Source organism: Daucus carota, chromosome 3, assembly GCF_001625215.2.
Source record: "Daucus carota subsp. sativus chromosome 3, DH1 v3.0, whole genome shotgun sequence".
Classification (NCBI taxonomy): Eukaryota; Viridiplantae; Streptophyta; class Magnoliopsida; order Apiales; family Apiaceae; genus Daucus; species Daucus carota.
Window position 1 is genome coordinate 58,101,151 of NC_030383.2, and position 109,019 is coordinate 58,210,169.

The window sequence follows — 109,019 nt, forward strand, 5'->3', positions numbered from 1 at the left end:
GAGTTTGACAGAAAGTATTAAATTTATCAACTTCTCGGGTCCCTCTGTAAATTTTCGAGTAGTGAGCTAACCGAGAAAATGAAGATTTAATAAATAATATTCAGCGACCTGAGCAGCTGCAAGCTATCTGAAAATTTTGCAGATAACACAGCTGCCCATTAGGGACAAAATATACGAAACTGAAAATACAGTCTTTTTGAATTTCTACCCGGATTGTTTTGGGACTACCCTATCTTAGATTTTCATATATCGGGCTCAGATTTTTGTTTCTTCTTATTCCCTTATCAACAATCTAATTTATCTTTTTTTATTCTACCAACTTGTCAACTTGTAGACAGAGGAAACAAAAGCAATTAGTGTTTCCAAAATATTTCCAGAGCACTAAAATTTAAAATTCATCACAGAATCTAGTAATTTAAAATAGCGACAGTAAAAAAAAATTACATACTAAAATTCACCTCCCAGCAGTGAGAAAGGATAGGGCAGTAGACTAGAATTTCCGGCGAAGAAACTCATATCACCGCCGCCGCCGCCGTCAACAGGCGGAGATACACCGGCATATCCTCCTCCGTTGTACGCGGCTTGCGCAACCAAAGGCTGCGTTTCCATCATCCTCAGCTGCCTTCTCTGACCCATCAACCACGCCGGTAACACCGTCTCGGACGACGGAGAATGGCCGTCGAAGCTCCCTTCCGACGACGACATGGACCCCACCGTGGCCCTCTCCTCCTCCTCTTCACTCTTCAACGAAGTAGTCGCCATCATTTCCGACGAAGAATGCGATGAATTTGTCGACGAAGATATCGTCATTAGCCTTCTTTTTTTCTCTCCGATTCTCCGTGTTCGATCTTTATCGAGCATCATTCGAGAAATTATTTCGGGATCTTCGACGACTTTATATAGAAACGCCATCATTTGTTGCGGCCTCCTTTCGGTGGCTTCTAATCTTTTCGTCATTCCCTCGACTTCAAGGTCTAATATCTTTTGCTCTTGCTTTAATCTCGAAATCTCCGTTAATAAATCTTCTTCTTCCTCTTCGTCGTATTTGTTAAGCGGATATAATCCGCTTTTATTATGTCGTTTTCGCGCTATGTTCTTCAATATTTGCGTTTGGCCTCGTAGAAACCACTCGTTCGCAAATTCCCACCGATCTGGATCCACCTTCTTAAAACCCTAAACCAACCAAAACACGTCAGAAAAAAAAAATTAAAATTAAATATCAAAGTGGTCACTGAAATGGTGACAGAAAATCACTGATACTGGAACGAGAAATAAAAACACTGATATTACGTATGTGTTGAGTTGACGGATGAAGCTCGAGAAGTTGTTGTGCTTGAAGAAAACAGGCAAGAGTCGTTGAGAGAAATCAAGAGGGTTAACAACGATGAAGCTATTGTTGGCTCGTCCCCAGGTGATGAGATTATCAGTGGTCGGATCATTGACCATCTGATAAGTCTTGACGACGAACGGCGCGATGACGTTGTTGTCCTCGGCGACATCCATTGAATTCGCTGTGTCTCGCCGTCCCTGACCTGAGCTGCTTTTATTACACGAGCGAGAGGAGAAATGTTTGTTGTAATGATTTACAGAGCATCTGTGACGAATATTTTTTATTATATAGGATCATTTTTATGTGTGGATACGTGGCAGTTTTTAAGTAGGGATTAGTGGTCACTGTTGGGACCACTTATAGTTTTTTTTTTTTTTAACAAATATGATTTATAGCCTTATAAATGAATATCTGTTCTACGAAACTCTTAGGACGAGCCGGGATCGAACCCAGGACCTAGGACGACAGAGGATAAACTCTTTATCACTTAGTTATCCAACCGTGATCTGTAGCCTCTTCTTTTAATTCATCGTAGTAAATAGTTTTAGGCTCGTTTGTGTAGTTTAAAAGAATTCTTTAATATTTATATATTACAAATTTTTGTAGATGTAAATCATTTTTTATTTTATAAATTATTGGGAATAAAAATTATTAATATAATAAAAAATATTATAAATTATTTTTTAAAATGATCATTTATAAAATCAATTTTCAAATGATAAAAATAAGTCACTAAAAAATTGAGATTTTCAATTTCTCAAATTGTGGCTATACGTCGAAAGTTGACATATAAATTCTTTACAACTTATAAATTATGGCTATACATCGAAAGTTGACATATAAATTTTTTCCGACTTATAAACTCAGAAGATGGACTTAACAACGAAGCCAAACACCACCTTGGATTGCGTCCGGAAACACATTTCTTTCAAATTTTAGATTTTAGATGACATAAATTAAGATGTTATTTTTATTCTCAATTTATTCTTGTATTTGTTCTAAATTTTAAATGAAATCGAAATCCAATTTTAATGATGGTTGACATGATTTGTACGCTATTGCGTGAGCCCGTAAGTTCACCAAGTGCGCACTTGAAATGTAACGACCGCAGATTCTTACATTAAAAAAACGATGATTTCAAATGAAGTTTACCTTTTCAAACAGCCAATAGAAATCCACCGCACAGTATACACCATAATAATTGATAGTACTGTATTATTTTTCTAAAAATTCGATAATCTTATGACACAGTCACGGTCCAGGTACTGAGATATTTTGGGAAAGTGGACACGCGCGGACAAGAGCGTGGGACCATGTGAAATTAATATCAATTAATATCTGTGCAACATGATGTGAGGATGATAACAAGATTGCAATAAAAGCAAATACCATAGGCGGCATGGGGAAGCATATCGTCTACATGCATAGGCCAGGTCCAATTTTTGTCGATTCTTACGGGATATTTTGGTTTTACTTGGATATTGCTAGGTTGGATGTAATCGAGTTTAATAAAATTTTAAGAGAGATAAAATTTTGTGTGTGAGAAATGAGTGTTGGTCGATCAGAAATGTGTTTGCAATACCAGCAAACACGTTAAATAATGGCTTCTACGTAAATTATAGTGCAAAACTACGAGTAACCACAAAAATCAGAAAATACTCCTTCCGTTTTGAAATATAGGTCGTTTGATTTTTTTACACGTAGTTTTAGGTCTTTTGACCGCATATTTAAAATCATTATTTTTGAAATTTTCTTGTTTTGAATTATAATATCAATTATATATTTTTATTTAAAAAAAATTCGAAAATAATGATTTTTAGCATGCGGTCAAAAGACTTAAAAATACGTTATATTTCAAAACAGAGATAGTATGTAAAATTTACTTACTCTGTTTTTAATTATTTGACGTTTTGACTTTTGGCATACATCTTTAGATAAGTTGACCGGATAGTAAAAATTATTATTTTTTATTAATTTTTTTTGTAGATGAAAATTTTGATCATATATTTTTATTCAGAAAAAAAAAATTAAAAAATAATATTTCTGACTACTCGGTTAAAGCACTTAAAAGTTAAAAGTATGTGTCCAAAGTCAAAGTGTCAAATATTAAACAATAGAGTAATATTTTATCTATCACTAATTTGACACCTATCTTAAGATTCAAATAATAATTATTTTAGATTCTTTTTATTATGTAAAAAGAATAAAAGTAAATTAATACATTATATTCATATATTGTATAATTTAAAATAGATGTTATATAGTGAAAAATTTATGACAAAGAAAATGAGACAGACGGAATGGTTGTATTTCTATCACCAACCCTTGTCCCTTGAGTTGTACTATGCAGCTCCGCTGTCGTCTGTCCGGCTATCATAAACACCTGGAGATTTTCATTTCTCTCAAGTTTTCATATTGTGGCGGCGGCAAAATACCATAAGAGATCCGATACTCTCTCCATCCCGACCATTATAAAATTTTAAATATCAAATATTTATTCAGAATAGAAAAATAACTAAAATCATACCTCGTGAATATAAACCCGAGTCAGGATCAAATTCGGATCTCCTGAGACAACACAGGATAAACCCACCACTTAGAAATATTCAATCATGCTTATAAAAATAATATGTTTAATTACAAATAAATATAATTACTAAAAAGACCCCGGCAAACCATACTCCGTGAAGATAAACTGAATCGCAAAAGGACCGAACTTTAAAATAAGGAACCATGAAGGTGAAAATTCAAACTTCAACAAAACAACAATATGAGGGGTATATTAGATTGGAATTTTAAAACATTTTTTTCATTTATGAAATCCGAGTATATTCGATTGAGATTATTTGAAATCCATTAAAATATTGAGGTATTCAATTGGGATTTTAAATTATGCTACAAAATCCAGTGGTATTCAATTAGGATTCTAAATTATACTTTAAAATCTGATGGTATTCAATTGGGATTGTTTAAAATCTATTAAAATCTGATGGTATTTAAATGCTGACGTATTTTTTTGGATTTCATAAAATGATGGATTTTGTTGCATTCTTCCGTGTATTTTAAGTTTTTAGAAATCCTACCAAAATCCGTGAAATTTTGAAGTATTGTGTTTAAATCCTATCACTTCTGCGACATTTTATCAAAAATTCAAAATCACATACAATTCATTAAAATTTATAAACTAAAAACAATAAATTAAAATCCTAATCGAATACACCCTTTTCATTTTAGCCCAAATCTGTAAGACGAAAATGCCCCTTACTCTCCATCATTTCATCTCATCTACCCAAACCCTTAGAAATAAAATATAGGATCCACGTGACATTTCTAATAAAATAACACGAAATTTCAGGTCACGGAAATCAAAGAAACACTCACAAATTCAGATTGGTCAATCCGAATCAAACAGTGACTTAGATTCGGTGGGTTGATCTCCCGATTTGCTTTTGCCTTTTCTTAAATAGCTCACGAACTTAATGTGTCGCTTGCTAGTTGCAAGATAAGTGGGGACCTGCCCTCATTAATCTAGATGGTAAGCAGGTGTTTAGGGCGTGGAAACATAAATGTAAGATAATTAGAGCTTGTCTCTCGAGTTTCACGTTGGCAAACACACTTTTCACATCCCCATAACAACGGAAACAAAGTAGTACAGTCAACTTGTAATGTGCTGCCAGCAACTCATATCCACGTTATAGAAACCCTGCTGCTTTTAAAGTTGGGGTCTGGTCACTCGTGCTCGATGGCAGGACGGGCTAAAAAAATTTTGAAGTTCAGTTTTAAAACAGATTTTCTATAAAAATGTAAAAATCAAAAAAAAAAAAATCAAATAACTATTTGTTTTTTATAAAAACACCTTTTTAACCAACAATTGTTTCTGCCGACACAACAATTTTTAGCAGTACTCTCAAATAGATGAACATAAAAATCAATGAAATCTCCTTTTTTAAGAAGTATTCCTTTTAAATATATTTAATTGCTGGATTCACATTTACTAATATAATATGATTATCTATATTTGGGATTCATTCCGGCTCATTTTCATTTGTATTTGACAATTTTAATGAATAGCTAATCTTTTGTCGCTTAATGATTGGACTACATATAAAAACCACAATTTCTCCCCGGCATCCAATAATATGCGTCCATGTTTCTAATTGGTGTAGTTATCAGTAAAAATCACAGAAAAGAGACATAATTTTTGTCAAATATAGTGCAATTAAATATTGTTTACTTTTATAGAAAGTGGCATCCATTAGCTGCTAAAATCATGAAGGGTCCATCAAATAATCCCCACTAAACAAAAATAATTAAGTATGATATGTCTGTGAACCAGATGAGAGAACGTATGTGGAAAGAATATGACCAAGTATTTGTGAATTGTTTATAAAAGAACAAACCTGTCTATCTTGATAAAGTGTAACATCCAAGCTGTCTTGCCTACCTGCTTCATATGAATTTTACCTCTTTCGATTCATTTTGATTCCAACTTATCTAGTAAAGAGGAAAAATAAAAATTAACTAAAAATTATGAAAATTAAATGATCAAATTTGTCTCTGACCATCAAAAAAAATCTGAATAACCCGTCCTCTTCTCTTTTTTTTTTTTTAAAAGAAAAAGCGCTTGATTCTGTCGTTCAAAACTTGTTCAATTTAACATGTTATGAAATAATAATTAACAAGTGATTAGTTTGAGAACAATGCCTATCTATAAATGATATGCCTAACAATAAGCATCTCCGGTCATACAGATACTTTAATTAAAAAATATTAAAATGTACTATAAATAAAAATTATGTAAAGTTAATTCAAAACCTATGATTACATTTCCTCTATAGACAGTCTTTTGATGTTAACTATTTTTTCTTATATATATTTATATATACAGTCTCTTGGTGATAATTATTTTCATCATCTCTGCCTGTAAGAAATTTATAAGAAATTTATAAGAAAATTTCACTTACATCAAAATATATTCCATTTATGTCAACCTAATATATTCATTACATATCATTTTTAACAAATAGCCAATCAACATAGTCAAATTATCGAAGCACAATATATTACAAGTTAGAACAAATTTTACTTAATATTCTACATGTCCAATCTAACCAACTGATTTTAATCTTAGCACCGCTCTAATTTTAAGAAATGCATACACCCTTTGGCCTCCCCATAGTTTACTTGAAGATTCTGAAGATGAGACTTGACATGCATTTCAATACACTTATAAAATATAATTTCATAAATTATTTAAAATATAATTTATTAATTAAGATATTCCATTTCACTTCTTAAACTCTGCGCTTCTATTTTTTTTAATTTTCTTTCGGCACAAATTTTTTTATAACTCATTTTCACTTCTAAATTTAATTTTAAAATATACATAAATTAATTAAAAAATATTTATTAAATGTTATTATATTAATAATTTTATAATAAATAAATTATAGATATTAAAAACTACATCCAAATATATAAATAAAAAATTATTTCCACTTCTAACTTATTAATAAATATACTTATATAAAGGAGAAGTGAGGGGCGTGTAGCTAGGTGGCGCCTCTCACATCGCTCCGTTCTATTTTTCTGGAATTTTCGGATGAAAAATATCAAAAATTAGAACTACTTTTTTTAGTTTCGGATATATTAAAAGCAAGTTTCAGATTCTGATTTTGTTTCAGATTATTTATGGAATCAATATACTTATATAAAGGAGAAACGAGGAGCGTATATGTGGCGCCTCTCACATCGCTCCGTTCTGTTTTTCTAATTTTCTGAAATTTTTAAATGAAAAATATCAAAAAATTAGAACTACCTTTTTTAGTTTCGGACATATTAGAAGCAAGTTTCAAAATCTGATTTTGTTTCAGATTATTTATGGAATATAGTAACTTGAAAGTTTTGATATGATTTTGTTTCAGATTATTTAATTATGGGAAAGAGTAGCACACAAGTCTCTCTGCACCTATAAATACCCCTATAGGTTGTAGGGTTTTGGATCATATAAACACAACATACTCTCTCTCAATACCACAACCTTACCTCTCTCTGGTGATAAACGATAAGTGAAGGTTGTTTGTACGGTATTAAAAAAAAAAGATTGTTACAAGTAAAGGTAGTTATATACCGCTATGTGGGAGTCGACAAATCCAAACACGTGAGAAGAATATAGTCCTGACATGATATTGATGGATGATATTAATAAATTAACTATTAGTGATGCATGTTTGTTGGTTATTCTTTTATAATATATGTTTTGTTCATCGAACATGTTTGTTTTTGTTAATTTTTATATGATTTACTTTGTATACATGAAAAAATTATTCATGCATTATCTGTTTGCTCCGTTCAAGCAACTTTTAAGTGAAGGCTGTTTATACAGTATTAAAAAATAAAGGTTGTTACACGCCAGGGTAGTTATTGACCGCTATCTCGCAGATTTAAGTTAGATGTTTCTTGTGTATAATCAATCCAAAAAAAAATTAGAGGATGGTGACAATGTAAGAACATAATTACTTTTCAAAAAGAAAAACACAAAAAAAAATTAAGATTCGTCGTGTTTTAAATTGTTAATTACGTGTAGAAATTTATTTTCAATTTTTCACCATGAATTATAGTCCAAATTTTGCAATTTTATATATTAGTATTGGTATTATATCAAGATTTTTATAATATAAAATTTATTTTAATTTGCAAATATTAATTCTTAATCATTAATATACTTTTTATAGACATGCACAAAATTATTGTACTCTATAAACATTAATATCGAATCATTAATATAATTTTTATTGACCGCGACAACGCGCGGATTCTCAACTAGTATAGTTAACAATAAGATAATGAACAGTTGGGCCATATAGTTTCGGTGACAACCGGTCTCCCGTTGTGATATGAGGATAAAGTCATATAGCCCATCAAATCATCAAACTATGTCAAATAATATTGAGCTCGCTATCAACAAATTTAATATTTAAAAAGTGACGTAATAATGTTTGACATAAATTTTGAGACCTCGTTACCAATGATTTCGAAGTGATTGATGTGTTGCGTGTTTCACTCAATTAAACTTCACATTACGATAGGAATGTATTACACGGTATTACTCCCTCTGTCCCTCTCATTTCTTTACATTTACTATTTTGGGATGTCCCTCTCATTTCTTTACATTACCATAAATAATAAGTTTTTTCCATCATTACACCCACTATCCTCCCCCACTATCTCATATTTAACAATAAAAATTACTACTCCCTCCGTCCCAATTCTTTTGGCTGAGTTACCCTTTTAAGCTGTCCCAAAAAAATGTCCAAGTTTCTATTTTTATGTAATTAGTTCCCATATTACCCCCTTGCTATGCATGTATAAGCGTGCACTGCAGTGCACACATCTCCTTTTCTAATGATGACTTTTTCTCTTTTTCTCTCGTGAACATAAGAACACTTATTAGGGTTGCACGTCTCAATGTTAACTTTAAATACTTAGCCGCACACATCGATCAATTTTTTTTTCATTTTCCCTCTCAACACTGGACAATGTTTATTTATTTGCAAACTGAGTTCACTAAAATTTACATGATCTGACATTGTATTTAAATATTTCTAATGCTAGCATTTTTAGTTTTATTATTTTTTAATTTCTACCATAAAAAATGTTTAAAATTATATTTCATATCAGTTTAGAATAAAAATTAAAGCTTACTATAAACATGACTTTAATGAATATATTGTCACCAAAATTAATTGTAAGAAAAATTTAACAATAAAATATAAAATAGTATCTCTAATATAAAATTTTATAAAGTCAAGTATTCGTTTCAAATAATATTACTTATAAAATTTTATTAAAACTAAAACTTAATATGAATAATTTTATTATTCATAATTTTAAGAATAATTTAACAATCAAATGTAAAATAATATTTTTTATATATTATTTTTATATTGTCTTTCATTTACAAACTGAAAATAATTTTTCGCTTAAAAAATAAAAATGAAATATTGATTAACATAAAAATATAATGTCCCTCCAATTATTTTTTCTTGTTTATAGTCCCACCAAAACTCCCTCCAACATCAATTATTTTCACTTCAAAAAATTTAGCTTAAAAATTTGAACTCCCTCCATAAACTCCCTCCATGATCTCCTCATTTGCCTATAAGAACATGACCGGCTTACTAGATTTTTCATTCAAAATTTACAACACCACACAAGATTTTACTTTCAAGTTTACATATGGAAGAAAATACAACAAATGAAGATGGAGCAACTACATATAAACACATGAGTGCAGATCAAAAGAGAATTGTTTTTGAGTTTCTCCAGCAAAATTCTAGGAATATGAAAGTGAAAAAGGGTTTCAAAAAAATTGCAGCCACCAAATTCTCAATTTCAGCTCGCACCATTACAAGAATATGGTTACTTGGTAAGCAAAACATTGCTAATGGTATTGATTTTAGTGGTAAGTCATTTGGTCATGCAGGAAGAAAGAGGGTAGAAATTGATGTCAACATGGTGAAAGAAGTACCTTTCAACAGAAGAACAAATATCCGGTCACTGGCATGTGCCATTCATTTATCAAAGTCTACTCTTCATCGGCGCATCCGAGAGGGACATCTTCGCCCACATACAAATTCAATAAAGCCATATTTGACGGAGGAGAACAAGAGAGCACGTCTAAGGTTTTGTTTATCTATGATCACTCATGATATGAATTTAAACATTTCCTTATTTTCAAGCATGTTAAACTCTATTCACATAGATGAAAAATGGTTTACCATGACAAAAAAAAACCAGAGGTACTATATTCTTCCCGATGAGAACCCACCCTTACGTACATGTAAAAGTTCTAATTTTATTGATAAAATCATGTTTTTATGTGTGGTTGCACGTCCTAGATTTGACACTTTGAGGAACACCATGTTTGAGGGAAAAATTGGTATATTTCCCTTCATTACAAAAGAACCTGCCAAGAGAAAAAGCAAGAATAGGCCTGCTGGTACTTTAGAAACTAAACCAATAAACCCAATAACCAAGGATGTGACAAGGAAAATGATGATAGATAAAGTGCTTCCAGCAATTGAATCTATGTGGCCAGGAGGAAATTCAGGTGGTATAATCTTTGTCCAGCAAGATAATGCAAAACCCCACATTAGTGTAGATGATCCTGAATTTGTGGAAGCTGCTAAAAGGAATGGTTTTGATATACGATTGTGCTTTCAACCTCCTAATAGCCCAGACCTAAATGTGCTGGACTTGGGATTTTTTAGAGCAATACAAACTTTACAGCATGAACAGGCACCCAAAAGTATAGATGAACTTGTTGCGGCAGTTGAAAAATCTTTTGTTGAGCTACATCATGATAAGCTCAACAAGATTTTTTTGACGTTACAACTAAACATGATCGAGATAATGAAGAAGGCAGGAGGTAACAACTATAAACAGCCTCACTTTGACGACAATCAGTGCCCTAATGGAAGCATTCCCCTCCAGTTATCTTGTGATGAGGAGCTTATCAACTCTGTTCATAATCACTTGTCTCATTCTAGTTAGTTAGCTGCAGTGTTGTTTTCCAGCTATCTGTATTACTTCTATGTTTGTTAAATTGTGCACTAAGTCTTTTGCTTGTTTTATGAATTTCAATGCATTTTTATTTAAGTGTTTCTTGAATTGATAATTTAATTTTATTAGCTAATTTGATTATATTATTAATAGTGTGATTTAAAAAAATACAATACAAATTTATGATAGTGCAAGTTTAATTATGTAAGCGATTTTATCAGCTAATTTAATTTAATGATTCAAGTTTAAACATGTCATTATTTTTCTAGAAAATAAACTAATGACCTCAATATTATTTTTCAAATTTTATATTAGCGTGATTTATATTCTTATTAGTGTGATTTAAAAAAAAATTAAATTTATGATAGTGAAAATTTAAGTGAGTATGTGATTAATTTTTTTAGCCAATTTAATTTAATGATTCAAGTTTAAATATGTTATTAATTTTTAGAGTAATGACCTTCATGTGTTAATTTCAAGTTTTACCTTAGTTTGATCATATTCTCAATAGAGTGATTAAAAAAAAAACAAATTTATGATAATGCAAGTTTAATTATGTAATTGATTTTATTAGCTAATTTAATTTAATGATCCAAGTTTAAGCATGTCATTATTTTTCTAGAAAATGAACTAATGGCTAATTTTATTAGCTAGTCTAATTTAATTTTATTAAGCATTTACTATGCTATACAATGTAAAATATAACAAAAAAAAATTAACAAAAAATTAGTGCATAAGTAGACATAAAACTTAAAAACATACACTTCCCGAAACATATCCGTGAAACATTGCAAAAATATTTGATTACATCAAATATAAATCATTAACATTAGTTAATATCTCCATCTTCTCTGCATGCAGTATAATCATCTAGCCCAGCTCTTAATAACAACCTAAAAAAATTATAAGCATATGTTAGATTTTATTTTAATCAGACATAATTATATAAAAAATAAAAATAAATAAAAAAACTTACAGTTACAACATGAGATAAAAATACTCAACATTTGCATGATGCTTTGCTGCTTTTCTATAGACATATTTTCAGGCGGCTCTGGTTCATTGATATCAACAACTCTGGGTATTTGAGGTGGCTCATTAAGATCAAAAAATATTTTAGGTGTCTGAGGTGGCTCATTAAGATCAAACCATATTTTCTTCTCCTGTTTCATTTGCATGTTGTATATTCAAAGAGAAAATAGAAGAAGAAAAAAGAGCTAATGGCCAGAGAGTTTTAACGTTGGTTTATATAGGCTATATGTAAACAACCACCTACCTGCATTTAGTGTAGAGTCAAATGAAAGTTCCTACGTTGTTTTGAAAAAATGAAAGTCCCCATACACTTTTACTGTAAACATTGAAAAGCTGTTAAAAAAGGGGATATGCATTGATAAAGATAAACACTCCATGCACTATTATTAATATGTGTGCAAAAATCAAATCAGCCAAAAGAATTGGGACGGAGGGAGTATTACACCCACTACTTTCCTCCACTATCTCAAATCTATTATTAAATATTGATGGGTCCCACCACTTTACCCACTTTTCATCTAACTTTACTCATTTTTCATACATTGTCTTGGTCTCCGTGTCCCCCTCCAATGTAAACAATTGAGGGGGACGGAGGGAGTATTATAGTAGGAGTATTATGATTAGGCGCCCTGCATCAGTAATAGAGTAACTAGTAGTAACAAGAAGCGTTTCAACCGCCCATATCAAATGCTCTTGCGTTAGAACAACTCCAATGCACCCATTCCTTACCTATATTTGATCTACATGGACAAGATTTGAGGATTGATAACAAAAAGAGCTCCTCCAACGCAACTCCCTATCCCCTATTAATTTTAGGTGAGAGAAAGTTCAACCCCTTATTTGAGGGATGAAAAAGCAACCCCCTATATGTTCCATGTCATCATCGGCTCATATCTCCTCTTTTTTCTGTTATTTATTAGTGCAATATTTCTCTCTTCTTGAGTTATATATATAAATTTAAAATATAGGGAATCAAATAGGGAACACCGTTGGAGCAAAATAGTTTTTTGATCCCCAATATTTTAAGTTATAATTTTTAGGGGTTGAAAATAGATAATTGCATTGGGCTTGCTCTTAGGTGATCTTCTGAATGGGACGAAGATGAGGTTATTATAGTGAAGGGGCATCATCATATCGGGATACCAAAATATATCTGCATATAGGGTTAAAAATGGGCCGGGTTCGGGGCGGGGACTTCATTTCCCAGCCCCACCCCATATATATTTATTTTGCCCCATCCCCGCCCCATTCCCCGCGGGGATTTAATTTTAATCTCCATCCCCACCCCACCGGGGATTTAATATAATTCCGCCCCGCCCTGCCCCGCCCCGTCTCGTCACGTCACTATATATAATATTACATTTAAGATATTTACTTAAAAATTTAGTATTTTTTTCTTCAAAATTTAATAAAAATATACGAGACGTGTATATTAAAAACAAAAAACTAGATAATGCATGCATGTCAAATTAAAATAACAATATAATCATGCAATTTTTTATAATAATCGCTTTGCATATAAAAATATCAAAAGAGACATTAGCTAACATAATAAATATATTTATATAAAATATTATAAATATATTATATTAAATATAATTATTTATTTAAATTAAATATATGCGGGGCGGGGCGGGGAATCCCCGCGGGGATTTAACAAATACCATACTTGCCCCGTATTTTTGCGGGGTGAAAAACTATTCCCCGTCACTACCCCATTCCCCATATTAGCGGGGCATATCTACCACATTCGGGGAGGGTTAGGGCGGGTTCCCCATTTTCCCCACCCCATTTTTAACCCTATCTGCATATATAATATATAGCGATAAGATTATGTATTTATATATTTATATACATTTGAATTGTTGTATTATTAATTTTAAAACAATATTTTAATCATGTCATTGTATAATTCGAATGTATGTAAAATTTTCCCTTACGATCTTGAAAAATAGGGGCATCATTTTCAAAATTCGTCTAAGACACTCAAATATATGAGACCGGTCTTGATGATTAATGACGTTGTTAGTAATGGTGATATTTTTTATTTTTCAACATATGGTGTTTCTCTTGAGGGTCTAGATAGGCTGTAAATGGATATCGGTCTAGATATGCCTGTAAATGGATTGGATATCCAATCCGATCCTTAGTTAAATAAATGGATATGGACACTTATTAAAAAAATCCGATTCTAATAATCTGATTCAATAAAATCCGGTCCGATAAGGAATGGATATGAAAAATGGTCAAATCCGATTTGTTAAAGATCCGATCCACGCTTAGCTAAGGGTGTGCACGAGTCGGTTCGGCTCGGTTTTTAGCTAAAACCGTTACCGAAGCGTACATGTCGGTTCGGTTTCTACCTTAAAACCGTTACCGAACCATTTCAAACGGTTTTTTTCCGGTTTGGTTAACCGTCGATTTGGTTACGGTTTTTGTATGATAAAAAATGTTATACAAATTTAATAATCATCTCAAAAGAAAAAATTAATAAAAAATAAGGTATAATCACTAATTAAATATTATTCATTAGTACGTATTTTACCAAAATAAATAAGAAAGAAAATATTTAAAATATAAGTACTCATTAATATAATCGAAATGAAGTAGATGAGCACTGTTACGGTATGTAAAAGATGATCTAGAAATGTAAAGTATGAATCAGCCCGGTGTTTCTTATTTATACAAGACTTAGTTACACAGTATCTCTCTATGGAAATGATGTTAATTCCTAACTACTCTACTACTCTCTCTCTACTTAAATATGCTAACAAACTAATGTAACTTGCTGACTTGTAACTATAGTTAAGCTGGATAGTTCCAGAAAATATACCAATAATACCAGAGTAATAATTTATTATATATATAATATATAATAAATTATATAATACTATATAAGCGGTTCGGTTTTTCGGTTCACTTTTAGATGTAAAACCGTAGCCGTCGGTTCGGTTAACCGTCGGTTCAGTTGAGCTACGGTTTTTTTCGATTTTTGTCGATTTCGGTTTTTCGACTCGGTTTCGGTTTTTCGGGTTTTTTCGCTCACCCCTACGCTTAGCTATATTATATATTTTACAATATATTATATTATAATATATATATATATATAAATATATATATATATATATATATAAATATATATATATATATATATATATATATATATATATATATTAATATATTACATATAAAATAGACACATGGGAGCTAAACTCTTTCACTTGGTCGTGGAGTTTATTCCACTTGTAACACCTCCTCAGTCACATTGTTATGTATTTATGACATATTTATTGATTTTAATCCTTATAAATAGAGGAGAAGGCAATAATTGTTTCCTCTAGAAGTATCAAGCAACTTATTTATTATTTTTCTATTCACTTGACACATTTTATGTTGAAGGTTATATAACAAAGTTTTTCAGTTGTATTTTTGTTAATAACATGAAACTACATACTTTACTTTTTTGATTTATTAGTCCCTTTTTATGCTTGTTAAGTTAAAATTCATGAATTAATATACGTAGGAAGTATATTTCTTTTCCCTTTTATGGAAGGTTCATTGTCCACGTACGTGCAAAAATATATTTCATAATTTTTAATGGATCGGATCCACGATCCGAATAGATCGGAAAAGATTTGACTTGTAAAATATGTGACTTTTGATCTGAACTGATCTGAATCCGATAAATCTAAATGGATTAGGATATGAATTTAGTTAGATACGATCCAAATCCGATCCGTTTACAGACCTAGGTTTGAACCGTCAATGTATGACAATGATGTTATTGAGCTGGCTAGAATGCTCAGATAATAAGAGTTTGTAGGATCTATGTGTTTCATTCATTCTCCAATACTAATCTACCAAAAAAAAGTGAATGAATTGAACATTTGCTATTTGGTAATGCTGACGGGAGTGACTTATCTTGGAGTTTCAATGAGAGTAATATATAAGACAGTGATGACAATGCACAAGTGGGTGAGGATACTGCAGAATAAGGTGATGGCAATGCATTACGGAGACTGAGAAAGGAGAGGAAACAGAAGAATTGACGTCTGAAAGAAAGTCGATGAAGAAAAAGAAAAAGATATACTACATCAAAAAAGAGTTGAAATGAGTGGATTTCTTCATATTATATCGCCTAGGGGCCAGGGCTAAGAAAATTTTAGTTGAGACAATTAAAAAATATCGAATGTAGTGTACTTTATGATAGTAAGCAAAAATTTTCAACTTCATTGAAGAAGTAGGGTATTTTGTGAATTTGTAAGAACAATGATGTAGCTATGGGATTTAGGAGTTAATTGGTCTTTCCATTCTGTACTAGTGAGAAAGAATGAGATTCAATTCATATAATTTTTTTGAACTTTTTTTTGAAAAAACATGTATGAAAACATACCATATTGTCTTGAACTGTTAAAAGGGAGGCTTTTATGAGAAGAGGTGAAAGGAGGTGATGTGTTCCCACCTAAAATTGTCAAAAAATGGAGAGGTGGGATTACAAAATAGATGAGAAAAAGGAGGGTTGTGAAGTAATTGATGGTAAAGCACCCAAAGAAGTTATCTAGGATGACGAGACGAGGTAAAGTGATGCATTGTTTTAATTACAAGAAAAAGGTAATTAGAGAACATGATGGTACGCTAGCCCCCAACAAGCTACACCTCCAAAATCAACCGGTGGGAAAAATAGAAAGCCCGCTAATGAAGAACAGGAAATTGCTACAAAAATGAAATTACATGAAACCAAAGTTAAAACAAGTGAGACTAACTAATAAAAAGACTTAAATAAATGTCACACATTCATCTAACAAGTGACATCTTCTGAATATGGTACCTAGATCGAGCAGTCACATAACCTGTCATAGATTATTGTATGAAACAAGTAACAACTAAATATTATTACAACTCAACAAAAGTTTAGAAACATATATCTGTTTACATTTATAACCTAAATAATTTACATAACTTAATTCTAACATATTCCCAATCACCTAGTGCTCTTACATAATATCTACCTATGACGACGAGTCAAAACATAACCAGGTCGATAAATAATAATATGAACTATTTTTGTGGTGGTGTGTTTAGTTCTTACCACCTCCTCGCTTAGTTGTCAGGGTTAGATAACAAAATGTGAACTAAACATGCTTAGCATGTAACCAAATCTAATTCAAGAAAATAAGTTAAGACTTGAGTGGTCATAATAGGTAATGAACAAGGTTGGCTATGAGTTTGTCTAATATAGTTAATTTCTGTGTTTGATAGGAACGCTTAGCTGTCAGAGTTAGATAACAAAATATGAACTAAACATGCAATCAAATCTGATTCAAGAAAATAAGTTAAGGCTCGAGTGGTCATAATAAGTAATGAATAAGGTTGACTATAAGTTTGTCTAATATTGATAATTTCTGTGTTTGACAGGAACACCATTGTTAAAAAATCATTTCGAATTTCAACAAAAACATATTTATTTTTCAGTCCTTGAGAATTTCATTTTCTAATATCATCATCTCATCATAACTTCTCAAATAAGTATTATAATCAAAGAAATTTTAAAAAAAAAATTACTATAATTTGATCCTTGACGATTCTGAACTACGTGGGTGATAAGCCACGTAGGTCGATCATAATTAACATAAAATGTCTATGGACATTAATCGGAACACTCACGACTCCCTGATTTTTTATGCTGGACTAATAATAGCCTCTTATACAACCTTAATTATGGTAGACAGGCGTCACTCGACATTTTATGCTCACTAATTATTTTTAAATAAATTTAACAATTCAAATTTTGCCTCCCTCGTTTCTCTTATTTAGCCAGAAGAAATATGTAACTTATATGATGGCTTGTGTCTGTCTCTAGAAGCCTATCAGAATTAAGAAGAGAAAACATGATCTATTTCTCAGTTAAATAACAAAAACAAAATTCAATATGATCAACTCATTTGTACTATAATATAAAATAATTTAATCAAACAAATGTGTGAAATTATAGATATGATCTGTTTATCTTTAATAATTTGTATAAATTAATAATTCAAATATTTAAATTATTTAAGGAGGTCTAGAAACTCCCACCAGAGATCACTAATCCTAAACCTTGCCCCTCTCTCCTAATTTTTAACGAATTCTTACCCATTTTCTGGTTGGTGCTCCAAAACTTCCCCAATTTCTCGACGATCGGAGCAGTCAGACAGAAAAAATGCCCGGCGGGTGGGAAAATCGTATCAGGTTTGGGACAGGAAGAACACCCATCCTTACCAAACATAAAGATGAAATATATATATTAAAATATGTTCCTTAAATGGAATGGTCATAACAGAAACTATGTGTTCAGGTGTGCATGGATTGGCCCAACTCGACATGATGCATCATGATTCATGGCCTATATATACTAGAAAACGCTATGGCCTTCTCTTATTATTACGTTGCTTCGAATAGAGGTCAAAATATAAACAAATAGCAAAAAACTGGTGCTAGTATTATCTTGTTACAGATTGGTTTTAATAGAATCTCGTTTGTGACCTCTCGACATGACAACATTAAAAAGGAGTCCTAACGAAAAATGGCCACATCAGGTTTGAAATTAAGGTTTTATGATGAATTTAACTCAACTATTGCATAATTTTTTTCCCAATCATCAATTTGTAGAGGAATTTTGTGTCCTTGTAACTAATTTTTCATAAAAAAAGAATTTTAGGGCCCATCGTTGTGAAGGACCCAATGTGATGATGGCCCAAATACCAATGCTCAACATTCACAATCAGAAATTTGAAATTCCATTGAGATATAAAAATTCATACTTGAAATTTGAATCAAATTCGAATAAAAATTTCATGAGTCTAAAGTCTAAACTATACTTAATACTCCCTCCGTTTCTATTTACTTTGCTCGTTTGATATGTAGGGACTGTTCATAACATGAGACAAATTACTAATTTACGTCTAATTTATAACACTAAATATAATCATGAGTGCTCTTGTTGGATTCGTATTCATAAATACTTTAATATGGTGAAGATTTTATATTTAATATTAATACGAAATTAAAGATATTAACTATCAAAAATGTGTATTGGCAAACGTGATAAATGTAAATGGAAAAAGTATCAAGAGACAGAAGAATACTACTTCCAAAAAATTTCACGTGTTTTCCTCTTGCTAACGCAAGACCAAAGGAGTAAGGACCATCACAATCCGCTGAAACCAAGGCCGAGGGGTCTGTGACCTCTTGTACCGAATCATATGTCAACTCATGACAGGGATGCGTTTTTGCTCTAAACCGTAAGATCTCTCCTAGTCATGTAAGGAAGCAAACTGTACTGCTCATCTTATGACTGATCTCTCTATTTCTCGATTCGTTGTTTTAATGAAAACTTTATTTTCAAAATGGGTGAAATATCATCTATTTTTAATCATAAAAAGAGACACGTGTTGTTACGTAAAGGAAAAACATATCACCGAGGGAGACGCGTGTCCCTTCTAATTTTTTTTTACATTTTTATTATTTTAAATTTTATAATATTGTAAAAATAAAAATTCAAAAATTTTGAAAATATATATAAATATAATATGAAAATTTATTGATCGCCGTGAAAATCTCATGTTAGATCAGCCTCAACATAGATACCCAGATTACCGATGAGCGGGCCGGTGAATAGTACCGGACAAACAGTCCCATTGGGTCTTAAAATGGTCCCAATTTTCAAGTCCATAACAGTTATGACTTATGTATATGCGATTACTTCATTTTTTTATTATATATTGATTAAAATCTTTAATTTATATTGTTTTCTTATTTTTATTGTATTTTGATAAAAATACCTAATTTATATTTCTCTATTTGTGATTGCCAGTGCATGCAAATTGATACTATATTATCGTGTTAATGTTTTATTTTGAATTTAATTATTGTGTAGTAAATTAATATTTGAGCCTTTTATATCAATTGGATAAGTATTTTTAGTGGCTATTTTTTTCCTTTAGACAAGTCATTTTATTTATAAAGAAAAGAAGCATCTAGAACTTCATTTCTAATCACAAGTTATGTATTATAATAATTAATTTTCGATATTATATATATTATATATATTATCGGAGACCTCGGAGACCACGTATGTTCTGCAATCAAAACATTGTACAATATATTATTTTGTAAAATATGTTCTACAAATATTATGTATTCATTAAAATTATTGAAAATCATCTATGTTTAATAAGTTGATAATGTATGTTCTGCAAGTTGAACATATGTTCTGCAAATTAAACATAATCCATAGAATAAAATATTTTGTAATGTTCCATATGTAAAACTTATATGATATTCAAGATTTTAGATGTAATAATGATTTCAGAGAATATGATTCGTAAAACTATACGTTTTGCAATGTTTTTATGAAATATTTTATTTACCGAACATATGTGGTCTCCAGTTCTAAAAAAAATATGATCTTCATTGAACTAAACTCATTAAATTTAATAATTTAGTTTTACACAGGCATAACGGCGTCTCAGACTATTGAATCAGTCGTCGTGGGAAGGCATAACCTCCTGCTAATCCATCAAAAGATACCTGATGGCTCATACTCAATTAATTAAATTAGAATGAGACTCCAGCGCATGAAGACAGCGCAGCCTCCGGCGCGACATGCATTTTTATCATAGTTCTTGCAATAGTGCACCTTAAGATATTGTTTGAAAGGTGAGTTTTACAACATATACACATATAAAATAATGCAAATTATAAATGGATTATGCTTTTTGTTTATGCTGAATTATTATATAATATAAATGGATTATTATAGGGTTTTGTTTTTCATAAATATCCAAGTAAAAAAAACGAAAACTGTCATTTTTAAAACAAATGATACAATATTATCTTTCAAAATATATTTATATAAATATGGAGGTCCATCCTATTCTTTCCTTTCTACAAAAAATTAAGAAAGCACGTCTCATACAAAATATATCATAATCAATTTCATATTTTAAGTTGGTAGGGAAAACTAGTTACTTTTTATAATCAACTTCCATTTATAAAGTATGATAAAAGATTTGATCGATTGAATGAATCCATTTTACTAAAATAAAGGCAGGATATTGATGTGAAAACGATATGTATTGTTGTTAAAGTATTAAATTCTACAGAGGATAATATTTTATTGATGTTATAGGAACTAGGAAATAGGAAGTCCAAAATTATGGTAATATTTTAGTGATGTTACTAGAAGGACATATATGGATTGAAGCATTGGATGCTCAGCAATCATCATACTGTCCATTTTTACAAATTATTTGTATTCGTAAGAGTAAATGAGGAGTACGAAATATATTTATCCTTTTATTATTAAAAAAATGTTTCGAGCACAGTTCGAAACTCAAGTCGTTGAGAGTTTTTCTTCTTGATCCCGAGAATTTGTAAGATTATATAAGTCATGGTTGTCAAAAAAAAACAAAAATATTCCTAAAATTATTGTCGGAGGATGTAAAAATTGTATTTTTCGATTCATATGTAACTTTGACGAATAATTGTATCAATCACCGGGCAAACTCCTATTTAATTTGCTGAAGTAAGTTTTTCTTTTTTGACTTAATAGTATCATAAACCATGTCAAAAACACTGATATTCTCATATAACATTTATGTTTATATTATGGATGAGTGCATTTGACAATACTTATTCTAGAAATATATAAACTTATTTCGGAAAAAACACGTTCATATAATATTTTTAATAATTATATATTCCATATAAATAAATAATTGTCTACAGTCTTCAAAATAAGTGACCGACTTGTGAAAAATAAGATAAATTAAACAGGATTATTATAATATAAGCAATTAAGAGGAAATAGCAAATTATTTAATATGTAAGTAATAAAATAAATTAAAAAAAAATCTTGAACAAAAGAAAATTATATATTTAATTTAATAAATATAAATACAAAATTATGATTTAAACTCATTTCCGTGGGTTCATCACTCATACCAATTAGGTCATACTCTATGTATCCACCCGGACCACCTCCCCAGCTCCACTATATTCTCGGCGCAAGAAATAAAAAAAATCTTTTAAAATTTATAATTCTTCCAAGTGCAACTTTGAAAGATACTATAATATTAATTAATAAAGATGAGAAATGCTTCTAAAAGAGCTTAAATTTATCTAATTTCTTTAAAATAAATTTATTTTTATAAAGATATATTGAACAGACACCCTAAATTTGGGACCGGCGTGAATTATAGAACAGAGATCTTCGTCATCAATTTTCAAAGTCAACTAAAATTATTATCCCGGTCACTGTCGAACTTCATCCCAGTTTAGTTTAAACTGGGAAAAAGAAAAATTAAAGAGACATCGTGAATACAGACAAAAATTCTATTTATTTAGTTGTAATCATACAAGCCCAAACAAAATGGGTCTCGCTGGTAACATGTTACATGAATATAATAAATAATAAAAAATTCTCGCGGTGATAATTTCCGATGGAGATTAATTTCCTGGCCGGATGAATTTTGAGCTAAATTAAAATCAAATAAAATTAAATATTTATTAAAAAATCATAATATTTTCAAATTTTAAATCATTTTAAATCGGCGCTGATCATTTTCAAATTCCTTTCGTAATTTATACTATTAATTACAAATTGGGTCGATTTCGAACCAACCCAAATTTATCCCTCAGTAGCATTTATGAGCAATGACGGATTGACCCACGTAAATATGGTCGTCTGTTAACAAGGCAACACAACTGTGCAAGTGCCTATATACTATATCTTGTGAGCTGTGGGGGGCTGCGTGTGCATGTGTGATTTATCCTCTTGCACCAAAAAACAAAGCGCCACTAATAGTAATCTCCCGTTAGAGCAACTCCAATGCAATGCTATACTTGGTTCTATTGCTATATTATAGCATCAAAAGTAAAAAATTCAACTCCAAAAGAGTGCTATATTTGGATGCATCCATGCTTAGATGCATCCTTGGTTCTATATTTGAAACCAAAGATGGATCCATCCATGTTGCCACATCATCAATAACTAGAAATTGGAAACTAGTTAATGAGTTAATGAGTTAGGTAAAAGTTAATGAGTTGTTTCTATATAGAAGTTAGGTAAAAGTTGATGAGTTGGTTAAATTTGAAACTAGTTATAGAACTTAGCATTGGAGTGCAAGTTTTATTTTAGCACCAAAAAACACTTTTTGGTGCTATATTATAGCAATAGCAATAGATATATAGCATTAGCATTGGACTTGCTCTTACTTGCACAAAAAAAGACTTAAATAACAAACGTTGACAAGGAGGTAGCAAAACAGAGGAAGCTAGCTCAACATGACTGGTGAGAGCAATGGAAAGCTTACTGTCAAGGAGATGATACCAGAGATCAAGTTCACTAAGCTCTTTATTAATGGACTCTTTGTTCAGTCCCTTTCAGGTTTGTCTCCATGTCTTAATCTTCTTGTCATAGTTTCTTCACATGCAGATGAATCTATGTCAGAATTGTATGTGAGTTTTTGTTATTTGGTTATGTGTAGGTAAGACTTTTGAGACCATAGACCCAAGGACAGAAGAGGTGATTGCAGAGGTTTCTGAGGGGAGCAAGGAAGATGTCGATTTGGCTGTCAAGGCTGCTCGGGATGCTTTTGACAATGGTCCCTGGCCTCGATTTTCCGGAGCTGTAAGCACTTCGTCGTTTTTCTTAATTTTTCATGGACCGAGTATAGTGTCAAGTGACCAGTTCTCCCAAAATCTCAAGATTTTGGAAGGAGGCCTTACCATGATCATATTACTCGAAAGGTCATTTATGGATTGAGCCTGAGCTCTGATATCATTTTAAGTGACCAGTTCTCCTAAAACCTCAAGGTGTAGGGAGGAGGGGTACTAGGATCATATTATATTCTAGCATATAGATCTTAAAATGCCCTGTTTGATTTGAAGGATTAAGCTTCTTTTTTTTTTTCCTGATGATCAGCAAAGGAGAAGGATAATGATGAAACTAGCGGACTTGATTGATGAAAATACAGAAGAATTGGCAGCTTTAGATACTATTGATGCAGGGAAACTGTATCATCTTGGCAAGGCAATAGACATTCCGGGAGCAGCAGAAACCTTCCGCTATTATGCAGGTGCAGCAGATAAAATTCATGGAGATACACTGAAGATGTCAACGGACTATCAAGCGTATACATTGCTGGAGCCTGTTGGTGTGGTCGGGCACATCATTCCTTGGAACTTCCCGACCCAAATGTTTGCTATGAAGGTTGCTCCAGCATTAGCTGCTGGATGCACCATGATTGTCAAACCTGCTGAGCAGACACCTCTTTCAGCTCTTTTCTACGCTCATTTGGCGAAGCTGGTATGTCACTTGATTAGTATGATGGAAATTTAGTACTCCCTCCGCTTCATTCCATAAATAAATTCATTCTTGTTCAGATAAAAACTTAATGGTTGTTAGCACACAAATTGATTGCGCCATATCAATGCTGTAGATATTGTCATGTTATAACATAATCAAAGAAGTTGATTTGTCAAGTAAATTAAGAACAAGAAGAAAAGAAATTAACTTGCTTCATATAGAACTCTTTCCGCGGAACTGAGGGAAAACTCTGACTCATCTAACACAAAGCAGCCTGTTACTTTGTTAACATCTTATTTTTATTACAGGCTGGAGTTCCTGACGGAGTGGTCAATGTCGTCAATGGATATGGGCCAGTAGCCGGTGCTGCTTTAACTTCTCATATGGACGTTGATAAGGTTATTGCAAGATTCACCTTAGATATCGTCTTAACTAGTAGTTGCAGAAATATGGATATGGATCTCTATCATTGATTTAGAATTTAATGGATAAACCTTGGAATGTTTATTAGGTGTGTTTCACAGGATCGACGAGTGTGGGGCGTTTAGTAATGCAGGCTGCAGCATTGAGCAACTTGAAGCAAGTCACACTTGAACTAGGGGGGAAATCACCAATCATAATATTTGATGATGCAGAGCTTGATAAAGCCGTCCATCTTGCTCTCATAGGAAATCTATATAACAAGGTGAGTAGATTTTTCTAAATTGTAACATCTCACTGAACTTACACTAGACAACATAAATATTGAACTTGCTTGATGTTCTTCCAGGGAGAAGTTTGTGCAGCTAGTTCTCGTGTTTTTGTTCAGGAAGGTATATATGAACAATTTTTGAAGAAGTTACAAGAGAAAACCAAATCTTGGGTCGTTGGAGATCCGTTTGATCCAAATTCCCAGCAAGGACCACAAGTATGAGCATGCCATATACAATACTCCCTTATCTGACTTCTTACCACTTGTCTAAACAGAATATTTAGTTACGCGGTTTATTACAGTACATACCAAATTTTCAAATATGCTTGCTTTTGCTGCGGTGCAGATTGAGAAGAAACAGTACGATAAAATACTATCATACATTGAACATGGTAAGAGGGAAGGTGCCATCCTTTTAACTGGCGGTAAGCCCTTGGGAGAAAAAGGATATTATATTGAGCCAACAATATTTACTGATGTTAAGGTAAGCACATTTTATAGTTCAACTGTTGTTTGTATTTTCCTCTATGATGATATATATTGAGTTGAGTTTGTATGTCAGTTGGGACTTCATTTTTTTGTTTGCACAGGATGATATGATAATTGCGAAAGAAGAAATTTTTGGCCCTGTCATGTCAATTCTGAAGTTCAAGTAAGTTTGGCTAGTTCTGGTTTTTATATTTGAACTAACAGGGCTTTCCAGATATCTTGAGCTAAGCGGCTGAATGTTCACAAAATTATTGTTCAAAATATTGCAGGACCACTGAAGAGGTGATTAAGAGAGCTAATGCCACAACATATGGCCTAGTAGCAGGTGTTATCACCAACAATTTGAACACTGCCAACACTGTATCAAGATCCATTCGCGCAGGCTCAATCTGGATAAACTGCTACTATGTGTTCGACAGGGATACTCCTTTTGGAGGGTACAAAATGAGCGGATATGGTAGAGACATGGGAATGGAAGGACTCGAAAAGTATCTTCACGTCAAGACTGTTGCAACTCCTATATATAATACCCCTTGGCTTTGAAGCATTCTCTCAGAGGCACCTCAACCAAACGTGAAATTCTGAGCTAAATTTATGTAATGTCATCCTTGTCTAAATGTATTTGTCAGAATAATTTAAATTAGCATACATTTTAGAACTCAAGAATCCTACAGTATTTGTATACTACAAGATTTTATGTGAAATGAATGTTGTAAATGTGTTCTGTATGCTACTGTTTTGCATGCTATCTATGGGGCCTTCAAATCTCTACAGCAACCAGCTAAAATCAACCACAGCAACCCATTGTATTCAAGTATTTCATGCTTCTAGACTGCAAGTGACTGGTAGCGCTAAAGAGTAAAGCCATCCACTTGAATTCATCTTAAGTCATAGGGGGCGTTTGAATCGCTCATTGATTTGGGAATCAGGTAAATGGGATTATGGGAATGAGAATGATATGAAAACCCAAGACGTAGTCAAGGAAAGAATTACCTATCTTATAGGAATGAAGTTCCCATTCCAACCTACTAACTTCCCAATCAAAACACTGGTACATGGGACAAGGGTTCAGAATCCTGTGTTAACCAGACTCATTAATCATGAACCAAACCAAACGCCCTCCTACATGAAAATGATGGTGACCGTGTGAGCTTATGCTCAGTCCAGGTTAGGCTATCTATTTGGTCGACGGCGTTTTTTAGTATTCGTATTCTTTCATTTACTTTTCTTTTGCTCACAGAAGCTTCTATTCCAACTTCTTACAGAAGTTGTTCTGGCAGGCAGCAGCATTCATGTTGTTTCACCAATTCGTATAATTTTCTTACTATAGGAGATTCATTTCTCCAAGAACTTAAACGATAGACGACACCAAGTCTGACGTGGCACTACTACAATCAGGAGATTCGATTCATATTAGGAAAATTATTCGTATACGAAATTGGATACCAAATCGTTTACAAATGATATGTGTTAAATTTTGATCGAGGTGTCATTTTGTGTGATAGTTTGTATCCAATTTTATATATATATAGCACTGTTCTTCGTGTAATCAATACCAAGATCAGCACTACTGGCACACCATGGTTACACCATCTTGTTATACGACGGAGGACGGTTTGAGTTAACTTAAAAGAAATTTTAAAGTAAAAAGGTGGAGTAGAGTGACAAGTAAATTAATAATTTAAGACGCATATAAAATATAGTTTTATAACTCTTTTTTGTATAAAAATTTAGATAGTAAATATTTATTCAAAAAGAAAAATTGAACATAATTTATCAAACTATATTTTATGAGAGTATTAGAATGTGTGGCAAGGCTCCATCCCTAATGTAAATAAATTATGTTCATGTTTCGGGGTCATTTGTTGATCTAATATCAATTATAATTGATAATTCTGACGATTAGATGTTGCTGAAGGTCGATTACGAAACTACTATGTTCAAAACTGATGTAGTTTGGATTGTTCAAAATTTAATTGTAATATTTTTTTATTTAAAAATTTTAAATTTTCTATTTGTTAAGCTATCTGAAAACAAAACGGCAATATGTTTAGCTAATTTTTTGTTTCTTCATCAGGTTTTAATTGACAGTCCGAGGGTTTGTCTCAGTTTCAAATATTTATTAAACTAGTTGAGAAACCGCGCGTTGCGGCGGCATGTAAAAATTATATTAATGATTCAATATTAATATTTGTAGAATGCAATAATTTTGTGGCTGTTTATAAAAAGTATATTAATTATTAAAAATTAATATTTGTAGGTAAAATAAATTTTATTTTATAAAATCTTGATGTAATACCAATACTAATATATAAAATTGCAAAATTGGACGATAATTCATGCTGAAAAAATGAAAATAAATTTCTACACATAATTAACAATTTAATGCACGACGAATCTTATTTCTATTTGTGTTATTTTTTTTTGTAAAGTAATCATATTCTTACATTATCACCTTCCTCCAGTTTTTTTGAATTGATTGTGCACAAAAACATCTAACTTAAATCCATGAGATAGCAGTCTATAACTACTCTTACTTGTAACAACCTTTATATTTTAATACCGTATGAATAGTCTTCACTTAAAAGTTGCTTGAACGGAGCAAACAGATAATGCATGAATAATTTTTTCCTGTGTACAAAGTAAATCATATAAAAACTAACAACAACAAACATGTCCGATGAACAAAACAAATATTATAAAAGAATAACCAACAAACATACATCACTAATAGTTAATTTATTGATATCATCCATCAATATCATGTCAAGACTATATTCTTCTCCCGTGTTTGGATTGTCGACTCCCACATAGCGGTCTATAACTAACTTTGCTTGCAACAACCTTTATTTTTTTTTAATACCATATAAACAACCTTCACTTATCGTTGCAGAAGAACGACACCATCGAGTTAGAAATCGAGCAAGAGAACTATCACCAGAGAGGGGTAATGTTGTGGTATTGAGAGAGAGGAGGTTGTGTTTAGATGATCCAAAACCCTACAACCTATTGGAGTATTTATAGGTGCGGAGAGACTTGTGTGCTACTCTTTCCCATAATTAAATAATCTGAAACAAAATCAGATTAAAACTTTCAGGCTGCTATATTCCATAAATAATCTGAAACAAAATCATATTCTGAAATTTGCTTCCAATATATCCGAAACTAAAAAAGATAGTTCTAATAATATATCCGAAACTAAAAAAGGTAGTTCTAATTTTTGATATTTTTCATCCAAAAATTTCAGAAAATCAGAAAAATAGAACGGAGCGATGTGAGAGGCGCCACCTACATGCCCCTCGCTTCTCCTTTATATAGAAACAAAATCAGATTAAAACTTTCAAGCTACTATATTCCATAAATAACTGAAACAAAATCAGATTCTGAACTATAGAAACAAAATCAGATTAAAACTTTCAAGCTACTATATTTCATAAATAACTGAAACAAAATCGGATTCTGAAACTTACTTCTAATATATCCGAAACTAAAAAGGATAGTTCTAATTTTTGATATTTTTCATCCAAAAATTTCAGAAAATTAAAAAAATAGAACGGAGCGATATGAGAGGCGCCACCTACACGCCCCTCGCTTCTTCTTTATATAAGTATATTGATTATTATCTTTTCATCAAAAAAAATAAAAATAAATTAACAAGCGATTTATAAATTGTTAGGATATTTGAGATATTATAAATTACTTAAATATTTGAATAATTTTAATCATAATATTTGATAATAATTTAAGAAGTACTCATGTTATAAAGAAGACGGTAAAGAATAAATAAAAAAAAATACTCCCTCCGTCCCATTTGGTTTTGTGCCGGTCAAATTGACTAAAGTTTGACTGAAATTTATTAATATTTTATTAATTGATAAAACTAAAAAAAACATATCATCGGAAATAATTTTTAATCTACCCTAAAATGTAATTTTCAGCTTCAATATATATATATATAAAGGAGGATGCGGGCGTCTCTAGAATTACTCGATTCAGTCCTCTGAATTTTCTTGATTTTCGGAGAGAAAATATAGTTATAATTCAAAAAATCAGGTCCAAGAATTCTAAAAGTAATACAATTCTTTTCTTATTTAATTCTAAAGATGATACAGTTCTTTTCTTATTTGGTATTTTTTATTAAACTCTAAAGATGATACAATAGTATTTCTTATTGAATTCTAAAGATGATACAATTCTTTTCTTATTTAGGAATCCAAAACAAGTAGGATTATATTTATTCAAACTAATAATAATAGATAAAATACAATTTATATTTAAGATATGTAAAATAATATATACAATTCTTATTTTCGATAAGATATATTGAAGATATGTTTAACGGGTACACGATTGAAAATAACTTTTATGGAATTATAATAGTATTTCGCATCAAACTTTATAAAAAAAATTATTTATTAGTATTGTGTTTAAGGGGAGGGCGGCCCAAATTAATTTTTACCTAAATAATAATATTTTTTTATTAGTATTATGTTTGATGGGAAAGTAGCTAAAACAATTTTTTGTCTAAATTTATAAAAAATTCATAACGCCGCCGCGAAGCGCGGCTTTTTTCACTAGTTTTAAAATAATGAAAGAGTAATTAATAATTTTTGGTCAAAATTTAGTCAATTTGACCAATAAAAATGTGACAACTAAAATGGACGTAGGGAGTAGAAAATAAACAAAAATTATAAAGAAAGATGCCGACTTTCTAAACTTGCAACTGATCGATTACGAGCAACGACTGATTGACACGCTAAGTATGGTCCAAATGCGTGCGTATACATCACCTTCCCAATTTTATTTATTTAGCATTGACTTTTGACTCATAAGTCGGTTGACCGGATAAACACATATTCTCAATTGATTTGTTTATAAAATGATTACATTTCTTTTTCAAAAAGTAAAAGTTTATAATAATAATTTAAACTCCATTAACTTAAATAGTGATAATAAGAAGAATAGAATGCAAAATAGTAGTCAAATTTTATACCTTTTACGTTTTATTGATCCGACTTTGAATTTTACGTTTTATTCATATATAAAAATGATTAAAATCACATCACAATTCTAATAAAAATATAATAAAAATTTTCTAAGGAAGGACCCTTAACTTTTTAAAAAATTAATATTATATATGATCACTATATTACAAATCAAAATTTTCAATCATTAAAATAGAAAATTAAATAAAATTTGATCACCTATTAACATCGTACCTTTGCTTTTTCACAAATGGACAAATGACAACGTTAGCAAAGTATATGTTCTGAGTGGTGGCGGGCTGCGTGTGCATATGTGTGTCTATTTTGTTGCAGCTAAAACAGACCTAATCTTCCGTTACTTGCACAAATAAAGACTTGAACAACAAACGTTGACAAGGAGGTAGCGAAACAGAGGAAGCTAGCTCAACATGACTGGTGAAAGCAATGGAAAGCTTACTGTGAAGGAGATGATACCAGAGATCAAGTTCACTAAGCTCTTTATTAATGGACTCTTTGTTCAGTCACTTTCAGGTTTGTCTCCTTGTCTTAATCTTCTTGTCATAGTTTCTTCACATGCAGATGCATCCATGTCAGAATTTTGTATTAATTTTTGTTATTTGGTTGGTACAAAATAATATGTGTAGGTAAGACTTTTGAGACTATAGACCCAAGGACAGAAGAGGTGATTGCAGAGGTTTCTGAGGGGAGCAAGGAAGATGTCGATTTGGCTGTCAAGGCTGCTCGGGAAGCTTTTGACAATGGTCCCTGGCCTCGATTTTCCGGAGCTGTAAGCACTCCATCGTTTTTCTTAGTTTTTTCATGACCAAGTATGGTGTTAAGTGACCACTTCTCCCAAAATCTCAAGGTGTTAATTTTCTTCTTTTTTGCTGAAGGATTTTTTTTTTTTTTTTTTTTTTTTTTGTGTGGGTTGGGGGGGGGGGGGGGGGGGGGGGGGGGGGTTCGGAGTATGATCCTAAATGGGCATGTTTGTTTGGACGGAGCTATTGCAATGATTCATTATGTGTTCACTACTACTCTGTACATATGTTTATGTGTCAATAAGCTCGATTTAAACATGACAGACATGTTGTAATTTGTTTAGAAGTTAAATGGTTTCTTCTGATGATCAGCAAAGAAGAAGGATACTGATGAAACTAGCTGACTTGATTGATGAGAATAAAGAAGAGTTGGCAGCTTTAGATACTATTGATGCAGGAAAACTGTTTCATCATGGCAAGAATCGAGACATTCCAGGTGCAGCAGAAACCTTTCGCTATTATGCAGGGGCAGCAGATAAAATACATGGAGATACACTGAAGATGTCGATGGACTATCAAGCATATACGTTGCTGGAGCCTGTTGGTGTGGTCGGGCACATCATCCCTTGGAACTTCCCGGCTCAAATGTTTGCTATGAAGGTCGCTCCATCATTAGCTGCTGGCTGCACCATGGTTGTCAAACCTGCTGAGCAGACGCCTCTTTCAGCTTTGTACTATGCTCATTTGACGAAGCTGGTAGGACACCTAATTAGTATGCTGCAAGAATTAGTACTCCCTCCGATTCATTCTATAAAACATGTTAATAGTATATAAATTGATGGCACCATATTAATGTCGTAGGTATTGTGGCATGCTGTAATATAATCAGCCTGTTCATTTATCAAGGCTACTTATTTGCAAACAGGCTGGAATTCCAGATGGAGTGGTCAACGTCGTTAATGGATTTGGGCATGTAGCTGGTGCTGCTCTAACTTCTCACATGGACGTTGATAAGGTGAGTGGAAGCTCCATCTTAGATACTGTCTTAGTTATTGCCAAGATAAATTATGGATGTACATCTTTGGATCAAAATTAAATGGCTAAACCTTGGTATGTTCTATCAGGTATCTTTCACAGGATCGACAGAAGTAGGGCGTAAAGTAATGCAGGCCGCAGCAATGAGCAACTTGAAGCAGGTCACACTTGAACTAGGGGGAAAATCACCAATCATAATATTTGATGATGCAGAGCTTGATAGAGCCGTCCATCTTGCTCTCATCGGAAGTCTATATAATAAGGCAAGTAGATTCTCCTATTTTCTACTTCTCGCTTAATTTACATTAGACGACATTAACATACAACTTCCTTCATGTACGTCCAGGGAGAGATTTGTGCGGCTGGTTCTCGTGTATTTGTGCAGGAAGGTATATATGAAGAATTCTTGAAGAAATTGGAAGAAAAAGCCACATCATGGGTTGTGGGAGATCCATTTGATCCAAGTTCCCAGCAAGGACCACAAGTATGAGCATGCTACTTTCATTCACTCATAAATTATTTACAATTAAGGACCACCTCTTGTCACCACTTGTTTAGAAACATAAATCTAACACGCAGTTCATTGCATATACCCAATTCTAAATACGTTTCCTTGCGCTGTGGTACATATAAAAAAGAACCAGTATAGTAAAACACTAACATAATATGTTTCCTTGTGCTGCGGTGCAGATTGAGAAGAAACAGTACGATAAAATACTATCATACATTGAGCAGGGTAAGAAGGAAGGTGCCACCCTGTTAACTGGTGGTAAGCCCTTCGGAGAAGGAGGATATTATATTGAGCCAACAATATTTACTGATGTTAAGGTGAGAACTTTTTAATTTTCAACTGTTGCCTGTATTTCCTCTGTTGATGATATATTTTTTAAATTTTATTATGTCATTTGGAATTTCATATTTTTTTTTGCACAGGATGATATGATAATCGCAAAGGATGAAATATTTGGCCCTGTCATATCAATTCTGAAGTTCAAGTAAGTTTTGCCAGTACTGGTTTTTTTATGTATGAACTAACAGGGTTCTGCACGTTTGGATTAGTTTACTCTCCGGTTTCCAGACATGTTAACTTGAGATAAGCGGCTGAATGTTCACAAAACCTATCATCGTAAATCTATTGCAGGACCATGGATGAGGTGATCAGGAGAGCTAATGCCACAACATATGGCCTAGTAGCAGGAGTTATCACCAACAACTTGAACATTGCCAACACGGTGTCAAGATCTATTCGCGCAGGTACTATCTGGATAAACTGCTATTTTATTTTCGACAAGGATACTCCTTTTGGAGGGTATAAAATGAGCGGGTATGGGAGAGATATGGGAATGGACGGACTTGCCAAGTATCTTCATGTCAAAACTGTGGCAACTCCTATATATAATACCCCTTGGTTGTAATTTTGCTTATTATTGTGGTAGTTTCAAACAAAACTATGCTTCCATGTTAAATTGCAAGGATAAGCCTTAGTGTTAAACTTTAAGGGGCCATAAATTATTTGTATAAAATAACATCTTATGTTTGAAATGAATGTGTTATAAATTTGTTCCCTATGTGTATAAATTGCATTCACTTTATGAGGCCTTGGATCACCGATATTATTACGACTCTTTTGTTATCTGTGTCAAAAAGCTGAACACTTTGACATTATACTTTTTGTCGGATCCTTTAAGTGAAATATGGATATTTCATCCAATTCAAAGATCACGTACGAATCAATCCAATAATTATTTTTGCAAAATGCACCAGAGGATCAAATTTTACATGATATTGTATCTTACAATTTCAATTTAACCAAACATTTTTAGCTAATACCCTTGGAGATGTCCTTGTCATTTGGTTGGTTTCAGTTAACCCCATCCTGTGTGCAGCAATAAGCTAGAGCTCATTCTCCAAGCCGTCGTCTTTGGATGAGAAAAATCATAATTTTGCATGTTAGGGGCCAAACTATAAGTAGACAGGCATTTAGAAGGTGATAAAATAGCAACATGCATGATGCATTGTGCAAGAACAACTTTATCATGTTTGTGAAACCAAAAGAAAACGCCACAAGACTGATACTTGTTCCTTAGGTTTATACACAAGATCGTAAACCACCAGAAATAGCCCACAACTAGATAGAAAATAAATACACATGTTTAATCTCAATTTCATCTTCTTCTAATCTCCAACCTTCTGACTTTTAGGCCCAGTCCTCTAGCAATAACTCTCGTAAACCATTTCAGTTTTCCAGCCATGAACATCATGTAGCCTACAACAAATCCTGGCACCACTCCACAGCAATATCCTATCACTAAAGATTTCCAACTAAAACCACAAAAGAAGTGATCATCATCTTCTTCTATTTCTTCTTCATTTTTTCCTACTTGTGTCTCAGTAATGCACTTCTTGGACAATGGACTTCCACATAGTCCCAAGTTCCCAGCATAGCTATCATTTTCAAATGTTTGGAACTGAGGTCCTTGTGGAATACGACCGCTAAGATTATTACTAGAGAGATTTAGACGTGACAGAAAATATATGCATGTGAGCTGCGGTGGAATGACTCCCGTGAGTTGGTTGAAAGAGAGGTCTAGTGACTCTAGCAGTAACAATTCCCCAATCGAATGTGGAATTTGACCTGAGAGATGATTGTGAGATAAATTAAGATATCGGAGTGACTTTAAATTTCCAATATATTCAGGAATCTCCCCCTCAAACTTGTTTCTTGATAGATCAATGGTTGTAAAAACAGTTAAAATCCTGACAAGTTCAATCTCTACCCCTTTGATCACTACAGTTATAGAATCACTGTAAGAAGAATCTCCCATGTAATTCAGCTGTACCTTGGTGACATCACCATTCATCATAGCATTGAAGTTTTTGATATATTTTTCTGGCAGAAGGCCCGAAAACTCGTTGCATGAAAGGTCAATGATTCTCAAGCTAGGAAATGGATGCTCTATCTTTGTATCGTTGCTTATGAAACCATGGAATTTGTTGGATTTCAAGACCAGAACTTGTAGAGTTGGAAGTGACTCTAGACAGTGGGGGAAGGTATCATGTATTTGATTACTTCCGATATCAAGAACTTCCAAGTATGAAAATTTGGCAAAAGAGACAGGAATTGTTCCTTCCAGCTTATTGCTATTCAAATTCAAAGTTCTCAGCTCGCGAAAATTTGGTAAAGCTGATGGAAGACTTCCTGTGATATTATTCATCCTCAGATCCAACACCGAAAGAATGTTGTTTACACTTCTTGGACATGTAGGAAGTACACCGCTGAAATTGTTATAAGACAGATTGAGAATATGGAGAAAGCTCGAATTGCAGATAGAGGCGGGCAAAGATCCATTGAGCATATTAGAGTGGAGATCGAGAGAATGAATATTCTCAGCTGAAAGATACTGGAAGCCCCCTGTCAGGCTGTTGTGGGAAAGATTCAAATATTCTAGCGAAGTCTGCAACATGGACTCAATCCACTGAGGTATTTCTCCATAAATTTGGTTGTTTGATAGATCCAGGTAGTAAAGACCAAGGCTTTCTAATGATGTTGAAGCATTCCACTGAGGAATTTCTTCATCAATTTGATTGTTCGACAGATCTAGATATCCAAGGAATGAAGATCCTTTAATGAAATGTGGAAACTTGGTGATCTTGCAAGATGACAAACCCAAATATCCAATATCTGGACTGAGAGTAGTCGAATGTGTATATCTTACAGATAGACTATTATTAGAAAGTGCAAGACCATATAGATGCTCCAGATGTGATAACTTTTCAACATCAAAGACACCGCTGAAATTGTTTGATGAAAAGTCTAGATCGCTGAGGTTTACAGGTTCATAGAAGGATTGCGGAATGGTTCCACTTAGCAAATTTTGGCTACAAGAAAATGACTCCAGTGCTGACCTAGAGGAATCAAACTCATTTAGCTTACCTGTGAACCCATTACTACCTATATATAAACCTTCTATCGAATGATCAAACAACCAAGATGGTATAGTTCCATTTAGCATGTTATACGACAAATCCAGAGTAGCTAGTCTTGGGAAAGAGAGAGCAGTTACGTTTGATGGCAAGGATCCCGTAAATGAATTACTTGATAAGAATAAATTTACTAGTTGTCTTAAGTTGCCAACCCAAGATGGGAACTGGCCAATTAAATTGTTTTGACCGAGTGAAAGGACTTTTAGATTTTGAAGATTAGCTAAAGAGTTGGGAATTTGGCCAGTAATTTGATTTGATCGGAGATCAAAATCAGTAAGTTGAGTAAGGTTGCCCATGGACATTGGAATTTGTCCAATAATGTGATTGGAACCGAGGTCCAACTCATGAAGTTGAGTAAGGTTCCCCATTGATATTGGAATTGGCCCAGAGATATTGCAGGCTCGGAGTGACAAAGATCTTAAGGACTCGAGGTAGCCAACTGAATCAGGAATTCCTCCGTTTAGGGATACATATCGAAGGAAAAGATTCTGGAGACTTCCACTACTTCCCCACTTGACTTTCGGTAAAGTAACAGTGAGATGGGAGTTAAACGTTAAACGAAACTTTTGCAAGTTGGGTAGGTGGAAAATATCTTCAGGTAATACTCCACATAGATCATTGCGACTCAAGTTGAGGGACTGGAGGTGAGAAAGTTGGAAGAGGGTGCTGTTGGGAAGGATGGTTCCGACAAGCTGGCTGCAACTCAAGTCCAGTCCGATCACGTCCCTTGTCACCTGGTTGCAGGTAACTCCCTCCCACATGCAGCAATCAGAACTCATGCTCCAGTTCATCGTCTTTGGATATGGAGTAAAACAATATTTTGTAAAAGAAGTATTTATCATCAAACTAGTCTTAAATTGATACAGAGCAAGCTTTTGCGTACTATGACTCAAATGGTTAGGGGTAGATGATGATGAAAGAGCAACATGCTGCTGTAAGAACAGCACAATAATAATGATTGTGAAAAGTTTCATAGATTTCCACATTGCAGCTTTTTTTGAGCCTGTGTTTATGTTACGGCAGATTTAATGCTCTGAGTTTTATTGGAAGTCTCAGTTCTCAACCAAATAAGTAGACTAAGCTAAATTTGAATTAAAATTTCTGTTGTATAAATAAGTATATATTTTGTTGAAATTTTCATTGTTTGCGTAATACAAACTGTGTGGTGTCATTGCCTTAATTTTTTCTACATAAAATTATTAATAGTTTTTTCTCCTTTCATTGGATAAAAACAGCTGACTAGTATTTAAATAAATATATCCAGTGAGATCAGCACTGTTGGCCGAGTCAAATGGATCAGTACTGGGAGGTCGCACACATGGTGACACACTTACACCCTCTTCTTAGACTTGGGCTCCTATAGTAGAGTAGTATATTTACAGAGAAAAATGCTCCTAAGTACATAGTTAGGTAAATTATCTAAACAGGCAGTACAAATTAATGACAGTTTTATAATTATTTGATCTAATCTTTTAAATTACACTAAACCTGCATTTATATTAAAAATCTCCTGGGCTCACTAAACTGAGGTGAGTACGTGCTTAGAAGCATTAAGCTCGTATTCATAATAGAGCAGGTTTGTGTTGTCCCAGACTACTGTGTCGAAGTGCAGATCATTAAATCTTAGTGTGGCATTATCTGATAATTTGGAAATGGTACTATCAGATGCTTTAAATCTAAAGATTTGAAGTTGATATACCAAAATAAAAACTGTGAATATGTTAGTAAAATTATTTTCATATACATAAATTCATAAGCACGCCTGCAATATTCTTGGCAGTTACTACCGGCTACCAAAAGCAGAATGAGTACGTGCTGCTGCACAATAGTAAAAGTCCATCAGTTATATCATCTGTGCTGCGTCCTGCAGAAGTACACAGCTTAAAATATGTCTTCATACCTCAGTGTGAAAGTAAAATATTTTTCTGAAAGCTAATATCTTCTAAGTGATTTGAACTAGTCCACAGTCAAATGCAGTTAAGAGTCCCTTTATTTCATTACTTGTAAATTGTGTTCTAATACCAGATATACTTGCTTTAATCAATTATTTGCATATCTGCAACATGCCATTTTTCTGTCCATCGGTTGAAGGGGCTACTTTAGGTTGCGTTCACTTGGTAAAATGGAATGAGGGGAGAATGAAATGAAAAATTATAAAAAAGTATATTAATTTTTATCGTTCAAGTAAAAGTAAAATTGTGTCTGCCATCGGCTTTTCTAAAACTGTATCGTGTCACCCCCTTGATTTTTCAACATAATCCTGAGTTTTTGTCAATTTTTCACTGTTTGACATAAATCATCTATATTTGACAAGTAAAATAATAATAACAATGTAAACTGAGGCCCTTTTCAAAAAACAAATGAATGTATAAACTGAGGTCAGCATGGTAGTCTAATGTGATATATCAGAGTTGCAGACATGGAAAATAATATTTCATGGGCAAATAATACTCGTCGTATTTAAGAATAAGAATGAAAAGAATTAATAGAGCTTGCTAAGAAATGAAGAAAACTGCTCTGCATTTAACATTTCTTTATTGTCATTGTTATCACTTATGACTCATCTTATTCTCCTTATAAGGTTCCAACTCCATTACTGTAGGTAAATAAGAATCTCCTATATAATTCGATTATAAGGTCCTTTTACTCACCGTTCCTTCTGCAATTAAAGTTGATATTTGTATATGATGGAAGAACACCAGAAACTATTTTGCAAGAGACCTCAATGGTTCTGGCTTTAGGGTATGGATAGCCTTTCTTAGATGTCTTGTTCACGTAACCATAAAATTCATGTGATTTTGAAGCAACTCGAGTTATGGAAGAGTTCTAGATTTTGTGAAAATGTACCCTTTTTAATTTTTATATGATGATTACTTTCAAGATCAAGAAGTTCCGAGAGAAATATTGATGATTTATACTCGCTCCGTCCCTCTCATTTCTTTACTGTTTTTTCACTACGTGACATGCATTTCAAGGTGTACATAAAAATATAGTTTCATAACTTATTTTTTGGAATTTTCTTTTTTTAAATAAAATTTAAATATTAATTTTTTATTTAAATAAAAAAATTAAAATAATTTATAAAATTATACTATAGGAGTTTTAAAATACACGTTAAACCCTCCCTTTTGTCAAGAATTGGATGCAAGCTGTGTTCTGCTACCAGAAACATATATTTAATGAAAACATTGCAGATCTTCAATCCACTACTATTTCGAATTAGCCCGTGGTTGAGGAATTTAGAGTTGATAACTATTTAAAACTTGTGTGATGAAATGTTATATTGGTGAAAGACATAAATTAGTATGCTTATTTGATAATTCAAGCAGAAAATCTAGCTATAATTATCTCAGCTTCTCCTGATTCCAGCCATCTGACCTCAGGGCTCCATGCTCTGAGAATGATTTCCATAAACCATTTTGGCTTTTGCGGCCATGAACATAATGTGTCCTCCACCAAATCCCATCACCACTCCACCCCCATATCCGATCAGCAGAGCTTCCCAAGTAAAATAATTAAAAGGGTAATTATCATCTTCATTTTCTTCTCCTTGAGTTGCATATTGTTGTGAAGTTTTAGAATAGCAAATAGTATATAACTTAGTCAAAAAAATATTAGTAGTATATAACTAGTATTTGCAATGTATTTCAGTGAATGAAGAAGTTCAAGAGTTTTCTATTATTGCTCATTCATGTACTAAATGTTCTTTTAGAGCTATAAAATGATAAGCTCTGGAGTCACTTGTAAGGAAGTCAAGTTTGTTAATGCAAATCAGTATTCTTCACTTTATAGTTAAAGACTTCTTCTTTCTATTTGTTTGCCAACACATGCATGGTGCAAGATCAACTTTATCATGTTTGTACCCCAAAAGATAAAAGCCAAAAGACAGAAACTTGATCCTTATTTCTATAACAAGATCATAGAACCACAAGAAACGGCCAGCACCAGAGGGTTAGTAATTTACAAATGCCAGATAAAAAATTAAAAAAAAAAAAACACATTAAATCTCAATTTCATCTTCTTCTGATCTCCATCCCACTGACTATTAGGCCCGGTTCTCTAGCAACAATCTTAGTTAACCATTTTGGTTTTCCAGCCATGAACATCAAATAGCCTGCAACAAATCCCAGCACCATTCCACAGCCATATCCCAGAAGCATAGCTTTCCAAGTAAGACCACTAAAAAAGTAATCATCATCATCATCATCTTCTTCTTCTCGTTTCTCAGCAATGCACTTCTTGGACAATGGACGTCCACATAGCCCCAAGTTCCCAGCATAACTATCATTTTCAAATGTATGAAACTGAGCTCCCTCTGGTATACGACCGCTTAGATTATTCTGAGAGAGGTTTATATGTGAAAGAGAAAATAAATTTGTGAGTTGTTGAGGAATTACTCCATCGAGTCGATTGAAAGAGAGGTCTAGTGACTCCAGCACTGACAGTTTCCCAATTAAGGGTGGTATATGGCCGGTGAGATAATTGTGAGATAAATTGAGATATCGGAGTGACTTCAAATTTCCAATGTATTCAGGAATCTCCCCTTCGAACTTGTTTTGTGATAAATCAATGGTTGTCAATGCAGTTAAAATCCTGACAAGTTCAATCTCTACCCCTTTGATCACTACAATTATGGAATCACTGTAAGAAGCATATCCCATGTAACCAAGTATTACTTTGTGGACATCACCATTCATCATAGCACTGAAGTTTCTAATATATTTTGCTGGCAAAAGTCCTGAAAACTCATTGTATGAGAGGTCAATGATTCTCAAGCTAGGAAATGGACGCTCTATCTTAGAATCGTTGCTTATGAAACCATGGAATTTGTTGGATTTCAAGACCAGAACTTGTAGAGTTGGAAGTGACTCTAGACAGTGGGGAAAGGTATCACGTATATGATTACTTCCGATATCAAGAACTTCCAAGTATGAAAATTTAGCAAAAGAGACAGGAATTGTTCCCTCCAGCTTATTGCCATACAAATTTAAAGTTCTCAACTTACCAAATGCTAAACTTGATGGAAGACTTCCTCCGATACTATTCATCCGTAAATCCAACACTGAAAGACTGTAGTTTACACTTCCTAGACATGTAGGAAGTGCACCACTGAAATTGTTATAAGACAGATTGAGAATATGGAGAATGCTGGAATTGCAGATAAAGGAGGGCAAAAATCCGTTGAGCATATTAGACTGGAGATCAAGATACTTAAGTTGGTTTGCATTTCTTGGGAATGAGGGAAGTACACCACGCAAATTGTTGTGAGACAGATTAAGGATACAGAGAGAGCTAGAATTGCTGATGGATGCTGGCATTGATCCGTTAAGCATATTGGAGTGGAGATCAAGGATAAATAGGTTGTCCCAAGGAAGATGCTCAATACCACCTATGAGGCTGTTGTGAGAAAGATTCAAATAAAAGGATGAACCCTTCAATATCAATCCATTCCACTGTGGTATTTCTCCACCAAATTGGTTGTCTGCCAAATTTAGGTGAGTAAGGTTCACAAGTTTTGAAAATGATTGTGGAATGGTTCCATTTAGCATGTTTTCTCTACAAGAAAAATGCTCCAAGGCTGACCTAGAAGAATTAAACTCATTTAGCTGACCTATGAACCCGTTATAATCTACATATAAGTATTTTAACGATGGAAGATCAAACAACCAGGATGGTATCATCCCATCTAGCAAGTTATTCGCCAAATCTAGAGCAAGTAGTCTTGTCAGATTGAGAGCGGTTAGGTTGGAGGGCAAGTGTCCACTTAGTAAATTATCAGACAGATCTAAAGAAACGAGGTGTCCAAAGTTGTTGAACCAAGAGGGGAACTGACCAGTTAAACTATTATTATGAAGAAAAATGTATTCTAGGCTTTGAATGTTAGCTAAAGAATAGGGAATTGGGCCAGTAATATGATTAAATTCAAGGTTTATATAAGTAATTTTAGTAAGGTTTCCCAAGGTTCTTGGAATTGGCCCAGAGAAATTGCAATCCGAGAGAGACAGGGTGGTTAAGGACTTGAGGTTGGCTATTGAATCAGGTAATACCCCATGTAAATTATTGCCATCAAAATAAATAAACTGGAGAGTGGAGAGTTGGAAGAGGGTGCTGTTGGGAGAGATGACTCCTTCAAGATGGCTGCAAGTCAGGTCCAGTCCGAACACGTTCCTTTTCATCGGGTCGCAGGTAACTCCTTTCCACATGCAGCAATCAGAACTCATGCTCCAGTTCATCATCTTTGGATAAGATCGATCAGATGTGCAAGCTGCAGAAGCAGAAGTATGTATCAACAAGCTAAGCTTAAATTGAAACAGCGCAACCTTTTGCATGCTAAGACTCAAATGTTTTGAAGTAGGTGCAGAAGGCAATGACACAGCAACATGATACTGCAATAACAGTAGCATTATCAAGATTCTGAGAAGTCCTAGGAGTTTCCACATTGCGGCTGTTTTGAGTTTCTGCACATCTGATTACAGTTTTTTGATTTTCTTCTATTTTTTAAGGAGTGTCGACATAAACTATTTGATTGACAAATAAATTGAGGTCGGCTCTGGGGAACAAGCCTGTCAAAAGAATTTTATACAACCTTGGGATGCTGACATAATAAACATTTAGTATTTGTATAATACTGAAGGGCATTGCACACGGCCATCTTACCTTTTCGAAAATTTTCACTCTTTCTAGTAATCTTTGCAGATACTGGCAAAAGCCGCATGATTACACAATGCAAAGTTCATCTACTGCAGTGCCATATGGCAACTCCACAAGTGCTATTCTCCATGATGTACTTAATTTTGTTATTTGCAATAAATGATTTCGCTTTAGTTAAACTGGGTACCACTGCAAATTGTATTCTCCTACTAAAAATTGTCATATCCAATGCTCACAGCTCTCCCTCCCTCCCTCCCCCTCCTCTGATATTATCTTGAAAAATTATAAACTTAGACTAGTAATCTTTTACGAATATGATAAATAATCTTTTTTTCTTTCTGACACAAGAAAGAGATGTGGAAAATTCCTTTTCTTGTGTCGAATACTAGGAAGATGAATAATCGTCCCTATAATTTTGTGTTCCAAGCATTTATCCGTTCTATTCCCCGCTCTCCCTCCCTCTCTGGAACTGAGCTTCTTTTGGAATAAGACCTCTAAAATCACTATGACAGATTCATTTTGTATTGTCCTAGACAACTAGCTAGCTACTCTTAAGTCTTAATAACTGGAATAATGCATATTATTCAATCTAGTCTAGCACTATGGAACTAGGTAAAATATTTTGGTTTCCGTAAATTCGTAAGCATACTTGCAATAATAATCTTAGCAGTAACTATGCAGCTGCTATCTTCTGTACTTGTATCAAACTTTCAAATTTGAGATGATGCCTTATTAGAAAAACTTTGATGATATGTTAAATTTGTTAAGAGATAAGATGAGACAGAAAAACTACAGATATTCTTGTATTAATTATTTAGTAGGATAAAGAGAAAAATCAAGTTGCTGTAACATGACAACTCAAAAACTTGAATGCAAGCACCAGATATTACAAATTTGTAATGACTAAAAACCACATACCCAAATCTCTATGCAAATCTTTTGATCTCCAGTCTTCTGACCTTGAGGCCTAACTCTCGGGCAATAATTCCCATAAACCATTTTGGTTTTCCCACCATGAACATAATGTATCCTACTACAAACCCCAGCACCACACCACTGCCATATCCGATCACAACAGCTTCCCATGTAAAACCATTGAAAAAGTAATCATCACCCTCGTCTTCTTCTTCTTGCATCTCATTAGTCTCTCTCTCACACTTAATGGACAATGGCTGTCCACACAACGCCAAGTTCCCTGCATAGCTATCATTTTGAAATGTATAAAACTGAGCTCCTTCTGGTATACGTCCACTAAGATCATTATGAGAGAGATTTAGACGCGAAAGAGTATAAATACTTGTTAGCTGTTGAGGAATTACTCCTGTGAGTCGGTTGAAAGAGAAGTCTAGTGACTCGAGCAATAGCAAGTTTCCAATTAAGGATGGTATATGGCCTGTGAGATGGTTCTGAGATAGATTCAGATTAATGAGTGACTTCAGATTACCAATGTATTCTGGAATTTGCCCTTCAAACTTGTTTCTCGATAGATCAATAGTTGTGAATACAGTTAAAATCTTGACATACTCAGTCTCTACCCCTTTTATTACTGTGATAATTGTATCACTATAATAGGAGTTCCCCATATAACTTCTTTCCTTTCTATTGACTTCACCATCCATCATAGCCTTAAAATTTTTGATATATTTTGCAGGCAGAGGACCCGAAAACATATTGTCAGATAGGTCAATGATCCTAAGGCTAGGGAACGGGTGTTCTATCTTAGAACTATTGTTTATCATGCCATGAAATTTATTAGATTTCAAAATAAGAACCTGGAGATTTTTAAGATATTCCAGCCACTGGGGAAAGGCGCCATTTAGTTGATTACTTCCGAGATCAAGAACTTCTAAGTGATCAAATTTAGCAAAGGAAGGAGGAACTGTTCCTTCAAGTTTATTCCCATACAAATTTAAACTTCTCAGCATCCGAAAATTTGATAAAGTTGATGGAAGACTTCCACTTATTCTATTTATGAGCACACCTAACACTGAAAGACTGGACTCTAAACTTCTTGAACATGTGGGAAGTGCACCTGTGAAATTGTTGTGAGACAAATTGAGAATTTCAAGAGAGCTTGAGTTGCAGATAGAGTCTGGCAAGGATCCGCTGAGCGTATTATACTGGAGTTTGAGAAAAAATAGCCTGTTCTGCAGAAGATGATGAAGTCCACCAGTTAAGAAGTTATGAGAAAGATCCAGATCATTCAAAGAATCCTTCCAAATCCATTGAGGTATTTCACCATCAATTAAATTGTTGGACAAATCTAGGTCTTGAAGGTGTTCTAAGGATTTAATAAAGTGTGGGAACTTCTTTATATTGCAAGATGCCAAGCCCAAACTTTCAAGATTTGGATTGAACTTAGTCATATTTGTGATTCTCAATGATAGACCATTATGTGAAAGATCCAAAGTGTACAGGTGTGAGAACATATCGACATCCAAGAAACCAGGGAAATTGTTTGAGGAAAGCTCTAGATCAATGAGGTTCACAAGTGTAGAGAGTGACAGTGGAATGTTTCCATTAAGTAAATTGTTGGCACAAGAAAAAGACCTTAGCGGCGACCTAGAGGAATTGAACTCTTTTATCTGACCTGTGAAGTCGTTATGATCTAGTGATAATTCAGCTAATGATGGAAGATCAAACAACCAAGATGGTATTGTGCCGTTCAATGAGTTATTTGATAGATAGAGAGCAGTTAATTGTGGAAGTTGGAGAGCTGTTAGGTTGGAGGGAAGGGGTCCTCTTAGTGAATTATCAGACAGATCTAAACCATTATCAGACAGATCTAAACCAACGAGCTGTCTAAGGTTGGCAACCCAAGAAGGGAACTGACCGACTAAATTGTTAATATCAAGGAAAAGGTATGTGAGGTTTTGAAGATTAGCAAAAGAGTCCGGAATTGGGCCACTAAAATTATTGGAACTCAGATCTAACGTAGTAAGTCGAGTGAGGTTCCCAATAAATCTTGGTATCAGCCCAGAGAACTTGCACTTCCGGAGAGACAAGCTGCTTAAGGAGTTGAGGTAGCCTATGGAATCTGGTATTCCTCCAGAAAAGGTTGTTTCTGAAAGGGAAAGTATCTGCAGACTACTACTACTCTCCCACTTAACTTCTGGCAAGCTAATAGTGAGATTGGAGTTATAGTCTACCCTTAATTGTTTCAAGTTGTGTAGGTGGAAAATTCCTTGAGGTAGTACTCCACTAATATTATTGGCACGAAAGTTGAGAAACTGGAGATAAGAAAGTTGGAAGAGGGTGCTATTGGGAAGTATGGATCCTCCAAGGCAGCTGCAACTCAGGTCCAATCCGATCACATCTCCAGTCAACTGATTACAAGTCACTCCATCCCATGAGCAGCAATCAGAACTCATGGTCCAACTCATTGTCTTTGGATGAGAAATATCACAATGTGTAGAAGCACAAGCTTCTATTGACAAACTGAGCTTAAACTGAAACAATGCAAGCTTTTGCACGTCAGAACACAAATGTGTAGTAGTTGCAGAAGGTGATGAAACAGCCTGCTGCAAGAACAGCAGCACTATCATGCTTGTAAAAAACCCCTTGAACATTGCACTTCGTAATTTCTTTTGATATACTTGCAAATTTAATGTTGAGTATTTCTGTGTTTACCTTGATCTGTTTTTCATTGTAGGGTTCAAACATCTGTATATAAATTGATTGAGCCTTTAAATATGTGGTTTATTAATTTTAGACCATCACCTTTTTCTTTTGAGCAAAGCCGGAGTTTTGTTTATCCAAGACCTGGATGAAAAGTAAAGCATGTGGTATGGTATTTTGAGTAACCAGTGGCCCTTAACCTACCCCTAAGAATCAACAAAACAAGCTTTAGCACGACGACTCAGATGAATGTTATGGTTTCCGACGTGTCATACACCTTCTGCATTATTTTTACGTATTGCTGTATACTATTATATTACCTTTTTATTTTTAATGAAAGAATGGCTAGTTAGATTAATTAGATTTTAGTCTAAAGTCTAAGAAGTCAGGCAAAGAGATGATCCAACTATGGATCACAGTGCAGTTCACACCAGCTTTAGTATAAATTCTCAATCAGCGATAATTGATGCATTTGAGCAGAACTTAGACAATAGATTTATCCACCTTTAAAAATATGTGATTGTTTTGGTGAAATCATTCAGACATTTGGAAACCTGCAATAATGCGGCAATTTCTACTTGCTCAATAGGTTGGAAAAAAATAATCCAGATTTCGTAAAAACCTCAACTTAAATCCCAAATCCAGAGGATTACGTATGTACAATAATGAAAATGTATCAAAGTCACACATAGCCTAATCTTCAGAAGAATCTTCTAATCTCAGACCTTCTGACCTTGAGGCCAATTTTTCTGACAATGATTCCTGTTATCCATTTTGGATCTCGTGTCCTGAACATGATGTATCCGACAGCAAATCCCACCACCACTCCACTGCCATATCCGATAACCACAGCTTCCCAGGTAAAACCACTAAAAAAGTAATCAGCATCCTCATCTTCTTCATCTTGCATCTCAATATACTCTCTTGTGCAGTTTTTGGACAATGGAGGTCCACATAGTGCCAAGTTCCCAACATAGCTATCATTTTCAAATGTTTGGAACTGAGTTCCATCTGGAATATGACCGTTAAGATCATTATGGGAGAGATTTAGACGTGAAAGAGTATATATACCTGCAAGTTCTTGAGGAATAACTCCCACGAGTCGGTTGAAGGAGAGGTCTAATGACTCTAGCATTAACAATTTTCCCATCATGGATGGTATATGACCTGAGAGATGATTGTGAGAAAAATTGAGGAGTCGGAGTGATTTCAGATTTCCAATAAATTCAGGAATCTGCCCTTCAAACTTGTTTTTTGAAAGATCAATGGTAGTGAATACAGTTAGAATATTGAGAACTTCAATATCTACTCCTTTGATGACCATTTTCACTCTATCTCTATAATAAGAATTCCCCATATAAATACTTCCCATTTTATTGGCATCACCATTCATCATACCCTTGAAGTTTTCAAAATATTTTGCTGGCAGAGGACCTGAAAACTCATTGTTTGAGAGATCAATGATTCTCAGGCTAGGGAATGAGTGTTGTATGGTAGAGATACTGTTTATGGTACCATGGAATTTGTTTGATTTTAGAACAAGAACTTGGAGACGCGGAAGAACTTCAAGCCACTGAGGGAACGTGTCATTTATACGATTACTTCCAAGATCAAGAACTTCCAAGTTACCAAATTTTGCAAAAGAGAGAGGAATTGTTCCTTCCACTTCATTGCCATAGAGATTTAAACTTTTGAGCTCACGGAAATTTGATAAAGAAGATGGAAGACTGCCCCTTATTCTATTCATCCGCAAATCTAAGACACTAAGACTGTAGTTTGAACTTCTTGGACACGCAGGAAGTACACCACTCAAGTTGTTATGAGACAGATTGAGAACATAAAGAGAGCTTGAGTTACAGATGGAGGCTGGCAATGATCCTTTGAGTTTATTATGCTGGAGATCCAGAAAAATCAGTCTGTTCTCAGGAAGATGCTGAAGGCCGCCATTGAAGTAGTTGTAAGAAAGATTTAGTTCGCTTAAAGAGCCCTTCCATAGCCACTGAGGTACTTCGCCAACTATTTGGTTGTTTGACAGATCTAGGTATTGAAGCTTTTCTAAGGATTTAATGAAATGTGGGATCTTTATGATCTTGCAAGATGCCAAACGCAAATCTAATATATCCGGATTGAGTGTGGTGGTCTTTACAACACCACTGAAATTGTTGTAGGAAATATCTAAAGAAATCAGGCTGGCAAGTTTAGAAAGTAAAATTGGAATGGAGCCACTTAGTAAATTGTTGGCACAAGTAAAAGTTCGCAGGGTAGAGGACTTGAATTCATTTAGCTGACCTGTGAAGCTATTATGATCCACAAACAAGCGAGTTAAAGATGGAAGATCAAACAACCAAGATGGAATTGTCCCGTTGAACAAGTTATACGACAGGCTGAGGAGCATTAGTTCTGGAAGGCACCTAGCAGTTAGGTTGGAGGGCAGGGGTCTGCTTAATAAATTACCAGACAGATCTAACAACTTCAGCTGTGTAAGGTTGGCAACCCAAGTGGGGAACTGACCACTTATCTTGTTATCGCTGAGAGAAAGGTATTTTAGGTTTTGAAGATTTGCAAATGAATCAGGAATTGTGCCACTGAAGTCATTGAAGTCAAAATCCAATTCAGTAAGTTGAGTAAGGTTCCCAATTAATTTAGGGATCAGCCCAGTGATTTTGCAACTCGAAAGTGAGAAGATGGTTAAGGATTTGAGGTAACCTACTGAATGTGGTATTCCTCCAGATATGGTTGTTTCTTGAAGGGAAAGCATCTGGAGACTGCTACTACTGCCCCACTTAATTTTGGGTAAAATAGTAGTCAGATTGAAGTTGCCATCTGCATTTAATTGTTTCAAGTTGGGTAAGTGGAAAATTCTTTCAGGTAATATTCCATTTAAATCATTGGCACGGAAGTTGAGGTTCTGGAGATAAGAAAGTTGGAAGAGGGTGCTGTTGGAAGGTATTGATCCTACAAGGCAGCTGCAACTCAGGTCCAGTCCAATCACGTCGCCTGTCGTCTGATTACAAGTCACTCCATCCCACTTGCAGCAATCAGAATTCATGCTCCAATCCATTGTCTTTGGATACGAAGGAAGTCCTTCTTCCTCACAAATTACATGATCACAAGCATTTATTGACAAGCTTCGCTTGATTTGAAACAGCGCAAGCTTTTGCATGTTAGGACTCAAATGTGTAGTAGCTCCAGAGGGTGATGACACAGCTACATGATGCTGCAAGAACAGAAGCAATGTACTTATGATTGTGAATTGCCCCAAACTCCACATTGCAGCTTTCTGACTCTCTGTGTATAAATTTGAAGGTTTAATGTTTGAGTTCACTGTCATAATCTTTCATAAGAGATTTCAAACCTCGGTATTTAAAACAAAATTGGTAGCAGGCAGCCACAATGATAGGAAAGATGGAATAGTTGGTGAAGCATGTGGCATCTTATTTTAGTAAAATGAGTGCTTTACTATCCCACTGGTTATACTTAAGTCAAGTCTGCATCTCTATAATATAAATATCACTGGTACGTGTAATCGCATGAAAATGGCATACTGCATTCCAGCCCTCCCTTCAGCAACATAAAAAGTAGTCAAGAAAGGAAGCTGCAACACGGCGAGTCAAAAGGATTATAGACTTATGGTTATCACATTTCAATTCTATGTTCATTCACAACAGTCATTTTATAAGAAAGCATATTAGCTGTGAAAAGCAACATTTCTTAACTTCAGTGTTAGGTGCTGATACTTTGCACAATTCACCCCCTACTTTATTCATAGATTTTTTGAAAATTGATGTATCGCTGAGTATTATAACCGGTAAACTGACACTGAGACAAATATGTGTAGTAGTTGCAGAAGGTAATGATACAGCCTGCTGCAAGAACAGCAGCGTTATTATGCTTGTGTAAAACCCCTTGAACATTGCAACTCTCTTGGTTTCTCTAGATATATTTGAAAATTTAATGTTGAGTATTACTGTGTATACCTTGATTGTTTTTTCATTGTAGGGTTTAAAAATCTGTTTATAAAATTGATTGCCTTTAAATATTGCATGTGGTTTATTAAGTTTAGACCATCACCTTTTTCTTTTGAGCAAAGCCAGAGTTTTGTTTATCCAAGACTTGGATAAAAATTAAAGCATGTGGTATAATATTTTGAGTAACCAGTGGCCATTAACCTACCCCTAATAATCAACAAACCAAGCTTTAGCACGACGACTGAGAGAAAAATTATGGTTTCCGACGTGTCATACACCTTCTGCATTATTTTCACTTATTGCTGTATATTATTATATTACTTTTTCTGTTTTAATGAAATAATGGTTAATTAGATTTTAGTGTAAAGTCTAAGAAGTCAGCCGAAGAGATGATCCAACTATGGTCACAGTGCAGTTTACACCAGCTTTAGTATAAATTGTCAATCAAAGATAAGTGATGCATTCGAGCAAAAGTTAGACAACAGATTTATCACCTTTAGAAATATGTGGTTATTTTGGTGAAATCATCCGGGAATTTGGAAACCTGCAATAATGTGGCATTTGCTACCATAAACTACCAGTTGAAAGTTTATCTACTGCAGTACCAATAAAAAACTCTGCAGCTGCTATTCTCAATAATTGTACCTGAATGAAACTTTTAAAGGAGTCGTGTGGCACTACAGATATTAAAACATGTAAATTCTGTAGTTCGAGTTCAGAAATGGCACTACATTTTATTAAGAAGGTTTTGAACTAGTACAAATATAAACAGTTGGTAACTCGTATTCAGTATATGTGCCACTATTTCGAATCTGTTGGTGGTTGAGGGATTCGGAGATGGTGACTTAATTCATCTCACAAATTTGTGAAAGATAAGATGAGTATGAGACAGAAGAGAACAGGTATTTTAATCACTACTTGCTCAATAGGTTAAAAAAAATATGCAGATATTGTAAAAAACACAACTAAAATCCAAAACCAGAGGATTCCATACCAGCAATAATAAAAGTGTATCAAAGTCACAAATAGCCTAATCTTCAGAAGAATCTTCGAATCTCAGACCTTCTGACCTTGAGGCCAATTTTTTTGATAATGATTCCTGTTATCCATTTAGGATCTCGTGTCCTGAACATGATGTATCCGACAGCAAATCCCACCACCACTCCACTGCCATATCCAATAACCACAGCTTCCCACGTAAAACCACTAAAAAAGTAATCAGCATCCTCATCTTCTTCATCTTGCATCTCAATAAACTCTCTTTTGCACTTTTTGGACAATGGAGGTCCACATAGTGCCAAGTTCCCAACATAGCTATCATTTTCAAATGTTTGGAACTGAGTTCCAACTGGAATATGACCGTTAAGATCATTATGGGAGAGATTTAGACGTGAAAGAGTATATATACCTGCAAGTTCTTGAGGAATAACTCCTACAAGTCGGTTAAAGGAGAGGTCTAATGACTCTAGCATGAACAATTCTCCAATTAAGGATGATATATGGCCCGAGAGATGATTGTGAGATAAATTGAGATGTCGGAGTGATTTCAAATTTCCAATAGATTCTGGTATATCTCCTTCAAAGCTGTTTCCCGATAGATTAATGGTTGTGAACACAGTTAGAATCCTGACAAATTCAAGCTCTACTCCTTTGATGACCATTTTCACTGTATCTCTATAATAAGAATTCCCCATATAAATACTTTCGATTTTATTGGCATCACCATTCATCATACCCTTGAAATTTTCAATATATTTTGCTGGCAGAGGACCTGAAAACTCATTGTTTGAGAGGTCAATGATTCTCAGGCTAGGGAATGGGTGCTGTATCTTAGAGAGACTGTTTATGGTACTATGGAATTTGTTTGATTTCAGGATAAGAACTTGGAGATTTGGAAGAGCTTCTAGCCACTGGGGGAACGTGTCCTTTAGGTGATTACTTCCAAGATCTAGAACTTCTAGGTTATCAAATTTTGCAAAAGAGAGAGGAATTGTTCCTTCCACTTCATTTCCGTATAGATTCAAACTTTTGAGCTCACGGAAATTTGATAAAGATGATGGAAGACTGCCCCTTATTCTATTCATCCGCAAATCTAAGACAGCAAGACTGTAGTTTAAACTTCTTGGACACACAGGAAGTACTCCGCTTAAATTGTTATTTGACAAATTGAGAACTTCAAGAGAGCTCGAGTTACAGATGGAGGCTGGCAATGATCCTTTGAGTTTATTATGCTGGAGATTGAGAAATATCAGTCTGTTCTCGGGTAGATGCTGAAGACCACCATTGAAGTAGTTGTAAGAAAGATTTAGTTGGTTTAAAGAGCCCTTCCAAATCCACTGAGGTATTTCACCACCTATTTGGTTGTTTGACAGATCTAGGTATCGAAGCTTTTCTAAGGATCTAATGTAATGTGGGATCTTCATGATCTTGCAAGATGCCAAACCCAAATCTACTATATTCGGATTGAGTGTGGTGATCTTTACGACACCACTGAAATTGTTGTAGGAAATATCAAAAGAAATCAGGCTGGCAAGTTTAGAAAGTGATTGTGGAATGGTGCCACTTAGTAAATTGTTGGCACAATTAAAAGTTAGCAGGGTAGAGGACTTGAATTCATTTAGCTGACCTGTGAAGCCATTATGATCCACAAACAAGCGAGTTATAGATGGAAGATCAAACAACCAAGATGGAATTGTCCCGTTGAACAAGTTATACGACAGGTTGAGGAGCATTAGTTTTGGAAGGCACCTAGCAGTTAGGTTGGAGGGCAGGGGTCTGCTTAAAAAATTACCAGACAGATCTAAGAACTTGAGCTGTGTAAGGCTGGCAACCCAAGTGGGGAACTGACCACTTATCTTGTTATCTCTGAGAGAAAGGTATTTTAGGTTTTGAAGATTTGCAAATGAATCAGGAATTGGGCCACTGAAATTATTGTAGTTCAAATTCAATTCAGTAAGTTGAGCAAGGTTCCCAATGAATTTAGGGATCAGCCCAGTGATTTTGCAACTCGAAAGTGAGAAGATGGTTACAGATTTGAGGTAACCTACTGAATGTGGTATTCCCCCAGATATGGTTGTTTCTTGAAGGGAAAGCATCTGGAGACTGCTACGACTGCCCCAATTTATTTTGGGTAAAATAGTAGTCAGATTGAAGTTGCCATCTGCATTTAATTGTTTCAAGTTGGGTAGGTGGAAAATTCTTTCGGGTAATATTCCATTTAAATCATTGGCACGAAAGTTGAGGGTCTGGAGATAAGAAAGTTGGAAGAGGGTGCTGTTGGAAGGTATGGATCCTTCAAGGCAGCTGCAACTTAGGTCCAGTCCAATCACGTCGCCTGTCGTCTGGTTACAAGTCACTCCATTCCACTTGCAGCAATCAGAATTCATGCTCCAATCCATTGTCTTTGGATACGAAGGAAGTCTTTCTTCCACACAAATTACATGATCACAAGCATTTATTGACAAGCTTTGCTTGATTTGAAACAGTGCAAGTTTTTGCATGTTAGGACTCAAATGCGTAGTAGCTCCAGAAGGTGATGACACAGCAACATAAGGCTGCAAGAGCAGCACCAATGTACTTATGATTGTATATTGCCCCAGACTCCACATTGCAGCTTTCTGACTCTGTGTACAAAATTGAAGGTTTAACGTTTGAGTTTACTGTGTTAATCTTTCATTAGAGATTTCAAACCTCGGTATTTAAAACAAATTTAGTAGCAGGCAGCCTCAATGATAGGATAGAATGGAATAGTTGGTGAAGCATGTGGCATCTTATTTTAGTAAAACGAGTGCTTTACTATCCCACTGGTTATCTTTAAGTCAAGTCTGCATCTCTATAATATAAATTCCACTGGTACGTTTAATTGCATAAAAGTGGCATACTGCATTCCAGCCCTCCCTTAAGCAACATAAAAAGTAGTCAAGAAAAGAAGCTGCAAACAGCAAGTCAAAAGAATTTTAGACATAGTTTCCATTTCAACACTACAAATCTCGCGTTCATTCACAACAGTCATTTTATAAGAAAGCATATTGGCTGTGAAAAGCAACATTTCTTTAATCTCAGTGTTAAGTGCTGATACTTTGCACAGTGCACCCCCTCCTTCATTCATGGATTTGTGAAAGGTAAGGTATTGCTAAGTATTATAACCGGTAAACAGACCATGAGACACATATTACATATAAATTAAACCTTCTATTATCGGCTCAAGGAGAGCGATCCTTAAAAAATATGTTGGCCCTTCAAGTATTGATGTGTGTGTGTACAAAGTTTATTATTTAATCTCTGTAGGCCTGCCCCCTTATGTTTTTGACTCTGAGCTTTTTTTGGTAAGTCTCTTCGGATATTACCTTACAATATCAAAAATGTTTCTATGTTCGTGCAACAAGTTACTTATACGAACGAAGATAAACTGGGGGAGGCCGGTGACTGCTAGCCATCTTGGGAAGGTACTATCAGGATTTATTAAATAGTTAAAGAAAGTGCGATGAAATGTTAAATTGCCAATAATAAAATGTAACAGAAGAAAGGCAAATATATTTGTATGCAACTTCTTATTGAGTATATTCAAGAACAGAATCAAACTGCTGTAAAACAACTTAGAAGTTAAAAGCCAATACCAGAGAATTTACATTACAAGTTTGGAATGACAACAAAAGTTAACGACTCATATAGCCTAATCTCTATGCAAATCTTCTAATCTCCAGACTTCTGACCTTGCGACCCCATTTTTTAGCAGTAATTCTTGTTAACCATTTTAGTTCTCGAGTTCTGAGAATCACATATCCTATGAGGAATCCAACCACCACGCCACTACCATATCCCATCGTCACAGCTTCCCAAGTAAAACCACTAAAAAAGTAATCATCATCCTCGTCTGCGTCTTCTTGAGTCTCAGAAATCTCTTTAATATTGCACCTTTTGGACAATGGACGTCCACAGAGAGCCAAGTTTCCACCATAGCTATCTTCATCAAATGTTTGGAATTGAGCGCCTTCTGGAATATGACCGCTAAGGTAATTATAGGAGAGGTTTAGCTTTGAAAGAGTATATATACATGTAAGCTCTGGAGGAATAATTCCTACAAGTTGATTGAAGGAGAGGTCTAATGACTCTAGCACCGACAATTTTCCAATCAAGGATGGTACATGGCCAGAGAGATGATTGTGAGATAAATTGAGGTCTCGGAGTGACTTCAGATTTCCAATAAATTCAGGCATTTCTCCTTCAAAGTTGTTTTCCGAAAGATCAATTGTTGTGAATGCAGTTAAAATCCTGACAAACTCAGTTGGTACCCCTTTTATCACCATGGTAACTGTATCACTGTAGTATGAATCTCCCATATATCTCTTTTCCAATGTATTGACTTCGCGATTCATCATACCCTTGAAGTTCTTAATATATTTTGCTGGCAGAGGACCTGAAAACTCATTGTTGGAGAGGTCAATGATTCTCAAGCTAGGAAATGGATGTTCTACCTTGGACACATTGTTTATGCTACCATGCAATTTATTTGATTTCAAACTAAGAACTTGGAGATTTTGAAGAGCTTCTAGCCATTGTGGGAAGGTATCGCTTATTTGATTACTTCCAAGATCAAGAACTTCTAGGTATTCGAGTTCTGCAAAAGAAGGAGGTATTCTTCCTTCCAGTTTATTCCTGTACAAATTTAAACTTCTTAGCTTACGAAAATTTGATAAAGCTGATGGAATACTTCCTCTGATACTGTTAACCCTTACATCTAACACCGAAAGACTGTAGTCTAAACTGGAAGGACAAGTGGGAAGCACACCACTCAAATTGTTATGGGACAAATTGAGAACATCAAGAGAACTCGAATTGCAGATGGAAGCAGGCAATGATCCATTAAGCATATTAGACTGGAGATTTAGATAATCAAGGAAAGCCCACGGAAGATTCTCAATGCCACCAGATAAGAAGTTTTCAGAAAGATCTAGATTATAAAATTTAGCCTCCCCAATACCTTGAGGAATTTCCCCATGAATTTGGTTGTTTGATAAATCTAGATATCTGAGGTTCTCTGCAGTTCCAAAGAAATGTGTGAACTCCTTGATCTTGCAGGACGACAAACCCAAAGTTTGAATCTGAGGAGGGAGCATGCTTGAATTTGTAACTCTTACTGATAGACTATTGTATGAAAGAATAAGTCTATCAAGGAATTCAAGGTGAGAAAACATTTCAATATCCAAGACACCACTGAAATTGTTTGAAGACAAGTCTAGCATGGTGAGGTTCACAAGGTCAAAAAAAGATTCTGGAATGGATCCATTTATCAAATTATTGCTACAAGTAAAAACTTGTAGCACCAACCTGGAGGCATTGAACTCATTTAGCTGACCTGTGAAGCTATTAAAGTCGATAGACAAAAAGAAAAGGGATGGAAGATCAAACAACCAGGATGGTATTGTCCCGTTCAGCAAGTTTTCAAATATTTGGAGATTAGTTAGGTTCGGTAGGGAGAGTGCAGTTAGGTTGGAGGGAAGTGGTCCGCTGAGTAAATTAGTAGACAGAATTAACTCCTCGAGTAGTTGAAGGTTGGCAACACAGGAAGGGAAGTGACCAGATAATTTGTTGTTATTAAGGTAAAGGACTGTAAGGTTTTGAAGATTTGCTAATGAATCAGGAATTAGGCCAGTAAGATTATTTAAACTGAGGTCCAACTTAGTGAGTTGAGTAAGGTTCCCAATGGCTTTTGGAATTTCCCCATCGATGCTGCAATTTGGGAGTGACAAAAGATTCAAGGACTTGAGGTAACCTATTGAATCAGGTATTCCTCCAGATAAGGTTATTTGTTCAAGATAAAGCGCCTGGAGACTACTGCTACTCCCCCACTTATTTTTTGGTAAACTAACAGTGAGATTGGTGTAGAAGACACTTAATACTTGCAAGTTAGGCAGGTGGAAAATCTCTTCAGGTAATAATCCATATAAGTTATTATGATCTAAATAAATGAACTGGAGAAAAGAGAGTTGGAAGAGGGTACTGTTGGGAAAGATGGCTCCTATAAGCTGGCTGCAACGGAGGTCCAGTCCAACCACGTCTCCAGTCGTCTGGTTACAGGTCACTCCACCCCACGTACAGCAATCAGAGCTCAGGCTCCAGTTCATCACCTTAGATGTGGTCCCATCAGAACAAATAGCGGGAGATTTATCTATTGACATGCTAAGCCTAAACTGAAACAGCGCAAGCTTTTGCCTGTTCGGACTCAAGTGTGTAGTAGCTGCAGAAGGTGATGAAATAACAACATGATCCTGCAAGAACAGTAGCAGTATCATGATTGTGAAAAGCCCTATGCATTTCCACATTGTTGCTTTTTTAGTTTCTGCACTTCTTGTTACCTTATGCGAAGTCTGAGATTTGTGTGTTGACCTCTATAAGTTTTTCTTGAAAGAGTTCAAACTTTTCTATACGTATTTAAAGTAAATTTGGTAGTATACATTGCAGAGATGAGATAACCATAATAATTAAAGGAGCACATGGTATATATAATTTTAGAAGATCATGAATGTTTATGTATCATGAGGACACGTTTAATCACTTAAAATAAGCAGCACGCCGTGTGAAATGAAAAGTAACACACAGCTGTTAACTCCCTCCAGGTAGTCAGCGAAACAAGCTGTGACACGGCTAGTCAAAACGATCATAGTTTTCAGACGTAGCACATATGGTACCCTGAGCCTTCTGCAGACCAATTCTATACTAATATAATTTAAAAGCTTTTTAATTTCCTCATCAAATCACAAATGTTCTTCCTTTAATCTCAGTTTGTGGTGTTTAGTTCCAAGTTCATAGAGGAGGGGATGCCAATGTGATTAAACAAATTGATAGCATTATAAAAGTCATATCTGACATATCAGACATGTGCACAGACAGAGACAAAAGACAATAGCTAGTTTAATTATTTCCTGATCTTAACTCATAGTCCCCCTCCACTGGAGATAATTTCCATATACAAGCATCATGTTACAGTATTTTGCTTTCTTACGCTTTGAACCTGGTCGATTATATTACTATACGCTCTTGTAAACCAGTGATAATCTTGGCGTTCACTACCGGGAAAAAATGAATATGCAATCAGGGTTTTTCTACTGCAGTACTGAAAGTGAACTCCACAGCTGCTACTCTGTACTTGTATGAAAGTTATGAAGAAGTCTTGCAGGACTCAAAATCTTGAAATATGTTGCCATAGCGTAAATTTTTATGTCTGCTGGAATAAATTTGCAGATCTGGATCGTAAAATTGTTATCTAATTAGCCAGTGATCAGGCGTTTGGAGATGATGTCGAATCAGGAAATGACTGATGAAATTTTAAATTTGTCAAAAGATAAGATGAGACCACGCAAAGAAAGATATTATTATTATGCTTCTTATAATCTTATTCAACAGGTTCAAGAACAAAATCCAACTATTGCATATGGATGCTGACAATGATCCATTCAGCATGTTATACTGGAGATCGAGATACTGTAGGTTGTTCCAGGGGAGATGCTCAAGGCCACCAGCCAAAAAGTTGTGGGAAAGATATAGATTAGACAATGAAATATTCCACTGAGTTATCTCCCCCACAATCTGGTTGTTTGACAGATAATTTTTTTTTTTTTTTTAATTTTTAAGATGTGAAAACCTTTCGACAAAAAACACCACTACATTTGTTTGAGGAAAAGTCTACCCAGGTGAGGTTCACAAGTCTGAAAAATGATTTTGGAATGGTTCCATTTAGCACATTGTTGGCTTTAATTTATTTTCCAAGGTGATTTCATATCCCTGAAATGATTTTAAACTCGTCTACATCGAGATTTAATAGATATCTTCTATAGTTTAACAGATACAAATTGTTTTCTTTGAGAAATAGTGCAGATCTGCAATGTGCCGGGATTTTTCAGTTAGACAGTTATCGAAGTATTTGGAGATGAGGACTTAAAATTAAAACTGAGGTCCACCGAGTAAGTTGAGTAAGGTTGCCCATAGGTTTTGATATTGGTCCCAAAATATTGCATTCTGTGAGTGACAAAAAAGTTAAGGCCTTGAGATGGCCTATCGAATCAGGTATTCCACCAGATACAAATATTTGAAAATTTGTAAGAATCTGGATGTCACTGCTGGTCTGCTCCTCCAAGTAACTTTCGGTAAAATAACAATGAGATTAGAGTTACAGCGTAAACTTAACCGTTTTGAGTTGGGTATGTAAAAAATATCTTCAGGTAACACTCCATATGTACCATTGTAATTTAAGTTGAGGGACTGGAGATGAGCAAGCTGGAAGAGGGTGTTGTTTGGAGGAATAGATCCGACAAGCTGGCTGCAAGTCAGTTCCAGCCTGATTACGTCCCTAGACCTAGTCATCTTGTTAGATGTAAGTCCATCTAACGTGCAACAATCAGAACCCATGCTCCAATTCATCGTCTTGCAGATGTATTTATTGACAAGCTAACCTTAAACTAAAACAACGCAAGTTTTTGCATGTTAGGTGACAGATATGTTTAGATTAGATGACAGAGTGCAGACCCAGTGTGTGATATACTTCCATGCACATGAAGTTTCTTTTAGTTTCGTCTGTCTTCAGGGTTTATCCATGGCTCAGCCTGTCACGCATAAAGATGGTGCTAGATATATGGGCTGGTCTGCTCCTGCATATCTGGACTCTGAGTCTCTAATCACAATGTGTGCTGAAATAATCAAAGCCAATTGGGCCTCCTTTTGTGGCATAACCACAGTGCACAAGTTACCCAGATGACTTGACATAGTCACCTACTGCAACCCTGCAAGTCATCAGTGATATTGCAGAGGTGAAAATGGCAAAATACTGATATGTCTTCACCAGCACTCTCAGATCATGGCGATGCAGCTGTCAAGTATCTTCTACGGCTTAAAAAAGTCTAACCTAGCCTGTTTTCTTATAAGCGACTGCGAACATACGAATGACAGTAACATACGTTTGATGGAAAAAAACGTATTGGGGGTAAAAGATTCCAGAATTAGGTAATTAAGTTGTCCAGTATTTTTTCCCGCTGAAGGTATGCTATCATACGTGCGTGAGGAAGTAGGTCAAACTTCTAAGTCTCAAATTTTTGACAATTTCTCTAAACCATTTCATGCTACATTAACATGTATCCAATTTTCCACAGCTGCATGCTGAATACGCCTCTTCTACTCTCTTTCTCTGACTTTTCTTGTATCTAATCAAAACATCAAAGCCAAGTCCTCGTCAAAACTTAACGTGTACCATAAATTTCACACTCTGAATTCACCAAAATCATGTGCATAATAATAAATTTTCTTAAACTCATACCTACAAATAACTTGAAAATATAATCCATCTCTCGAATAATCTTCTGTCCCCTGCCATCATCATGAACCAACACAAATAAGTGCATGATGGTGTCACCACCAAATAAAAACAAACAATTCTTTAATCAAACACTAACAATAATCAGATAAAACGAACTTTTTTTTATTTCTTTCTGAAAAAGTAAGTACAGGGGCCAGAGAGTTGGTACACACAACGTATCCAAACAGCCACCCTACCCTACCCTAGTCTAGACAAGTCTGTCGTACCATAATACTTAACACTTTCACCAGACACAACACCCTCTGATTTATTTACATGTACTTTATACACACCATCAACCAAGTCCTCCCCACGCGCTCCCCCAGCGCGTGACTCTCATTCCTCTCTTATTTTCACCTCAAATTCACACCCACCAAAAACCCACAAGCTCTTTCAGATTTCAGACAACCCCATCTCCTTATTACAACATATGCTTAGGTATATACATACATATGTTGTGATATTGCTATTTATAGTAACCCTAACTTGAACTCGTTCCCTTTCACATTACTCCCAGGTTCTATCTTAACTCCTTTTCGTATGTTCATGTTTATGTTTGCAGAGGGACATGTACATGTGTTTATAGTATGTTGTTGTGTTGTTTTATGGTTTGTTAAGTGATTGTATGCCTGCCCAGATCTGTCAATTTTTGTTTTATGAATTGTGTTGGTATGCATTATCTGTGTTGACACTTGGTGTTTCTTGTGCTTTTTCTATAGAATTTGTGTATGTTTATGTGTGAATTGTTTGATGAATTGGGTTGCCTTGTGATCGTAGAATTGATTCTTGATGTGTTTTAATTGATACTAAAGTTGTATTAGTACAATGTGTGGTGCTAGGACATGTTGTAAATATGTGTGATGCTGGGAGTAATTGATGTTAGTTTTGTATATGGAATATAATTGCTGTAAGATTAGGAATTTATTCTTGAGAATTGTTTCCGTATATGGGAAACGTGATTTTTATGTTTCGCAAAGTAGATATCGTTGTTTCGTGGTACGAGTTGTATGACAAATTTTAATATTTTGTGTTTTTGAGTATGTGAAGAGTTCCGGATTTAAAGCAGCCTTTTCGTAAAAATTGAGAAGTTAGTATCTTTATTGAGCATTTCATCTCTTTCCGGGTAATGGTAACTCCATGCTGAACTTGTTCTTTTTTTTGGAGAAATAAGAGGATAATTGTTGTGATAATTCGATTTTATTTTGGTCAAATTTCTAAGCATGTTTTGATGTAGTTTGGCATTGCCTTGGAACAAATTGGGAGCTCTGTTATGCCCTGTAGTTGCTGAATGTATATATGTATGTCCGGTTTGCACTAAATATGACGATTGATGAATTAGTTTTGCATTGTGATCATAGGAATGAGCCTCAGTGCATTTTTAGTCATTTCTGTGGCCGTACTATAACAATGTATGGGGCTATGCCGCTTAAAGAGGTTGTGGATATATGTGAATTGTGGTGTTAATAGTGAGTAATCTAGTTCCTTATATCGAATATAATAATGTAAGGTTTAGAATCATTATTTATTCTCATTATAGTAGATGAACTGATAAGTTTGTATAGCAGTAAGAGGAATGTGATGGTTGTGAGAAATGACACCATTGATTCATGGTACGACTTTTGATATTTAAGACCTCTGTTATGCCTTGTACTTGCTGAATTTAGTTGTGCAATAGTAACAATACAATAGAGCCCATGTCGCAGCATGTTTTACATATAAATGCAAGCACACACCATTTTGTATGATTAGGTTTTCAGATTACTACAACGAAAGACTAATATTTCGTGTACTAGCAGTTGTTACAAACTTTCCTTAAGCAGTGTTACTGATATATTCAGTTGCTTTCAACTTCAAATGCATTACTGGTTTAGTATTTGCTTATTGAGTATTGACTTAGAAACGCAATGCTAGTCGGTACTGGTGTAGCCAATTTACTAGGTCTGTATGCAGGACCAGGCTGCTGCTAATAAATTTATTCATGTCGTTTGGAATCATTACATTGATTTCCATCAAATATGGCAATGAGTGTTTAGAAATGTAATATGGACATACATGGGTTCCTAGAGATGGATTGTTTCCGACTTTGATTACTCTCCATGGGGTTTTGTCACATGTTTAAGTTACACAAGTACAACTGATTTTTTTTTTTTTTCAGATCTTTTTTGCTTTTGTTTTGTACTTTGGTTTCTTCAAGGCTAATAGATGTATTATATTTGGTGTTGTGATGCTGTCCATGCAGAATAAATGGAATAATTAAAATGATATTTAGTGGGTACTGACGAAATCATGAGAAAGTGTGGACTGATAATTTACCACAATCATCTGGTTGATCTGGATGAACTCGTGCTAATATATTATGGTCTTCCAGAAAAATCTTAATTCTGGCTATATAAACCCTGCATTATAATGCAACTTAGTATTAGCCAGGTTGTTATCCTTGATGTTACTAAGCGTTTTACAGTATTTAGTAGTGCTTAGATGGCAACTTATTTCGCCCTCCTTGAAAGTAGACAAGTTTAAAGACAAACTTGTGTAGTAACTTTTTATCATTGTGCCATATAAAATAGAGGTTGTCGCTCTTAGATTTTTCTATTATTTTGTATTAATTTGCAATATTATTTAGTTTTGAAAGGTAACTTGTGAGTTTTATTTACTCAAATGTCGATTATTGCCAAAAGACCGAGTTTGAGGCTTTTACATGTGGATCCATAAACTTTAGGGCCTATTTCTAGAATTATCCATCATAACCTTTAGCCCAATTTGAAGAGAATTTGATGCAATCCAATATGACGCAATTCTAATTATTGAAAAAAATTCTATGAATGCCCAAGTCCACTATTTCTCACTAGTATAAATTCAACCAAACAAAGTCCAAGTTCTAGAGGAAGTTCAGAATACCTAGCGCAGCTTATTTTTCCCCTTACCGATATTTTCTGTGCTTTCTACAAAGGCGATGATTCCTCCGGGTACTCTTCCTTTTCTTTTGCCCAAATTCATCTGGGAGAATTGATCTCTTTGACTCGTTCATGGTGGAAAAAGTTTCCAATTGTATGGCTTTTTTATCATATTTTGTTGGTAATATATGTTTATTAATTTTTCCTGGTTGAAAAACAGATCTCTTTGTATTTTGAGTTGATTTGTCTTCTAATACACAGATCTGATCATGTAGAATGCTGTTATTCCTCTTTCGCTTTGATAAGATAATATTAGTTTTTCTTTTTCTAATGGAAATATAGCTTGTTCTGTTTTCTAACTACTCTCTTCGTGTACATCTGCTCAATATTTGCAAATTCTTGATGTGATTACGTTTACAAATTATTTGTCTAATATTGACTGTATTTCTAGTTTCACTTCTTTTAATTTAGTTATAGGAGATCAGTTCATAAATTTCGGTAGCCCGTAGGTATATAAAATGCAGCATCTGGTTTATGAAATTTGGCAAACTTTCAGATCAGATTGTTAACATGGTTTGTTGTGCATATCTGGTAAAGCCCTATTTTTATATAGCATCCTACTTGATCAAGCAAAGCAGGCAACAAAAGTTGGCAATAGTATTTCTATGATTAATTACCTTTTTCTTTTCTTTTTTGTCAGATATGATTAATTACCTTTGATTTTGTGTATCTGCTCCCAAATTATTTAACATAGATATTAGTTCAACTCGGGCACCCTTTTAAGGAACAACATGTTTAGTAAACATACATCGATACCCTACCTTTTATATGCTAGTGCATCCTTGATTTCTGATTTGTTTCTCGATTTTGATTTCAGCTTGAGCAGTTATAGTTATCAACCTATTATTTCTCATTTGGTTGACCCTTTTCATTATCCTGTTCTGCTGCCTATGATTTGTAAATAATATAGATAGAATTAGAGAAGATTTTGGGGGACAAATGTGATGAGATGAACTATAGGATAATGGATGAAAAAGAGCTAGTTGCATGCTATTTGCCAGATCTTAGATTCTTAGTTTTACAATTAAAGTTTACAAAGGAGCCATCTGTAGTTGCTTATAAAACTGCTATGTAAGCAAGAACATAATGTTTTTGAATGAATGAGCCAATGCCTACTAGTTTCTCACCCTTTTTACATGTTCCAAATCTTATCTTAGCTTCAGGTGTTCGAAGCATTTCTTCCAGTGTGCAAAGCACTCCAGAGAAAAATGGACTCTCAGATGATGCTTCAAGAAGTCCAGACCCTCTTCAAGAGTCATTGAATTTGGGTCAAGAAAAGGATCTTCTTCCTAATCTCTTAGAAAAGGAAAAGCAAAACTCTGCTTTGTCAGTGTGCAAAATGCCTGACCAAGTTCCTAAGGCAAGTAAAAAACATTGGAAGAACCAGGAGGTTAAAAAACCATCATTTGCTCCAAATGGTCAGGCTTCTAGGAAGCAATCCAGAAAGGCTAAAAATCCCTCTCGATTTCCTGAGGCTACAGAGAAGTGTCCTGCTTTAATTCCAACTTCATTGATCTGTCAAAATCCTGCATGCCGAGCTACTTTATCTGATGATGCATTCTGCAAGAGGTGCTCATGTTCTATCTGTCATTCATTTGATGACAATAAAGATCCAAGTCTTTGGCTGGAATGCATGTCTGAATCTGGTGAAGGAGACTCGTGTGGCTTATCTTGCCACGTTGAATGTGCCCTCCAAAGTCGAAAGGCGGGGGTTGCTGATATCGGGCAAGTGGTGAAGCTAGATGGGAGCTACTGTTGTGCATCTTGCGGAAAAATTTCGGGAATACTAGGGTAAGCTGCTTCTTTTAGTTGTGTACAAATGTGCTTGTACAGTTGTACTGTATATTGGTGTTCTATACTAGAGTTGCAATATATTCTTCTTTGCCTCCTGATGATTTTTTATCTTTTATTATAAATTATTGCAAACACTAGCAGTCTTGAAAAGGTAAATCGTCTTTCATAGGCAACTTCTCATGTGCAACTTCTTTGCAGGAGAAAATTTTGGTCACGATATGGTATTTTGATATTTCAGTTGTATTAGTTACATTAATGCTGCGCAAAACTGTGTCTACATGCGAGTGAGATACTAATCAGCTTTTACTGTGGCAGTTGTTGGAGGAAGCAACTTCTTATCGCTAAGGACGCACGACGTGTCGACGTCCTCTATTTCAGGATAAGTATGAGCTACAGGCTCTTAGATGGGACTTCTAGGTTCAAAGAACTCCATGAAATTGTAGCTAGCATTAAGGTGAAACTTGATACTGAATTGGGTCCAGCAAAGGGTATTTCAACTAAGATGGCAAGATACATTGTTAGCAGACTTTCTGTCGCTAGTGATGTACAGGCCCTTTGCTCTACTGCAATTGAGAAAGCAGATGAATGGTTGGCTGCAGCTTCAAAGGCAGATCCTAGTCGTAGAGGTAGGCTATTAGCCTATATCTTTCTTATTTCAATCAATTTTGTTTATTACATCCCTTGATTGATCACAAAAGACTAAAAATAAATAAAAGCCTCCCCCCTCCCCCGCCCTTCTAATTTTTTAATCCCTTCTATTGTCCATCAGAGGGTTCACTACCGGCAGCTTGCAAAGTTCTGTTTAAAGAAATAGAATCTACTTCAATTGTAGTTTTGCTTATAGAGCTGCCTACCTCTTCTTTAGAAGACATCAAGGGCTACAAACTTTGGTATTGTAAGACTAGAGAAGAGTCACACTCAGAGGAACCTACTTGTAGAATTTTAAAATCTCAAAAGAGGGTTCGCATTTCAAATTTGCTTCCTTGCACGGAGTATTCCTTTCGAGTAGTATCATACACAGAAACTGGTGACATGGGACACTCTGAGGCAAAGTGCTTCACCAAGAGTGTGGAGGTTATCGGAAAGACTCCCAGCTCTGTTGGAGTAAATAATATAAAAGAGAGTTTGCAGGGTGTAGCAGATACAAATGTGGGCACAAAGCACAAGACTGGAGCAGAGGTGGAATCTAATTCAGGATTTCAGGTCCGTGATCTTGGGAAGGTATTGCAGATTGCATCATCTCAGGAGCAGGGCTGCCTCAATGAGCTTTCTGGTGAGAGAATAGAAAATTGCCCTGGAGTTAAAGAGCCTAACCCTCAACCTGTACATGATCCACTACCACGTGTCTCGTGTGAGCTTGATCTGAATGTTGCTTCTGTACCTGATTTAAATGAAGAGTTGACCCCTCTGGTTGAGTCCAAGGATGAAGATAATGTTATTGCTCTGGGAAGGGTTGAGCCAGTTGGTGATGAGGTCTCGCGTGATAATCAGAGAAATGATGTAGAGAAGTCACATGGTAGTGGAGACTCACAAAATTGGAGCCACAGACCCAATGGGGATGTTTCTGCTGTGGACTCCAAAGGAAAAATGAACAAGAAGAGGGCTGCTACTGCAAATGAAGAGTTACATGATTGTGATAGCACTCTGGTTAATGGATCGCCTTGTGGGCTCCACGCCGCATCAGGGTCTTTGGGCGAGAACTTTGAGTACTGTGTTCGAATAATACGGTGGCTAGAATGTCAAGGTCATATCAAACCAGAGTTCAGGTTGAAACTGCTGACATGGTATAGTTTAAGGTCAAGTGAGCAGGAACGTAGAGTTGTGGACACCTTTGTTCAAACTCTTGTTGATGATCCAAGTAGCTTGGCAGGACAGTTGCTCGATTCCTTTTCAGATGTCGTGTCCAGCAAGAAGCGTAGAAATGGTTTCTGCAGTAAGCTGTGGCACTAAATTCAGAATGAATGAAGAGAGGTCTACTTAAATCTGATCCTTTTGCCATCCTCTCTTATAAACGCCTGTTGGTTGGTCTGCCTGTTATTGCAGGCAATTCGTCCTCTCTTATAAACTCATGTTGGTCTGTTTGCCTGTTATTTGCACAGGCAATTCGTTACCCTTTATTTTCTGTTATAGACTTGGAGTTTCATTATTACTCCTGTCATTTTATATCGTACATTTCCTAGGGATGGAATATTATTTCGGTTTATTTTTAATTAAACGAAGTTGCATCGATGGGAAAAATCGATAAAACATTCTTGGTAATTTTCTTGCCTATCTTACCATATTATTCTATGTTTACATGGAGCTTAGATTTGCCTTGGCCAGAAGCTTTGGTATGCTGATTTGTGACCAAAGTTTGTATCGAGGTAACTTATTTTTATGACTGGAAAAGTTTGCAGGTACATTTCTCGTTGTTTCAGTTATGATCTTAGCTTTCTGTAAGATGATTCCTGTGAGATAATTGCTTTAGAATACTTGTCTATGGTTGGTATTCTGCCTACTACTACTATTTGCTGACATTGTTTAAAATTTTTCCAGTGGTCCAATTTCGCTTTGCTTGTAATGATCCCGTTCGGCCTATTAATAAGTCTTTTATTTTTTATAAAATAATATAAATATATACTTCTTTCTGAAATATATGACTTATTTGTACATATATAAAGAATATTAAACATCTATTAGATGTGTTATATTTAAACAAATTACATACATATAAAAAAAATCTGAAATAAGTCCTTATTTTTTTTTATAATAATGACTAGCCATGTCCAAAATGCTCCAGATTGTTTTTTTAAATAGAAAAAAGAAAAAATATGCATTTTCCTAAAGATTTTTTCAGTAAGAAAATAAGGAAAAAAATTGCAAATTTCTTGTATTGTTTTGTCCTCGTGTTGTCAAAAGCGTGTGAATCAAATTTAGTCAATAAAAATTCGAAATAAGGGTTAATCAGATAATTAATTGAATAATCATATATTTAATTAGTTCAATAAATCAGAGAACAATGATTAATCATGATTTATCACTCTGTCAAAAAAAATTCATGATTTATCACTAATCTCTGGAACAATACCTTCCTTTAAAATATATAAACCAAATTTTAGAATATACGATCATTATTTTATTGTACAGTCTTAACGAATACTTACCCTCCAGGTGCAGTTAGGGGTGCAAACAAACCAAACTATTCGTGAGCTACTCGAGTTCGGCTCGGAAAATATTCGAATTTGATTCGGTAATAATCGAGCCGAGCTCGAGCTCGAGCTATTCGAATGTTTTACCGAGCCGAGCTCGAGCTTCAAATTACTCGGTTCGTAAGGTTCGCGAGCCTTATCGAGCCTCTATTATTTTTTAATTTTTTTATTATAAATATATTTTTACAAATATATTCAATATTTTATTTATAATTTATATATTTGTTCAAATCGAACTCGAGTCGAACCGATCATATTTCGAGTTTTTGTCAATATTTGGTAACTCGATTCGAGCTTTCGAGCGGAACTCGAGCTTATCGAACTATTTACGAGCCGAGCTTCGAGCTTGAAATTAAAGGCTCGGTCGAACTCGAACTCGAGCTCGAGCCCCGAACTTTTCAGTCGAGCTCGAGCCGAGCCTGGCAGTGTTCGACTCGGCTCGGCTCGTTTACACCCCTAGGTGCAGTAAATTTCTTCCAACAATTACCGTTACCCAGACTCAAAAGGCAACAAAACGCCGTCGTTACAGCCAAGATTCAAAAATAATAACATAAAAAAGGTGAGCACTCTATCAAAATATGAGAGGTGCATAAACACTCTCATCATTCTCTTACAAGATGATGCGAGTTCTTGAAGCACCCACTTCACTCTATCTCTCTTTTCATGCCTGCAAATCACATCACACTAAAGGTCTTGTCTCCATTCTTGTCTGTTTAACTATGTTTTTCATGTGCAAGTGGTAATAACTTGGAGTGAACCTTTTTTTGTTCTTGCAGGAACTAGTGCAAGTGAATCATGTGTCTCGTTTAGTGTTAACAAGTCTGTTAAGTTGCATAAGCATCATGTGAGGACTTCGGGTTTATCGAGGTGTTGGCGGGAAGTTTCTGGTAAGATTGGTGCTGCTGCATCTGATGTTCAAGGTTAGTTGAGTTAATTAGTTACTCCCTCCGTCTCACTCATTTCTATACGTTTTTTTTTTTCACTGCTCAAACATTAAGTAAAAGTGAGTGTTGCGTCCCCGTCCCCCAATATATACAATTCAGGGGGGCCGAGGGAGTAGTTAGTTAGTGGTTAGTTAAGGCTTACTTAAGATTGTCAGTTAGTCTGTTTTCATATATTTTTTAAGTTCTTGATTTGATTAATTATCTGCGATTTGTGTGTTTTATTATGAAATGCATGATCACCCGAGTAATTAGCTTAATTTTTTGAATTGTAGTTTGTGTTGAGCAATTAATGCTTTACTAATGTGTGGTAGTGGAGGTATGATTATATTAGGATGTAGAATCGTGAAATAACAGCTTTTGTAGATCTTTGTTTAATTTTTGTGGTCAATTTGAAATGTGAGTTCACTCAAAATTGAAACCTTGACCTCTTTATCGGAAAGGGGAAGGGTATCTTCCTAAAATTCTAATGATCCAATTAGTTAGAAGAATGAAATGTGAACTATTGAATAAAGTTAAATGTGAAATAGGGGATTGAAAGAAGGGCAATTTTTCATGCTCAGATTTTTTCAGGTTTGCAAAGAAAATGAGTACAAGCAGGAGTGAGGTATTTATCCCCAGATTTTGAGGGATGAAGTTTTGGTTTAAATTTGTCTTAATTGAGCGTAGGGAGAAATGGTCTGGGTGGTATTAGGTCTATCTCAAGCTTAAAATTGGCTCGTAGGGTAAGTACTTCCCTCACACTTGTTAATCAGCACCATGCTCCTTCCACAGCCAATGTGTCCACAACATTAAAATTACAAGTTCCATTCCAGTCACACCTAAATTTATTCCATCTAACCAATTAAAGCATAAAATGTTAGATGATGTGCTCAACTGGATCATTTATCTTTAATGTTTTTCTAACAGTTTACGTTCTCAAGAATATCTGCAATAGGTAGAAACTCGAATCATTTCCTTTCACATTTGCCTGTAGAGTTAAATTTAGGTTTTGCACATGAGCATATTCAGTAAATTGTTTTTGATAGCCATTTTATGTTTTGTTTCATTCAATTTTTTCCTATAATAAAGCTCTAAATTTAACAGGATGATAGATATTAACAGGCACTGCTCAAACTACCAACCTCTTTCTTTGCTATGGCCAAATTGCAAAACTGTTTATTATCCTTTACAGCATTTCTTCGTCCTCTTTGTCTTTCCCAAGTCATATTGTTCTATGCTACTAGTAAAGAAGTTTCTTAAATATATATTCATTCTACTTCTTCGTTTGTGAATACTCACATATGTGTTGCTTCTTTCTGCAGCATCAACTCAAACAGCAGATAAGGATGTACTGAATGCCTTGTCTCAGATAATTGATCCAGATTTTCAAACTGACATTGTTTCCTGCGGATTTGTGAAGGACCTTTGTGTTGACGAAGCTTCAGGAGAGGTGTTCTAGAACATTGGTGTGATGAGTTCCATGACTTATATGTAAAGTTTTATAATCTCATTCAAATTTCTATCTCAGGTTTCGTTTCGGTTAGAGCTCACTACACCAGCATGTCCAATCAAGGACATGGTAAATGAATCACAATACCATTGTTTGATCAAGAGCGCATCTATGTTTCTAGTGTAAATTTCGTCTTTCAGTTAATGGTTTGAGTAAGTTACCTACAGAAAAGGGGTTTGTGTCCTTTAATCATTCCATTATTCTACAATCCTGTCAGTAGTGAATATCATTCCAGGAATTTTTAAAAAATTTACTTTTTGCCAAATTATACATAGCCGATTATTCAATTAAATTTTCAGAGTTTTATTCTTATATTAGTAAAACAATAAATGTTTTTTATTTTAAAACTTATACATGTCCTTTTGTGAGGTTATAGCTCAATTTAATCTTTAAATGATGTACAAGTTGTGAGTTTCCAATTCTCTCCCTCTCCATCTTTGTAGTTCGAACAGCAGGCTAACGAGGTGGTTGCAGCACTTCCCTGGGTTAAAAAGGTTGAAGTTACAATGTCAGCCCAACCAGCAAGACCTGTTTATGCTGATCAGCTTCCAATGGGACTGCAAAAAATATCAAACATAGTGGCAGTTTCAAGTTGCAAGGTAAAAAATTTCTGCAATCTCTTTCTGCAGGCATGAGTACCTAATACAGTCCTCAGTTCTCTTTGGACTACTAAATAAGTTTTGTTTTGCCACTAGAAGCACATATTGTAGAGTGATGATCTGAGTGCACACTAGTCACCTAAAATCAGCCGAATCTTGTAGGAAAACTAATTACACAACAAAGGGTAATGAAGATATTTATTCGGTCTTATTGATATCTTAGGTTAATGGACTATCTTGCTTAAAGAAATATTTATCAAACTTTTAACTATATAATTGATTACTGATGAGATACTTATCCATCACATTGGCATCTAAAAAAATATTTTTAAACTTCTAATTTCGTAATCCATCTGTTACTTATCTTACTTGTGTGTAGGGAGGCGTGGGAAAATCAACAGTAGCTGTGAACCTAGCATACACTTTGGCTGGTATGGGTGCAAGAGTTGGTATATTCGATGCTGATGTCTATGGGCCAAGCCTACCAACAATGGTATCTCCTGAAAATCGGCTGCTTGAGATGGTAAGCTTTGAAGTTAAATAAATAGTTCCTGCAATTACTGAATTGTTGCAATAAAACACATGATCACTCGACTTTTTCCTTAGGACCCAGAGACGCAAACAATTATTCCAACAGAATACATGGGAGTAAAGTTAGTTTCTTTCGGGTTTGCTGGAAAAGGGCGTGCAATAATGCGAGGTCCAATGGTTTCTGGTGTTATCAACCAATTGCTAACTACTGCTGAATGGTATGACATGCTTCTGTCGAATTAGATTCCTTTTTAACATTAATATATATACTCCTTTAAATTATTTATTTACCTTGGATATCTATACATGCCTTCTAACACGTACTGAAAGTGTATATTAAATCGAACCAATAGAAATTATAACATTATTTCAGTATAGCTTCAAAAAAACAAGAGAACTAGATAATGAAGCTGCATAAGCGAATTAATGAAAGTTTGATCCATATATTTTATTCTCATTACAGGTTGGCAGTATTTTAAGAATAAAGAAAGTTGGAGTGACATTTTATTAATGTGCTCCACATATTTCATCTCTTTATAAAAAAATCACTGGAATCTCTTTTTTCTTCCTTGATATTCATAACCTCTGTTCATGTATATTTTCTGAACTGTATTTGCAAGATGCACACTATTGTGTGTTAATTTGACATTATTTTTTACTTCATCTTTTGTGGAGTTATTGTTGATAACTTTCCTTCAAGATTACCCAACTCAATTCTGTTTAATGTACAAAAAGTGAACTTTTCTTAGCAGCCATTTCTTATCGACACATTGAGAGAAAATTAAGAAATTTCTTGAAGTAACATAATTATGCTTATTAACTCAAATATTATGATCTAAATTTGCAATTTGTAGGGGAGAGCTGGACTACCTTATCATCGACATGCCTCCTGGAACTGGTGATATTCAGCTTACCTTATGCCAGGTTCTGCACCTTATTGTCCATGGTTATATTTGCAACAAAATTTCACTTAAGAAACTTAAATTTTTTTTTTAAGCAATATGTATTAGTATTAATAAGCAGCCGCTTTCACAAGCTACCTGTTTAATCCTTGCACATTCTGAGGTTCGTTATATTCATCCTAATGGGGAATAAATATAATTTTCAGGTGGCTCCATTAAGCGCTGCTGTTATTGTTACTACTCCCCAGAAGCTAGCATTTATTGATGTTGCTAAAGGAGTTCGGATGTTTTCTAAGCTAAAGGTTCGTATGTATCTTACCTACCATTTTCTTGAAGTTGAATTGCGGTGACAAAGACTAAATTACTAAATCCAATATGATAGGAACAATTTGCAGAATATCAGGTATATGCAACAGAAGTATCATGCCACTTGTACTAAATACTCTTCGTATGCTTATATCTACAGGTCCCATGCATAGCAGTAGTTGAGAACATGTGCCATTTTGATGCTGATGGAAAACGCTTTTACCCATTTGGAAGAGGATCAGGCTCTCAGGTATGATTGTGTTACATTGTCTCTTTACATTCTTTTTCACACTTTTTGTTAGGTGGACTAAAACTTTTTATCAATTCTAAATTGATTTGCCATTTTTGAAACTATAAGTATATTCATGGAACTTAAGAGAAAGTCCCAAAATAGGAATTTCTTTGACCACTCTGATACTTTTGTCTTTGTAGGTTGTCGAGCAATTTGGGATCCCACATCTCTTTGACCTACCTATTAGACCAACTGTGAGTTCTATCTTCTTACTTTAATCTCTGTTGCATTATCATTTTTCTCAGTTTAATCGGATGGCTTCTTCGTCCTTCTTTCCATTTAGTTTATCATGTTCTCTTTTTGCCCAGTTGATTATTTATTTATTTCTAGTTTACTATAGTGTGCAAGTTACCATCCTTAAAAACAAGGTGCAAAGAAGCGCGACAGAGATTTAAATTTAGTTCTTTTGTTTTCGCCCATAACATCTATAAGTACTGACCAGGATCATTTCTTTGTGATAATTGTAAAAATTAACTGTCCTCTATTTTAGTCATGCTGCAATCTCAAAAACCAGAATTATTTTGGTGTTTTTCGCTGGAGCAAATACTTCCTTGAAGAAAATTTAATGACATATATCTATATTTTGAACTCCATACCATGTTCTATATGCATTTCCATCTAGTAGCTAATATATACTTCGGATGAAAAACTTAATACACACCATTTTCAGCTTTCTGCTTCCGGGGACAGTGGGATTCCTGAAGTAGTATCTGACCCGCAAGGGGAGGTTGCAGATACATTCCAAAACCTAGGAGTTTGTGTGGTGCAACAGTGTGCTAAGATCCGCCAACAAGGTGAGCTAATCTATGCTTGACAATTTAATATTGATTGCCTAATGCATGATACGTTTCTACTACACTTACTTGAATGCCTAGTGTTTTGGAAAATCTTGAGACTGTTCAAGTTCCTTTGAAATTGCAACATGTATAAAATGCCAAGGCAATCGGGAATAATTAAATTCCTAAATATGTTCTGCAATCTGGAGTTTAGGCTGCCATAATTTAGCTTCCATTTCACTCTGTCATTTTGTCACTGCTATGATGTTTTCCTGATGCAACTCATCATATTCTTGTTCCCAGTGTCAACAGCTGTAACATACGATGCCACTATCAGGGCAATCATGGTGAAATTACCCAATTCCAATGAAGTGTTCCTTCTAGATCCTGCTACTGTAAGACGAAACGACAGATCTGCCCAGAGTGTGGTGCGTACATTAATCTCTTAATTGCATGTTATCATTGGTGATAAAAGTATGGCATGCTAACGGTTCTCTTGATTGCATGTTATCTAGTTTAAGGTTAATGGTTAAACATATGCATGACATAGCTTTTTTGTCTTGGCATCTGACAAGGCAGATATAAGTTGTAATCCAAGGAAGTTCAAAGATAATTGATAGGAAAAAAAAAACTTAAACATTTCAGAATTTTACTTCTCTTGTAAATTAGACTATTTTACCTTTGGAAAAGGGAGTAATCCGTTGTTCAAACTTTAAGAGCATATTATTTCGTTTAATATTTGTATAGAGTTGGATACTTATAAATTAATATTTTCTTGGAATAGGATGAATGGACTGGGGAGCAGAAACTGCAGTATAATGATGTTCCAGAAGACATTGAACCTGAGGAAATTCGGCCAATGGGGAACTATGCTGTATCAATAACATGGCCAGACGGTTTCAGTCAGGTTCATCTTGACTAGCAATGCCCAACAAAACTATTTAAATACATCTTGTGCAAAGCTTTGAACACCTAGCACTTTATGTTTACAGACTAAATACTATTGCAACTAACTATTCATATCAAAATGATGCAGATTGCTCCGTATGATCAGCTTCAGACAATGGAGCGTTTAGTTGATGCTCCTGAGCCGATTCCAGCATAGGTTAAAACTCATTTGAACCTATAGGAGGTGATTGCTCATTTGAATTTAGGCTAGATGCATCATGCCTTGAACAAATGCATCACATTCTTTACTAAAATATTACTTTGCAATGTTTATAAGTTTCTGCCATTTGACAGGTATAGATTTTTGTGAATACTGCACCTTAGTTACAGAATGACGATGGACGCTTCTGGACATACATTTTCCTATAAACATTTACAAAATTACAGCTTGATCTGCTACAAGGCCCTAATGTTCTTCTGCTTCACCAAAAAGAAATGACAGCACCCGTGCGCACTGCGATACAAGTCCCCTCTTTTAACCAGCTGAACCAACCCTTGCGGGCTGTTTCACTATCTTGGTACTGTCCAAATTAGGCAAACTCAGTATTCATGCTGGTGTAAAGTAGAAAAGCTCAGTATTCATGCAAGTCATTTGAGCCTTGACATAAACCAGAAAGCTGTAAATCTCATTTTATTCACATGATGTGAAATTAAGATGGTGCCTTTTTCTTGACTATTGGAATAGCCTATCTTTCTAATCATCCAATTAGGATAAAGATAATAAGTTCAAAATAACACAATCTCACTTTCAGAAGACTTATGCAAGTAAAACTTTTTAGAGGAATAAAATATTAAAATGTCCAGAAAACACAAAATCTCCGGAAGGGTGAATTAAAATGTGTTAACTGCTTTATCTATCACATAAAAGACAATTGGTCCAGAATATAAGAATGATAATAGTATATGTCCAACGGAAAAAAGACGCTGAACATAGAAAACTTAGAATAAGATAATTTTTTAGGATCAAGTTGTCCAGCACTTTGTTCCGTTGAACATATGCTACTACTGACGTGACTGTGTCATGGATCCGGATCTCACATAAAATACTTTACACTAACTAATATACTTCTTGCGGACCCTTACTTCAAAAATATCACACGTCTGTTTAAAGGTCGAGAGTTCACGTATCAGTAGAGACAAGAACACGCGCACAACTCAACCCCAGGACCCTTAGATGGCGTGAATCCACGGCTTTCAACCAACAAGTAATCCACTTCTGAGCCCAAACACATTGAGTACACAATCCCTGACAATCTAAAACTTGAGAAGAACACACAATAAATAAATCCACCTAAAAAATCGTTCAGTGGTTAAGGTGAGAATAAATGTGAACAGGAACCGTCCTATAAATGTGGACACCTGCTTTGTGAATCTTCACATTAATACAATTATACGAAGAATGTCAATGTCTTCAACTGCAGCTAATTTGATATGTCTCTTTATCACTCATGTATTCCATTTAAAATGTATCTACAACACTCCAACCAACAACTAGATCTTTCGATATTTTCAGACGCTACTCTTCTTATCTTTCTCACTACTTTCTGGCTTTATTATCCAACCAACTGATTTTTCCATTTCACCTGTATTTCAGATCAAAGGATGTGTGTGTTAGGACAACTTTTTAAATTTATTGTCACGTCCTTTTATTTACTTTACTTCTGGACATAATTTTTGGGATCGACAAAAATTTGAATATATAAATATTTGGATAATTTGTTAACAATCGAGTAAATTGTAAAATAAAATTTTACTAGTTTTTGTATTTTGGTGACCAGAATTTCAAATTTATAATAGTGTAGTCAAATATCATTTTAACTTTTCCAAAGGGAAAAGGTGGCTAAAAGCCATTGTTTAAAGAACAAAAGGTAGTTTTGTTCTTAACAAAAGATCTTAGCCACTTATTCGAAATATAAAGATAATGTTCGGTGTATTACAAATTTGAAATTTCAGCTATTAAAATGCAAAAACTGGTGTAAAGTCCAACCACATTTTTGTAATTTACTCTTAATAATCGGAGTTTTTGTTTTAATATTTTAATAAAAACAATAAATTTTGTGAATATGAGGAGTAAGAGTTCTTGTACATAAACAGCAATTATTTTTACTTCTTTATTTTTTTTAATGGTTGAAAAGCACACATCATAATATAAATATAACTGAGTGAAGCACAAAAAATATAAACCAAACCAAACCAAACAAACCCACTATATCCCGCTTAGAGCAGGGTCTGGGGAGGGTAAAATGTACGCAGACCATGCCCCTACTCGTATAAAGTAAGGAGGCTGTTTCCGTGAGACCCCGGCTTAGTGCAAACATAATTTTGTGTGAAATATAAATTGATAGTACCTTGGCCCATGATTTCGAACACATGGGACTTACCTCTCTATCACGAATGCATCTTTTCATGTATGATCTCAGCCGTTGCGTCAAAGCAGAACGCCAAAACATCCAAAACCTCTTTGCCGCTAATTCATCTATCAGTAAATGATCCGTGTGGAGGCCAGTAGAATTTATGATGTCTAGATGCCAAATGATAATTAACTTCAACTGCTTTAAGTATCTTAATCGGAAAACTGCTGGCATGCAGTGTATATGTGACAAGTGCAGAATTGAGGGGTAAGAAAGGAAGCAGTTGGTGGAGGATATAACGGCAAGTTGAAATTGAAGCACAAAAAATATCATAGTAGTAAAAGTTCTTAGAGGGATCGCAGCAAAAAAATGGATATCTAATACAATTTAATAAAAGTATTACATGATATTATGCATAATATCTCTTCTTCTTCTTTTTATTAAACGGTATGCATAATATCTCTAAAAAAAACTCTAAAGTAGGCTAACAATGTCAAAAGGATGACTAAACAGGAGATAAACATATAATTTGGAATTTCTAATATTTTATGGTTGATTTGTTCAATAATAAAAGACAACGTTAATGATAATGATGTTGATATATGGGCATACATGTTGGTTGAATTAAATTATATTATAATGCATCTAATCAATTTTTCTTAGTCAAAAGTATGAATGAAAACATAATGTACTAAGCATAACAAGTAGAATTAGAATATCGAAACAGTCTGCATTTTGACTGCCTAATGCAGATATTCGTATATTCAAATTAAATACTATCACCCTTTGATAGCAAACGTTTGGGAGAGAGATAAATATGGTTTTGTAAATTATTTTAAATTTTTTCAAGTTAAAATATTTATTCAGAGATAAATTCTTAAATAAAAATATATTTTATATAAATTCTTAAATGTGTCAAATAATAAAAAATGTATAAAAATAATTGGTACGGAATAATAAATAGATTAGGAATCTGTTTAAGATGACAAATCAAGATCGCCGAACTTTATAGATACATGATATCCAAATAAAATAAATAGGTTAGAAAGTTGTCAACGAATCAAAACTGATAAATATCACAATATATGATACTATGTTATTAATTATATATATATAATTCAATAAAATCAAGAATTATATGTTACCACGCAAATAATTTACCGGTCCCGCTACTCTTCAGCAGTTATAAAATGGACGGAAGTTTGTGTTTGATAATAAAAATTTAATAACAAATAAATATAATATAAATCGCAGACCAATACTAGATATCTCAAATAATTTTCCAAAAATATTTCCAAATAATTGATAAGTCAATTTAGAATGATTAATACATAGCAGGAGGCAAGCTACTTGTTGACGATAATAAGAGGCATAAGGCTTCTCAGTTTATACGTCAAAAACCAAGAAGTACTTATAATAAGTTTTGAATATAAGATTTTGTTTCATAATTTCTAGTTTTTTGTCAAATATTTTAATCATTTATAAGTCTTGAATAGACTATAACTTGTAATTCACTTATTTATTTTAAAATAAGAAGAATTTATTTTAAACTCATAGACTATTCCACGGAATTCATAATCTAGCTCAGTAGCTCTGCACTAAACACACAGTTAAAGGTCAACTTGTGATAATACGATACATGATAAAAAGATGATCACTCTCACTGAACACATACAGCCGCGGTCAACTTGTCACCCAATTGAGGTCAACTTGGAGCTCTCCAATAATGTACTGGTCCAGAGTAATGGAATTGAGAACAAGATACATGGTATCTTAAAAATGGCCCTCGTGGCCCCAGTGAAATAGCTATTTGTTTGTCTGCACTCTGCAACCTAATAAGCCATATGAATACAAATACCAGAATCCTCCTCCTCTTTGCCAATTAAGCAGCACACAGCTTGCAAATTGTTGTTCTGATTGATATTCTCCATTCTACAAAATTAAATTGTTCAATTCGAGGATCCGCTCAGGGACGGAGCTGGAATGAGACAATGAGAGTACTTGTCCCCATCCGTTGAAATATAACATTTTTTTTTAAAGCATTTCTTTAACATCTCAGAATTTCTGATAGAGTGATTTTCAACATAATATCAGAGTTATGATTTGTAAAAGTGAGATTTCGAGTGTGTGGAGTGTTGAAATATAACATAAGATCCATTTAATGTATTTCTTTAACATTTTACGGTTTTAGATCTGGCATGGTTTCGAGTTCCCTGGCCGGATGTGATTTGTGATGCACGAATGACGATGCATTGACGACTCCACACATAAATTACAGACGATTAACTACCTAACTAAAAAATTAGAGACGATTAAGTATTCTGTTTACTGAATAAACATGTACTACAAAGACAAGGCTTAAATCACGTTGTTAATTAATTAGTTGAGCTTGTATTATCTCAGTGACGGCATGGACCAAATAGAATCAACCTGGTTTAAAAATAGATCTTGCTATAATTAAGGGAGCCGGTCTTTAAATTGATATGCCTCATGTCTACATCTACCTCCAACTAGTAAGATACAAAAAATGCCTTGCTCAGATTTGCTTGTTCCTTATCATCCTCTGAGATCCGGTATTTTGGTTGGCTTGTTTTCTTTCAATGAAGGGAGATTATTCCAAAAGGAATATGCATGATCAATAGTTAAATGATATTTTTTTTGAACAAATTAACTAAATGTATTAGTTACATATATGTACATTGCTATTTGAGCGTGAAAATGAATTTTAGAGAAATTTAAACATTTAAGTTTAATCTATGTCCCATTTTCTTGACAAACAAATGATTTTATAAACAAAAATCACTGACCGGAACTCAGCCGAAACAAAGTCTGAATCGTCAACTACAATTTGATTGTGAAACAAAAACGAGCTAGACAATAATCATTTGTTTTCAGATCGCTTAACCCATAGAATATTTAAATTCTTTAATCTAAAAAGTATTATGATGGCATATCGAGCAATCCAACCTACATTACTTATGAAACTAACAGCATCACAATCGACCTTCAATTGACCTTGACAAAACCATGATCGGTATCCTAACGTTCAGAATTATCAATTACATCAACTGATATTAGAGCAATAAATACTCCCAAAATATGAACATAATTTTGTTGTGAAGGATGAGCGCTTGGGATATCTACCACCGACTCTGAATCGATTCGAATCATATACATCACCCAAAATACCATATAAATATAATTTTTTTTTGAGAAACTTCCGACAAACGTACGAAAACACACACATACAACACAAAACATAATATATTAACATCCGGAAAATATGGGCACGACCAACAAATTTGCTAACAAGATACTCAACAAGATCTTACGGATCTTGGTTTTATTGAAAAATTGAAATATAAAAGTGAGGATGGAAGATCGAAAAATGGCTTAACCGGTTTAAAATATAATTTTTAATTTTTTTAAATAATAAAAGAATTGTTGTTAATTTTTTGGTCAAATTGATTATTGATAGTAAAAAATGGATAACTAAAAAAAACGGAGAGAATATTAAGATTCTATTAAATTTAATTATCATATCTAATACAAAGTACTATGTTAAGATGAAATCGACGTTATTATCAAATAAATTGTCATAGTAAAATATAGCATGAGAGAGATAGTAAATTCAATTATTTGCCGTCCCATGGCCAACGGAGATGCCTCTCGAAAGTGCATTCTTGTTTCTTATCGAATTTTAATAATCCAAACGGAACAAGTCAAATTTTGTTAGGCTCACCAACAAAGAGTATACTCCATTACTCTAGTTTTTTTAAGTTTCCTTTTTGTGTTTCTTGCCTTTGTGAAGTGACTCTTGGAGTAATCCACTCCACAAATCACAGAGCCAAAGGAACATGGTAGGGACCGTTTATTGATTACGTAAAGTGAGTCGTTGGCCTTATCCCGCACAACATTATTTTATGCAAGAGTGATATTTAATTTTTGTAATGGGGACAAAACACACCTTTTTACATACACAAGTTTGGTTTTCGTTTGGCCCACGGAAGTGGCGCTCTTCATTGAATCTGTCGACTGCGTTTAAAAATATAGCGTGAATCTCTCCACCTCTCACGAGATGCATTTCTTTGTATTTTGTGGCATGAGTAGTAGTAGTAATTTTTACCTAAACTTTAAGAAATGCTACAGAAGCCGGTGCCCGGTAGAGCGGGCAGCAAAATCTTTCGACTTTTTATTTAACGTAAAAAGGTGGAGCAGAAGTAACTTCTTATTTAACGTAAAAAGGTGGAGCAGAAATGAGATGTAAATAAGCTAATAAAATATTTGAAAAAGAAGCAGAAGTCGTGAGAGAGAAATTAGCGTTCTCAACTTCTTAAAATTGCTTCTACTTCTTTACACAAACGGATTAAAAAAAACAGAAGTCAAAAGCAAAATTTGCTTCTGGTTCCAAACAGGCCCTGCATTATTAAATAAGCTCACATATAAAAATTAATACTCTGTATTACCTTATCATCTGATGATTAAATACTACATCAATAATTAGGCATTACAAAATTCCTAAACTTAGCCATTGTTGTTGGAAAGTACCTCTTTGTCATTTTATTGCGATTTTTCTATGTTTAGTCTGACCTTTCAATTAGTACAGCTCACATGAAAAAGGTTCGAATTATTTTTCTCGATTTTTTATTCTATTTTATCACTGACACTGACAACATTGCCAGTTGTTTGAAAATATATGCAATTGTAAAGCGACAATTTGTCCATTTATTTTAGGAAGTAGGTTAAATTATCTAATATTTCATGATAGTATAATTTATTACCTTCAGATAGATCACAAATCTGTTTCCAACTTCTTATACCTTAGTATTAATTAATAAATTAATAATCTCAATTATTTTTGATGAAATTTATAATTCAATATGAGCGGTAATCGAATCTGGATAAATAACAAGATAAACCTACTGCTAGGTTATCTAATCTAATAGACTAATGAGAGACCAGGCCGAAACCTAGAGGTTACGGCGGCCGTATAAATGGCGTTGTTGCTACAGGGAATATGGTCAAATAAATTAAATGATCGCAACCGTCCTCTACCTTGATTGATCAACTAAATGTTATTTCCTCCATCTCATGGCATGCATGCATGTGGTCTATTTTCACATTATTTTGAATAAGCGTGATGGCTTCTCTGGATAAATCACAATTGGCTCTCATCGCACGTTTGTACCCGACAATATACATGTATCTGTATTTGTGGTTCCTCACCTTCTTTCATGTCCCCAAATTTTAAACCCCGGTGGCCATTAAAATTAACTTAGTGCTTGTTTGGTTGAATGGGGGAAATAAGTTACCTAAGAAAGTTATACTTCCCCTCCACTGAAACTATATGGGAAGTCCAGCAAACTTGTTTGGTTGTCAGAAAGGGCATTTTGTACTTCCTCCATCATATTTTTTTAACTAAATTATAAATTTATTATTTAACACATTTTAAATAATTGTTGTATCCTTTTGTTTATTACAAAATTCTCTATATTCCTCCTTTTTATTATAATATTGGTCTACGACATATTTTATATAAAAATTTGTATATAAAAATATTAAACAAACTAATTATTTAAACTTATTCCTCACTCTACATTAGATTATATTTATAAAGTTCTGACAAAAATATTATTAACACGTTTTAATTTTCTCAACATTTTTTTGTTAAACTAAAAAACATATTCTATATTTTTATAGGGCGAAGAAGTATAATTCAACAATAATATTCTCAGTTAAACATAATAATAATAATAAATTAAATCTAGTTAACTAATTATTATTATTATTATGCATAAACATAATAATTTATCAGGATATAATAAATAATAATAATAATAAATATAATAATAAATTATTATTATTATTATTATTATTATTATTATTATTATTATTATTGTGTGTAAGCATAATAATATATTAGGATATAATAATAAATATAATAATTAAAATTTAACTAATTATAATTATTAAATATATTACTTTATTATTTTAATATAGGATATGTATTTTTACTTGTATATTACATATAAATTAAATCTAAGTGGATGCAGGAAATGTGACTTACCAAGAGGGGAGTGGGTAAGTTACTTCCTGTATAATGTAGGTATTATAACTTCCTGATGAATTGTATTTCACGTGTATTTGGTAAACCAAACAACAAGGTAGGTCATCACTTCCCAGGTATTTTGAATAGCTGCATAAATTCCTGTCAACCAAACGACCTCTTAGGCCCGATTGGAATTACTATTGCAAGACAGTGTCATAACAATATTTTAAAAAATATGTGAAAAATTGTTTAATAAATTTAAAAACAGTTTTGAGCTAAAAACCGTTCTTCAGCTTTTGCTAAAAACCGTTTTTCAGTTTTTGCGGAAAATTGTCATAGATTTCAACATCAAAATTTATAAAAAAAATTATTATTTTATTATATAATAATTTAAATATAAATATAAAAGAATACTAAACAATCATCTGATTTCAGAACTTTTTCTGACAACACAACCAAACAACATGTGCTCTCACAATACTTGATGGGACGTAATAAAACAAATTTTTAATCATTTAATTATAATCCGTCGCATGTGCTCTCACAATACTTGATGAGACGGTAATATAAAACCATTGAACCTGATTTGAAATAATAAATTAACTCCAATACAATTTGAAATAATAAACTCATATCAATGGATAGAAATTATTGGTAAAAAGTATTTTAAAATGAAAGCGTAAAGAGTGATCCGTTCTTCACGTCTACTTCAAAAGTTACCTGGTTGGAGCAGTTGACGATATAAATAAGAAGGAAACTTCACTGACGAGTTTGTAATGTGGACATGTAGTCACTTCTCTCGCTATAAATTATGATATTGTAATGAAGTGTAGACTAGTACTTCTGATTCAATAGTGGTTAAGTAGTAAGTAAAGTTATGTAATCACCTGTGCTTAGTTTAATATATCTCCCTTCACTGAAAAGATGCATCGGATAAACGAGACAAATATGCCAGGATGATAAGTATTTCATTAATATTACATCGCAATCACTCTCTTGGACGAACATCTGTCTGTATGGGGGTATATACCAGTAAAGATGAAATTTGTCTCGTTCACTAAGTCTTGAGAAATTATATAAATCAGTAACTGGTGCCCGAATTGAAACGGAAATCGGTGGGGGTATTGTTAAAGAACATACGGAGTACATATTTAGATTCTTCTGTGCCATTTTTAACCATTTTGTTAAGTTTGATTTTCTTATATTCGACCACTTCTGTTTTGGTCGAAAATAACTATTTTCAATCACAATCTCATCTTCAAATAGTCAATTTTTTTTAGTGATTAAAAAGCATATTCTCTCCATCCTAATATGTTGTTCACCATCACTATTTGCACGTATTTTGATATTCCTATTAAATATAATTTATAATTATTTTTTTAATAAAAGTTTAAACGTCAAATTTCTATTCAGAGAAAAAAATATTATGAAACTATATTTTATTGGCATCTCAAAGTGCGTGCCAAAAAATAATGTACAAGAAAACTTGTTGGGATAGAGGGAGTAATTTATTTATGAAATATAAATCAAATAATATAAATTTAAGCAAATGGCCAAATATATTTAATTGTGTACATTAATGTATTTTGATAAAATCTTTTGGTCAAAATTAACGTATTTTGCGTGTTAACACGACAAAAAACTTGCGTAATTTTAATAAAACTTTTGGTCAAAATTAACGTATTTTGATTGTATATATAGCGTCAAAATTAACCAATTTGTCGAAATAAATCGAGACGGACTAGTAATTAATAATAACATGTTGATCTACATGGTTACAACAATTATCAATCGGAACCGACTATTTTGGAATCGGATAATAAATATACCAACAAGGCACCTAAAAAATAAGTACTCTCCCTTTGCTGTTGACTATATAATAACTGAGGCTACAACCATAAAGCCGTATCTGCAGACTGCATCTTCTCTTCCTAGCCAGTATCTTCTCATTACTCAAGCTTCTCCTTCCCCAGATAAACCAAACATGGTGATTAAGCTCGACAAAACCTTATCTAAAGCCATGAACGCAACCATCATGGGCTCCGGAGACGAGACCATAGTTCTCGGACATGGATTCGGCACTGACCAGTCTCTCTGGGACAAAGTCATCCCAAGCATATCTGACAAGTACAAGGTGGTTCTCTTTGACTGGTGCTTCTCGGGTGCTATAAAAGACCCGGACTTCTTTGATGGAGCGAAGCACACTTCTTACGAGGCGTTTGCGCAAGATTTGGTCGGTCTTATGGAGGAGTTGAAGCTGGAATCATGCACTTATATGGGTCATTCCATGGCTTGTATGATCGGATGCATTGCTTCTACTAAAAGACCTCAGCTTTTCAAGAAACTCATACTTGTGGGAGCTTCACCCAGGTATAAGCAGTCTTGCCACTCGGCTATCAATTTATCGTGTTTCGTGTTTATGATAAATATTTTTATGATCTTTTATTACAAGTGTCAGAAAATTTCATGCTAATCAAATGGTTCTTCCCATGAGGTTGCGTGGTTCTTGTTTAAAGCAGTTCTTTTTATAGATAAGGAAAAGAGTAAGAGCTTTATTTTTTTAGTAGTACTGTATAAATAAATCCACTTGAGGTATCGAAACTCTGAGTCTAGCCTACCTGATAATCTAACAAATTTCTTTGAAATTAAAGAGATATCGCGCTCTTCTCTTACAAACACTACAAGAAACACGGTCTTTCTGACTGTTGAAATATAGCATAAGATTCATTTGAAGCATTCCTCTAATATTTTAAAATTTTAGATAGATTGGTTCTTGACATGGTATCAGAGCTCTAGTTTTTGGCGGATGTCTCAAGTTCCACACACACCAACTGTATCAAACTTGCCGAACAAATATAATGAATCGAAATATTTATAATTTACTTTTTTACATGCAGGTACATAAATTCTGAAGGCTATGAGGGTGGCTTTGGGAGCTCAGACATAGACCAGCTCTTATCAAACATAGGCTCCATTTATGAGCAGTGGGCAACCATTTTTCCCACAGTGGTCATGGATGCAAACGACCCTCAATCCATCGAATATTTCACAAAATGCTTGCAGAAAACAAGGCCAGAAGTCGCCTTGCCCGTAGCCACCATCGTTTTCCAGTCTGACGAACGTGACCTACTCGAAAAAATAACAACTCCGTGCGCCATCATTCAGGCCACCAACGATATCGTTGTTCCCAACTCAGTAGCCGAGTTCATGAACAACAAAATCACTGCAAAATCATCGGTTGAGTACGTCGAAGCCACTGGCCATTTCCCACAGTTAACTTCCCATCTGCAGTTCAATGAGGTGCTTGCTAGAGTTCTTTGAGTTAGACAGCAACATGTAGCCAGCCATGTAATATATGTTAATTAAGTTTGCTTGTGTGTGATTAAGTGTGTGTTTTACATAATCTAGCTAAATATATGGTAAATGTGTTTGTGATCACTAGTAACTCAGTAGGGCATGTTGTGGTCTGTATGATCTGGTTTGTAACATTTGGATTCTACTACATTCTGGTTTGTACTTTGTAGTTCCTATTTGATATGACTGTTGATGTTATCAGTGTACAACTTGTAGAATCATATTACTGGTATGGCTTTGTTTGGATCCATGCATGTATCTTTCAAATTACGGACGCTTAAGTGAATTGTGTTAAATAGTCAACCAACCTGAGATTTGGAGTTATAAGCACTTCAGTAGAATTGTTTTAACTTTTAAGTAGCTAACTATTCTAAAACCTCAAAACACGTAAATTCAAAAAATAAATTTTTTTTCATTATATAATATCATAGTGAATATTATTTTTAAGTATTGTTCTAGAAATCAATGAGTAATACATCACTATTAATCTCTGTTTCGTAACTCGTCAAACTGACTAAATTTTTAATTATTCATTTGGTCCAATCGATTCTTGTTTCATGATTTTATCAATTAAGTCTGATTCTCATTTTTATAACACTATTATAAAGTAGTTATTTATTAGAAAAATTATTTTGTTTAATACATTATAATAATGTCTTATTATGTAACATTGACCAATGTGTGAAAGTGAGGAAATTATGGAGGAGAGAACTTGAGTTTGAAGTTGCAATAGCCTTTATAGGCTATGAAGAGAGGAAATGAGTTTGGACATGATCATAATAGAAAAAATAATTACACTGGGCCGGCATATAGCAAGTGGAGGAAGCACCATTGTTTTTTCACCATGTTTTATATTTTAAATATAAACACTTTGAGATTATTTATTATCAATAGAAAATCTTGGCAAATCTAATCAATGACTAAAATATTTATAGGCATCACCTAACTTGAATTTGTTTATTAAACTTTTATAATTACATTCTTCTATAGTTGACTAATTCAATAATTTCCCACTTTCTAACAAAATTGATTCTACATGCCAGAACCTCGTACAAGGCATGATTCATCCAGACCAGGTGCTGAGGTGCAAATAAAATCAACTCGTGTTTTTCAAGACAAGGTAGCTGCGTGGGAGTCTGGGAGATACTGGGATCCTGGTTTTGGTAATTGGGCTGAGCAAACACTTGTCGAAATTGGACTAACAAAGCCCAATAACTGGAAACCTTGATATCCTTTAAGCACAAAACCCAGGCACCTATCTGCAATATACACGTTTTCGTGTCCAAAAAAGTATTATACGTAATTCAAAAAATCAATATTTATTTTATAATTAGTAGGGTTAAATAGTTCTGAGATTATCTCATAACATATTTCTAAAATAAATAAATATAATAATAATTATCTAATCTGATTTATTAAATTCTTTTTAAACGCTTAATCACATAATAAGATAATTTAATTTAATATTTTCTGGATATCTTATTATTCTTATATAAAATGAAATGCGAGCATAATAAATTTAAATTAAAACGTATAACATTTTCTAAAAAATATGGTTTACTATAACTAGCCTTAAACCCGTGCAAAGCACGGGCGGCTATATAATTTTAAACTAATTATTAATTATTATATAACAGTAATATATATATATATATATATATTAATAATAGTAAATTTACTTTTTTTATTTTTTAACTAATTATAAATTATATTTAAAAGAATAACGGTGGAGTTTTTATCTTATAATATATCAAACTGTTTAGAGATATAAGCCTATGAGAACTCTATGTGTAGCAGACTTTTAGTTATAAAGTGAATACCAAATCAACATGACGAAACCAAAAATTTGTACGACGACAAATTATACCCATGTTGGCTTATTATAGTATAGATAGATAGATAGATAGATAGTATAGATGATACACTATGTTGATAATCAAGAAATTCAATATATCAATATATATTTTAATAGAGGTTAAAAAGGTAAAAGCACAGAAAAGCAACGCCGAAAAATCTCAGTGAGGAAACAGTAAAACACATCATTATCCAATCGACTCACCAAAAAAGAATGCGTAGTATAATTTGGGGAGCTTCACAGCAGCTGTTAAATCGATTTTCATCACCCAATTTATTAACAGAATCACAAATTTTTACTTGCAATCATTCTACTCGTTGTAGTGTACGGAGGAGGAGCTTATCGATTATGGCAAGCAGCGATGAATTCGTCAGAGGAAATGTTCACCAAAACGGCGTCGCTGTGCTCACTCTCGATCGCCCCAAAGCTCTCAACGCCATGAACCTAGGTCACTCCCAGCCTACTTTTACCATTTCCATTATCTGTAATTGATAGTTTCGAGACCGGAGAATTTTATTCATTTATCGAGATTAGTACTGTCTTTATAATGATAGTTTCGGGATTGGAAAATTTTATTCATTTATCGAGATTATTGCTGTCTGTGTTAATGATAGTGTACGGACCGCAGAATGTTAGTACTCACTCCGTCCCTAGATACTTTCCTCGTGTGTCTTTATCACGTTTGCCAATACACACTTTTGATCATTAATATCTTTGATATTATATTAGTATTAAATATAAAAAATTCACCGTATTAAAGTACTCATAAATACGAATCCAACAAATTCACTCATTACTATATTTTATCTTATAGATTAGACGTAAATTAGTAATTTGTCTCGTGTTATGAACAGTGCTGACATTTCAAACGGGCAATGTTTTTAGAGACTGAGGGAGTAGTATTTATTTATTGATATTATTACTGTCTCATTTTAGCTACTCCAATCACTATATATCATTATGTTATATCTTGAAAAATGATTAACAAGAAACTTAAAGAAATTCTCATTAGCAGATGATATGTAAGCCATGTATTACTAAATAGAAATAGAATGGAAAATTACAAAAAAAATATTAAAAGATTGTGGCAGACACATTATCTACTTGTTAACATTTTCATTAAAATTTTTTCAAGATGTGGCGGAGTGATATATACAGTGATTATAGTGGCTAAATGAGTTCTCATGGAGATCGGGTAGTCACTTGATAGTTTTTGATGAGAATTATGGTCACTTTGATATAATACCCCTTTATTATGTCGGAACTAATAATAAATTTATATGACAAGATTGTTAATATATCGTTCTTTATTACTCCCTCTCTTTGAATATGTTAGTCTGTTTGATTTTTTGCACATATTTTTAAGAGTTTTGACCACACACTTAATACTATTTCTTAAATTTTCTTTTTGTAAAATAAAAGTATCAGTGTCATATTATGATTCACAAATAAGGAATTATAAATATAATATTTTTAAGTGTGCTGTCAGAACTCTTAAAAATACATGTAAAAAGTCAAGAGACTAACAATTCCAAATGTTGGATTGAATTGAAGTGTTATAATCATGTTTGTTTAGTTGTGTTATTGGCACTTCTGTGTATGGCTGATTAAACCAATTAATGAATGCATGTCTGTGTGTTTTTCTTTTCGATACAATTTTTTTGGTGTTTGTTGATAGTAGCTGAAGCTGTGTACTAGTTTTTTGAGTTAGATTGAGTTTTAGTACGGGTTGCTAGGGTTTTAGTGTCGAAATTAGATGATTGAATATAGTGGTGTGTGTTTCTTCTCAACAGATATGATTAATATATGGGTCGGTTTGTGTGTGTCTGTGTTTATTTGGAAGAAGTTGAATCTGTGCACTACTTTTTTTATAGTTAAGATAGAGTTTTTGTGTGCCTAGCTAGGGTTTTAGTGGGCACAACGGGCTCTGTGGTAGTTTAATTAAATGATTATTGATATATTAGTGTGTGTCTGTATGTCCTCTTCTCAAGTTAAACTGTTACTTGTTGATTGCAGCTTATAACTGATATAATTTTATAGTGACTAAATTACTCTTGCTCTTTTTGGAAGTTAATAGGCTGGAACCAGACAATTACATGAGATATATCATATATAGTATTTTTATACCTTTCTTATTATTCTTATTTACGACGATGCAGATATGGATATAAAATATAAGAGTTTACTTGATGAATGGGAAGTGGATCCAAAAGTTAAATGTGTGTTGGTTGAGGGTAGCTCTCCTCGTGCATTCTCAGCAGGTGATATGTTAAACATTCTAGTATTTGTATTGCTAAAATGCTACTTGGGTGGAACTGTTCTTTCTGTTTGAGGTCGTTTAAATGTTACCATTTTCATTCAAAAAAAATAAATCACTTTAGCATGTGTTACTCTTTTAATCTTAAATGCAATACTACTGTTTTAAAAAAGATTAATTGCATTTTTACCTCTAAAGATGCCATAGGCATCATTTTATATATCACAATTAGTCAAGCCCTTGGATATAACATAGCTTTTGATCTTTTTGGATAATAAGCATATAATTAGAACCTAATTTCATATATACATGTGAATAGCAGCTAAGTCCTGAATCTTTCGTAGTTTGTTAATCCTCATTATGTATGTGACTATCGGGATTATATATGATATACTTAGTGGTGTGAAATATATTGTGGGTAACCAATCTGGCGATGCAGGAATGGATATAAAGGGGGTTGTCGCTGAAATTCGAAAGGACAAGAACACTCCTCTTGTGCCAAAGGTTTTAAGTTTATTATATATATATTGTTATAAAATGATGAGGTTCAAATATTTGCTCTTTATCAGTATGACTGATTCATGCCCTTTAATCTGCTTAGTTAGCATCATGGGATAGTTACCTTTAATTTGTTTGACTAGAATCTAACCAGTGCTCTGATTAGTTCATCTTTTCTTTGTGTTGCTTCTAATTTATTTCTACTTGACAACTTCTTTCCTAGTTGTACTATTATGCACAATTTCTGAACAAAAATCAGTAACTGCTTTGCCTAAAGTTGCCCTGGTCTTGGTTTATCACTTTATCTGCAGGTGGTGACGTGAAGCAGATATCAACCAAAAAACAACTTTCAGATATGATTGAGGTCGTCTTGTGTCCATTTAACAATCTATTAATAAATAGATGCCCACAAATTTCACTTCGAAGATCTTATCAGAGTAGAACGTTATGGAATTCCAAACCAAAATATTTCCACCAAAAACTGCTTAAATTTCGGTCACCACCATGTAGTGTTAAAATATTTGTCACCGCCATAAGCGTCAAAGAAAACTTTTACCTTGTTAGTTATGTTAGTTTCTTGTCTCAGTTAGATAAGCTAGGTAAAGATAGAATCCATCAATTTCTTAGTGATTTCATAACATTTAAGAATGTTCATTGTTTCAAAATTTGTTCAGAAGGCAAACTGAAAATACTTAATTACCACAAGGGTAAACTATATGTTCTGTACACTTCGAAAGTAGCAATGATATAATATAAAGAAGATGCTTTTGTGCTGCAATAATACCCGCAAGAATTTGTTGTACCTCTTCAAACTTATTTACCAATAACTTAATTGTATTGAGATCTATGAAAAGTTTTGTCTAAGTTATCAAGCATTACTAGCCTAAAACCCGTGAAGCACGGGCGAATATATAATTCGAAATTTATTACTTATAATCTAATTTTTAACATCATTTTATTGGCAGTATTGTTGGATGCCCACATTGTTTTTGCATGAGAAATTTAATGACAATGTGTTGAAGTTTGATTTCTAGACATATAGCTTTTACAGTTTTTTTTTAAAAAATTGTAAAATTTACTTATTACGATGAATTATAGTTGCCAGCGTTCATCCTGAGCTAGGATCAACTCCCATGAATGGGTAGTAGAAACAACAAACATTTTTGTCATCTATATGTAAATGTTTTCTAATATTAATGTGTTAATGTGTTTTTTGATTAATTTTAAATAATACGTTTCATACTTCTTATTTCTTCATTTGTGAGCAAAATGATATTTTTTATTTTGTATTAGCTTCTTATTTGTCTTGGAGTAGAATACATTAGAATTAATAAGAAGTACATGATGGTCGTGTTTGTCTCGGAGTAGAACACGTTAGAACTAAGAAGAGGTATTTTAGTCTGTCTCTCATTCTTTATATAATTCTTTCTATCTGTTTTTTAAAAAAGGTAAAGGAAATGGTAATTTAGGAATGACCAAAAATATATAACCAAACTACTACAAATTATCCCTATGTTAGGTTATTATAGTTTGGTTTAGATTTAGAATCAAGTGTATCATCTTTTTTTTTAAGCTTATGAAAGGTGCACAGCTAATTTTAAACTGAATTTACTTTTAATAGTGGGGGTATCCGGCAGGAATGGAATTTGTGTTCTGTTACACTTGTCAGTAATAGTTTCTAAACCTTGGTCATAATTAGGAAGCAGAACTGCTTTAATTGACTGATTATTGGACAGAATATATTACTTGCCAACTTTAAAGGGCAGAAAATAGAGTAAAATGCACTTTGTATACCTGCACTTTACTCGAGGCACCACTTGCAATACTGTTATTTAAAATCGAGCATTTGCATACTAGCTTTAAGAAATAATTACGAACTATGTGTGTCCGTCAATTTAAGATAACTCCGTTTTTTTTAGGTCAAAGTGGGAAGAACATATTTCAAGAACCAAGTCTTGTTAGTTGTTACTTTCATTTACATACTATATCTACATCTCTCCACAAAAACCCTTATCTTACTTTCGCCCAAAACAAAACATGCGACCACAACTCCACCCCATCGTAGCCACAAGCACGACCATCACTGTCCACCGCTCGGCGGTGAATCCGCCGCCACCACCACCGAAAAACACCACAAGTCCTAAAGTCACCACCTCTCTTTACCAAACTCAAATAGGCATTTTTACTCTTACGTGGTCTAAGAATATTTCAAGAACCAGGTGTCATTAATACTCCTACATTTAGAGAACCAGGACTGTATGAGAGAGGCTTAGATTTGGGAGGTGTAATCTATAAATTGGAGGAATGTATGAGAAGATGGATGATGAGAGGAAGGGCAAAGCCACAAAAGGGCATCTAAGGGCCTCATCTTGGGTGGCCTATTCGGAAGTATTTAGATCAGAGGATATGGGGAAGGCAAATTTCGGCTATGTAGACAGTGGTGGGGAAGGCGAATTCGGAAGTATTGTGGATAGAGTAGGTGGTGATGGCAGAATTTTGAAGATTTTAGTGGAGGGGATCCAAACAAATGGTGGTAGCAGTGGAGTGGGGGAGATGGAGAAAGCAAAAAAATTAGGAAGAGGGGTGTATGAAAAGGGAACGAAGAAACAAGTAATAAAGTCTATACTTGAACTGATATCACAAAGTTGAAGCTATTGTTCTTTCATAACTTGTTGGCAGCTTTTCACGTTCTTTCCATTACATTTCAGTTTAAACAATATGGGGTGTCTGATTAAGTTATATAACACTGAAGCTGCTATTCTTTGATAGATTGTTGGAATTGTTTCTTCACTTCATTGTAGTTCATATTAAGCTCAACTGTCAAATTTTTCAATAATTGGAAACTGATTCTGTCCATTTCGCCCTCAAAGTAATTAACGGAGTTACACCAATTTGACGGACATACACAGTTTGCAATCATTTTGAAAAGCTGATATTGCAAATGCTCGATTTTAAACAACAATATTAAAAGTGGTTTTTCGAGTAAAGTGCAGGTACACAAAATGCACTTTACTCGCAGAAAATATTACATAACTTCGATGTTTTATTAGGGTGCTTATGGAAGATTCCAATTTGTGTTCAAATTGTTTGCGTGATTTTGCTCTCTGATAGTTGTTCAACTTTGTTGTGGTGTCATATGAGGGAATATTTTTTGATTTGATCTTTGTTTACCTTACTAAATTTCAATACAGGTATTTACAGCAGAATATTCACTTATATGTAAAATATTTGAATACAAAAAACCATATATATCCTTCATGGATGGCATAACGATGGGCTTTGGAATTGGTCTATCTGGACATGGGCGCTACAGGCTTATTACCGAGGTATTGTGATTTGTGGATTTCACATTTAAAACTTTTTATTCAAACTACAATGGAAATATAATTTTTCTAATCCTAAATTTTTTGCCCCACATTTCTCAGAGGACAGTTCTTGCAATGCCCGAGAATGGGATTGGTTTGTTCCCAGATGTTGGATTTGCTTACATAGCAGCACAAAGTCCTGGAGAAGGATCAGTTGGTATAATTTCTCTTTCATTAAAAACCTCGTGTTAGCCGAATAGGATATATAAGAACATTAACAAGATAAACATACTCTTTTGAGTTTCAGATTTTTAACCAGCTTTCTCTTCAGAATATCTATTTAAGCCATTTCTTCTCGGACCCTTTATTTTTTTAAATTCTTTGTGTAATGAGCATATTATAATATGTAAAATTCGATTCTTCTGCATGTATGTTAGGAATTCCTAACTTGTTTTACAACTGTTTTTGAGTTTTTTTGGTTTTATAAGAGAGAAACAAGCAGATATATCAGATTGAGAGAGAGATTAGTGTGAGTGATTGCAGAATTAAGAGAGATTAGGTGAGAAGTGAGAAGAACAACACATAACTTGTAGAGGAAGTTGGGTTTTAGAGAGAGAAAGTAAGGATTTTAGAGAGTGAAGCAGTGGTGGAAATATATTCCATTTTCTGATATTCAAATTCAACATAACTGGGAATACAAAGCTTATCAAGTATTTATGGGCAAACCTCACCGAGTCACCGGTAACTAACTTCTAGTACTGAAATGACACAACTATTCTTACTAAAGTGTAATACTGTGCTAACTGCTAAGTACTAATCCTGACAACTACTATTAGCAAGTACTGCAACTAAGATAGGCCATTCCTGACATATGTGGCAGTCCTTGTTAACGATTGTTTTGTAAACAATTGCATAGTTGTACTGATGATTCAAAATTCATAAAGGGAACAGAAAATTGTTTATTTTATTTAGTTTTATAATCCTGTAATAACACAGGCAGGTAGATAGATAATTTCGTCTTTTGTACATTTGTTTATACAGGTGCCTATCTTGGTATGACTGGAAGAAGGGTATCAACACCTGCTGATGCACTATATGCAGGTTTTGGGACACACTACATCCCGTCTGATAAGCTGGGTTCTGTGAAGGAGACACTCTTAACGGCCAACTTGTATGCATCAGATATCTTTATTCTTTATTGTCTGAGTGTCTGCATTTGCAATTGTTCTATGGGTTAACAAATCCTGTTATTTTAAAGCCGTTGACCCTCTTTGACACATTTTCAAAATTGCCATTTTGAACCCCTGCCTCTTATTATTGTCTGTATTATCTCGGTCTTTTCCTCTATTTTAAAAGGGCATTAGATCCAAAGAAGGAATTTATAGAAATATGATATTACCTTTTGCCTTTACTAAGTTGCTAAAACAGGTGCAATCAACTATTATTTAAAAGTTGCGTGTACTTCCTTTTTTAACAATAAAAACATGGTTTTATACTCTTCCGGTATGAAAATGAAAACTACTGTTATAAAATATTTCTTCCTGGGAACTTTGGGCATCTATACCTATTTTTCTTGATATCTGGGTTGCAACTTGCAAGTGACTATATTTCATCGTTACTGCTATAAATATTTTTACTAGTTGATTAAGTTTGAAACTTATACTTTGATTTCAGTTCTGAAGACCCACATAAGGATGTTGAAGCAGTAATAGGAAAATACAGCTGTGATCCCTCTTCAGAGTCCCAGTTGAAGTTACTTCTGCCATGGATAACAGCAACTTTTGGTGCAAATAAGTCTGTTGGCGAAATAATACAGGAGCTGGAAAAGCATCAGGGAAGCACCGATTCCACAGGTTAGATATATTAAAGATATCATGATGTTCATAAATCTCGAGCTGTCTAAAATACATGGGCAGTGTTTGAATTTGTTACCCAGTCTAAGTTCACAGTGTTTGAATTTGTTACCCAGTCTAAGTTCACCTGTTCCACCTTAGTATATAGTGTTTTGTTTGTATGAACAGAAGCCGACTGGGCGAAGGATGCTCTTGTTGGTATTAGAAAAGGAGCTCCTTTTTCCCTTTGCCTCACACAGAAGCATTTCTCAAACGTTGCATCTGCATATCGAAAGAAAGAAAGTGATTTGTGCAATGTGAGTATGGTGCTTCCTTTTTGTTTCTCTGTTCCCTTTGATTGTGAATATATAGGAGATTATTATCTGATCTTTGATCAGATTGTCACCTAATTATTTTTATCTCGCACCTTTTGTAATCCAGCTAATTGGTGTAATGAAAACCGAATATCGCATAGCATTAAGGTCTTCCCTTCGTAGTGATTTTGCTGAAGGTGTTCGAGCAGTATTGATCGACAAGGATCAGGTTTGATTGTCATACTTAAAATTCCCGTTTCTATCTGTAATTTAAAAAGAATTGTACTGTTTTTAGGTGGGTGCATATATGGTACGTTATATTAATATCATTTTTATTCTTCAATAAAAACTAGGATTATATTGTACTGAGATATATCTGCCAGCGTACGGTCTACTTATGTTTCATCTCCCCACATCAATGTTTCCACTTCGAGTTTTATATTGATTATATTCTTAAAAAAAAGTTTGGCGACATATGAACATGAGACTTATTAAACTAAGCACAACTATAATCATCTTCTTCTTTCTTACCTTCTAAACAGAATCCAAAATGGAACCCCCAAAGCATAGAGGAAGTTGACCAAAGTGAAGTGGAAGGCATGTTTGCACAACTAAGCCCAGACAATGAGGAATTGAGTGTGTAATTTGTGGGCTTGATGATATAGTCATCTTTGGGTTAGTATCGCAATAAGTACCGTAAGCTAAGTTGTGCATCTCTAGCAACTTTTAAATATATGCAATGTACCAAGCGGTTTTTTAATGATGTAAGAAGTGTATTCTCCGGAAGAAGTCATGTGGTTCATTTAATAGTTCTGTTGGTGTTTCTAGCTTTTGCAGAACTGCAGACTTATCGGAATGCATTCTTAAAACTTTTCAATTAAATAGCTATGGTGGAACATATATGATTCACTTGCATGTCCACGTTCTGTGCTTTCACTTTTCAGTGGATGCATTTAATATTTTCGGCTTCAGCCACATTTTGTTATCTTAAATATATACCTATATGAGTCTACTTTAAATATAAACCTAGAATTAGAACATGTAGCTAAATTGTTGTCCTAATGTTTAATAAAGACTTCCAGAGTCAGCTGATGGTAAGATCATGCAACACTTATGGGTAATTTAGTTTGTTTGTGAAGATATTTAAAAACCAAGGGTAGATTATAGGATAAGGAAGAGGATTACATATTATATTACACCAAATCCATGGGAAAATATTTGGTTTATTGAGTGTTGTACACACACATAGGAAAATAAATTAAACAACAAAAAGTGAACGTGATGTGTTTGATTTTTGAATGGGACATAGCATGTGATAACAATAATGCAAAACACTAATTGCATTCAACTACAGGAATTGTATATTGACAATTTCGTATTACACTGAATCATATTCAATCATCAATCACATACATCTGCTTAATTGCGTTTTAGCAGTGCTGCCTAAATAATTAAGGACGTTTGGCTTATTGCAAAAATAAGTAGTATTGGTTTCTCGAAAAAGAAATTTTATGTATAAATTAAATGGGTTATTGTTTAAGTATAACATTAAATGTGACATAAATTACTTGCATATATTTAGAGCACACACTATAATTTTAAATTGTCTTAAAATCATGATTTGCGCCCGATTTTGATAAAAAATAATAATATAAAGTTGACTTTACAGGTCAAGCACTTCATGTTTATAAATTTGCACTACATGTTTAATAAAGTATGATATGTGCTTGTGAGAAAAATAAATGGACAAGTAGGAAAATGAAAGGAACCTACATAAGCGGCAAAAAGGCTAATCAAAATGAGTCCGGATACTCTGTCCTCTTTTTGTGTCTCTCTATGTGTCCCCTCTTTTTTATTGGTCAGTTCTTTTACTTATCACGTGATCTATAATTCTATAATTCTTATTTATTTTCTCACGGAGCTTATTATATAAACTTTTTCAAATCTATAGAAATATATCTCAATTATTTAAATATCTTTTTCATATAGTACATAATCAACTAAAAATATTTTTTACATGATATAAATATAATATTATATAGTAACTTTATTTTTATGTTTTCTACATGAAATAATTAATTAAAATTTTGAAAATTTTAATATTATTAAATTTAAAAGCAAAAATATACTTTATTTACATTATCTTTTCCATATAGTACATAATCAACTAAAAATATTTTTTACATGATATAAATATAATACTATGCAGTAATTTTATGTTTAGGTTTTTCTATATTAAATAATTAATTAAAATTTTGTAAACTTTAATATTATTAAATTTGAAAGCAAAAGAAAAACTTTCTTTATGACTTAAATTATATTAAAAAATTGAGATGTTATTTATATAATATTTAATCTAATAAAATTAAATTGGTATATGAAGGAAATTCACTGGTACATTTTTTTTGATAAACCAAACTATACATCATGGAGTTAATATTTAATGCAACAAAAAAAGATGGTTGAGAATATATAAAATTGAAGTCTACATTGAGAAGAAATAAATTAAGCCTGCAGTTACAAAAGATTTTATCTCAGAGTTCACAGAAAATAACTCAGTTGAATACTTGTAATTTATTTGTATTCTTCAATAACAAGAGAGATCACGTGAGAAGTAAACGAGCTAACCAATAAGAAAGAGGGGACACATAGGGAGACACAGAGATGGGACAGAGGATCCCGACTCATAATGAAGAAGATTATAGATGTGAATAACCAGCTGGCTGAAGGGAAAGGAGGCAATCTAATTGCTGATATAACAAAACCTACTTTTGTTACAAATTTAAGTGTACAAGTTTGCTTTTAATTACCTTTTTTTATTGTAGTGCAATCTAGGTGGGATTATAATCTTCGTCATTTTCTTAAGGGCAGGTGTGATTAATTTGAATCTTTGTTGTCTATGTTTCATTTTCAGGTGACATGAAATTTCTAGCCTCCTTTCTTCTTTGTAGAATGAAATCAGAAATTTACTATTTATACATATCTTTTCACAAAATTACGCTTATACAAAGATTAATGATGATAGAATTTATTACAGGAAAATATGAATTTACTGTAAAAATTTAAAGTTCTCATGGTAAAATTTACCAGAGATATTCATGAAATTCGGAGTATCACATATAATGAAAATATTAATTCAAAATATATTTTTATTAAAGTGAATCACTTTCAAATTGACTAAATATATAATAAGTTGAGTTAGGGAAGAAGTATATGCAAAAAAAATCTTGAAATGTTTTAAGACCAAGTCCAAACATAATTAATACAACAATTATAGATATTTGTACACAAATTTATTATTCATTAAAGAAACATATAATTCGAAAAAATGTATAATTTTACAATAATATATACAAATTCATACACATAATTCGAACACTGTCCTTGTACGTGGCATACTGCATACGCCATATCATCTAGGGTGGCAATTTCGGGTAATGGGTCGTGTTCGTGTCAGCAATCGGATCGATTTCGGGTCAAGGTAAAATCACTTAAAATTAAATAAAACTGAAAATTGAAGTTATTAGAAATGAATTCTAATTTCGCGTCATTTCGGATCAATCGGGTGATTTTCGGATCACTTTTGGGTTTTTGTCTCAGTAAATCGGGTTTCGGGTTGGATTGGGTTCGAGTCAGGTTTCGGGTCGTGTGTGAGATTGCCGGCCCGATCATCTGTTGTATAACATTATTTCAAATGAATTTTCAAATAGTATAATATGACTGTGTTCATATTATAAGGGACCAAAAAGAGACACTTTTATTATAGCTTAAAAGCCTCACAATATCTGCTGAATTTTTAAAATTTAAGTTTATTATATTCTCACCCAAAAGATGTTGCTATAATAAACTGGCCCCTGGCCCCCTCACTCACTTAATCACCCACATTTTAATTTTAATTTGAGGTTCTATTCTAATCTCTTACAATAAGCTCGTACAAAAATCTGTAATCAAAAGTGTTTAAATCATAACATAGACACACAGTCACACACTCTATAAAACAAAACATCACAAACCCTACAAGGTTGTCCATTACCACTACATACACATACAACAAATATTCATTTTTATGTATACATATACATACAGAATCTTCAACCTGCTGAACTGCTGATTCCGGAATCAAGGTACATGCTTCCATTTCCAAATTCCCACTTTTTATTTCTATCATGTGGTCATTTCTTGTAAAAATTTAATTAATTTTTGGGCCTTTTATCAATGTGGTATGATAAATTGTTCTTGTAGTTGTGGTTTTTATGGCCCAGATCTGTTTTTGGTTAAACGGTATTTTAAAGTTCTGATCTTTACATTGTTTTTTGGTGATTTGATTGACCATGTTTCTTGGTTTTGTTGTTTGTGTTTTGCTGATTTATTCAATTTTATTTGCCCATTTCATGGTTTCTTGGATTTAGTGAACTTGTGTTATATAAAGTTCAAAACTTGGGGAGAAAGTGGTTTTTACCCATGAAATTGATATGCTACTCAGTAAAGTTTGTTTAGGCAGGTGGGTTTTGGTGGAATTTGGAAAAAATTTCTATCTTGGGAAGTTTTACGCAATTTGTTGGCTGTCTAGGACCTTGTTTTCAGCTATATTTATGTTGTCGTATAAGTGTGATTTTATGGTCCGTTTATCATATGTTTGTGGTAAATTGTGACCTATAGTGTTAGCTTGAGTCAGAATGTTAAAGAACTGATCTGGTAATTGTTTGTTTTGCAGAAAGAGCAAATTGTGATATTTCTTTAGGATATATAAATTTATTTGATCCGGATCACTATTTCAAAGTGAACACTTCTGAAGTGATTGGATATAAACTATTCAAATGGCTACAATGGCCGCTGCTTCTGGGTTCTTTTCGGTTGCTTCTACCGCAATTGACTCTGGTGGAAAGGACACTGGAAAACATGGAGGTCTGCCTGCAAGTGTAGATGCACGGGGAATTGGGACAAAATCTGTTTCTTCTCGTGGTTTGGTTAAGACCAATGCGCAAGCTCCTTCCAAAGTGAATGGCACCAGAGTTGGCGTGATGGATGGATTAAAGACTGATGATGAGGTTTCTTCTTCGCCACCACCAAGAACTTTTATTAATCAGCTACCTGATTGGAGCATGCTTCTCGTAGCTATTACAACAATTTTCTTGGCAGCAGAGAAGCAATTGATGATGATTGACTGGAAGCCTAAGCGGGCTGATATGCTTACTGATCCTTTTGGTTTGGGAAGTATTGTTCAGAATGGCATGGTCTTCCGTCAGAACTTCTCGATCAGATCGTATGAAATAGGGGCTGACCGGACTGCTTCTGTTGAAACTTTGATGAATCATTTGCAGGCATACTTCCCCTATGAACTTATTTTTTTAATGATGATTCAATTGTTTATTTATAATTTTCTGAACAAAGCTGCATGGCTGATGGAGTCTAACCCCCATGGTCAATTGAAAAGCTTGGCATGTATCACAGACTTGATCATGTTTCATATTTAGGCATGAGGCTTTTACTTATTCACAACTTCGAATCATTTCTGCAGGAAACAGCCCTTAACCATGTAAAGACTGCAGGGCTCCTAGGTGATGGATTTGGTTCAACACCAGAAATGTGTAAAAGAAACCTGATATGGGTGGTCACCAAAATGCAAGTTATGGTGGATCGCTATCCTACTTGGTAAGCTTCAACATCATGTCTCTGAGAAAAATAGGCAATCAAAGTTATCTGAAAATTTAACAACTGCACCTTAAAAGGACCAAATATGTCTGCCGATTTTGGTTGACAATTTGGCTGTGCACTACAGTTCCATTGCAATTTAAGCATTTAAAAAAAACTTCTGTGATCTTGGATAGTAGATGAAGCTTCCATTTTCATGTGCAAAATTCCGGTATTCCCCAGATACTTGAGGTATGATGATATGTAGGATGAATCACGAAGAATTGACTAGAAAGGGAGACTTCGTGACTACTACTCAGTTATGTAGTTGGTATATGAATAGGAGTAAAAAGGGGGCTTAGATATTTTTTAATTGTTGGTTGTTGACTACGAATACTCCAGGGGCTAAAGGTTTAATCTTTCAAATATATTGCAGGGGTGACGTTGTTCAAGTGGATACTTGGGTGGCCCCTTCTGGGAAAAATGGAATGCGTCGTGATTGGCTTCTTCGTGACTACAATACAGGTGAAACATTAACTAGAGCTTCCAGGTAAAGTCATATGCTGTTATTGCACCATCTTTTTATGTACCTTCCATAAGTTAATAAGTGATTGATAACTATATGCATGATTTTCTGTGGAAGTTGTTGCTCTCTTTACAGTTGTAATAGCTTTTTGTGCCTTATACAGATTAGATATAGCTCTTGTTGCTAGGTGACCAAGATCATTTGTCTGTCATGTTAATTGGCAATTTACTGCAAATTTTATTTTGTACTCAATTCTTAAATTCGTGCAAGCAAAATTATTGAAGACAATATTTCTTAAATATGCCAGTTTACTTTGTAATACAAATTGCAGTTGTTGGGTGATGATGAACAAAAAGACAAGGAAGTTGTCTAAACTTCCAGATGAAGTCCGAGCAGAAATAGGGCATTTTTTTGTTGATACACCTCCGATTGTGGATGAAGATAGCAAAAGGTTACCAAAACTAACTGACAGCAATGCAGATTACATTCGTACTGGATTAACTGTAAGTCAATTTGCTTGTTTTTAAAGGCTATTCATTATGTCTATATATATTTTATAAATTTCAAACGCCTAGGTACTTACCTTGTGTTTCTGAATGTTGACTGCCAAAATATTGTAGCCAAAATGGAGTGATTTAGATATAAACCAGCATGTCAACAATGTGAAATATGTTGGCTGGATACTTGAGGTAATTTAAAACTTTGTCACTTATTATTAGTTTAAGTTCTCAACTCTCGAGTCTTTTACATTACCATGTCTATTTTCATCTATCATCTTAACATGCCTGCAATCAGTAACCTTCTCCTTTGATTATTTGTTTAGTAGATTGCAAGTATAGAAATTATTAAGGTTGCGGTGTTGTACATACTAAACATATTTTATGAGAGCTGACAAATTTCATGTTAACTCTTAGTACTTGAATTAATTGGTTTACTTGTGATCGCGTTATGACTCGATCAGGGTGCTTGAATATAAAATGAGTTTCCTGTTTTGCGGGTTCAATAAAATTGAAGCTCTCTATTACTTGCATGCAATAAAAATCGTACCTAATGATGGCTGACATTGAAATGCTCAACATGTTGCCTAAGTAGTCTGTATGTTTGATATTCCTAACCTGTATCTCCGCTGTTTGGTCAATTTTTAGAGCTGTTCAATAACCTTAGTTGTTCTTTATGGTCAAGATTGAAAATCATATAACAATATCTTACGTCCAGAAAAGAATTTAAGATTTACTTCTGAAGTTGTTTATAGTATTCTTCTTAAAAAAAAATACTTCTACTTCTTTAATAGAATATATAGAGAGATGGATTCAATACATGATAGTTGGATGTCCATAAGCTTGAATGTTATAAACTTGATAGGAATATGTTTTGGGAAGGATCTACAGTTAAAGAGTACTACCTACTGTAAAGAATTTTAAAATATTTGTAGCAAGTTGAATTTGTACTGCTTTAATGTAGATGCTGAATTTTAAGTGTCTTTACTCTTTACTTGGCTGAAATTTGGAAAAGATGGGAATATCTTTACAAGACCAAACTGAAGAAATAGAAGCCTCCTTTCTTCTTTTAAAGTAAGAAAGGGAGGGAAGGGGCAGTTCTACGGGATCTGAAAAATTGTATGAAGAGTTATATTTACCGAAAGTATTAATGCTTTTGTTACTACTTTTAATAATATCTTTTGCTTCCTAGTTTTAAATTTATAGGTGTTTAAAAATGTCTAATGTCACTAACAATCATTCTGATTATTCATTCCTGGTATCTACACGTATTGTGGTAGAGTAGCTATAATTTTGATATTGTCACATATAATATCTCTGTGTATGCTTTTAGTTAAGATGGAATAAACGTGAAGCCTAAAAACCGTGTGTTCTATCTAATGGGAGGAAATGTTGGTTGTGCAGAGTGCTCCACAGCCAGTTGTGGAGAGTCATGAGCTTGCTAGCATGACGTTGGAGTACAGGAGGGAGTGTATGAGGGACAGCGTGCTGGACTCCCTCACTTCTGTCCTTGGTAAAGGATATGAGGATTTGACTACTTTTGGTCAAGTTGAGTGCCAGCATCTGCTTCGACTTGAGGATGGGGGCGACATTGTAAAGGGAAGAACTGAGTGGAGGCCTAAACGTTCCTACGGGGTCAAAAGCTTCGATCAGCTTCCAGCAGAAAGCGCTTAGGTGCCCACGGCTTTGGAATCTTGGCTCCGCTTAATGCAGAAAGCAGATAGTGCAACTCTCACCATCAGTCTTGCTGTTCTCGCAAAGACCACGGCGATTTCTCTCCCTGTTGCTTCAAATCTCACATGTTTCTCTCTATACATATTCAATTCATTCTATGGTTTCTATTTTTTTTCTTTAAGATTATTTGGGAAAGCAGAGAGACGCGTAAACCCACTGTAATTATACTACACAAGCTCTCTATCTTATTACCCAATTCAAGCTGGTGTTTTAGAGTGTCACAGTTATATACTTAAAAGTGTTTGTAATGTAATGTGTTCTTTTGCTGCTGGAATATGTGGCCCCAAAAAATTCTGAGACTGATGTTTCAATAGCTGACAGCCTGCTTAATGTAATTTAATGTCTTCTTTGCCAGCCAATTTCTAATGTTTATTGCTGTGCTTCTGTGTGGTATACTAGTGAGACGTCATTGTCTCTGATGGCATCTCATTTGTGAAATGTCAAGTCAAAGTCTTGAAGCTTAGTGTAAAATATAAATTTAGTAAAATTAAATAGTTGTGAAATGTAGTAGAGCAATCCATTTCATCATAAGTGATCACCCATTTATAGTAGTGAGCCAAATTGGAAATTATTTTATGTAGATCATTAATTTGAATGTATATTTAAACAAATATATTTTGCATATTGCTTGTTTCAGTTTAAATTTATAGGAATCTAATTTTTATAAAGCTATCAATATTTTAATAAGAGCATCTCTGATGGTATAAGTTATAACATTGGCTAAATTGGACCTGCAAGATATTGGGGCCGTTTGGGCAAACTTGAAAAAAGTGACTTCTTGCTTAAAGTGAAGAAGTTGATTAAAAGTAAGAAATATATAAGTTAATAAAATGTTTGGAAAAGAATTAGAAGATGTGAAAGAGAAGATAGCAGGCCGTTTGACCAAACTTAAAAACAGTGACTTCTTGCTTAAGGTAAAGAAGTGCAGTAGAAGTGAGAAGTAAATAAGTCAATAAAATGTTTGGAAAAGAAGTAGAAGCTGTGAAAGAGAAGCTAGCATTCTCAGCTTCTTAAAAGTGCCTATTTCTTTAGGCAAACAAACATATAGCTTCTGGTTCCCAAACAAGCGTAGCATTCTCAACTTCATAAAAGTTCTTCTATTTATTTACATAAACGGGTTAAGAAAAGTAGAAGTTAGATGGAGCTAGAGGTTGGCTATAATTATAGATAAGGGCCGGGTGGGGTTGAAGTGTCCTTTTTTTATAACGTTGGTTATAATTTTTAGACACATGCCAACTACACCTTTAGCCAAGCCAAGAGCTTCATGGTTGGACAAGCTCTCACAACCACAAAATATAAAGCAATTTATGGTTATACAATATAGTAACATTTATAAAATTTTGTAAAATATTTATAAAAATTTAGTTTTTCGTAAAAACAATTTTAAAATTAGGTATTTATGAGAAAACCCCGTGAAACAATTGCATCTCACTCTATTATGTACCAATGAAACCCCATTTCTACCATTCAAATTCTAATTTATATTGTATACAAGGTTCAGAAGTTCATTTTTTTTATTCTATGAAGTTGGAGGTGCAATCGATATTATCAATTATGAAGTAAAAAAAACAATCTAAGCCATAATTTTGACTTAGATATTGAAAGACCAATTCTATAAATTCTTATTAATTAAAAAATTGTTTCTTAAATACTTTTGAGCATGTTACGATTTTTGGGAGTATCATGAAAAATAGTCTTAAATGTTACTATATCCGTCCCATTTAATTCAATACATATTTTTTCAACTGCTCAACACCCATTTCAATACTCTTATAGAATATAGTTTCGCAACTTATTTTTGAGATTTTTCTTTTTGAATAAAACTTCAACATCCGAACTTTAATTCAGAAAAAAAATTCTAGAAATAAATTGCACAACTACACTTTACAAGAGTATTAAAATCTGTGTCCCGTCCTCATCCCCAATGTATACTATCCAGGGGGAAGGAGGGAGTATAATTTAAAGAAAAATAACTTGATATATTATAAATTTTTATTAAAAATATTTAATTTATAATTATTTTATTATTTTTAAAGATCAACAATTCCTTAAAACGAATTTTTATACTATTTTTGATATGTCAAACATTTTAAAAATATGTTTTGAAAAAGTATACTTTAAAATTTCATTTTTCTAAAATATGTAATCTAAAATTACTTATTTCGTTAAAAAATATAAGAAATTAAGTAAAATAATTTATTTACGTTTTAACTGATAAAAAGTCATTTTCATAATTATATTATTTTTTTTAATTATTTTTATCTCATATTAGAATAAAGGTAGATTAGCTGTGACATCATGTGTCCATAAATATAAATTATTTATATTCATACATAAATATTTATATACATTGTGAGTGAGTGACTTGTTGGTTAAACTTGTTATTTAGAAACATAAACTTATTTATGAAGAACACTATGTTTTTCATAAATACTCATGTCTAATTTTTGTAAAAAATACTGTCACTTTTTAACACAATTTGCAAATATACTATCTTTCAAAAAATATTTGCAAAAATACGGAGGTTGCATATGCAACCATATCTCCAAATATATGCAACCACAAATGCAACTTTGAAATTATTTTTTTAAAATTATATTTATTTGCATAGTAAGTTACAACTAGTTGCAAAGAAAGAAAAATGAGTGCCCCCGCGGGACCAATACTAAAATCACAAAAACAACCAAAAAATCAACTGAAAGCAACAAAAAAAATAATCCAACTCAAAAGCAAACCAATTTTTCTTGCATCCATCTGTATTATTGAAAATTGGAATTTTTGCGCGGCATATTCTCCACATCATCCGCAAATCTATAAGGCTTCTTTGACAACAACACCCTAGTTCCCCTATTCCGACAATGACAAAGGGAGAGAGGGAGTGAGAGTGCAAGAAGGGGGAGAGGGATTGAAGGAGCGACAAAGAGAGATGTTTGGTATGGGGATAAGAGTATAGACAAGGTAGAGATTTAAAGGTCACACAATTTTTTTTTTTTAAATAAGCTTTTCTTTGTCAAAAAAAAGAGTTTTTAATAAGCCATTAATTCTGTTGCCTAAACATGCCCTTATACATATGCATGAGTGTTTACCGTAAAAAAACCCCAAAACTAATTCTCATATCATTGTTATGACTTATGCAACACGCAAAACTTATTTTGTAACATGCAAATCAGTTTTGTATTTTCTCTACTGCAAATCACCCAAAACAATCCGTTTTCTCTCCAATTTTATCTTCTCCGCCTGCAAATCGGTATAAGTTTATTTTGTTAGCTGGTTCGAGGTCGAGTAACTTTCGAG

General features: G+C 33.9%; 15 protein-coding genes and 1 long non-coding RNA gene across 22 annotated transcripts; 8 read left to right on the plus strand and 8 right to left on the minus strand.

Moving 5' to 3' along the window:
* Positions 1-341: 341 nt before the first annotated feature.
* LOC108211097 (heat stress transcription factor C-1) lies at positions 342-1,597 on the minus strand. Its single transcript, XM_017382603.2, has 2 exons — positions 1,291-1,597; positions 342-1,173 (listed from the first exon to the last, which is right to left on the minus strand). Exons 1-2 carry the CDS (start codon positions 1,501-1,503, stop codon positions 448-450), a joined length of 939 nt encoding a protein of 312 aa, XP_017238092.1. The 5' UTR covers positions 1,504-1,597; the 3' UTR covers positions 342-447.
* Positions 1,598-9,568: 7,971 nt separating this feature from the next.
* On the plus strand, positions 9,569-10,885 carry LOC108212769 (uncharacterized). Its single transcript, XM_017384483.1, has one exon. The coding sequence runs from the start codon at positions 9,569-9,571 to the stop codon at positions 10,883-10,885; it is 1,317 nt and encodes a 438-aa protein (XP_017239972.1).
* Positions 10,886-11,638: 753 nt separating this feature from the next.
* LOC135151765 (uncharacterized) lies at positions 11,639-12,522 on the minus strand. Of its 2 annotated transcripts, XR_010290658.1 has the most exons (3): positions 12,171-12,522; positions 11,871-12,057; positions 11,639-11,787 (listed from the first exon to the last, which is right to left on the minus strand). It is a non-coding gene; the product is annotated as an uncharacterized LOC135151765 (long non-coding RNA). The 2 variants fall into 2 exon arrangements; XR_010290657.1 differs by having other exon boundaries at positions 11,871-12,522.
* Positions 12,523-23,186: 10,664 nt separating this feature from the next.
* Positions 23,187-26,183, plus strand: LOC108215465 (aldehyde dehydrogenase 1). The gene is made up of 9 exons (XM_017387979.2): positions 23,187-23,354; positions 23,455-23,597; positions 23,892-24,275; positions 24,584-24,673; positions 24,787-24,960; positions 25,045-25,182; positions 25,313-25,450; positions 25,557-25,618; positions 25,725-26,183. Exons 1-9 carry the CDS (start codon positions 23,252-23,254, stop codon positions 25,996-25,998), a joined length of 1,506 nt encoding a protein of 501 aa, XP_017243468.1. The 5' UTR covers positions 23,187-23,251; the 3' UTR covers positions 25,999-26,183.
* Positions 26,184-30,721: 4,538 nt separating this feature from the next.
* On the plus strand, positions 30,722-33,801 carry LOC108192589 (aldehyde dehydrogenase 1). The gene is made up of 9 exons (XM_064089657.1): positions 30,722-30,971; positions 31,085-31,227; positions 31,571-31,954; positions 32,124-32,213; positions 32,323-32,500; positions 32,584-32,717; positions 32,924-33,061; positions 33,167-33,228; positions 33,375-33,801. The coding sequence occupies exons 1-9, from the start codon at positions 30,869-30,871 to the stop codon at positions 33,646-33,648; spliced, it is 1,506 nt and encodes a 501-aa protein (XP_063945727.1). The 5' UTR covers positions 30,722-30,868; the 3' UTR covers positions 33,649-33,801.
* Positions 33,802-34,398: 597 nt separating this feature from the next.
* LOC108212770 (receptor-like protein 35) lies at positions 34,399-37,008 on the minus strand. Its single transcript, XM_017384484.1, has one exon. The coding sequence runs from the start codon at positions 37,006-37,008 to the stop codon at positions 34,399-34,401; it is 2,610 nt and encodes an 869-aa protein (XP_017239973.1).
* A 2,994-nt stretch (positions 37,009-40,002) lies between these two features.
* On the minus strand, positions 40,003-42,718 carry LOC108212771 (receptor-like protein 33). The gene has a single exon (XM_017384485.2). The coding sequence runs from the start codon at positions 42,655-42,657 to the stop codon at positions 40,231-40,233; it is 2,427 nt and encodes an 808-aa protein (XP_017239974.1). The 5' UTR covers positions 42,658-42,718; the 3' UTR covers positions 40,003-40,230.
* Positions 42,719-43,794: 1,076 nt separating this feature from the next.
* On the minus strand, positions 43,795-46,413 carry LOC108212772 (receptor-like protein 35). The gene has a single exon (XM_017384486.1). It carries the CDS (start codon positions 46,411-46,413, stop codon positions 43,795-43,797), a length of 2,619 nt encoding a protein of 872 aa, XP_017239975.1.
* Positions 46,414-47,076: 663 nt separating this feature from the next.
* LOC108212774 (receptor-like protein 53) lies at positions 47,077-49,965 on the minus strand. Its single transcript, XM_017384487.2, has one exon. It carries the CDS (start codon positions 49,815-49,817, stop codon positions 47,187-47,189), a length of 2,631 nt encoding a protein of 876 aa, XP_017239976.1. The 5' UTR covers positions 49,818-49,965; the 3' UTR covers positions 47,077-47,186.
* Positions 49,966-51,491: 1,526 nt separating this feature from the next.
* On the minus strand, positions 51,492-54,062 carry LOC108213580 (receptor-like protein 35). The gene has a single exon (XM_017385381.2). It carries the CDS (start codon positions 54,060-54,062, stop codon positions 51,492-51,494), a length of 2,571 nt encoding a protein of 856 aa, XP_017240870.1.
* A 911-nt stretch (positions 54,063-54,973) lies between these two features.
* On the minus strand, positions 54,974-57,895 carry LOC108212775 (receptor-like protein 35). The gene has a single exon (XM_017384488.2). It carries the CDS (start codon positions 57,774-57,776, stop codon positions 55,134-55,136), a length of 2,643 nt encoding a protein of 880 aa, XP_017239977.1. The 5' UTR covers positions 57,777-57,895; the 3' UTR covers positions 54,974-55,133.
* A 3,190-nt stretch (positions 57,896-61,085) lies between these two features.
* On the plus strand, positions 61,086-67,806 carry LOC108214817 (VIN3-like protein 1). 4 transcript variants are annotated; one of them, XM_017387021.2, is made up of 4 exons: positions 61,086-61,316; positions 64,911-65,544; positions 65,863-66,173; positions 66,317-67,806. In XM_017387021.2, exons 2-4 carry the CDS (start codon positions 65,093-65,095, stop codon positions 67,495-67,497), a joined length of 1,944 nt encoding a protein of 647 aa, XP_017242510.1. In that variant the 5' UTR covers positions 61,086-61,316; positions 64,911-65,092; the 3' UTR covers positions 67,498-67,806. The 4 variants fall into 4 exon arrangements, with proteins under 4 accessions (XP_017242510.1, XP_017242512.1, XP_017242511.1 ...); XM_017387023.2 differs by having other exon boundaries at positions 61,104-61,237; XM_017387022.2 differs by having other exon boundaries at positions 61,178-61,316; positions 64,917-65,544.
* A 1,479-nt stretch (positions 67,807-69,285) lies between these two features.
* Positions 69,286-76,198, plus strand: LOC108215386 (fe-S cluster assembly factor HCF101, chloroplastic). The gene is made up of 16 exons (XM_017387885.2): positions 69,286-69,425; positions 69,512-69,655; positions 70,981-71,108; positions 71,187-71,237; positions 71,612-71,767; positions 72,147-72,290; positions 72,374-72,516; positions 73,153-73,222; positions 73,407-73,502; positions 73,667-73,756; positions 73,939-73,992; positions 74,469-74,592; positions 74,878-75,002; positions 75,359-75,481; positions 75,611-75,706; positions 75,817-76,198. The coding sequence occupies exons 1-15, from the start codon at positions 69,353-69,355 to the stop codon at positions 75,677-75,679; spliced, it is 1,590 nt and encodes a 529-aa protein (XP_017243374.2). The 5' UTR covers positions 69,286-69,352; the 3' UTR covers positions 75,680-75,706; positions 75,817-76,198.
* A 9,582-nt stretch (positions 76,199-85,780) lies between these two features.
* Positions 85,781-87,524, plus strand: LOC108211339 (probable esterase KAI2). Its single transcript, XM_017382911.2, has 2 exons — positions 85,781-86,292; positions 86,820-87,524. The coding sequence occupies exons 1-2, from the start codon at positions 85,907-85,909 to the stop codon at positions 87,241-87,243; spliced, it is 810 nt and encodes a 269-aa protein (XP_017238400.1). The 5' UTR covers positions 85,781-85,906; the 3' UTR covers positions 87,244-87,524.
* Positions 87,525-89,254: 1,730 nt separating this feature from the next.
* LOC108214709 (3-hydroxyisobutyryl-CoA hydrolase-like protein 3, mitochondrial) lies at positions 89,255-98,246 on the plus strand. Of its 3 annotated transcripts, XM_064089660.1 has the most exons (11): positions 89,289-89,579; positions 91,291-91,392; positions 91,828-91,899; positions 92,198-92,250; positions 95,078-95,212; positions 95,312-95,408; positions 96,233-96,362; positions 96,866-97,044; positions 97,213-97,340; positions 97,465-97,566; positions 97,880-98,246. In XM_064089660.1, the coding sequence occupies exons 1-11, from the start codon at positions 89,345-89,347 to the stop codon at positions 97,979-97,981; spliced, it is 1,335 nt and encodes a 444-aa protein (XP_063945730.1). In that variant the 5' UTR covers positions 89,289-89,344; the 3' UTR covers positions 97,982-98,246. The 3 variants fall into 3 exon arrangements, with proteins under 3 accessions (XP_017242352.1, XP_017242353.1, XP_063945730.1); XM_017386863.2 differs by lacking the exon at positions 92,198-92,250 and having other exon boundaries at positions 89,255-89,579; positions 91,828-91,892; XM_017386864.2 differs by lacking the exon at positions 91,828-91,899 and having other exon boundaries at positions 89,288-89,579.
* A 2,964-nt stretch (positions 98,247-101,210) lies between these two features.
* On the plus strand, positions 101,211-106,084 carry LOC108215038 (palmitoyl-acyl carrier protein thioesterase, chloroplastic-like). Its single transcript, XM_064089661.1, has 7 exons — positions 101,211-101,461; positions 102,052-102,658; positions 102,856-102,989; positions 103,405-103,518; positions 103,826-103,997; positions 104,115-104,183; positions 105,396-106,084. Exons 2-7 carry the CDS (start codon positions 102,155-102,157, stop codon positions 105,663-105,665), a joined length of 1,263 nt encoding a protein of 420 aa, XP_063945731.1. The 5' UTR covers positions 101,211-101,461; positions 102,052-102,154; the 3' UTR covers positions 105,666-106,084.
* The last annotated feature ends 2,935 nt before the right edge of the window (positions 106,085-109,019 follow it).

Excerpts from the sequence above, each read along its gene's own strand:
- LOC108215038 (XM_064089661.1), top strand. The coding sequence starts at position 102,155 with ATGGCTACAATGGCCGCTGCTTCTGGGTTCTTTTCGGTTGCTTCTACC. Across the intron at positions 103,519-103,825 it reads ACATTAACTAGAGCTTCCAG|TTGTTGGGTGATGATGAACA; the intron begins GTAAAGTCATAT and ends TACAAATTGCAG. Across the intron at positions 104,184-105,395 it reads ATGTTGGCTGGATACTTGAG|AGTGCTCCACAGCCAGTTGT; the intron begins GTAATTTAAAAC and ends TTGGTTGTGCAG.
- LOC108212771 (XM_017384485.2), bottom strand. The coding sequence starts at position 42,657 with ATGTGGAAACTCCTAGGACTTCTCAGAATCTTGATAATGCTACTGTTA.
- LOC108212774 (XM_017384487.2), bottom strand. The coding sequence starts at position 49,817 with ATGACAGTGAACTCAAACATTAAACCTTCAAATTTATACACAGAGAGT.
- LOC108214817 (XM_064089659.1), top strand. The coding sequence starts at position 64,850 with ATGAATGAGCCAATGCCTACTAGTTTCTCACCCTTTTTACATGTTCCA. Across the intron at positions 65,545-65,862 it reads AAAATTTCGGGAATACTAGG|TTGTTGGAGGAAGCAACTTC; the intron begins GTAAGCTGCTTC and ends TTACTGTGGCAG. Across the intron at positions 66,174-66,316 it reads GGCAGATCCTAGTCGTAGAG|AGGGTTCACTACCGGCAGCT; the intron begins GTAGGCTATTAG and ends ATTGTCCATCAG.
- LOC108214709 (XM_064089660.1), top strand. The coding sequence starts at position 89,345 with ATGCGTAGTATAATTTGGGGAGCTTCACAGCAGCTGTTAAATCGATTT. Across the intron at positions 95,213-95,311 it reads GCTACAGGCTTATTACCGAG|AGGACAGTTCTTGCAATGCC; the intron begins GTATTGTGATTT and ends CACATTTCTCAG. Across the intron at positions 97,045-97,212 it reads GGGAAGCACCGATTCCACAG|AAGCCGACTGGGCGAAGGAT; the intron begins GTTAGATATATT and ends TTGTATGAACAG.
- LOC108211339 (XM_017382911.2), top strand. The coding sequence starts at position 85,907 with ATGGTGATTAAGCTCGACAAAACCTTATCTAAAGCCATGAACGCAACC. Across the intron at positions 86,293-86,819 it reads CTTGTGGGAGCTTCACCCAG|GTACATAAATTCTGAAGGCT; the intron begins GTATAAGCAGTC and ends TTTTACATGCAG.
- LOC108211097 (XM_017382603.2), bottom strand. The coding sequence starts at position 1,503 with ATGGATGTCGCCGAGGACAACAACGTCATCGCGCCGTTCGTCGTCAAG. Across the intron at positions 1,174-1,290 it reads TCCGTCAACTCAACACATAC|GGTTTTAAGAAGGTGGATCC; the intron begins GTAATATCAGTG and ends TGGTTGGTTTAG.
- LOC108215386 (XM_017387885.2), top strand. The coding sequence starts at position 69,353 with ATGATGCGAGTTCTTGAAGCACCCACTTCACTCTATCTCTCTTTTCAT. Across the intron at positions 71,109-71,186 it reads TTGACGAAGCTTCAGGAGAG|GTTTCGTTTCGGTTAGAGCT; the intron begins GTGTTCTAGAAC and ends TTTCTATCTCAG. Across the intron at positions 72,291-72,373 it reads AAAATCGGCTGCTTGAGATG|GACCCAGAGACGCAAACAAT; the intron begins GTAAGCTTTGAA and ends CTTTTTCCTTAG.
- LOC108212769 (XM_017384483.1), top strand. The coding sequence starts at position 9,569 with ATGGAAGAAAATACAACAAATGAAGATGGAGCAACTACATATAAACAC.
- LOC108212770 (XM_017384484.1), bottom strand. The coding sequence starts at position 37,008 with ATGAACTGGAGCATGAGTTCTGATTGCTGCATGTGGGAGGGAGTTACC.
- LOC108192589 (XM_064089657.1), top strand. The coding sequence starts at position 30,869 with ATGACTGGTGAAAGCAATGGAAAGCTTACTGTGAAGGAGATGATACCA. Across the intron at positions 32,214-32,322 it reads CTCACATGGACGTTGATAAG|GTATCTTTCACAGGATCGAC; the intron begins GTGAGTGGAAGC and ends ATGTTCTATCAG. Across the intron at positions 32,501-32,583 it reads AAGTCTATATAATAAGGCAA|AGATTTGTGCGGCTGGTTCT; the intron begins GTAGATTCTCCT and ends ACGTCCAGGGAG.
- LOC108212772 (XM_017384486.1), bottom strand. The coding sequence starts at position 46,413 with ATGATAGTGCTGCTGTTCTTGCAGCAGGCTGTTTCATCACCTTCTGCA.
- LOC108212775 (XM_017384488.2), bottom strand. The coding sequence starts at position 57,776 with ATGTGGAAATGCATAGGGCTTTTCACAATCATGATACTGCTACTGTTC.
- LOC108213580 (XM_017385381.2), bottom strand. The coding sequence starts at position 54,062 with ATGTGGAGTCTGGGGCAATATACAATCATAAGTACATTGGTGCTGCTC.
- LOC108215465 (XM_017387979.2), top strand. The coding sequence starts at position 23,252 with ATGACTGGTGAGAGCAATGGAAAGCTTACTGTCAAGGAGATGATACCA. Across the intron at positions 23,355-23,454 it reads CTTTGTTCAGTCCCTTTCAG|GTAAGACTTTTGAGACCATA; the intron begins GTTTGTCTCCAT and ends GGTTATGTGTAG. Across the intron at positions 25,451-25,556 it reads CAATATTTACTGATGTTAAG|GATGATATGATAATTGCGAA; the intron begins GTAAGCACATTT and ends TTGTTTGCACAG.